Below are 121,896 nucleotides of genomic sequence, written 5' to 3'. Positions count from 1 at the left end.
GTGAGTTTGGGTTGGGGCGGGCACAATTCAGAGGCTTCTAATTGTGAACTATGTTGTTTTGCCTACTTCTACATCAGCCCCACCACACACCTACCGACCATGGACTATAGACTACTAGCACTACTCCACTCCTCGGGAGACAAAGTGAAAAGCAGTTTATTCCTCCCTTTGAAAATTTGGGGACCCCCTGGTTCACTGTGTGCAAAGCACTTTGCTAGGTGCTATGTAAAGGTGTTGAGGCATGGTGCACTATTGGAGGACAGTCATAAAAGATTTATGAATGTACTAAAAAAAGCTTAGCATGGGTGTGTCTAGAAATGGAGTGCCGAAGTCCCTTTAGACCCCTGGAGTGCTTCTAATGAAGCATGAAGGTGTTGGGGCCAATATCTTAGTACACAGTGTTCCCTCCTCCCACCACTACTTTTCTCTTTTTCTCATCCACCAAACAGAGCATGAGTACGAACACACACCTCTTCAGTGGTCAGGATCTGCAGGATCACACATCTGCAGCAGGATGGGTTGGAAGATGGGGAATTCTAAATTTCTAAAGCCACCATGAGGTTGTGAATTTATTCCACAATTTTTACTTCTTTGCTCTAAACATTTTTTTTCACCTCTTCCTGTTGGTCTCACTTTATACATCTTCGCCATACTTCTCTTCAGCATCCTCAAGTTTTCCATTTCCTAATTTTTTTCTTTTCCCCCTGAAGTTATATATTAAGCAGGGCTGGAAACAAAGCTCTTATACAAAGATAAGCCCATTGCTGAAGAGGAGGGAATGATTAACTTTCAGATGCCAGAGTTACATTTAGGCATCCCATTGCCAAGTTTTCACGCCTGTGTGTATTTTCCTTGTAATTTCTTTGATGCATTGCAGTAGAATCCCTGACATAAAAGTCCAGTTGATATTAAGTTCTGTCACTATAGACATTTGAACATGAGCAAAGACAAATATGAATGCAATGGCAAGGCCACTCTTGGTGTGGTTAAAGAAATATATACACACGAAGCAATAAAGCATGGATCAGACAAGCCCAAATGTGAATTCTGCATTATCACTTACTGGTTGTACTGACTCTGAGAAAGTTTCTTATTCTCTCCAAGCCAGCATCCTCCTCTGTAAAGTAGATTATTGCTGTTGCTGATATTAGTTTGGCTTCCAAATATTTTACCCTCTTGGTTATTCTCTGCCTGCATTCTAGTCCTTGCCTCTTAAAATGTGGAATTCAGAGATGACCATAATATGCTAGACCCAGTAGGACCAAAGTGGCATAGAATGAGACTAATCCTTTCTTATCCTGGACCACACACATCTAAGAACACAGCACAGCTTTGCATTAGCATGACTGCAACCACACACGTTCTTGGGTGATCAATATCTGCTGGTCTTTTTCTCACAAACTGCAGGTAAGACAGCTTTCCTGAGGCCCAACCCTGACTCCTGTCCTTCAAATGCAATTAAATTAACCAAAAAGTAGGAGTTGATGTTTTTCTCAGTTAAATTCCATGCTATTTGAAAAACAAGAGAGATGTTTCTCACTCATCACACGGCCCAGCTCTACCAGTTGTCTGTGGCTTACTGGTCCAGGCAAAGCAGAAAAAAAGTAGCATTCTCAAGTAGACTGTGACAAGAGAGAGTATGACAGCAATAACCAGTGAGCAGTGCCATTTCAGAGCATAAGAAATATAAAAACAACTGTTGGCTAATAAAATTATCTTGTTAGAATCTGTCAGTAGTTCTATCTGTCTCCTGTTATCATTCCTCTCTTCTACTTTTCACAGGACACTCAGAGTTCTAAGAACAAGGACTCTGGGTCAACTAGACTTGGAGGAGAATCATGCTTTTGTCACGTGTCTACGATGGGAACCAGACTAAGCTACTTAACCTCTCTGAGCCTCTGCTCATCTGTAAAATGAGGATAGTAATACCTAGCCTATCCAGTTGCGAGGATTGAGATAAAATTGCTAAAGCACCTGGCACGGGGCACATAGAAAAGAAGGCACCACAGGCAACCTGTCCAAAGGGCAGCCTTTGGGAAATCATGGTCCCCCAGAACCAAGTTCAATCTCCTTAGCATGGTGTGAGGCCTCTTTTGACATGGCCCTGCCTCTTTTCCCTCCAGTCTCGAATGTGGCCTGTACTCCAGTTGTACTGACCTACTTGTAGTTTCCTGAATATACTTGATCTTTCATCCTTCAATGCCATATTCATATTGTTCTCTCTGGAATGCTAGCCCCAATCCAGTCCAACTAGAAAACTTCCACTACCCTCAAGATTTACCACGGATATCAGCTCCATGGTGCAGCATGTGTTGGGAGACAATTCTTCATGGTTCTCTCGCATTTCTGCACACCTTGCAAGAGAGGAACCAGCTGCACTTTGTTGGACTATCTCTTCGAGGATATCTGTATAGCAAATAGCTATCAAAGACAGAGGCAGTGTCTCCCTCCAGAGCAAAGGGTAGACATGTTACTGCCTATTATAACAGATTTGGGTTCCTTAAGCTTAGGGTCCCTCTCCTGTAACACAACCCACTGCATGTGCAGGTGACATCTGGGCCTCTTTGTGCTGCCCTGTGGGATTTGAGGCGCAGGGAACTGACGCTAAATTGCTGGTACTCTGGCAACTGCTATTGCCATGAGTAATAAACAGTTCTTCATCTCTGACACAGCAGTTTCATGTCTTCTACCAGTATCCATGAAACTGTGGGAGGCTAATTTGTTAGCTTGCAAGCAGGGTAAAATCTGAGACCCTTAATACTTCTTGGTAGCATGCTCCCTCCCATCCCATTTCATCTCACTGCAGAAGTGTAAGATGGTCCTTACTCTCTGTTCTCAAATTGTCCTGAACACTGCAGACTTTATCATAATATTCAGTTACCCACATAATTTTCCTGTAACTATCTGCAACGTCTATCAGTGCCTGGAACACATTGGATGCTCAGTACTTTGTTGAATGAGTGAATGTGGCCAGCCCTCAGCAGTTCCTCTAAGACTCTTTCCATTGCTGGTGCATATCCAAGAGGATGCCAACGCTCTTGGCCTCAGTTCTAAATGCCTTGTGCTCTCTTCTGCTGCAAACCCTTGACTACCTGTCCCAGAATGACCCATTCAGTTCTGGTGCCTGGTGAGTTTCTTTTGGCTCCTGTTTCCTTTTATTCTCTTGGAAATTGTGTACTAGTAACAAATCCTCACTTGAAAAGTCCCCCAGGACCTCCCTTAGTTTCTACGTTCCCAGACAACTACCAGGAGTGAAAATAATTCTCATTCTATCATGAAACATATTAGTTAGGCATTGTGTTACATGCAAATTCAGATTAATATGTCCTCTGTATTTTAACCCAACCCAATGATAATAAATGTAGAGTAGACAAGGTCACCTCCAAGTACAAGACTTTGTACTACTCTCCGAGAGAACTTCCTCCCAATTGATTTCCATCTATTTAACTAGTATTTCAGTATAGTAATTCATTATTTCTTCAGTCAACAAATATCTGTTCAGTCTCTCTTAATTGCAAGGCAGTGTCCTCCTTTGAGGAACACAAAGACGAATCAGATAAGATTCATGCCCTCAAAATGCTAGTGATAAAATAAGTACAAGTTAGGTGCCACAAAAATACTGTAATGTTTTCAACAAACTAACATCTGTGCTGCCCCTGAAAATATAGATAATTTTGGAAGGGTCTCAATTACATTTGGGGGTGAAGGGTAAGGAAGGTATTCTAGGCTCAGGGAAAAGCTCCAACAAAGGCTCAGAGACAGGACAATTCAAGCGCTACTGGGCAATCACCAGATGGTTCACTTTGGCCTGAGTTTTGAATACACTTAGGAAAAGGTTGACTGTAAAGTTGTAGTGGTAGATTGGGGCCAGATCAGGAGGCCACCAGGATTAAGGAGTTTGTTGCATAATGAACACTTTGGCATTTTCCAGGGAATGAAGGGGCAGTGAAAGTGTTATGATCAGAAGAAAAACTTGATCACAGGTAAATGAACCTAGTAGTCACTATAAAAATGGATTAGAGCAAGGAAAGACTGGAAGATTTGGGGTAAGTCTGTTGAGAGCCCATTCTAATGAAAGGCTTAGGGGAGAGGTACTGAGAGCTGAAACATGGGCAGTGGCAGGAGATACTGAGTAGAGAACAGATCTTAAAGGATTTCGGAGAGAAATTTGGCAACATGGAGCCCTTGAGTGGGAGTCAGTAGATGCTTCAATCAAATGTTATTTTGCATAGTTCCTTTAACATCCAATCAACATTTCTTCATAAGAATATCATGAGATGTGGGTAGCCAAACGTCTTGTTGAAATCAAGATGTGTTTTACTTTTCCATTTTCCTTGACCTACTCTGATCTTTGCATTCTTAGTAAACATGGGCTTCTTCCTTGTCATCATCATTGCCTTTCCTATGCATTTACAACCCACTTTTTAAAAATTGTGGTCAAAAACCACATAATATAAATTTACTCTTAACAATGTTAAGTGTACAGTATTGTTAACTATATCACATTACTGTACAACAGATCTCTAGAACTTTTTCCTCTTGCATAACTCAAACTTCATACCCATTGAACCACACCCCCCATTTCCTCCTCCATCCAGCCCCTGGCAATCATCATTCTACTTTCTGTTTCTATGAGTTTGATTACTTTAGATACCTTATATTAGTGGAATCATGCATTATTTGTCTTTTTGTGATTGGCTTATTTCACTTAGCATAACGTCCTCAAGGTTCACCCATGTTATAGCATATGACAGGACTTCCTTCTTGTTAGGGCTGAATAATATTTTATGTGATAATATGACATATATATATCACATTGTCTTCATCCCATCTGTTGATGGACATTTAGGTTGCTTCTACATCTTGGCTATTGCGAATATTGTTGCAATGAACATGGGTGTGCAAATATCGCTTCAAGATCCTATTTTCAATTCTTTGAGATATATACTGAGAAGCAGGATTGCTGATCATACTGTAGCTCTATTTTTAATTTAAGGAAACTCCATACTGTTTTCCATAGCAACTACACAATTTTACAATTCCACAAAGAGTTACCACTCACTTTTAAAATAATCCAGTTCAGAATGTTTCTAATGGCAAATATTAAGCTTATCAGTGAGTGATTTCTGAAATCATATGAAGATCATAGCATGTGATACTCATCCAGGGCCTGGCCTTCTAACCAACATAGTAGGAGCTCGATAAATATTTGTTAAATGAAAAATCGAACAATTCCAGACTTTTGCTGTGTTTTCTCATTCTCTGTGATTCATAAACAGTACAAATGGTCCTATGATTCCATAGAACCAGATGATGTTTAGAGGTCAGACGGCTTGAAGATCATTTGGTACAGCTTCATAATTTGATGGGTGAAGTTATGTGATGTTTTCCCCCCCAAAGATGGGCCAGGTGAATCGAATTTACCTAAAGAAACCTGATTTTTTTAACCTACCCTCAGTTTTCAGTTCTCTTTTAACTACATAGGCTCTACTCTTTTCAATCTGAAAATAATTGTCCTTATTTTAGAATATGAAAGCAAAATAGTGCTCAGGTAGTTGTTTATCTCAATGGGATTTATCCTTCAAGAGGGTAACTTTGGGAGGTTAAACACCTAGGCACTACTTGCCTCTTTCAGGACTAGCTTAGAAACTACTGAAGGAGTCGTTAGAGTTGCCATCAGTGTAACCATAAAATAAATTAGTCAGATTTGACTCTTAAAAACTTGAATATTTCAAAATTAAGCCCACTCTCAAAGGTCAAAGATTTGTCACTATTGGGAATATTTACTTACTAAATAATAATGTCAACTATTTATACAGCTATGCACCAGGTTCTTTCCATGCATCCTATATCACAGTAGGCTACTAGTATCATATGTGTTCTCATTAAATAGATGAGGTTTGAGTGCATAAATAACTTTTCTACATAACATGAAAATTTGAACTCTAGTCTGTCAGACATCAAAAACCATGCTCTCAACCATTGCAGGGTTACTACTATATGCAAGGTTCTGTGCTGGAATCTGTGGGGCATTCAAGATCTGAGTAACAAGACCTTATGTAGCTTATGCAGCCTAGTACCTAAGACAAGAATTACACATTGAAAGAAAATGTAACTGTCCAAGAAAATATGTATTGTGTTATTTAAAAGAGCATGCTATAAATTCTGAAGCCAACAGGAATACGTATTTAAAAAAAAAAACCAGAAAAGTTTAAAGGCAGAAAGGATCATATAGTAGAAAGAGCAAACACAAATCAGAAGACATGGATTCTGGTTCCCAATTACCCTTACTAATGAGTCACCTTGGGTATACTGCAAATTTTATAGAATATGGTACAATTTCATCATCAGAGGAAGTTTATTGCTGCTCAACATGATAAACATATCAGAAAAGTTCCATAGAGTTGTTTAATCTCAGTATATTATATATACATGTATTATATATATCATATATATTATTTCATATTAGATGCAATGCTATGTTCTTCACTAATGCAACTCAAGGTCTAAAGCCATTTTACAAGAATCAAAGGCTCCTATGATTAATTGAAATGTTCAAGAAAAGGCAAAGTGGCAGTTAAAAAAAAAGTTCTTACCTTGCTTTTAGCTTATTTCTCCCCTCCCCCAGCCTTTATTCTTCTGATTTATTCAAGAAAGCATAAAAGCATCTTATTAGCAATTCTTATCCAGGAAATATGAGCGCTTAGGGTCGATTGAAAGGGAACTGGGAGAAAAGGGGAGTCAAGAGGAAGAAGAATGTCGTACAATAAAAAAAGAAAAATCCAGTTTAGTGGCAAACACAGTTAAGAACATCATTTTATGTAAATCTGATTTACCAGATACTTAAAGCATCCTAGCAAATATTTCATTTTATTATCTCTAAACATTTTTCCTTTCCATGAACCTTTATTCTGATGCTTAGAAATAGTTCAAACTCATCTAAATTACAAGTAAGGTTTTGGAGGCAATATAGCCAAGGGTATTACTGTTTCACATGCAGTTAAGCTGAAATTGTTAAGTAGGCTGATCCTCATTATAACAAGCTTCCGGGGAAGGTGGGCTGCCCTCCCAGCAGATGTTCTAAAACGGTTCTTTTGAAAAAAGAGATGTTCTTTTTCTTCATAAGGAGAATTATTGGAACATACTAAAGGCAGTGAGTTGATGTCTTAGTGACCAAAATTAGACTTCTGTCAGCAGCTTTCATTAAGGTTAGCTTCCAGCCCGTGCCCTCCTCATGTGCCACAGATTTAGTCTTGGGTTAACAAATGCTAATCCACATGTAAATGCTCTCTATGATCCACACATGTTTAGCAATCTGATTATATATTTTTAAAGTATACTTTTTAACTCCTCTTGGTTATCCTTAATTTTAAGAGATGTGAACAAATTCACGCCACTTGTGTCTTTCCTAGTCAGTTTCACTTCTCACCACGCAGTCCATGAAAGCCTACTTCCCCCAGAGCCATCTCAGAGAATCTAGAAATCTCCTGACCTCGCCGCAACTCTGGAGATAGGGCCTTTTGTATGCACAGTTCTCACGAATTAAAGAACTTGACTAACTTGAGAAAGATACTAAAACGTCTCCCCATAAGGTAACTGTTCATTTCAGGGGACACATAGAGATGTTTTCAAGCCAGTGCTGCATCTGATGGAAGCAGAGAGGATAAGAACCATCCCCAAACGTGGAGGCTTAGGACCCGGAGATGCCTCCAGTCGAGCTGACAAATCTCTTAAGTGGGAAACAGTCGGTTTTCCCTCCACAAGGCCTCGGCGTGTGAGGGAAGGAGGGGGATGGGCAGGAGGCATCAGGGGAGAAGTCTCCGGCCTTTCCACGTCTCTCAACACCATTCCTCCCCCACCCCGCCGCCTCCTTCCCCGAATCCTAAACAAGCCGGCGGGAGAGGGGCCCCGGGGGCAAGCTGGACCGTGAGGCTCGGCCTTTGTGGCTCTGCCCTCGACGGCGGTGGCGAGGCAGAGGGGGCGGGGACGCGGGTCGGAGACCCTCAGCCGGGGCTTGACCCCCAGGTGCATTGTCCGGCAGGACCCGCCCCCTCCCCCCGGGGCCGCGACCGGGCCACCACGGGACCCCTCCCAGCGTCTCCCTCCGCCGGCCGCGCCGACCTCGCGGTCCCCAGACCAGGGGCCAGATGTAGAAAGTAGTCCCCAGCCGGCAGCGGAGGCGCTGTCCACTCCGCCGCCCCCGCCCCCTCCAGCGGCCGCCTCACTCCGCCCCCAGGCCGGACTCTCGGGCCCCCGCCTCCTGCGAGCGGGTGTCCGCACACCGGCCTCGCCGCGCCCGCAGAGATCAGCCGCTGGCCGGGCCGCGCCACGCCAGTGCCCAAGCAGGAAGCCCAGGCTGCGCGCGTCCAGCTGCGGCGCGGGGAGCACCCGGGGGCGGGGGCCGGCAGGCGGACAGCGGCTGCGGGGCGGCCGGAGAGCATGCCCGCGCAGCCCCGCTGAATGGCGCCTTCTCTGCGACCCCTCGTCCGGCTGCGGCCGCCAGGGATGCTGCTCCGCGCGCTCCTGCTGCTCCTCTGCTCCGTTCCAGGTGGGCACGCTTTCCTCTGTGCCTGTGGGGCGGGAGCAGGCGCGAGTGGCTGCGGGAAGGGGAAACCGGGCGTGCGTGTGTGTGTGTTGCGGGCGCGGCGGGGTCTGCGGCGGGGGCGCTGACCACCGCCCCCTGTCCTCTCCCTGCAGCCAGGCGGGAGCCGCTGCCAGGCTCGCGGGCAGGCTGTGGCACCTCTCCCGGCGCGCGCCCCTCGGCGCTGCGCTCCCCCAGCCGCGGGCTGCGGGGCCGTGGTGCCCGCTGTCCACTCTCACTCCTTTCTCCTCGCGCCATTGTCCGGGCTCCGGCCGCGTCCTCGCCTCCACCGCCAGCCCGGGCTCCGCGCCGCCCGCCCGCCGGGGCCGCCGCGGCCGCACGTGGCTTTATTTATATTGTTTCCTCAGTGGCAGCCTCGCCACGCAGGGGGCGCCGCGGTTCCGCGCGGCTTGCCCTGTTTGCAGTGCGGGTTCCCCCAGGTTTTCGGGCAGGGGGCAGAATGAGTGAGCTCAGCGCCCAGGTCAGCACCCCTAGTGCCCCCACTTTCCCAGATCCGGATCGTGCGAGGAGGAGACGAGAGGGGTGGAAGTTGCGAGACCCATTTGTGCCCGGGAGGGGAGGGAGAAAGATACCCGAAGCTGAGAAGGAAGATCTCTAAATAGGATTATTTCTCGCAGCCAGATATTTGGGGGCAGGTCTGAGGTGTGTACGAATCTGAAGATTCCTCCAAACTCCACGTTAGCCTTGCGCAAACTTAAATGAACTGATTTTTCTCTTTTGCGTCCCTGTTTATCCTCAAAGAAATAAAAAGTGTAAAGTGGATTGGGGGCGGGGGAGAGGTGTTTAGGAGAATGGGTTGTTTTATTTATTTATAGGTTACAAACCCCGGGCTTTCGTTTTTCTAGAGGAGTTAGTTTTCTGTTAGCATGAGAAAAGGATCAAAGTCAGATGTGACTCGGAAACACAATGGGCGCCTTCCGGAGTGGTCCTCGCAAAGCGAGGCTGTTAGAGTCGCTCGCGTCGCCCTAGGCATACATTAGAAGTCGGCAGCCCGGGCGTGGGAGCTTGACTAGCGTGTGAGGTTTCCTAGAATCTGCCTTTATGAGAAACAGAAATCAATCCCAGGGATTCGTAATCATGGATTCAAAACAATCAGAAGGAAGGTGAAACGTTCCCCCCAAAGCCCTGACACTCTACTCGGCCCCAATCAATACGCAAGACTTTAGCTGGCCTTTGCGCTAAATGCAGGAAGTGACAGGGTATTAGGTGGTCATCGGATGCTTTATCCTGGCGGGGACCCGGGGCGATGTGTATGCTTAGGATAAAGCCTTTCCTCTGCTCTGATAAAAATGTGTATTGGTTGATTAAGCAATCTCCTATCCCTGTTAGACAGTAAGGACCAATTAGTCACGCATTTTTTCCCAACAGTCCCTAAGTTCCAAAAAACTGAAATAAAAGTTTGCTAATCCGATCACCCACTGAGGGCGAGCAGCCAGGGTTACCAACTTTTCAAAATCGGTTGTCTGCCCTTTAAATACTTACTTTACTTTCCAGAACTTAAGTAAATGGGTCTCTTTCAAGAAGAGGAGGTGGAGTCCTTCCTGTAAAAGGGCAGATATAAAAATGTAAACTTGTAATTTGTCACAAAAGATAAACGCATTTCCCAAAGGAGTTGGTGCCAAGGGTTCCAAAAACGCTTCAAGGGACGAGGAAATAAACTTGCTTGTTCACAGAGTTGGAGTTTTGCTAATGATTTCTTGTAAAATTAGACTTTTACGACTTACTCTGTTCAAGATCTTTTTGACAAGCTTGTAAAAGTAGCAAACAGCTTGTGCTCATGAGTTTTCCTGATGATTTTGAAACTCGAGTAAGGAACTTGAGAACAGAATTCTTACAAGGCATAGAAGTTATTGAAATCTTCCCTATGCTTTTAGTGTAGATGTTGGAAAAGGTGGTTTCTCTGATTTGTGGAAAAGGTTTGCTGAAACTTAGTTTGGTTTATCCAGGTGTCTGTAAGTTAACTAATATGGTTTGTTAAACTTTGTCTCATTACACCCTGAATATGTGTTTTAAGAAATGATTTTATACCTGTAATTCTGGATATGCCTCTCCTCCTTCTCCCTTATAGGAGTGTGGTGCTTTAGCGAGCTGTTTTTTATAAGAGAACCACAGGATGTAACTGTCACAAGAAAGGACCCAGTCATTTTAGAGTGCCAAGCTCATGGAGAAGTTCCTATTAAGGTCACATGGTTGAAAAATGGAGCAAAAGTGTCTGAAAATAAACGGATCCAGGTTCTGTCTAACGGCTCTTTATACATCAGTGAGGTGGAAGGCAAGCGAGGAGAGCACGCTGATGAAGGATTTTATCAGTGCTTGGCAATGAACAAATATGGAGCCATCCTTAGTCAAAAAGCTCATCTTACCTTATCAAGTAAGTGTTTAAATTCTTGATTGTTGGCGTTTTCCATTGCTACATTTTGATGAGTTCTTGATTCATTAATATGCTGACCTTAAAAATCACACATTAAGAATTTTCCTGGAGATGATAGTTGATGCTACCTAAGGCATGCAGAGAAATCTGAGAAAAAAAATTTCCAGTAAGTGATTGAGAACAAAAGTCAAATTAGGTTTAGAGCACCAAAACCTGTAGAGGTGGCTTTATATAAATTTAAGTGTTTCACACTTGGAGAAGAGTTGAGTGTAGAAGTTTGGCCAGCACAACAAAAGTTGTTCTAAAATCTCATCTTTTGGAAATTGGTAATTAAATTTTTAAAAATCACAAGCAAATCTTTCTGCTTTGTAGTGGTCCTTGAGTGCTAAATCTTTCTTATAGCCCATCCTTCCATGTCTCTGACTGCTTTAAGATCACCCATGTTGCTTTTTAATTGTAAGAGAGGGCATTGGTCAGTAACTCTCAAGCCTTTGAAGTATTCCTAGTCCTTTCCTGCTGGGACAGATTAAGGCCATTTCCATATTATACCTAATGGATTTAAACCAGATCTGCCCACTTTTTTCCAGTTGTCATAAAGTTTGTTGTCTAATGGTTTCCTTTGTATTAATAACCCCATCAGATCAATCATTTGTCCAAGTGATCCATTGCTTGGTGGTTGTCCTGATAACTTTTGAGTGTAAAGAGTACCTAGGACAGAGAGGGAACTCCTTGTTGCCACTGAGTCAGTCCACCTCTCCAGGTGGTCAAACACACCGCACTCAAGACTGCAATAGACAATTTAAGTCTTAAAAATCCAACACAACTGTATCTTAAAAATAGTTTTACAGGCATCCTAGCTACATGCTTTTGTTTATCCACAAAAGATAGATTTTGCACTGTACCTACAAATTGATCATTTACAGGATGAACAATAGGAAGAGGGAGCTCTTGAGAGAAAGGCATAATCTTTAGGAAATAGTTTCTTTAAGGTTTACACAATTGAAGTTTAGGAAGCTATTGGCAGGAGTTTCTTAGGTGACTTGAACTATTATAACAATCCATGGCCATATCCATGCCTCCCTCATATTAGTAATTTATTTTATTTGTACAGTTATGATTAATTGTAGAAAATGAATTGCTGGCAAAGATATTTTTATGTTGCAATATGTCAGAAAAGTAGAGAAGTTTCCAATTCTAGCCCACCTCCCCCCGCCCCCCCAAGAATAACATAAACTGGAGAGAATTCCTGATAAACATTTTTTTTTGCTGTAATCATTGGCTAATGGTTGTGGGGTTTTTTTGTTGTTGAGTAATGATTTTTCTATACAGTGCTATTTTCAAGATACTGTGCTTTTTATGCTTATGTTTTGTTCATTTAACTTTTGTCTAATGTAAAATTGTTCTATAGAGTTGTCATTTTTCCACCTTTTCAGGTTTGTGGAATCTTGTGTGTTTATATCCAGGAACTATAACTTGTATTACTTTGCTGGAGAGGAGAGGGGCGGGCCGGAAAGGGAGTGGATAGGCTTCAAAAAGATGAAGCATTTGTCATGACCACACGTTATTTCCACGACCTCCTGGAAGCCTGACAGAATTCCGGGGGCACCCAGAAATACTTTGAAAACACACAGAGCTTTCAAACTTCATAAATAAATCCTTATTTGTGATGTAATAGATGTTAGTATTGGCTCTTTTAGTAAATTTAGATTTTTTTATCCTTATAAAAATTACTAATAAAAATATTTAGTTAGATGTGAATCATTTTGAAGGCCATTGTGGTAAAGTAGTTTTCATATTATAAATATGAAAAACTTTCCAGTGAAACTATGTAGAACATTGCATTGCTGTTCTCAATGTCAGCTGTAATCAGTTTTCGTATGCACACATGTTAACTCTGAGGAGGTATTTTGCTAGGAAATTGCATTCAGTATTATGGATTTAAAAGGAGAAATAAATAGTGGGTTTAGATTTTCCTTTAGAAATGTGAGCATTCTTAGAGAGTCTGAATTCCCAAAGTTAACCTAAGAAGAAATGTGCAAAGATGTAGTCTCAGATGACTTTATCCTGTGTTCAGGGTAAAGACATTATACATATTAAACAGGAAGAGAATAGGCATTAAGTGGACATTCTGGTTTTTTTTTTTTCTTTTAAAGCTGATTGTCTCCTGGTTGTTGATAGCAGCAGGGCACAAGTATGTTCTTTTTATTTTCTGGTCAAAGATTTTGTCAGCAAGCATAGCTTTTGCTTCAGAAGTTTTAATAGTACAGCCCCTAGAAATCGAAAACTTGAATCTGTGCAAGTTTTAGATTTTTAACACACAGGCAATCAAGTCTTGGTTTCTAAACTTAGGAACTAGAAGCTGAAAGTTGCACTCTAGGCAAGAATTCCATTATTCATGTGTAAATTAGGAATTCACAGGGTTAAAAGGTTAGAAACTGGCCAGGATGAGGTTTACCCTTGTGATAAAGAGCAGATGACCCTCATTCATTGGCCAAAGCTTTCATGTGGCTCTTCTGCAAAGTTAGTTATTGCCATGAATTGTTCTTGAGGAATGCAGAAATTCAAATGTGAACAGGCCTTTCCTTAAGTGTCACTATGGAGCCTTATCTCCCAAGCACATCAGAGCAGGGCTTGGGGGACAAGGTTCCTCCCCAAAGGCCTGGAGGCTTTGCTTTCCTGTTGTTCATCCAAGCACAAAAGAATTTGTCTAACTTAGTTTTTCTAAGGCATCCCCTTTTTAAAGGAAAGTATAGGGTTAAAGTCATATTTAGTTTTTTAAAAAAGGTAATCCTTTTCATTGATAGGCGTTTTAGCCGTTTTACATTTTCATGTAATTAGAATAGAAAGGGGAGCGAGGGGGGAGGCCCTTTTTCTAGTTGTATACAATGGTAAGAACAGAAGATTAAACTGTTTCCCATGCATTTCAGTCTTTTTAACTTTTGGTAAATTGAATTTTCACTTTCATGGGTGCTAAGTCTTCACTATATAAAGAATTTAATTTAAATATTTTAGGAGTAAGAAATAATCTGTGGACATCTTGACGTTTGTTGCATTCTTAATGTTGAAATAAGTAAGATGAATTTCATAGGAAAGCATTAGTGTGGTAAAACGGTCTCATATTTCAACAAGTTTAAATTAAGATAAGAGACACTGAGAGAAGTAAAGGAAGAGGCGGGTTGGGTTCTGTGATGTGTAAAAGACTGGCTGTAAGCTAGTGATTGAACAGGAAGCTGGTTGTTTATTTCCTTTCCATAAAAGGTGGAAATCAAAGTCTTAGGATCGAGGGAAAGAGGACATAAAGCTGGTTTATATTTCTTAGGTTTTTCAGGAGTGTTCACTTGGGTGAAAAATAATTTTTTACGTGAGCATTTGTAGCTGGAAGACCATACGAACTATTGTAACTTTACGATAGATTTTTTCTTTTAAAATTTTCAGATTAGTTTTGACATCCATAAAGTTGTTCATGGGGTCCATTTCTATAACTTTGTGTGGCAATAGTGGTTTCCTTTAAAAGGATGTAGGTTGTTTTTTCCGTGGATAAAATGTTTATCGCTTTATCACTTTGGTTTAAGTTGAGATGAAACTTGAGGTTTCTTTGTGAGATTAATGAAAAACTGTTCTGTGAGTGTGGTTTCTATCTTAAAGAATAATACATATATTGCAGTTCAAAGTTCATCTTGAAATGTGAAGTTAAAGTATTTTGAAAACGTTTAAAGAGTCATGTTAAAAGAGGGTAGGTGGTATATTGAAAAGAGAAAGATAAGAACTGTGAGACTCTTAGCTTAACATTTTGAATTTTATTAATGATCCTGGACCCAAGATGGGCAAGATTTTGCTACACTGTCACTTTTTATTGAGATTTGTAGATGCTGTAAAGGATGGCGTCTATTATCTGTGCATGTTCACTACAGATCAAGCTATTAAGTTACCTGCCCGAATCCAGGGGTGCTAACTCATGAGTAGAAGTCATTTGATTTTGGAAAAATAAGACAGAACTGGGGTATGTAGAGAGACCAGTCTGCCTACACTGTAGAATAAGGTTCAGGTGATGCTTCCTGGGATCCAAGAAAAGTGATCTTTAAAAAGAGGGGGCATGGTTCAAACACGTTTAACTTAAAAACTGACCATCTTAAAACTGCATGAGTTAAGTCAGAGAAGTAAAAGCACATATAGTTCTACAGGCTTATTTACAATGACGCTTGGTTCTTAAAGTCTGTCTGCTTAAAAGGTTTATCAGGTGCCTGATAATCTCTGGGTAATGGAACCAGTTCTTCCCACTTGGCACTTGATAAGTGACGATCATTTCTCATCTCCAGAAACCTGTAACACTGTCTCACTGTTTTTCCGAGTTGTTGGATTTTTCATTTTTTTTAACGAAGCTGGATCCACTGAGAAGAATTATAATTTTCTTTAAGATGGATATAAATGTATTTGTTTATTTTATTTCTGTCCGGCTTCTGAATGGAATTTTGAAAGGGCCTTTGGGTATGGCCCTCTTTTGTCAGCTATCTCCGATGATTCTAAAGAAAGGGCCTCTCTGGGCAGTTGTTTGCCCAAGGATTTGTTGCGATTACTCCTGAATTTACCAGCTGGGCTTATTGATGAAGTCCAGAGCAATTTAAGAAAATAGCAAAAAACAGATCTTTTAAACAGGGTTTTAGGTTGAAGGAGTATTTCAATTAATAAATGAATGCATTTGAAGTTACTGTTTTGAAAACCATAATATTCTTGACTACAGTTTTGGAGATGATTTTTCTCTCTCATAGGTGGTGTCGATAAGTTAGGGTTGATTAGTTTCAGCTGTTAAACTGGCAATTCCTATTTATATGAAAAAATAATAATGTCAACTTAGGCATTTTATTGAGGATCTTACTTGAATTTTAAAAACAGCTCTGATTATTGAGATGTTTTAAGACAAATCCTAAAAATTGTACCCCAACTAAGTTTTTATTGTCAGTCAAGACTCTTTTAAGACTTTTGAGAGTTTATAGTGTCCAGTTTCTTTATTAAAGCATTTTTTTAAATTTGTCATTTAAATCTTGGTCAATAAGAGAGAAAGAGGAAGATACAGTTGTTATCATTGAAGCAATATTGGCAGTTGCCCTAACATGGTAATCTACACAGAGCTAACTCACAGTCAACAGTCGACAGTGGTGATGTACAAGAAAGGTAAAAATGTACCAGGTTACTACCTTCAGCGACCGTAATTCTGAAGCCAAGTGAACCGCTGTGGGGGTCTGTATAGCAGAGGATAAAGGCGTCGTCCTCACAAAGATCTCTGACACTAATCTGACAAATACTTTCCTGACTTTTACATTCCTTCGGGTTTTTTCTTCTTTTTTTTTTAACCTCTGGTTCTCAGAAACTGCTTTTGATGAGCTTTAAAAGCCAAATTCTTACAGACCGAGCAGAAGGCATGAATTAAAAATGTTTGTTTTTTCAGTTTCTGGAGGGTTTGCCCTTTCCTCGTGTTTATATATATTTTTTATAGCTTTAGCATTTGTAGTGGCTAGATTAATCAAGTGACTGTTGGAGAATGCAGTCATTGTTCAGGGTTCTGGTTTCAAACTTGTATCTGCACTGGGCTTAGTTCTTAGGACTGATGGAAAGGAAATTGTCTTTTTAAAAATTTACTTCATGAAACTATAGTAAATCTATGGTTAGAACAGTGTGACAGTTTTGGTTTTTTTTTAAATGACGCTGCTTTATAAAGGCTGCTTTCTCTAAATAAGTCATATTCTTTTGGAATAATCCTCCAAAGTGGCCTTTTTATTCTTTCCTAGTCTTTTTAGTGCTACTCAAAATGTGATTCACTCAGTGATTTATCTTCCACTCCACCAACTTCCCCCCCCCCAAAAAAAAGGAAAACGAGGATACTTCTAGCTGTGTATTACACTTCTCAGCCTTGGAGCAGTTGACGTTTTGGACTCGATGATTCTTCATTGTGGAGGCTGTCCTGTGCAACGTAGGGTATGTAACATCATCCCTGGCCTCTATGCACCAGGTACCAGGTGCCAATAGCACCCCTTCCCAGTTGTGACAACTGAAAAATGCCTTGAGAGGCACAGTTACCCCTGGATGAGAACCACTGATGTTTCTGAAAGTAGTAGAAAACTTCTTTCCAGGTGGTGCTGGGTCATTTGTTATATAATTATTTCTGTCTTATTCTTAATAGTTTACTGTTTCTGGTCTTAGCAATGCTAAATTTATTGATCAGAGAGCTATTTACTGTTTTTAAGGATTGTGAAGGAAGCTTGATTAAAAAAATATGTCTGGGTCATTGTTTATCTAAGTTGGAGCGATGTTGCCTCTCCATCCCTTTTTCCACACACCTGGCGCATTGAAAACTGCAATTAAGAGTTCACCCTTCTGTCGGTCCATTCATTTTGATGCCAGTATTTTAGATCTTTTCTTGGGGCTATCTAGTGAGAGAGTAAATGCAAATTTTATTTAACCCTGTTTACTCAGCGCCTTTTGTTTTCTTGATGTGATAGATACCATAGTTGAAACGTTATGAGAAGTCTCCATGTATGGTAAATGTTAAAGAACATCGTTTGTAATGCTCTGCACGGAGAGAAGTAAAACTGTATGAGATTAACAGCCCAGAGAATAACATTTGCTGGGTGGTAGGTGGTTTGTTGGGTGAATGGTTAACAGAAATCTTTTCAGCTAATTCAATGGTACCATAGACTTATTTTGGGCAGAAGCAATTTAACTTCTTGGAGATAATGATATAAAGACGGTAGCATCTTCAGAGGGCATCAAGGGGTGAGTAACAGGGAAAGAATTAGACACTATAGTATGTTAACTAGCACACAGAAAGTTCCAGGTAAGTTTCTGAGTGGTTATTATTGAAATAGTTGTTTTAGATTACTTAGTAGTAGTGGGCAGGGATTTCATAGTCTTCATCTTTCCCGAGATGTAAGTTTTTGTGTGCTTCAGTTTCAGTTAGCTATTTATGCTAGTAAAAGTTATGACTGTTGCTACATGTAGTTGGTCACTTCTAGAGGCCAGTAGGCACTGGTGGCCCAAATGGCAAGTTGAGATGGATGAAGTAGGAAGCAGAATCTTTTAATGAATGGCTTTAGTGCTAAGCAAAACTGGCTGAACATTTGACACCATGTATTCTACTCCAAAAAAGTACTCGGAGTAGAACAAATCATCAGTTCAAAATAGAAGAGAAGAATGCACATCTTCCTGTATTTACGGAAAATAGTATTTGTGTCAAAATAGAATTCTAATGTTCTTGAGTTCTTGCTTTCTTGTTGTTGTAGTCATTTCATAAACAAATTATGAAGTTGACAAGTTGCAGTATCTGGTAAACATTCTTAGTGCTGCTGTATTTTTTATTGAGTTGCTGGGAGCTACAGTAGAAAAGTAGAGACAATGACAAAAAGGCAGGAGAGCCAAGCATTAACACCTTCCCTATTACTGTTGACTTACATGACTTTAGACAAATTGCTTAATCGTTCTGATCCTTACTTGTCTTATTGTAAAAATGGGGAGCTGGAAAAAAAGGAGAGGAGATGGATGTTGAGCAATATATTGCCCTTATTTTTGTAATTCTAAATAAATGACCAATAAATGATATTTTTTATAAGATTTAATCCAGTCACATTGCAAGAGAGCCATTTAAGAAAAAAATAAAATAGCTTGACCATTATTTAACTTACTACTTTTAAGCATTCATACTCTTGCCATGAACTTTAGGGGGATCTGCTTTTACAGAGGGAGAGATCTTAAACCAATACTGATAATTTGAACTAGTACTATTTTTAAGAGTCTAGAAAAATAAGTTACTTTGTCTATGACTGGACAGTTCAGAATAGTGCTCCTGTGAAGGTTGACATAGTGTATGAGAGGTATAACTTTCCAAATATGTGTCTGGTTCTGCTAATAATGAATAGTGTATTCTGAGGTTTATTGACTCAGTGTTGTAAAAAGTATAGTGCTGATTTTAAGAGAGTTTTGCTAATGTATTAGTGTTTTAATAGAAATAAATTGTAGTGTCCCCCTACCAATTCCTATTAAGAATGATAAGGTTTTATTTTCCCCCAGCTTTCAAACTGAATTAGCTCGAGTCCCTCTGACTGGATTTAAAGTAACTCCAATTAAAATATTGACCTCAGAGTGGACACATAATAGGAAAAAAATGCTTTGATGTTGGTATTGCCATTTTGGTATTTCTTTTTAAAAGGGAGATCACAGCTTTTCTTAAGTAATTTTACCAGTTAAATGTGTTAATTGTTTTCTTAATAAAATGAGTTTACTTTTTATATGTACAAGAAGGCCACATTTTCACGCTCTGACTTAGTAGTACTTGTAACATAATTTTAATTGAGGGACCAACTTCAGTATAAAGCAATAAGATTACCAAAAGGATTATTAAAGTTATCCCAGTGATGGAATATGATTTCTTCAAAGCCTGAAAGTATCTTCACCTGGATGATTTACCACATTTTTAGAAGTCTGTGATAAGTAGTTAATACATGGAAGAAAGTATACAGATAGAAAGAAGATGGCAGTTAGAAGTTTTGCCCTGTTAAGCATCTTTCAGAAGGGGATGACATTTTAAAAAAATGAAATGAAAGGGAGACAAAGAAAGTACCTTATTATTTTCCACTGTTAAAGACTTGTTAAAATACTAATAATGAGCATTTTGAAGAGAGATTCCCTAAACTTATCCTATAGTTTTTAGCGATTCCTTGCTCCCTAATTTACCCTGCAGTATATCATTCTGCCTTCCTCTATCATGAGTGAAGATCATAACTTGTAGTCTTAGAATTTCTGTTTTGCAAATAAGCAATATGAAGCTGGAAGGAGATAACGACCTTGCCCAAGGGGACAGCTGCCAAATCTGGGACAAAGCTCAGGTTTGCTGATGCTATTAGGAGTTCGCAATGCTTAAATAAAGATTTTTCTCCTGTGTATTGTGTGAAATGCATCTTTCTTTATGCAAGTATATCTCATCAAATCCGGAATATAGAAAAGAGAATGGTAATGGAACTGACATTGAGATTAAAGATACTTTAATTTCTTAATCTTTATTTTAAAAATGACTTTATTTTATCATTGGGCAACTCACCCTTCAGTACTGTACTTATATAAGTTTTTTGTTGATGGAGTAAATTGGTGATTTTAAAATAAAATTGCTAATGTATTTCTATTTTTATCTGTCTTGTAACACTTCATGGAATATCTTTTCTTGTGTATTACCTCAATGCAGGGAGATTGAGCTCCAGTCCTTTTAGAGGCTCAGCAATTGTTGATATAGCTGTCCAAATGGAAGTGTGATTTAAAGCAGTGATTTTTATTGTCTTTGAAGAACCTCCAATGGAATGAGGCTCTTTTGTAATCAGAAGGTAGAGTTTTAAATAAATGGTTGAGTATGTCATTGCTATTATCTCATGGAAAGAGGAGGGTAATGACAGCCTTTGTCTTGCATGGAAATTTTTTTTAAATAACAGCTTTAGGGGCCAGCCCAGTGGCACAGTGGTTAAGTGCGCACATTCCGCTTCAGTGGCCCGGGGTTCGCGGGTTCGGGTCCCAGGTGCAGACATGGCACTGCTCAGCAAGCCATGCTGTGGTAGGCGTCCCACATATAAAGTAGAGGAGGGTGGGCACAGATGTTAGCTCAGGGCTGATCTTCCTCAGGGGAAAAAAAAATAAATAACAGCTTTATTGAGATAGAATTCACATACCACAAATTTCATCCTTTTAAAGTGTAGAATTTATGGGTTTTGTATATCTGTCACCACTCCATCACTCCAAAAAGAAACCCCATACCTCCCAATTCTCCCCTCTCCCATCCTCTGGAACCACTAGTCTAATTTCTGTCTCCCTTGATTTGCTTAATTCTGGACGTTTCATATAAACGAAATCATAGGTTATATGGTCTTTTATAATTGCTTTCTTTCACTTAGCATATTTTCAAGGTTCATCTGTGCTGTAGCATGTACCAGTACTTCGTTCTTTTTTGTAAGCTGAATGAATATTCCATTGTGTGGGTATACCACATTTGTTTATCCATTTATTAGGTACTGGACATTTGGATTGTTTCTACTTTTTGGCTGTTATGAATTAATGCTGCTATTAACATTCATGAGCAAGTTTTTGTATGAATGTATTTTTTCATTTCTCTTGAGTGTTTTCCTTTTTCTTTTTGACTTTTTGAGATAAAATTCACCATTTTAACCATTATGATTTCTAGTATATTCACAAAGTTTTGGAACCATAACCACTATGTAATTCCAGAATATATCTATCACCCCAAAAAAGAAGCCCCATAGCTCCCAATTTTCCCCTCCGCCATCTCCTGGAACTACTAATCTAATTTCTGTCTCTATGGATTTGCTTTTCCTGGACATTTCATAAAAGTGGAATTATACAATATGTGGACTTTCATGTCTGGCTTGTTACTTAGCATAGTATCTTTAAGGTTCATGCATGTTGTAGCATGTGTCAGTACTTCATTCCTTTTTATGTGTGATATACTACATATATATCATATGTATACTACTATGTATATGTAACATATACTACTATATTCCGTTTATCTAGTCATCTGTTGATGGACGCTTGAATTCTTTCTGTCTTTTGGTTATCGTGACTAATTCTCCAGTGAACATTGGCATGCAAGTATTTGTTTGAGTCCCTGTTTTCAGTCCTTTTGGGTATATATCTATGAGTGGAATTGCTAGATTGTATGATAATTTTACATTTAGCCTTTTGAGGAGCCACCAAACTGTCTTCCACAGTGGCTGCACCATTTTACATTTCCACCAGCAACGCTTGAGGGGTTCACTTTTTCCACATCCTCACCAACACTTGTTGTCCTTTTTTGAAAAAGAATTATACCAGCCTAGTAGGTGTGAAATGGTATCTCATCGTTGTTTTGATATGCATTTCCCTAATGGCTAATGATTTTCACATCTTTTCGTGTGCTTATTGGCTGTTTGTATATTTTCTTTGGAGAAATTTTTATTCAGTTCCTTTGCCCCCCCTTTTTTTTCCAAGGAAGTTTAGCCCTGAGCTAACATTGGCCACCAATCCCCCTGTTTTGGCTGAGGAACTTTGGCCTTGAGCTAATGTCTGTGCCCATCTTCCTCTGCTTTATATGTGGGATGCCTGCAACCGCATGGCTTGATAAGTGGTGCATGGGTCTGCACCTGAGATCCAAACTGGCAAACGCTGGGCACGCAAACTTAACCACTGTGCCACCAGGCTGGCCCCCCTTTGCCCATTTTGTAAAAATTGGGTTGTTGATCTTTGTGTTGTTCAGTCATAGGATTTCTTTATATCTTCTGGTTATTAAACCCTTACCAGACAAAAGATTTACAAATATTTTCTCCAATTCTGTATTTTGTCTTTTCACTTTCTTGGTAATGGCCTTGATGCACAAAAGTTTTTAATTTTGATGAAGTGAAGTTTATTTTTTCTTTTGTTGCTTGTGCTTTTGGTGTCATATCTAAGAATCTGTTACTAAGTCCAGCGTCACAGTTTTGCATGTGGAAATCCAGTTGTCCCAGCACCATTTGTTGAAGAGACTATTCTTTCCCTATTAAATGAACTTGGCACCTTTGTTGAGATCAATTGGCTGTAGATATATAGGGTTTATTTCTAGACTTTTGATTCTAGTCCATTGGTCTATATGTCTACCTTTATGCCAGTACCATAGTGTTTTGATAATTATAGCTTTCCAGTAAGTTTTCATTTATTTTTATTTTTTAAATTTTTTTTAATAAAGGTTGGCACCTGAGCTAACATCTGTTGCTGATCTTCTTTTTTTTTGTTCCCTTCTTCTTTTTCTCCCCCAAACTCCCCAGTACATAGTTGTATATTCTATTTGTGAGTGCCTCTGGTTGTGCCATGTGGGACCCTGCCTCAGCATGGCTTGATGAGTGGTGCCTTGTCCATGCCCAGGATCCGAACTGGCGAAACCCTGGGCCGCCAAAGCGGAGTGTGCACACTTAACCGCTGCACCACCAGGCTGGCCCCAAGTGTGTGTATTTTTTAGATGTAGTCTTTGTGGTTATCATAGAGATTATGCTTAACATCCTAAATTAAAACAATCTAGTTTGAATTGATCCCAAGTTTAATAGCATGCAAAATTCTCCTCCTATATGGTTCATTTTCTTCTTTTTGTTATTCTGATATATTACATGTTTATATATTGTGTAGCCAGTAATATAGATTTGTAATTATCTGTGTGCATTTGTCTTTTAAATTATGTAGGAAATAAAAGATGGAGGTACAAATCAAAACATACAATAATACTAGCTTTAATATTTGCCTATTTAGTTACATTTACCAGAGATCTTTGTTTCTTCATATGGCTTTGAGTTACTGTCCATTGTCCTTTCATTTCAATCTGAAGGACTCCTTTTAGCATTTCTTGTAGGACAGGCCTAGTGGTAATGAGCTGCCTTAGCTTTTGTTTGTCTGGAAATGTCTTAATTTCTGCCTCATTTCTCAAGGACAGTTTTGCTGGATATAGAATTCTTGGTTTACAGTTTTTTATATCACTTTGAGTATGTCATCCTTCTGTCTTCTGGTCTCCATGGTCTGATGCGAAATCGGTTGTTAATCTTATTGGGGAATAATGATTACCTGATGAGTCTCTTCCCTCTGGCTGTTTTCAAGATTCTCTCTTTGCCTATGTTTTTCAACAGTTTGATCATAACTGTATTTATGTATGGATCTCTTTTAATTTGTTTTATTTGGAGTTCACTGAACTTCTTGAGTGTGTATATTCATTTCTTTGATCACATTTGGAGATTTTTCAGCCATTATTTCTTCAGATATTCTTTGTGCCCCATTCTCTCTCTTTACTCCTTCTGGCACTCCTACAATGCACATGTTGATCTGCTCAATGGTTTCCCACATGTACTTTAGGCTCCGTTTACCCACCCTCTTTTTTTTTTTTTTTTTGCAAATCATTGTATTCTTCCCTTGTGGCATTTATTTTTGTCTTTTCTTTTGTGTTTTTAAACATTTAAAATCCTTATGTTGCAGTTTCCTTCAACTGTACTATTATCTCAAGTTCTTGAGATGCCAACCTCCTCCTCTCTGTATCTGGTGATTTTTCTCTTATGGCAGATTATTTCCTTATGTGATTTGTAATTTTTTATTATAAACTCATCTTTGGTAAGACTTAATATGTCCTATATTATGGAAGTGTTCGTTTCTGTTTGGTACCCCAGGATTTCACTGTCCAATGACTAATTTGGGGGTTACATCTTGGCTGCTCTACATTGGTTGTATAAATTTAGAATCTATCCAGTATGTGGTATAGACCAGGGGTTTATGTTTGTTGTGGGAAACAATTCTTCTCATTGAGAATAAAACCTCATGGTTGCTAATCTCAATGGTAGGTGAGTACACTGACTCTTTCTCCATATGCTTCCAGGATCCCAGCTTCAGGTCTCTGTTAACTTCATTGTGATGGAACAAAACCACTTCCTCTTCCTAGAAGCCTCCACTGCCGAGCCGCCTCTGGACCATCATGGCATCAGGCCAAAGTTTACTGCTCTGACCTTGTCCTTAACATTTTGTTAGTGGTGGTGATGCTGTTTTAAATATATTCTGTGCAACATTTCTATGTGCTTTTAGTGGGAAAAAGCATCCATGTTTACTCAGTCTACCATTTTGCAGGAACAAGAATAAGGATGGAGTCTTCAAGAATCTCTTCCTCAGAAACTACAGGCCTAATTTTTGAGGACTTAGTTCCTAACTTGACTTCTCTGTATAATCCTGGCCCTCTTCATTTTAGTTTTCAACATCCTCTCAACTCCATTTCTGTCTTTCCTCATTGTCTCAGCCCAGTTGTATGTAATGGGACTTTTCAGTGACCTTGACTGATACTGCCTTCTACAGCCGGAGCACTCAAGAAAATGCTTGGCACATTGTAGACACTAAAATACTTACTGGCTGATTGAGAATTCTGTGTTTAGACTTATTTCTGACTTAGCACTCTCGTTCATTTCTCCAGCAAATGTTTAAGAAAAGCCTACAGTGCTAGGTCCTGAGAATTCCACAATTAATGAAAACCAGTCCCCGATCTCAATGAAAGGTTAGTGGGAGAAAGGAATTCTTAGATAAGTAATTATTAAAACTCTATGGATGTGCAACAGTAGAGTGTACTCCTGATAGAGTTGCATATGTGATGTTATTTTTTCCAACTGAATTTTTTCTTCTTCTTCCCCCCAAAGTTGTATATTCTAGTTGTAGGTCCTTCTGGTTGTGCCATGTGGGACACCACCTCAGCATGGCTTGATGAGTAGTGCCATGTCTGTGCCCAGGATCTGAACCAGGGAAACCCCAGGCCGCCAAAGTAGAGTGAGCAAACTTATCCACTTGGCCATGGGACTGGCCCCTTTTCCAATTTTTCGTATTGAAAATTCTCATATCTACAGAAAAGTGAAAGGATAGTATAATGAACACCTGAATACCTTTTACCCAGTTTCCCAGCTGTTAATTAACATTTTGCCACATTTACTTAATGCTTCTTTCTCTCTCTCTCAAAAAGTAAGTTGCAGGCACCATGACACTTCTCCTCTAAATACTTCCCCATGCATCTCCAATTCTAGGGTGGGGGATTGGGGGGCGGTTAGGGAGAGATTCTTAATGGAAGTGATGCCTAAGCTAAATTTTAAAGGAAAACTAGATTTTAGTTATATGAGAGAGATGGGTAGTCCAGTAAGTTATGGTAGTAAGAAGCAACATTGTATTTGTGGGATAATAAGCTGTTTGGTGTTGCTAGAGAATAAATTTCAAGGAAATGGTCTCCAGGAATGGAGTTGGAGATATGAGTAGGATCCGCTCGAAGACAGACTCATCATATACCATATGCTGTGTTAAGGAACCTGGAATTTGACCGGGGAGTGATGGGGAGCTGCAGGGGGTTGGATTCACCAGTTTGTTTTAGGTTGATCCCACTGGAGTCTGTGAGGAGAACAGAAGTCAGGTGAACAGGTCTGGAGGAAGGGTGGAGGCTGTGACAGCAGCGTGGTGAGAGCTCATGTGGGCCTGGACGAGAGCACTGGTAATATGATGAAGGGAAGACAGATTGTAAGTTATAATTAGGATTAAAAATTGGCACTACTTGTTAGATGTGGGGAATAATGAGAGGGAGACGTTCGGGATGATGTTGATTTTTCTAGTTTGGGTGAGTTGGTGAATGGTGGTGCCACCAACTGAAATAGAGAACACAGAGGAGCAGCTAATATTGGGAACAAGGTTATGAATTTGACTTGGAAAATGTTCATTTTAATTGCGTGTGAGATGTCTAGGTGGAGCTGTCTGGCAAGTGGCCCAAGAGAGCAGTTGCGAGTCAGGAGAGCCATGGCCTAAGGCTGTTGAGTTGAGCATCACCAGTAATCAGATGGAGTTTAAGTCCTGGGTAAGTTTGAGCAGCATGAGTGTGCAGTACAAAAAGTATGGGCAGGGGCTGGCCCGGTGGTGCAGGGGTTAAGTGCGCACGTTCCACTTTGGTGGCCTGGTGTTCGCCAGTTCGGATCCCGGGTGCAGACATGGCACCACTTAGCAAGCCATGCTGTGGGAGGTGTCCCACATATAAAGTGGAGGAAGATGGGCACGGATGTTAGCTCAGGGCCAGTCTTCCTCAGCAAAAAGAGGTGGTTTGGCAGCAGTTAGCTCAGGGCTAATCTTCCTCAAAAAAAAAAAAAGGAATGGGCAACCAGCAGGGACAAAAACAATTGTTAGGAAAGTAGGGGGCAAACCAGGAGAGTACAGAATCACAGAAGCCAGGGAGACATTTCAAAGAGTTTATGAAACAACATCAGATACAACAGAGTTCAATAAGACAGGACTTGAAAAATACTCTTTGTACCAGACAATTAATAAAGCAGTTTCGGAAGAGTGAAAGCAAACACAATTTTGAGGCACACTGAATTTTGCCTAAAACTTAGCAGCGGGATACTTTCTCATTGTTTTAATATTGCCCAATATTATTTTCAAATTAGAAATATGCTGTTATTCTATGTTCTAGCAAAATAATACCTTTTTACATTTTCCTGAAACTTCTATCGATGTCATGGTTATTATCGGAAAATTTAGTTATTTAACTAGTGTAAATGGTTAAGTTGCTATTGTATTTTATCGGAAGTAACTGTTACACATAAACAGTTCTGCGTAGGAGAACGTGCTCTTTAAAAATAACAATCATTGAGTATATGAAATCATTAATAGTCATTCATCATTTGTTCATTACACTTCTCTGTGCCATCCATTAAATTGATGCCCCCTCAAAATATACACTTCTAAAATTTTAGCCTATCAGTTCTTCAACTTGAGAAGAAAAGCTTAATTTTTTTTAAAAAAAAACTTCCTTGTTCTTTATTTTACCTCTTAATATCAACTTTGCAGATATGTTGATGTGGTATAACAAATACAACCATTTCTCATTAACCTGTAAATATTTGAAGTATTTTAGTAAAGTCATTTAAGACAGAACAATCAATTCCCCAACCCTCATTTTTGGTATGATGGCTTTTCTAAGCAATTAGGTTATTCAGTTTTAATAAGCAACCCCACTCAGATAGTGGTTTAAAAGTGTGTATATTTATAAAGCCAGTTATATATGTATGTGTGTGTGAAATTATTAAAAGTAATTTGAGTCTTAAAGAGGCCTATCATTATAGATGTGGTATAACCATAATATTTGAGAAGGTCAAATGAAAATATTGCATTAAAAAGTTGCATGGGGGCCGGCCCGGTGGCACAGAGGTTAAGTTTGCACGTTCCTCTTCGGCGGCCCGGAGTTCACCAGTTCGGATCCCAGGTGTGGACATGGCACTGCTCGGCATGCCATGCTGTGGTAGATGTCCCACACATAAAGTAGAGGAAGATGGGCATGGATGTTAGGTCAGGGCCAGTCTTCCTCAGCAAAAGGAGGAGGATTGGCAGTAGTTAGCTCAGGGCTAATCTTCCTCAAAAAAAAAAAAAAAGTTGCATGAATTTTTACAAGTTGTTTTAAGAAAAAAAGAGGTTTGTATTAACCTTAAAACGTAGGACACTTTTCATATATGATAGTGAAAATTACGACGATTTTTAAAAATATAAAATGGAAACAAAATCTTCATCTTAATGAAACAGCAACATAGCTGTCATTAATAAGAGGACATTTGGCTCCTCAAACATATTGTGTCCTGCTGCATAATAGTTCACTAGATTAAATGAAATTATTGATTTCTGCTTCATTACTGACATACGTTTATGAGCAGTTTCTTCGGCACCATAGCACAATGTCAAAGGTCATAACTTTCTTTCTTTGGAAGAATAAAAGCTTTCGGATGGTAAATCCCAGGAACCTACATTGTGGCCTTTGGTTTTTTCTCTCTTGCATAGAATTACTGGAGAGGCATGGTTGAAAGAAATGTCTCATAAATCAGCAGGAGAGCCTTTACCCTCTAAGGCTTCTTAACGTTGGTGACTATTAGTGGAATTCCACTATAGGATAATACTGTGCTTTACCAAGATTTGGACAGTTTTCAATAGGAAGTGGTTCGTTGTAACATGCTTGTGTCTACTATTTTATGTGAAATATCATTTATATTTTTAGTTAAAGCATTCTGTTTGAAATAAGTGGTATTTCACCTGTGTTAAATATGTACATTTTCTACTTTGCTGTAAAAGCCAGATATCTATGACATTAGGATGGACCAGTAAAGAGTTAGGGATTCGGATGTTTCCGTCACTTAGTTGTGTCATGTAACTAAAGCCCTTGCATCAATGGCTGGATTTTCTGCTTTTCATCAAGATGTTTTGGTATCATGTAGCTAAAGCCTCAAGCTTTTACCATAGCTGGCACGCCACTCTGCACATGAAGATGTTAGTAGACATGAATCCCATTTGAAAATGAAAAACCTCTTAATTTCATAATGGCAGCTTGAGTTTTAGGGATTATATTTTATATATATCTCTTTTTAAAGTATATGTGTACACACATTGATAATGTATGTTTTTCTTATATGTATTTCTGTAAAATTACTTTTTCTACACTGTGATGAACTCAGCTGTTGTAATCCTAAGAATTCTTCATATCTTTGTATGTTTTGACTAAGTAGATACAAAAAGAAAAAAGAAAAGGCAAAGAAGTGATATTTTTTTTCTCCTAGTGGTCTGGTCATTTAGGAAAAAAACCATAAACTAGATTTTACTGTATTCTTGAAGATTAGCTCTTCTCAGCACTTGACTTTACAATAGTATCCATATTATGAAGATGTTGCAGCATCCTATCGAAACCTCTCCAGTGACTCCTTGCGTCCCATGCAACTAAGGGCCAGCTACTAGTTTACTTACATGGACCGAGGATGTAGGGAAGAGTTCTGTGGTTGGCAGAGGGACTGTCATTCTTCAGCCCATAAGTGGTTTATTCTGCATAAAAGCTCTGTCGTGGTTAACAACTGGGATATTGTGATTGATAAAAATTTCATTTGAAGAATCAGCTGGTTGTCAATACAAATTCATTTATAAATTAGTGGCAAATAATTTTTTCTTTTCAAGGAGAGTGCTGTAGTCTGATTGTCTATATGATAGCTTTTGGATGGTATCTGTAAAAATGAGTCAATGTGAACAGGTGATGAGCATTTTAATAGCCTGCACTTATTGAATAATTTACCTGTGCTTTCTTCCCCCTACTTGTGCCAATTCAGAAAGAAATGAATTGTTCATTTAAATGTTTTATCACAAAGTTTCCTTCTTGGGTTTTCTTTCACTTGGAGTTGGTGTTAATTGATAGACCAAGCCAACAGTCGCTAAGTTCCTTTTTGAATTTCTTTCACTGCCTTTTTGGCTTAAAGATTATCCCTTTTGATCTTAAAACCAATATTATTTTCCCCACAGACTTCTAGTTTGGATCCCCAATACTTGGGTTTTTTTGGATGCTATAATTCCAGAGGACCCTGGATGTTGTTGTGATCCTAAATCAAAGACGTTTATCTCTTCTTTTAAGGAAAAAGGGATTAGGAACTTCCTGCTGCTTTTGCAAACACTAAAAGCATCCTTTAGGGGTTGGAGTTGCCCTGAGGTCACTTTTACAAATGCTTCAAATACTCTCAAGGCCCCAAGGCAGCTCCTGACTCCATGCTCTTGCTTTTAGGGATAAGGACTAGAATTCCTAATAGTCTAATAGCTTTGTGTATAGATTCAATGAATCAATCAGATTAAAAACATAGTTGGGATTATCTAAAGAACATGTTCTTATCCCTGAAGGCAAGTGGAAAATACCTTGATTAGCCTGAAAATTCAGATTTACTTTCTTATGGTTTTGCCAAATGTGAAAGTTTTTGGCGCTGAGGTCTTTGGATGATATTTTGTTTCAGTGTATAGCCTGTCATTGTAGCCTCAATTAATAGTTCCTTTTAAAATAACATGAATATATCAAGACAGCTGATATTTTATTAAATGTTTTTGGTGTTAGTTAATATGAAAAATATTTTACTATTTGAATAAATAAGCAATAAATTATTAGATTAAAAGAAAAATCACAATGATTGCATTCAGTATTATTATTAGAGTAGCTTTCCCGTGTATTATAAAACTCTGCACCTAAGAAGTTAAGGAACTCTCTAAAGGGACTTTCCTGGGAAGTTCCCCTTGTGGGTTGCCATTTGAATTCCATATGCAGAGATTTTTAAGGATTGTTTCCAAATTTTAACTTTAGCAGCTTCAAGATGTTTATATATTTCTTTAAGAAGGCACTGCTCCACTTTGATGCATAAATAGCTATTTTCGGTAGGGAAAAAATTGTGTATCATCTCTTATAGCTATTTTGTGTATGTTTATTTTTTAAGTGTAAGTGGTTAAGAGATTTGATAGCCACAGTCTGGACTAGATCATGACACCTGAAACAATATTTCAAAGCTTATGTGATGCATAAGCAGGGGAAATAGTCTTTATTTAGAAACTTAACCCTTACCCAAGGGTTTTTCTCCATTTAAATAAAATATATGGATGACTTTTCTTATCAAGATGGGACAGTGAGTTCATGCTTTGACATATTCTCTCTGCTCCAAATACATAGCAATGATAGGTAAAAATAGAAGAATAGCAAACTAAAAAGACAAATCCTTGCTCAAAAACAAGAGAAACATCTATGGAGACCAAAACAGAAGAGAAGTGTAAAGGTTTAAGTGGCCTGAAGTTTTAGGCCTGATCTTACTTGTGGATGGAGAAGGATTTTAAAATAATTTACAAAAAGCCTAAACCGTGAAGAACAAAGTTAATAACTTTTATTAATTCTTAATTTAAAACTTCTGAATTTCAGAAAGACAGTATAAGCCAGGACTGAAATAAGCCACCAGCTTATTTAAATGACAAAGGATTAGTAACCAAAATATGTAAAGAACTTCTGCAAATCAATAAAAAAGAGGCAGACATCTTAGTAGAAAAGACTGTGAACAGGAGGCAGTTCATAAAAGGGAAAACCTAATAGCTGATAAACACATGAAACTATGCTTAGCTCACTTATAATCAGGGAAATAAAAACCTTTTTTAAAGGTACTATTTTACATCTACTGGATTGACCTGATATTTCCAAATGATAGGAAAGAGAGCTGATGGTAAACTAATTTGGTAGAGCTATTTTAGAGAGCAATTTGGCAATATCTGGCAAAACTGAAAATGCACATGCCCTTTGACTCACCAATTTCATTTCTAGATGTATGTCATAGAAAAACTCTTGCCCATGTACATGAGAAGACATATACAAGAATACTCCTTCAGTCATCCTTTGTGATAATGGAAAGTTGGAAACAACTTTTATGTCCTTCAATAAGAAAATGGCTGATAAATTGTGGGATACTATATACAGTGAAATGAATTAGTTAAAATGTCTAACTACAGTTATATATATTAATGTGGATAAATGGCAAAAAAAGTTGAGCATAAAAATAAACTACAGAATAAGTAGAGTATGAAGCCTTTGTACATAGATTGAAAGTATGTGGAATAATATGTATTTTTTAATGAATACATAGATATTTAGTAATAGTATAAAATATCCATGAGACTTAATAAACACTAAATTCAGGTTAGTGATTACTTCTGGAGAGGAAGGGAAGATCAGATCAGAGAGAGGTATACAAAGGTCCTTCAGCCAAATCTGTAATGTTTTATATTATTTTTGAAAATTCTGAAAAAATACGGGAAAGTCTTCATATTTGATAAAGCTTGGTGGAATGTACGTAAGTGTTATATTACTCATTCTTCTATATGTTTGAAATAGTTTGACTAAACAATTTTTAGATGACTGGTCTAAAATACGTTTCCTTATTTTGTCAGAGTTAAAATGTCCTATTAGTGGCTTTCTGAAATTAAATTATATTGCTGTAAATGTTTTTTGTTGGCTTGAGTTATTTGACAGCTTATTTTAAAATTTTATCTTGTGTCTTTTTTGCTGTTTTTATTACTTCCAAGTTTTGAAAATAACTTGAATTTGCATAAAAGTTTATGATATAAAAGGATACTAATAATCTGAAATAATATCTGCCCTGGTATATGTTGAAAAATTAAAGTCATATCTGTGCTTGGCACCAAATTGTCTTAAGTTGATTCAGCATAGCCTTCAAGTTATCAATCAGATTGCCATATGGTTAATTCGATTTGGGAGGTAGCACAATTATAATAACCAGATCATGCACCATTATTTTGGTTGTCTTAATGATCAAATTGGATGGACAATTAGGGGTTGAATCAGCTGCTTTTCAGTTAGCTATTATAATTCCCAAAGAAGGTAAATCCGCCTGAGATTTGTTGATCTGGTTGAAACACATAGCAAAGCTGCATTCTAGAAAATCTTTGCTGGTACAGAAAACGAGCCTCTCTCTCTGAAGACTGAAGCTATTATTTGAGACAGGGGTCTTTGTCTGTCTTTGACCAGTGGTCAGTGAACTCTGACCAAGCATTTCATTTCACCATCTTAACTATAGTGTGGGTTGCTAGTGGTTGATTCATTAACCCTCTAGAGTTCACATTCTTATGTCAAAGACTTATCAGTGTAGAAAAAAAGATTCTACATGAGCTTATTCATTTTATTTAAAAGACTAAGATGCAGTTGTGTTATTGAAGAGGTTTCTTTGAGGCCTGGGAATACCTTCATTGCTCAGATTTTAATTTGACCCAATTCAAGTCCTATACCTGGAATCGTTTACCCTTTTCTTAACCATTTCATCTTACTGTGATCTCTCCCTTCTCAGAAGCTCCCTCTGCATAACATTCATCTGAGAGTTGTCATCTACTTGTTTAACTTACTTTTTACTTATCACTTACATCTGCATTCATTGAGCAAATGTTTTTTGTGTACACACACATGTATACGTAGATACACAATTACTAAAATTATTTTCATAATATATACACACATGTATATATATGAATGATTACAGGGTGAGAGACAAAACAAGGAGACCAATTATGAGGTCTTTCCAATAACCAGTTCAGAGATGGATGTAGGAGTTGGGGCAATAACCATGAGAAAAGAAAAGAATGTGCATCAGTTAGCTATCACTGCACAAGAAACTACTCCTAAACATGTTGGCTTAAACCTGTAAGTATGTATTATTGTCTCCAAGTCTGTGAATCAGATGGGTGGCACTGCTGACATGAGCCTGGATTGGCTGATCTCATGTGTCTAAATCAGCTGGCAGGTCTGCTAGGAGGAGGGGTGCTGGCTGGTCTAGGAGGATCTCAACCCACATGTCTGTTGGCAGGAGTCATGGAAGAGGTTGGACCACACGTCTTTCATCATCCGGCAGGCTATCCTGAGGTTGTTCACATGTCTGTGGCAAGTTTTAAGAGAGTGAGGGCAATCACACAAGGTTTCTCGAGGCCCTGGCATGGAATTATCATGCTGTTACTTCCATTCCATTCTGCTGGCCAAAGCAAGTCTCACGGGCAGCCCAGATTTGAGAGGTGGGGAGGAGATGCAAAGTAATATTGGAAAGAGCACAGATATGGAAGAGGGAAGAATTTTGGCTCCTTTTGCAATCAGTACACTATAGATGGAAAGAATGTGAGAGACATGTGAGTGATCTCTACCCTTGAAGATAACTTGAAGATTTATGGCTTATGTTTTTGGGTGGCAATATCATTCAGTCATATTGGAAAGAAAGAGAGGAGTAAGTAGGCAGAAAGACACTGTTGGGGTGTGGGGAGAGGAAGAAATTGGAAAGAATAGAATATGAATGACTGAGAAGGAAAATTAGTTTAGTCCTATCATACCAAGCTTTAGGTGTCTTTGGGACATCTAGGTGGAGACATTTAGCCATATTGTTGGTGGAATTGAAGATTTTCCAAGAGAAAAGTTGAAGTCTAGAAAGATATAGATTTAGCAGTTATTAACATATTGGGTGCCGGAAGTTGATAGGGTTGCTAGAGAAAGAGTATAGTGTACCAAGATAAGAGGGCTTGAGATAGAATCAGTCTTACATTTGAGGAGTGGGTGAAAGAAGAGGAGGGATCATCTCAGTGGGTCGAGGAAGTAATGAAAGAAAATAGTGACGTGGGAGTCAGAAAAGGAGGAAGTCTCAAGGTGAGATAATTCCACTGTTGTAGATGCTATGGAGTCCAAATCAGCTGAGGATCAAGTAGAAGCCATTTGGTCCATCACTGATGGTCATGATGGGGTTGTGAAGTGAGCAGGAGATGTAGTGATGGAGGAGTGAAGTGGGGAAAAAGGCAGAGTATAGAAACTTGAGGTAGAAGCAAGCTCAAGAGACCATCTGTGTAGGATAGGGAAGACAGCATATTTGTAAACTAATGCACCTAGAGATGAGGAAGAGTTGGAAGACAGGTTATAAATGAATCAAGAGTACAGAAGAATGGGCAGAATTAAATCCTTTATATAGAATATTTCATTTAATCCTCACAACAACTCTATGAAATAAATTTTTCACCCTTTTATAGATTAAGAAACTAAGACGTGGAGACAATAAGTAACTTAAGAAGTCACATTTGGATCGATGGATCCAAATTCATTGTTTCTTTCTGAGTACCCACCATAAATTTTGTTTTTGTTTGTGAGTTTTTTAAAAACATATCTGCTATATAACCTTTTAGAGGGGAAGAGGCAAGTCCTCTGAGGGTAGGTATAAGGTTTCAGTTTTCTCCTTCTATCTTCCACTGTCTTAGATAAAATTTAGGGGTTTAGTATATTTTGATTGATAATTTTGATTAGATAATCTGTGTATTTAAATTGATCAGGAATCAAGTGAATGCTTTGAAAGAGGTGTAACATTTTAGCTTATAGACAGAAAAGACCTTAGGATTTGTTAAAAATAGAAGAGCAGTGGGGTTGGCTTGGTGGCGTAGTGGTTAAGTTTGCACACTCCACTTCGGCAGTCTGGGGTTCGCAGTTTCAGATCCCAGGTGTGGACCTAGCACTGCTTCTCAAGCCACGCTGTGGCGGCATCCCACATAAAGTAGAGGAAGATTGGCACAGATGGTAGCTCAGCGACAATATTCCTCATACAAAAAGGAAGATTGGCAACAAATATCAGCTTAGGGCCAATCTTCCTCACACACACGCGCAAAAATAGAAGAGCGATTTAAGGAAGAATTAAAACTGTTTAAACATACCTGTAGTAAATATTCTAGGCCAAGAAAACGTTAAATTCTAGGATGTTATACTGTAATCACAACCTAAAATTTCGGAAAGTGAGGCTTTTTAAGACAGAACTGCAGGTCTGCATCCTTCGGGTGTGAGTATGAGAGGACACAGACTTGAGGGTGAGTCATTTAGTGGTTTGGAGTTAGAGAACACTTTTCCATGGGGGAAAAAGTGCTACAAATAACAATTAGTTTGCAAATATCATGTAGCAGCTAATAAATTATACATGTATAATGAAAAATATAGAATAACAATGCTATACACAGTGTAATTAAGTTTAACATTAAAACTAATAAGAAATAGTGTTTAGCAGTTGAGGATGAAGAAACTGGTGGAAATGTTTTGAATAGCGCTTTCTGGACTTAGGCTTTTGAGGATACTGACTGATTTCTATTTTTATGTTTGAAGTTGCAGAAGTACTACATACTTACCGTAGGTATTGACATAATAGAGAAAAAATTAAGTGCTTACTTGCCCTAGAGGTTGTCATTGTTATTGGTTATGTAGATTCTTCCAGGACTTTTTTCTACGCATTTACAAACGCGTATATGTCCACTCATGCAAGGCTTTTTTTTTCTTTGGTTTTTAAAAGCTTTATTGAAGTATGATTGATACACAATAAACTGTACATATTTAAAGTACACAATTTGGTGAATTTGACGTATGTATGTGCAGATAAAACCATCACCACAATGAAGATAATAAATATACTCATCACTCCCAAAAGTTTCCTCGTGCTTTTTGTAATCCGTCCCTCCTCGCTGTCTGCAGGCAGCCACTGATCTGCTTTCTGTTACTGTCAATAGTTTGCCTTTTCTGGAATGTTATGTAAATAGAATCATATAATATGTACTCTTTTGTCTGTCTGGATTCTTTCATTCAGCATAAATATTTTGAGATTCATCCATGTCGTGTGTATATCAGTAGTTCATTTTTTTTGCTGTTGAGTAATATTCCATTGTATGGATATACCACTGTTTGTTTTTCCGTTTGCTTGTTAATGGACATTTGGGCTGTGTTCCAACACTTTGGGGCTGTTACAAATAAAGCTGCTGTGAACATTCATGTACAAATCTTTGTGTGAACTGTGAGTTCATTTCTCCTGGCTGGATACCTAGGAGTGAAATGGCTGGTTTGTATGGTGGGTATAGGTTTAACTTTTTAAAAAACGGCCAAGCTGTTTTCTCAAGTGGTTGTAATCCCATTAAATGGATTACACTCTATATTGTTCTTTCACTTTTTTTTCACTTAATATACGAAAAATTTCTTTTTGTTATTGGCCTCTTTGATACTGTTGAATCATTATAATGTCCTTATATCCATAATTGTAACCATAAATAATTAAACTATCTTTAAAGTCTCCCAGAGCTTAAAAAAAGTCTGTAATTCTATTAACTACTCATTTTCCCAGATAACCAAGAATTGTTTAAAAATTTATTTCACAGCCCCAGCAGGGATCGTTTTGAAATAGTCCTGGCTAGGCATATTTACTAGTTAGCTAGTCAGCTCTAGTACTCTGTCACAATTAAAATATGCTAGGAGCTATTGTCATAATTGTTTAGCAGTGATTTGTTCCTTTGTTTTTTTTTTAAGGATTGGCACCTGGGCTAACAACTGTTGCCAATGCTTTTCTTTTTTTTTCTTTCTGCTTTATCTCCCCAAATCCCCCCTGTACACAGTTGTATATCTTAGTTGCAGGTCCTTTTAACTGTGGGATGTGGGACGCCGCCTCAACATGGCCTGATGAGCGATGCCATGTCCGCGCCCAGGATCCGAACCCGGGCTGCTGCAGCGGAGCGTGCGAACTTAACCACTCGGCCACGGAGCCGGCCCCTGTTCCTTTGTTTTTTAATTGTTTCCCTTTATTTGCACCGTTCATTCCTGATGTGTTCCTTCTCTGGTTTTTACTTGTCTTATTTCTTGTCATGTAATATTTTTCTCCATTATTTTTTCCGTTTTGTTCTTTCTCTTTCCCCTCTTTGTTACTAATTCTTTTGCCTCAGTTTTCTTTGCCAGCTAACTCACCTTTCCACGGACATACACACAGACTCCGTCCATCAGCAAATGTGTATTTGTGGGAAATGAGACTTACCAGGCCCCACAGGGGGTGCCCATCAGAGAATAGAAGGAGTTGAAAAACACTGCCTTAGTGGCCTAAGAGCACTGGCGTATTTCCAAAAATCTTTCAAATTACCTGATACCACTGATGATCGTTTCCTTAAAAGAAACTCAGGCTCTCTATTAAGCCATGTGGAAAATTTGCGTTAGGCTGTGAATAGCACTCTACACAAAGTTGCACAATCTAGCTTTACAGTTGGTTCTAAATGTCGTTTTATTCATATCAAAGTCATAATCCTTTGGTGATATCAATCGGGTTGGTTGGTTGTGAGGAGTGGACACGAGTGGCAGTATCATAATTTCAGGGTCACTATAAAAGATGCATTATATGTTCAAACACATGACTACATTTTCGCTGTTATTATTAAGAAAATTGGTTTTGTTGTCTTTTTCAGCAGAATGGTTTTTTTAAGTGCAAAGTCTTTTCTGTGACATTCATTATAAGCCATCAAAGAAGAAGTCAGGCTGCTTGGCTCTCTCCACTGCCAATAACAGGCATTAAAAGCAGATTTTATCAGTTAACTTTCGTTTGCATGAATGAATGTGACACTCGACAGCAGATGAAATATGAGCTGCAAGTTTCCTTTACCCTATTCCTATAAACTATGCATTGTTTTGATTTGGCTTATTGAACACATTATAGGGGATTTCTGTATGGCTATGGTCCAGAATTCTGTTCTTTTATTCTTCTGAGCTTGAGGGTTCCATATAATTTAGCAAAAAATTTTAAAAGAATGTATTCTTTCCTCATTTAAAAAAATGGTTTGTGAGCAGCAAATATAGCCTATATCTCCCCTACCCAAATAATTCCTTCAAATAGGCCTTCAACAGGTGTAGTAAGAGTAACTGTTTATGCAACAATTTTGAGTTCCTGAAACTGTTTAGGGAGCATGATTGCATAAATTTTATTTAAATCACTAATTGGACATGGTTAGACATGCTTTTGTCCTATAGAAGGTGCATTCTTCATGTTTGAGCTAGCTTTAAATGTTCCACCTATCATTTGGAACCTCTGTATAGGTAAGGAAGCACTTTTTAAAAATTTCAGCTTTATTGAGGTATAATTGACATATAAAATTGTAAGAAATTTAAAGTGTACATCATGGTGATTTGATATATGTATAATTGTAAAAAGATTTCCCTCATCTAGTTAATTAATACAACCATCACCTCACATATTTATCTTTTTTGTGTGTGTGAGAACATTTAAGTTCCATTCTCTTAGTAAATTTCAGTTAAACAATACAGTGTTATCAACAATAGTCACCATGTTTTATATTAGATCCCCAGACCTTATTCGTCTTATAGCTGAAAGTGTGTAGCGTTTTACCAACCTGTTCCTGTTTCCTCCAGCCCCCAGCCCCTGGCAACCACAGAAACAGAGTAGAAAAGTGGGACGCACATTTATGAAACAATCATTCTCAATCAGAAGAGTCCAGTAGCAAGTGAACCATGAAAAAAACACGTTTGCATTTGTACCTATTCATAATTAGTCTTCCAAATTCTTTCAAATCTGATCATGTGTCTCTTTTGCTTAAAGTGTTTCAGTGGCTTCTTGTTGCCTTCGGCATGCAACCCAAATACTTAGAACTGTGTTTCTCAAATTTTAAAGTGCATATAAATCACCTGGGCATCTTTAAAAACTGCTGACTGGGGCCGGCCCCGTGACTGAGTGGTTGAGTTCGCGCGTTCCGCTTCAGCTGCCCAGGGCTTTGCCGATTTGGATCCTGGGCGCACACCTAACACTGCTCATCAAGCCATGCTGAGTCAGCATCCCACATGGCGCAACCAGAGGGACTCACAACTAGGATATACAACTATGTACTGGGAGGCTTTTGGGAGAATAATAATAATAATAATAATAATAAAGGCTGATTGGCATTTGGTAGGTCTAGAGGGGAGCCTGATATTCTGCATTTCAAACAAGTTCTAAGGCTGGTCCAAAGACCACACTTGAGTAGCAGAGCATTAGAGCATAAATATACAAGGCTCTTCATCTGGTCCCTGCCTGCCCAGTGGCTGCATCCTTTACCACCCTGTCTCTACCTCACCTCTCCCCCTATTCTACACACCCCCAAATTCCCATCGCATGGGATTTCAGTTCTCTGAATGTATTGTGCTCTCATTGCTCTGTGCCATTGCCCATACTCTACCCTCTGCCTGGACCACTCTTGATAGTCCCTTGCTGCTTACTAGGTCTTCAGCCCTCAGCTGCACATGTCACCTCCTCTGCGAAGCCTTCCCTGACTCTCAGTTTTGATTTGATGGCTGGGGCCTGTTGTAGCATCCTGTGGCCTTCACTTTTAGAGGGGGCCTTACCAGTGTGATGTTCTTGGATTCTAAGTGTTTTTTAAAGAATGGCAAGTGGATTTACTTGGGCTAGAGAAGAAAGTCCATATTGGAGAATAATGTAGAAGGTTGGATAAATGATTATACTATTAAATTGATGTTGGTCAAAAATAAGTAGAAAGAGAGAGACTTGTTGACGGAAGATCCTAAAGCCCTCGCTTATGACTTTGGGGGTAATGCGATATTCATTCAAGTGGAAGGTTGGGGAAGTATGTGTTTGCTGCTGCTTCTAGGAACGTTTAAAGGAGAGAAAGTTGGAGAAAAGGAGACTACCTGTCGTTTGTGCATGAATGTCTCTTTCCTACTGGGAAAGTAGACTCACAAGGCCAGATTAGCGTTACTGCTGTAATGTTCTCTGGTGGAGGCCTTCCTCTCCGGGGCTGCAGCTTGGGTGTAACTCAAAGCACCATTTTGACTCCTGGCTCCACTGTTTCCTAATACTGTGACCCTGAGCAAGTGGCTTAACTTCTCAGAACGTATTTCCCTACCTGTAAGTCTGAAGGTAATATTGCTTACCTGTTAAGGTTTTCAGGAGTATTAAATGAGTTAATGTATATAAGATAGTAGTAGGTTAATTCTCTCTTCTCCCCTTTAGGACTGTATGGTCAAGCCTAATAAAAAGTGAACTATAATATCATTGAAATACTTCATTATGTTGTGGACAAGTAGCTTAGAACTCAAGGTCCCCTTTATGAATTCACTTTAACAAGGTCATCTGATGTGTGTGTGTGTGTGTATTTTTCTGTTGTCAATTACATAGGCTTGGTCTTTAAGAGATATTGGAAGATGAAAGAGATACCCAGACATTTCATAGTGATTGATTCTCAGTTCATAAATTGAATATCATATGTAGAACATTAATTGATGTAATAAGTTATATAATTTATTATATACATTTATTATATAATAAATGTAGTTATAGAATTTATTAGATAATATATTATTATATTTATTATATAATATATATAATTATATGTAATTATATATTATATAATAAATTTAACTATAATACATTTATTATATAATAAATTATATTTATAAACTTTATATATAAACTTCAATGAATTGTGTTGCATAACAGGTATTTACTAAATAGCCACTGAGTGTCAGGTCATTATGTGGACGAGAAAGGAAAACCAGGCCTTTTATAAACTGAGAAAGCGATATATAAAACAACAGTGGGGAAGAGTAATATAAAGTTTAGCAACAAATAATTTAATACACTGCAGCTCTTGAGTTGTTTGAAATGTCCTTGAGATAATCGTTTGGAAAAGCAAAGCTAATCCTAGTAGAAATATTCCTGCTGTAGTTTTGATGGAATTTGTATTTTTCTCATTATAAATTTCTACACGGATGAAGTTGCTAAGTGACATGAATTTTGTTACAAAACCTCACTCCCCTTAATGCTTTCTTGATCCTTCTGTTTCTCTGACCGATGCAAAGTGTAAAATTGCATGGAATGTTCTTCCTGCACAGTTGAGCTATTAAGCAGAACTAATTCTTTATGGAATGACAACAAGGCATAAGAAAGGCATCTCTTGGATTAGGCAATATAAGGCAATCACTTGGCAAACGGCTGAAGGGGAAGTGGTCTTGGTAAAGACAAAGCAACGGCGCTTTTTCTCTACCCTTTGGATTCATAGCAGCCACACAAGTTGAGCAGCTTTGAAGCTGGTTAATGTGGCTTACAAGGCATATGTTTTTTCTGTACTGTTTCCTGCTTGTTTTTGCCAGCAGAGGGGCCAAGAATAATCACTTGATAAACGCATTAGCATGTCTCCTACACTTCTGTGACCACACACTGTTGCTGGGAAGACAGATAATTTGAGAAAAGGAAAATCCCAGTTGGGGACATCTTTCAAAGTGAGATCAGATTTTACCCTCAACTAACGGGATTCTGTCCAGATTACGAGAGTACCATGTGGAGACTGATTACTTAAAAAAAAATTTTTTAACTCCAGATTAAGTAGCAGCTGGGAAAGATGAAAAGCAAAGTGAATAATGGTTTACTTTCATTATATCAGCTCCAGAAAGGAAGACAAGGAATGTTGGTAATAATTTTACAACCATTTAAAATTATAGAAAATCATTTTTATTTCCTTGGATTTTTCCTATTGACAGCCTGCTCCTGTTTGTTTTGTTTAAGTGTGTGATTTTCCTTGTTCCTAATCTCTTCCTTAAATTTCTTCCAAGACAGATCCTTTTGCCTTTGGCATCACATTTCCATGTCTGCTTCTAGTGTTCTTTATGATCTGGTCCTGAGAAGCCACCCTCGTTGCCTGTCACTCTCTAGTTCCTGCTGGTCTCTTTAGGGTGGACGCCATCAACTCAGCAGAACAGAGGCCATGCTGTAGCTAAAGAGAACTGTACTTCAGCTGCAGATGAGGATGTTAGAAGAAGTGGTGGTGACTTCAACATTAATTCAATCTTCCTTCAGTACAACTCTTTCCACCTCTGCTTTAGGAGAGTGGAACTATGAAGGTGGCACAAATGCATGTGCAAAACAGTGCATCTTTATTTTAGCATTCAGTGATGCAGTTTAATCCTGAAGGAACTCTCAGATGTTCTCAGCAGTCTTGGTCAAACATGAATTCCAAAACCTTGTGGCCACTCTAGAAAATTTGTTTCTCATTTGAAGTTCCTTGGATCAAACCAATTGATTCCAGTGCCAATTCTGAATAATTTCAAGCCTGCTCTGGTGGAATCTGTGTCCAGTTGAATATTATGAGACTCCCCAAGATGGGCACAGAATGACAGGGGGCCTGGAAACTGCCAGGCATCTGCAGGGTATGACAGATCAGCAGCCTCTAGAAGGTCTATGCAGGAATTGCAATACTGCAGTGTGCTGCTGGCATCAAGAGGCAGAGGGCTAAGCTGGGCTACTCAGGAAGGGCTGGTTTTTCAGGTGTATGTCCTCAGGTGTATGTGTGTGTATATAAGTATATGTATGTTTGTGCATGTATTTGTGTGTTTTCACATATGTGCAGGTAATGCCTTAGTGACACCCCACTCTTCCAGCCTCCCAGCAGAGGTGTGACAGCTTTCCTACCATCTCCATAGGTAGAGGAATAGGGGGGCTCTAGGTTCCTTACTCTTTCTGTTCCTCAGGAACGTAAATCTGTTTCTAGTTATTAGGATAGATATTTTTGTGTACCCTTTTCATGTATAGTATCTAAAGATAATGTGAACCTAGTTTTAGCATCTTATAGTCCTTCAGATGATTATTATGTGTAGATTATACTGTATACTTCCAGATGAAGGAGGCAGTGACTGAGAGGAGTGTACATGTCCCCGAGGGTATGTTTTATTCATGTGTTTGTCAGGTATCTCTTTAGTGCCTTTTGTATTTGTGGTGCTATGCCAGGAATACAAAGATGGAAAGACACAGGCCCGGTCCTGTGGGTAGGAGCACAAAGCAGATCTGACAAAACAGTGAAGCAAACGGGATACTCCAAGATCCTGGGAGCATGAAAGGACTCTAGAGTTCTACTTGGGAAAATGAGCTGCGACCCCACTGAAGAATTGAAGAGGTCTGCAGGAGTTGGCTTTTGAAATTTATATTTGCTATCATCTTGCTTCATTTATAATTTTTCATTAAGCGTGATTAAAAAATTAAAAGCCTTTGTGTTTTGTAAGGAACATAGCCTTTTTTGAAATTTATTTTTTAATTTACGTACAGTAAAACATACTTTTTTGGGTCCACAGTTCTATGAGCTTTGACCTATGCATAGTCATGTAACCATCACCATAGTCAGGATACAGAACAGTTTCATCACTCCAGAACATTCTCTCATGCTGCCCCGGGTAGTCACACCCTCCCCCTCCCCTCACTCCTCACAGCTGCTATATCTTGCATTTTTCAGAATGTGGTGTAAATGAAATTATACAGTATGTAACCTTTTGGGTCTTGCTTCTTTCACTTAGCATAATGCATTTGAGATTTATCTATGTTGTTGAGTGTATCAGTAGCTTGTTCCTTTTCATTGCTGAGTAGTATTCCATTGTATAGATTTACTGCAGTTTATCCATTCACCAGTTGGAGGACATTTGGGTTGTTTACAGTTTTGGGCTATTATGAATAAAGCTTCTATAAACTTTCTTGTATAGGTTTTTGTGTGAACATAAGTTTTCATTTCCATTGAGTAAATATTTAAAGATGAGAATGCAGTAAGTGTATATGGTAAGTGTGTATTTAACTTTATAAGAAACTGCCATGTTATATTCCAAAGTGACTGCACCAATTTGCTTTCCCACCACCAATGTATGAGAAGTCCAGGTACTCCACATCCCCACCAGCACTTGGTATTGTCAGTGGCTTTTATTTGAAACATTCTAATAGGTGTGCAGTGGTAGTTCGTTGGGTAGTGTTATCTCATTGTGGTTTTAATTTGCATTTCCCCATGAGTTTGACTAATGAGGTTCATCGTCTTTTCATGTGTTTAGTTGCCATCCATAAAGTATCCAAACTTTTCCCTCTTTTTTAATTGGTCGTTTTCTCGTTATTGAACTTTGAGAGTTTTTTATGTTTTTTGGATACACGTCCTTTGTCAGATATGTGATTTGCAAATTTTCTCTCCAAGTTTATGGCTTGTCTTTTCATTCTTTTAGCAGTGTTTTTTTCAAGAGCAGGAGGGTTCTTTTTTGTTTAGATGACGTCCAGTTTATCAATTCTTTTTCTTTTATGGATTGTGCTTCTGGTGTCATATCTAAGAACTCTTTGCCTAACCCAAGGTCACAAAGATTTTTTTATATTTCCTTCTACAAATTTTATAGTTTTATGTTTCACATTTAGGTCTATGACCCATTTTGAGTTAATTTTTGCATAAGGTGTAAAGTATAGGTCTAGATTAATTTTTTGTTTATGGATGTTCAGCTGTTCAAGCACCATTTGTTAACAAGACCATGTTTTCTCTATTGAATTACTTTTGCAACTTTGTAAAAAATCAGTTGCCATATTTGTATTGGTTTATTTCTGTACTTTGTCCTCTGTTCAACTGATCTATATGTCTGTCCTTTTGCCGATACCCTATACTTCCTTGTTTACTGTGGCTTTATCATAATTCTTGAAATTGTCATATGTCTTTAAATCAAGTAGTGTGAGTCCTCTAATTTTGTTCTTCTTTTGCAAAATCGTTTTGGCTATTCCAGTTCCTTTAGCTTTCCATTAAGATTTTATGATGGGATGTAGTTTTCTTTTTTTTTAAGATTAGCCCTGAGCTAACTGCTGCCAATCCTCCTCGTTTTTTTGAGGAAGACTGGCCCTGAGCTAACATCCATGCCCATCTTCCTCTACTTTATGTGGGACGCCTACCACAGCATGGCTTGCCAGGTGGTGCCATGTCCACACGCAGGATCCAAACCGGTGAACCCCAGGCTGCCAAAGCAGAACGGTGCACTTGACCACTGCGCCACCAGGCCAGCCCCGGGATGTAGTTTTTTTTATTCTATATAGAAGGACAGATTTGGTCTGGACAAAATTGCCTGACTTTTAGTCTTCTACCACTTCTTTTTTCCATATATTTTGTGCTTGACTTTCTTAACATCTCCTACTTACTATATTCATAGTACTTCCTGGCTTAAGATTTACCTGCTGCAAACTTGTCCACTACCCTGTAGACCGAGGAGAACATAACTGTCCTCATCCTTTTTCACATGCATGGTGTCTGCTGGCTAATCTAGTCTCTAAGTCCCGGCACATTCTTGTGGTTTATGATATATATGTTTATGCACAGATATAAATATGTCATACCCTCCTTGTATACTAGAATGCAAACATAAAAAATAATAATGGTGCTGAAAATGTTTAATATAAGAAAATTTGGACTGATTTTAAGCTATTTATAGTTTGTTTCTAAGTCTTCTAGTTTTGCATTGAGTACATTTCCATCATAACTAATTGTGAGTTAATTTCATTTCTCACGACATTTAATGATGGGCAGTTATGTATAAAGCACTGTGACTTTGAGGGCCATTGAAATCATTGCTAATTCCTGGCTCTTGAGCTCCTTGCATATTTTAGGAGACAGATGCCAAATTAATGACACTTGTTCTTTTGTTGAATATATGAGTTGGAAGGAGTGCCAGAAGGTGGAAAAGGAGGGGAAACCTACCAAAAAGAGCCCTCTGTTTAAGTTAAACCTCAGCTGTAGTAAGTTTGCCATTGAAAATTAGGTATCATTTGGAACATATCATTGAGGAATACGATCATCCATGTTGGGTCATTTTTTTATGGCTGTTGTTAGACCAGTAGTCTATTACTCCAGAAGTCCTGTGATATCAAGTTAGAAGATGAGTCAGGGCACACTGCACTGTGATTCTGGGAAGGTTCTTTAGGACTGGAAGGAATGGCAGTGATTGCTGAGAAGATCACTACTGTTTTGTGGATGAGGACGCTGAGAGCCAGAGAGCGCTTACTTTTGACAGGTCCTACAGCTCATTTATGACAGAGCTTGGAAAGAATACAGGTCTCTGACCTCAGTCCAGTCCTCTTTCCCAATTTGCTCTACTTCCTGCACCATAGCTAAGGTCCATTTGTGCCCCAGCTCAGGAGCCCTGGTGTCGGGCTTACAAAACACTCACCTCTCTAATCTTATTCCCTCCTCAAAAGAACTTGTGAAGTGGATGGCATTACCGCAAGGGAGATTATGACCTATCCAACATTACATTTAGAGGCAATGAATGAGTGCGCCAAGACCAGAACTAGACTCCTGACTCCGGATCTCTCTCTGTTCTACAGCTGCCTCTGTGTCAGTGATGTAGCTACCAAGAACACAACATACGCTGCTGAAATAATAGTATCATGGAAGGGGCCTTTGAGACCATGAACGTCATTCAACCTTCCGCCTAATTTTGAAATCTTTTACCATATTCTTTCAGGTGGACAACAAGCAGCAGTTTTTACATTTATTTTTATTACTAACAAATGCTTATTATACATTTATGATAGCGACCTACTTGTTCATTTATTTTTTCACTCAACCAACAAACAAAATTCCCTGCCTCAGTCTTGCTTCTCTTCTAAAGCAGTTATCCTTTTCTGTAACTGAAAGCTTTTTTTGAATTCTTAATTTTTTTGAATTCCTACCATTTTTAGGTGGTAAGGAAGAAAATTTGTGTTCAATAAAGCTAAAATCATTCAGTGCTTTTAATGTTATAGGCATTATGTTAAGTGCTGTTCTTGTATTACCTTGTAATCCATAAAAACCCTTTTAAGGACCCTGTTTTATATAAAATATGTTTAGGAAAAGTAAGTAATTTGCTTAGGGTTATATAGTAGGAAGTAATACAGCTAAAATTATGTTAATCTTCTCAGGGAGATAAGAGGCAGAGTTTTCTGTTGTGAATAGGAGGGAAGTGGCGATGTGGTTCATTGAGTTCACTCAAGAAACCTTTATTGAGTGCCTGTTGTATGCAGGGCACTGTTCTGGCCCCTAGTAACACACAGACAAGTAAGACATGTTCTCTAAACTCAAGGAATTTATAGCCTAGGGTAAAAGTGGTTGGGGACCTGAATAAATTGGGAAGTTAGAGAATTCCTGAAACCAGTTATTAATAAGAGATTAATAAGAGAATGTTGAATAGCACTGAGTGGCCCAGCTGACAGGAGGGGACTTGATGAGCTTTGTGTCACTCTTTCCAGTCAAAGAAATTGAGCTTGGGGAGTGCCAAGTCTGGCATTGCACAACAGGGTTGATAAAATATCAAAGCAGCAAAGAATTCTCAGGGTGTTATTAAATGTCTTTTTAATATGGGTACAGTAGGAACATACTGGAAAATAACCTAGTCTGTGGAATCTTTGCATGTAGGATCTGTTTCTGTTTCTCTGGTTCCCAACTTTGTTACAAAGTTTCTAGCCTTCGTTGTTTTTTTTTTAAATTTATTTATTTGGACACATGTTTTGATCTAAACATTTCCTTTGAAAAGCAAATGTATAACCTCTTAGCACCTGGTTATCAGAATTGTTACAGATTCAAGCAGGATAGTAAATTCACTAGAAGTCAGGTAATAAACCACTTATAGATAGCTATTGTATAGTCAGTACAGCCAAAAACTAAAGAGGTTGACACCCAAGACATAGTGAGCGCATCTGTCTTATGGTAAATTATTTTATTAAACAGATGAATTTTTTTTCTGTAAAATAATTTTCAAAAAAGTACAAGTAGCTTCTTGTCTAGCCTTCACAATATAATAAGTTTTCAACTCCTGTTTGAAACTTGTACCTTGGTTGGTGTTTACCTCAGTAGGTAAAGCGTCAGGTACCCTGATGCTTTGGTTAAATGATGGATCGGGTCTGTCAGTTTACTTCTTGCTCAGTTGCTGGTCACTCTTCAAGTTTGAAGGCTCCAAAGTGAATTGGAACTGATGATGTAAGAAGTTACAACCATGGTTTCATTAGTAAAGCCTGGAGTAGACAAATGTGTGGTTTGAAAGAGTAGTGTCATAGAATAAACTTTAAGCTAATACATACACATATATAATATATGTATACTCCATGATGGACTCTGAAATTGTGGACGTTCGAGAGTCTGAGATAGAAATCTCCCTGTTTTCTTGATGAGCTACTTATAGATTTCTCCAGGGCTACAGATTGGTGACTTAGAGCCATGGAAACAGCACAGAGGCGCTGGAACGTGACTACTGGCCATGTTCCCTTACCATTTAGGACTCCCCAAGGAGGGGGTGTGGCGGTAGCAACTGGTGCAGCCCTTGACCAGCTCAGGCATCCAGAACCCCTGGCTGATCCACAGCATTAGAACACTGATGTAACCTTGCATCAAGATTCTGACTGGCTGAAGTATTTTTTGTTTAGTGAAAGAATATTTTAAATGCAGTTTACAAAAGAAAGTGATGTTTTCTGTAGGTTAGGGAATAGCCTGTGAACTTATTTGAAATTACTGATGGCTTGTCATTTCGGACTGTGTATCCATCATTTTTAGTTGGTTTTAAAATCAGCCTTAAATATTTTATTCATTGCAACCTTTTAGGAGCATGAATGGCACGTTAGCTTATACTGCAGTCATACATTTCCAATGTAGAAACATATATGCTGCTTTGATCCAATAAAACTTTGGAGAACATTTTCCTCTTAGCATCTTTGATCCATTTTTGGATTTTTTTCTGACTATAAATCATAGAAGCAAATTATTAAGTAGACAGGTGAAGAGGAGGAAGTTGCAAATAAAATAGGCACTTACGTTTATTGTGTTTGCAAGGTTGTTTTTGAGGACGGCCCGTGTTTCTTGAGACCTTATTTCTTGCCTATTTTATAGAGCTCTGGCCTCTTAACAGCACTGCTTTAATGGCTTCTTGTGGGGCTCTTGGTTTATGTTAGCACTGCCTGTGGAGGGAAGAAAGAGGTCAGGTTTCACAAGGAGGCTGTCGACTTGTAAAATCATACCTAACTGGCAAAAACAAAGTCCGCGTCAAGGAGAAAGCTGAGATTTGTGTAAGGACATGAGATGGTTTGCCATTTAAATAAGTGCAAAATATTTCTATAATGCTGAAAATAGTTTGTGAACTAAAGTTTTAGGGAGATCTAACATTCGTTGTAAAGGGCGTATTCATTTACACGGCTTAATGCCCCACTGAAAAAAAATCAAAATAGGAAAACAAATACTTGCTGAGAAGCAAAGCTTAAGACTGTCATGATACAGATATTCATATTTGCATGCTTTTCTAAAGTTTCTAAGTTTTGATATAAAATTGTATGTAATTTTTTAATTGAAAGTGATTTTTATTCAGACATTCCTTTTCATGTAATTTTCAGGTTGAGGGCACTAGTTGGGGAGAGAATCAAACATCCATAGATCGTAGGTGATGTCTATCTAAAGAATGAGAAGTTCAAAGTACTAACAAGGAGGTAGACAAAAATTAAGGAGGAGGGATTTTTATTAGGTAGTGAAGCAACAGTAGAAAATTTATGCAGATAAACTCTTGAATCTATGTCCCATATAGGCATATAAAATTTATTTTAAAATATCAGTACTTTTCCTTAATATGTGTATTATAGAAAAATATATAAACACACAAAAAAACCCACCAAACATAATCTTATCACTAGAGATCTGAACTTAATTACCTGTCTTCTTGTAATCTGTCCCACATTATTTCATATTGAAGTAGGGGATTTTATTGTCTTCAAATAATTTATTGGTACACATTAAAAATGGGAAAATTATTTCTGTTTCTCTGCATTTTATGTACCTTTATGTAAAAGCTACATAATCTGGCTTAGTAGGAGAGAAGAGAAAAATTTTAAATCTTAGGACACCTTTGCCTTTTATTAGGGCTTTACAATTTATTTTTATTGCGTAATGGTCACTGACATCCTTTATTTACCTTTCTTTCAGTCATCATTCTGAAAGTAAAGGCAATGTATTCATGACAAGACATGCTATTACCATTACCACCTCCAGCACCACTACTTAGAGCTTGCTGGGTGCCAGGCAGGGGCTGAGTGATGCTCATATTATTGTTCTGTGTGTGTGCACGTATGGCTATGTATATGTAATTTAAGGTTATTTTTACACCATCCTTCTAAAATAGTAATATCCCCATTTTACTGAGGGATACTGAGGCTTGACGTTAGTAACTTCTCAAGGGCACACAGCTCGAGAATGCACAGCTGAGATTCTAACCCAGATCTACAGTTTTGTGTGTGTGTGTGAGGAAGATTGGCCTTGAACTAACATCTGTTGCCAGTCTCCCTCTTTTTGCTTGAGAAAGATTGTCACTGAGCTAATGTCTGTGCCAATCTTCCTCTATTTTATGTGGGATGCCACCACAGCATGGCTTGATGAGTAGTGCTAGGTCTGCGCCCAGGATCTGAACCTGTGAACCCCGGGCCGCCAAAATGGAGCACACAAACTCAACCACTACGCCACCAGGCTGATCCCTCGATATGCAGATTTTAATATCTTCACTCTTAACCTCAAGGCTATCCTTCTTTACCGCTTCCCGGTAGCCACCTAAATTGTGCCCTCTATTGTACTAGATTTTATTCCTGATTCTCTTTAAACCAACTAAAGATAAGAATTTGCCTTAGTCTTGATATCTTTTACCTCAGTTTTCTAATGCCTTAACTTCTATCATCAAGAAATGAGAATAAATTGAAATTGGAAAAACAGTACACATGATTCCTCCTAAGCTTATTCTGACAGAGCCTCAAAGGTAAGAAATTCTTTTCTCTGTTAATTTTACATATTATGCATTGCTATTTTTATAGGCTGCTATTATAAAAACTCAAGGATATCTTTCTTTAAATCTTAATGACAGTCCAACATCTGACCCATTAGTTTAAAAAATCAGGATGATAGATATTTGAAAGTGTTTATGTGATCAATCCCTGGACTAATTTTATAGTTTCCCAGTCTTCCTTAACGTGTCCAGTTTCTTCTTATTCTAATGAAGTAAGAGTCTGTAATGGTGTCAGCAGTCTATCTGATCTCTTCTCCTCTGTTCTCCATTCAGGAACCATACTATCCTCCAACCTTTCAGGTATATGGGCCAGAAACTTTAGAACCATTTGAGTCCTTCCTTCTTTTTCCCTTGAACACCTAATGGCCAAATCATGTTCTGTGTGCAGTCTCTCTTAGACGTGCCCTCCATTCCATTCCTGTAATCTCTTCCCATCATTCAAACCCACAGCCAGTCTCTCATCTACTGTTCTAGTAGCCTCTTAAACAGTCTTCCTACCTCTAAGCTCTCCCTAGGTATTTGGCTTTTTTTGGGGCTGGTGGGGGGAGATTAGCCCTGAGCTAACACCTGCCACCAATCCTCCTCTTTTTGCTGAGGAAGACTGACCCTGAGCTAAAATCCGTGCCCATCTTCCTCTGTTTTATGTGGGATGCCTGCCACAGCGTGGCTTGACAAGTGGTGCATAGGTCTGCACCGAGGATCCAAACCGGTGAACCCTGGGCTGCCAAAGTGGAATGTGCGCACTTAACCGCTGCGCCATTGGGCTGGCCCCTAGGTATTTGGCTTTTTGATGATCAAATGTATATGAGCTTAGAACTAGGAGAGTAATAATAAAGGAATAGCTAATATTCCCATTAGGGAAACTTTTTAAAAAAAATAGATGTTTATTAAAAAAAATATTTGATTCTTAAATAAACTTTAGACTGAGGTCGTATGATCCAGTGTACAGGCATTCCTACCTTTCCTAACAGGTTCCTGGAAATAGAGATACTCTTGCTTGGGATGAGAGCCATAGCTTCAAAATCCTAGTATGCAAGAGTTTAAAGGTGTTATTCTGTTTTGGAAATTTAGGTATTTAACACATATTCTTACCCGCCAGAAAACCAATGCATATTAACTTATACCTGAGCCATAGAATTGCTTGGAAGTAGAACCAGTAATTTTTATCTTCCACACAAAGTTGTGGGAAATTCAAACTTTTCCTCATGAGAGAATTCACATAGGGTCTCTGGAGATTGCCTGGGTTCAGATGCCAGCCTCGCGCCTTACTAGCTGTGGAACCTTGAGAAAGTTGCTTAATCTCGCTGTGCCTCAGTTTCCTCAACTGAAACTTGGGGTAATAATAGTTGTGAGGATTGAATAAAACTAGAATATGTAATTCATTTAAAGTGCTACCTGGCAATAAAATATATGTTAAGCTACTGTTATTTTTGTCATTATTATAACTTCTGTTTTCTGCTCTCATAATTCTCAGTACATTTCCTTCATAGCATTTGTCACAATGTGAAGTTATATACGTGCATAGTAATTTAGTGAAATGTCTTTCTCCATCGCTAGACAGAGATCCCTGAGGGTGGCACCTCCGCTAGCTTTTGTTCATCATTGGAATTAGATCCTTGGCACCTAGCACTGGATAAATATTTCTTGAATGAATGAATTTAGAAGAGATTCCTTTAGTCTAAAATTTTTCTAAAATAAGTGTGATTAAAATCCTTCCCTAGATTGGGGAGATAGTTAAGCTGGCCCATTATTTTATGAATAATCGCATGATTCAAAACCTGCCAGCGTGGGTTGACTACAAACTAAATGAATGTTGTGATTATACAGATCATGGGATTGATATTGATGTGTGACTCATGGAAATTAACTCCTTTGTGTCGTAATTATAATGCATATCTTTAACAGCAGAAGTATTCACTGTTTTCTTAATATAAATACTTAAGATTGACTATTTAAATACTATTGCATGCTTACTAAACAGTTTGGTTTTGGAGTAATTGATGCCAAACTACTTTTTTTTTTTGCAAAAACTAACCAACAATCTGTTTATTGAGAATGTACCAGCCAAAAAAAGGTTACAGATGTATAGTTGTCGTAAAGAAAGATATGTTTTCCTTTTGAAATAGCAAGGATATATACATTCAATTTTTCTAATAATTAAGCTAAGCATTTGAAAGATTTAGAAGCAAGGGTTGCTAAGGCACAGTGGTTTTTGATAGCATTTAAAATTGGAATCACATTTTTTATGAAATTATTCCTTTTTTGGTTTTAGCTATAGAAGCCTTTGAATTAGTAGGTCGAAGCTCCTTGTGAGTCACATGCAGCCATATCAAACAGTGGTGTATGTCTGGAGAATGTTTCTGAAGGGCAGAAGAGGGCAAATGAGAGCAAGGAGATCAATCAGATAAGAGACTTGCACAGTGGTTCCAGTGAGAGATTTGGGACAGGGACACAGGAATGGACTCAACACATGTTCAGCAGTTCAAATCAGTGGGAGCAGATGATTGGACGAAGGGAGAGCAGAAGGAGGAGTCAGTAGTGTCTGGCTCAGGTGAGTAGCTGCACAGTGGTGTAACAAACTGAGGTAGAGATGTAGGGTTGGAGGAAAGAAGATGATTTCATTTTGGACAGAATGAGTTAGAAGTGCCTTTTATAATTTCCGGGTGAAGATGTCCAGTAGGCACTTGGAACCATGAGTATGAAGCTCTGGAGATGATGATCTAAGCTGGAGGTGTGTTTTGGAGACTCAGCAGCAACAGGTGGGTGTACATGAAAACTGAAAGTGGATGAGCACCCAAGGAGAATGTGGAGAGTGAAAAGAACAAAGAATCTCTGGAAGGAAGGGCAGAGGAGGGAGAGCCCCTGAAAAGGGAGACAGGGAAGAGGAGTCAGAGAAATAAGAGAATGAGGAGTGCATGGTGTCATAGACACTGTTTCAATAAAATAATAGAGGGAGAAGGCAGACTAGATATTTGAGGCATAAAGTCAGAGAAGAAGAAGAGGAAGCAACCAGGGTAATCTACTCTTTAGAAACATTTTGATGCCATGGGGAAGAGAGAGTGGATAGCTGCTAGAGGGATACAAGCCATAAAGAGACATCTGGAATTTTGTTCTTTTTGTGTTTTGAGTTTGGGAGAGACTTAACCACTTTTATAGGCTGAGAAAAGGACCCAGGAGAAGAGTGTAAATATACAGAAGAGAGAGAGAAAAGGCAGATATATCAGATTCCCAGAGGTGAGGGAAGAGGATGGGATTGGTGCTCAGATGGAGGAGTTAGAAACAAAAAGATAGCAACTTCTTTTCATTGTTGAATCATGAATGCCTCATTTTCTTCTGTCTCAGAGGTAATGGTGAGAGTCCCAAGGATTATCTGCCCTAGTCTTCTTTGGGAAAGATCATTTTGCCAACAGATTGAATTTTCAAAAGGAACCAAAAAGTTAGACATGTTAAGTATAAAGGTGTTTTGGGGGATTAAAAAAAATTCTTTTATACCTCTATAGACCTTGCTGAAAACCAGAGTGAGATCAAGAAGTACCCTTACTTGAAGGATGTGTTAACTAGCCTTCTTGTGGCAATCATTTCCCAATATATATGTATATCAAATCATCAGGTGTATGCAATGTTATATGTCAGTCATATCTCAATAGAGCTGGAGGGAGGAAAGGAACTAGGTTAGTGATTGCCTGGGGCTGGGGTCGGGGAAGGGTGGGAAGATAGAGAGTGGTAACTAAAGGATAGGGGATTTCTTTTTGGAGTGATGAAAATATTCTAAAATAGATTATGGGGATGGTTGAAAACTCTGAATATACTAAAAGCTATTGAATTGTACACTTTAAATGAGTGAATTGTATGGTGCGTAAATTACATGCTGTGTGATTTATATCTCCATAAAGAGATATAACTATCTCAATTAATCCCTCCCCAACCCCTACCCCCAAAAGAAATACCCTTATTGAGTTAGAGGATGCATCCATTTACCTTTTAGTTCTCAGAATTTTGTACTCCGAAGTTCTAGTGCATTTGAGCTAAAGTGCAGTTAGTTCAATGTTTATAATAAAAAAATCTTAGGGGTTTCATAGACTTATGCATCTAGGGGAAAAAAAAGAGGGAGCTGCTTAAAGAAAAGGTTCAGAGGGATTATATTGTTTGGTTAGATGAGATTCAGAGTACAATAACTCTGAAGTGCCTTAGTGATAGGAGGGAAATTACTCAAGGCAACAGAATGATTATTTTTATTCTCAGTATCATATTTATAAGAAATCTTACATAAAGAGCCCTCACTATATTGGCTTATGTAATCTTTATAAAAATTCTTTGGTAGAGGAGGGACAGATTTTTGTCTCTAGATAAGATCACTAAGATTTTGGATATCATTTGGAATTACAGCAAACAAAAAAATAATAAAAAGCATTATTTTCTTTTCATCTCAAGCCTTGGTATTTGTACCTGGGAAACTCCCTACATTTCTGGTTGCTGTGTTTAAAGACTAACAGAATTGGAGAAAATCCAAAAAATTTCCGTTCAATTCAACAAGTATTGTTTTAATGCCACTGTGCCATTCACTATCTTAAGAGATCCTGCAGAGAATGTGACCCACTGCTGGCCCTCAAGGAGCTCATGGTGTAGAAGGGGAGAAAAACTGTGAATAAGTGATTATAAGACTGTGGGATAAAAGTAACAATAAAGAGCTGGAATGTACAGAAATGGCAGAGAAAAGGGTCAGGAAAAACTTCCCAAAGGATAGGACAAGAGAACTAGGCTCTAAACTAGGACAGGATGTCATCAGGTGGCCAAAGGGACCTAGGATGTTTGAGAGAGAAGGAAATGCTCATATAACGCTCAGAAGTATGAAATATCATGGTGTATTCGTGATAATATGTACTATTTAATAATAATATACTACTTAGAATTCACTGAATTATTAATAGTTCAGTGTTCACGGAACATCATTGTAAGTGGTTGGAAATGAGCGGATAGTGTTTTGCAGGGATTAGTTAATTCATCAGCAACACAAAGCAAATTGGTATTTTTTGACTGTCACTGTGGAAGGGAGCTCTGCCGGCAGGAGAGAGATCACCTAAGAGGTTCCTGAATCAAAGAGAGGACTATTAGAGATGGAGAGAAGTCAGGTATGAGAGAGCTACATGAGATAAAACATACTGAATGGGGTGCTTGATTCATTGTGGGATAATGGAAGAAGAAATTGTTCAAATAGGTGGGGCTGGAGGAACTACTGCTTTAAGAAGTTAAACTATATTAGATATTTCAGTCTATAGAGAAGTAAAGGCTGGGGAAGAATAAGGTAAAATTCCCACTTTGAAGTCTGTAAATTGAATAGAAACTGGATTATCAATGACAGCCAGAACTCAGAGTCACCCCCTCACACACGGAGAAGGTAAATATGGGATCAGTAAAAGAAATCAGTATTTCATAAAGCAGACATTAGGCTTATGGAAACTTAGGTCCTAATCCTCCCCAAATATGAATGTATTCGACATAATTTTAGTTAATTATAGAAAGATAGACTTACCTTGTTATTGAGAAATCAGACTTTTCTGAATGTGAATCTGATATTTTGAAGGTGAATATAACCATCTATTTCCTGATTCTAGTAGTTGGGTCATAGATTTGACCCAGAATGAAAATGTTTATAAATAGATTAACATCCCAGAAAGTGGTTACGGAAGCGACTAAAAAGAAAAACTGTATTGATTTTTAGTGTTTTTCTTGAATAGTGGTTCTCAAACATTTTAGTCTCACTCTTTATACCCTCTTATTATTAGAAAGTAAAACTGAGACATTTAAAAAATATTGATTAATTAATTTTAAAATGAAAATGATCCATTACATATTACAATAGCACATTTAATGAAACATAACCAATTTTCAAAGCAAAAAGATTTTATTGAGAGGGGTGGCATTGTTTTACATTTGTGCAAATGTCTTTAACTTAATAGAAGAAGACAGCTGAGTGCCCACACACGTCTGCTTCTGCACTGCGTCTGTTGCAGTATCGCCCTTCATGTAGCTACGGAAACCACTGTGCGCTCAAGAGAAATGAGAGTGAGAAAGGCAAATGATGATGATTATGAAAATGGTTTCACCTTGTGGATCCACTGATAAAAGCAGTTTGAGAGCCACTTTTCTTGAGGAAGTAGAAATTTTTTGTTATATACATGTATCAAGTTGTGCTTTACCCCCACTTCACCCTTTTTGGAAGTAGATGATCCTAAGAATATTTTCACCGTTATTCACTGGCTTTGTCCTGTACCTCTAAAGGCCTGTGACCCATTTACGGATTAGTGAAGCCAATTCCAAGGCAAAATTTGTTCCTCTGTGGCCTTTTACCCTTTCCAGTCGAATGAATCCTAAGTCTTCTAGTCCTTATTCCCTCCATTTTTTCCATAACTTCTCACTTTATTGATAGACTGTAAAGGCATATATATATATTTTTTTTTTTTTTTGAACTGGAGTCTGAGGAAGGGGAGTAAGACCATCATTGGGGCCCTTTCTTTATATCCTGAAAGACTTAGCAGAGGAAAGGAAAACCACACTATAACTTGGAGTCTGGACTCCATCAAAAGGTAAAACCGTGGACACTGACGACCAGTTCCTGGAGGCCTGCCTAGAATGGCAAAGAAAGATTATCTCTAGAAAATATCAACACTTCACGATTTATCTATCTCCACTTTGGAAATACACGAGTCTAAAAATAGTCTCTTGAGTCTCTCTACCTTGTATTCGTCAGACACACCATTTGTCTTCTCTCTCTCCTTTCTCGTTCTGCTCCATCATTGCCACCTTCATTAGATTCCAAACACAGAGTGACATATCTGTGTCCAGTAAGCACCAAGTCTTCTGTTTTCGTTAATATGTCTGTAGAATCTGACCATTCTCACTGCCACCACCCAGGTCCGTCATTCCTATTTAAACAATCTGTGGGTCTTTAGACTTGAGGCTCTTCTTTTTTCAATCCATCCTGTGTAACAGTGCATGATTAATTTTTCCCAGATATGACTATTATCCTGACACTCTTTTGCTCAAAAATTTTCAGTGATGTCTTAATTTGTACCATGGTATTAATCTGCTTTATCTCTGCTCTCATTCCACTCTTCCATGAACCCATAATCTGAAATAGTCTACAGTAGTTAGTCCTGGTTGTTTCCTTACAGTCCTGTGAACACAGGCTGCACATCTCTCTCTTCTGTGCTTGCCTTCGTGTTATTCACTGGGAATGTCTTGTTTTTTCCCCTTCCACCTAACCCAATGGATTCTTCAAAACTCAATTCAAAACAATCCCTGTAAATGGTTCTTATCTGTCTAATCTGTCTTTACCGATTTCCCTCTCCTCTGAAATACAGTAGTATTTGAAGCTTGTACTACGTAATTTGGTATGTAATTACATACCATCATTGTTTATTTGTTTCAGTTATGTTAATTTTTCTTCTCCAAGTAGGTCATAAGTTTCTTGAGAACTCATTTAGAATTTCATCCTGGGAAAGACTAGACTCCTTGAGCTGGGCAACTGTCTGGTGGTTTTTCCAAAATTATTCCCTAAATTATCTTTGTGTTGCCTGAGTTGGTCTTACCTCTGGGCAGGAGTTCAAGTCTGATAAATAATATCTAGCGTAATGTTATTTCCAAGTATAGTGCAATATAATAGTACACGTGCTTATTCTGAATTTGTCAAACTTTATCTTATAGCTATTTCTGCATTTGAAGTTCAACCAGTTTCTACTGAGGTCCAAGAAGGTGGAGTTGCTAGATTTGCATGCAAGATTTCATCAAACCCTCCTGCAGTCATAACATGGGAATTAAACCGGACAACCCTACCTGTAACTACGGACAGGTAAATGCAGCTTTTGTCTTTGGAGATGATGCAGGAGTAATGAAGACTTCCTCATGAGACTATACAGGGGGAAAGACCATTATGGAGCTCATTTTCATTTATGGTAGCAATAATCAACTTCTTGAAGACTTTACAAACTTAGGCAAAGATCATCAGTCTCTGGCACATGGGGCATAATTCCTGGCTTTTGGGTTCAGATCAGAATTCAGATAGCCTATCTTACAGCTTTGTTCTTTTCCTCAAACGTCTTTTCCAACCATGGGGCCACCTGAGTACCTGGATTGCAGCCCAAGGATTTAGGAAACCAAATTACATTTTCACTGCTGGCAATAGCAGTACTGGTGTGAAGGTATCCAATGTACACCCGGGTAGCTGCCCACTTCTTTCTCTACCTTCCATTTCCTAATCTCCTCTCGACTATATACGCACACTTGCACACATCCCTAGTGCTCTGAAGGTGTTGAGGTTTAAGGATCAAGAACTTGATAGCAACTTCAAAAAGTTTGATTCCTGTCCTCATGAGTAGCAAAAATCATTTGCTAAAATGGTAGGTCACTGAGATGGAAGAATTTATTCAAGGAAGTGCTTTTTAAAAAAAACTTATGTTCAGATGTGTCTTGGAGAATACATCAATATTAATAGGTGAGAAATCAGGAATTTGAAAAAATTATACTAAGGTCGAGACCACCAGTTAGCTAAATCTAAGGTATTACGTCAAATGAGACTCTGTAAAATTAGACTGATAGATTTTACAAACCACGTACTGCCTGATTATTTATGTGCTAGAGAGCTGTATTGACTCAAATGGGAACAGCTGAATCAAGCTAGTGTTTTAAAAGGTCTTTAAAGTATTGCATCTGGCACTTTAAAAAGGTTGAGTATATTAAATCTTACAGAATGTATGTTAAAATAAAATATAAAGTCTACTACAAAGAGTTTAATCATCTTTCTTCTCGTAACAGGATAACTACCCTGCCAACAGGAGTATTGCAGATCTATGACGTCGGCCACGGGGATGCTGGAAATTACCGTTGTGTTGCTGCTACTGTAGCCCACAGGCGTAAGAGTGTGGAGGCCTCTCTAACAGTGATTCCAGGTACCACACAGAAGTTGTTTTTTCAGTTTTTATTGGCCCAGCTATTAACTGTTCTCCTCTGTCTATAGCAGTATGCCATAAAGTAGTCCTTTATTTTCATTCAAATTAGTGTGCTCTATTTGGAAAATGGTCATTTTTTAATCTATTAACTCTTCTTTTACGGGCTAACTTGTTTTATGTTATATCAGTGTCTTTAAGAAAGATGGAATATGTGTTCTGTAAATATTTCACTTTTTTTTTTAAAATATAAAGTATAAAAAAGAGAATAATAATCATCCATTTCCACCAGAATTGTCCCTTGTCAGTAAAGATATATTTGTTTCCAGTTTGGTGTCTTTTTGTTTGTTGTTTTAAAAAAATCATAATTTGCATTTTTTAAAATGATGCATGCTTATTATAAAGAATAATGTGTGTAAAAGTGAAAAATAGAAAATTTTTTGCATTAAACAATGTAAAAAAGTACAAAGATATAGGAGTGTCCCCAATTCTGGTATCCAGAAATTATCATTGTTAACAGTAAGTGAACATAACTTTATGTATTTTGCCATGCCATACATGAGTATAGTTAGAAGGGAAACAAACTAGAGGGATGAACATGAAGAAAGAAATACATACTTTATTAAGATAGAATTAGACATAGATGCTAGGTTTTATTTTTAACTAATTAATTTAAATTTACTTGAATATAGTGGAGGAAAACCTGGAGTAAAGACATTGTTGAACTTCACGTGTTTACTCTTCACAGGAGATATTACTTGCTAAATGATCCTTTAAGGTTAAAAAAAATCTTGAAAAACATTGAGACCGAAATTACGTTTTCAATGCTGTGTTTTAATTTCAGATAGTATCTGTTAGCTTCCTGGTAAGCAGATAAAGACAAAAGCACTGTCACACTCCTTCCCTTCTCCCCACTGTAACATAAATTCCTAACAAGATTACTGAAATTATTAAACTAATGTTTGAATCCCAATTAAAAGTGAATGAGGGGCCGGCCCGGTGGCGCAGTGGTTAAGTGCACACATTCCACTTTGGCGGCCCGGGGTTTGCCGGTTCGGATCCCGGGTGCAGACATGGCACCGCGTGGCACGCCGTGCTGTGGTAGACGTCCCACATAAAAAGTAGAGGAAGATGGGCAAGGATGTTAGCTCAGGGCCAGTCTTCCTCAGTAAAAAGAGGAAGATTGGCAGATGTTAGCTCAGGGCTAATCTTCCTCAAAGAAAAAGGTGAATGATATGGAAACAACCTAAATGTCCATCAACTAAGTGAATAAATAAAATGTATTCTGTCCATATAATTAAATATTATTCTGTTATGCTGAGTGGAAAGAAGCTGGTCACAAAAAGCTGTAAAAATGTATGCTTCCTTTTTTATGAAATACCTAGAATAGGCAAATCCACAGAGACAGGAAGTAGTTTAGTGGTTGCCGGGCTATGGGGAGAGGAGACTGGGGAGTCTAATGGTTATAGAGTTTCTTTTTGGGATGATGAAAATGTTCTTAAATGATTGTGGGAATAGTTGCACAACTCTGAAAATACTAAAAATCCTTGAATTATACACTTAAAATGGGTGAGTTGTTTATTATGTGAGTTATATCTCAATAAGGTTGTTTTCTAAAAAAGTGAATAACTTAAGAATATTTTAGCTCATTTTACTTATCTTATTTTTAATTTATTTTTATATTCTGCCTTTTCCTCCCCAAAGCTAAGGAGTCTAAATCCTTTCACACACCAACCATTATAGCAGGTCCACAGAATATAACGACATCTCTTCATCAGACTGTTGTTTTGGAATGTGTGGCCGTTGGAAATCCCAAACCAATCATTTCTTGGAGCCGTCTTGGTAAGTCTTCTCAGGAAAAAAAAGTCTTTTCTTTAAACTTTGTTCCTTCAAATGAAACTCATAAAATGTTTATTTTATATACAAAACACATGTTTGGCATTTAAGTGGCTTTTCTTTTAACTTTTTGACATTTCAGTGTGTAGAGAAAAAGTTCTGGTATAGAGAACTTTATGCTTTTATGATATAATTGGATAGAAAATTTTTGACATAATTTTAGATCATATGTTACATTGACAACTGAAGTATCTCTTTGAAATAGATCACAAGTCCATTGATGTCTTTAATACTCGGGTACTTGGAAATGGTAATCTCATGATATCTGATGTCAAGCTGCAACATGCTGGAGTATATGTTTGTCGGGCCACTACCCCAGGCACACGAAACTTTACTGTTGCCATGGCAACGTTAACTGTATTAGGTATGTTTTCTTGCATTCTTACATTTTAACCTTTGCTGTTTTATTTCATTCATAGCTTACCTCCACCTTTCTTGAATTTTGTAGCATTGATAGGAAGCATCGTAACCCAAGGATGAATTTTAGGAGAAAATTAAAGCCCTATGTTAAAATATAACTGTCATTCTGAAGTTATCATCCTGCTTGCCTGCATATCATTATGTTCCTTTATTTAAGCTTCCCTTTTGTCTCCTTCTCACCCGCCCACAAATCCATATACCCATTCACCAATCTAAAAATCTAATCTGTTGATTGTCTATATGCATTCGTAAGTGGCTCTGTATTGGGCTTAGTTAAGTAGGATTATGGTACACATATTTATAGTGTGTTTATATAGGTGGTCTCTGTAGGGAAAGTCTGGAGGAAGTAGGCGTCTAACTGAGCCAGGCAGAGAGAAGGCATCTGGATAGATATATGTAGAGTGTAGACAGGAGGCTCGGAATGTCAGATATTTTCAAGGATGGGACTTGTGTCATTTGCTGTACTCTTCCTTGACTCTTTGTATCATTCCTATTGGGACTATAGAAATACTTTTTTCTTTTTTCTTTAAAAATAGCTCCTCCTTCATTTGTCGAATGGCCAGAAAGTTTAACGAGGCCTCGAGCTGGCACTGCTCGATTTGTATGTCAGGCGGAAGGAATCCCCTCACCCAAAATGTCATGGTTGAAAAACGGAAGGAAGATACATTCAAATGGTAGAATTAAAATGTACAACAGGTAGGCTATGTTACTTTGCTGCTATTTTAGATAAGATATAATGGCTTTAGTAATGTGTACATGAAATGTTTATAATTGCAACATCAGATACCTAAATTATCTTGGTGTTTTAAACTAAAATAAGAAATTAAAATTATATCCTTAGCACACCTTAGATCTTTTGTATTTTATATGTGGGTTGTGAAAGTGGTAGATTTTAATGAAATGAATGATAGTTCCCCAGACCTGGGTTCTAGAGCTCGTAAGCCACTAGCTAAGTTATTAGCAAGCATATTAACCTGTTGGGGTCTCAGTTTCTTCTTCCATAAAATGAAGAAATTAGAAGGAAGTAATTGAAACTCTAAGAATTCCTCCACAATTCAAACTTAATGATTTTAAGAACTCATTTTTATGAATCTTCTTGTAACATTCTCATATATTGAGCAAAACTTTAAAAATTTTTGTTGACCTGAATTTTATGTAACATTACAATATTATATAAATTAGATGCTATTACAGAGTAGTATACTTTCTCAAGAAAAACCAAGTTTTTAATAAAGATTAAGCTGTCACCTAAAGCAAACAGGATTTGGATATCACAAGTACTCACTTACGTAGACTCAGAAAATGAGTAATTTTAAACAAGTCATATAGATTTTTCAGTAAGGCTGATTACACGGTTTTTGTTCTTAGTAACTTTTGTCATTTAAAATGAGAGTGCACTTAGCAATAGTTTATTTTACATCATTCTTAGAATTTTTCACAGAAATCATTTTTTTCTTTCCTCAGTAAATTGGTAATTAACCAGATTATTCCTGAAGATGATGCTATTTATCAGTGCATGGCTGAGAACAGTCAAGGATCTATTTTATCTAGAGCCAGACTGACTGTAGTAATGTCAGAAGACAGACCCAGTGCTCCCTATAATGTGCATGCTGAAACCATGTCAAGTTCAGCCATCCTTTTAGCTTGGGAGAGGCCACTTTATAATTCAGACAAAGTCATCGCTTATTCTGTGCACTACATGAAAGCAGAAGGTAAGCAGTTTGAGTGTTTTTATTTTTTTATTATTTTTATTTTTTCTTCTTCTCCTCCCTACAGCCCCCCCAGTATGTAGTTGTATCTTGTAGTTATGGTCCTTCTGGTTGTGCTATGTGGGACACCTCCTCAGCATGGCCTGGTGAGCGGTGCCAGGTCCGCACCCAGGATGCGAACTGGTGAAACCTGGACCACTAAAGCGGAGCGCACGAACTTAATCACTTGGCCGCGGGGCTGGCCCTGAGGAGTGTTTATTTTTAAGTACTACTTGCTATCAAGGCTTTGTTTTCAGTGTGAATGATGTCTCACATAATCCACAAAATGTTTTTGAAGTTCTATGGCATTTATGTCTCTTAATAAAATAATCTATCACCTGTCTATCAATTTTTGCTAAATTTTTCTTGTACACGTTGTGTGTATAAGTATACTTTAAGATTTTTCTGTCTAGACTTATCACCTGTGCCTGCTAAAAATTACAAGAGTGGTATACTTAGGAATTTTATTCTGGCCAAGATATAAATTCCTTAACTAAGACTTAATATACCAACTTAAGCATGCAGTTAGATAGCAGCAATGGTGTAATTGCTTAATAAAATAGTATGGTGAACTCTAGTCACTATAGCATGTTATTTTTAAGGGGGAAAGTAAACATTATCAAATTCCCCAGAATTTGATTTTATATATTTTGAATGTTTTCTGAAATCGTATAGAACTCTCTGAAAATTGAACAGGACACTACTCTTTATTGCTATCTCATTTATCATATAAAAGTAAAAATCAAATCTATCTTAAAATTTTTATTCAGAACTCTTAGTTCCATTTCTGGAATCTATTTTATCCTCCTATTTTCTTTTGGCAAAAAAAAAAAAAAAAAAAAAAAATAGAGGAAAAGGAAAAAATACTTATAAATCCTAGAGATTTCTGTATTGGTTTCTCATAGAAACCACAGTGGAGGTTTACACATTTTAGTTGTATACACAGACAGCCTAGCTTTTTTGCAGTAGACGTTAAAAAACATTCAAACCCCTAAAGAATGGTGATAGAATAAAATTGGGTGTAGAAACAGGTGGTTTGTTGTTGTTTGTTTTTTGTACTTTGAAGTAGTATTTTGAAAAGGAATATTTTGAATTTAAATCAGGGTTCATGGTAGCAAGAAGAATGAAAGTCTGCTAACTGAGCATGTTGGAGTATGTTAATTCCCTTTTTAGAGATTTAGGAAGGTAAAAGGAATGCTGGTTTTGGTGGAGACCGCTCTCGTTTGCTATTATGGTTGTTTCATTAGAGCCTCCCCATGCGGCTCAGTGGTCTATTCAGGGACTGAACAAGGCTTTTTAATTCGAACTCAAGGACCTTGTTTGGTAGGTCAGAAATCGCACCATGCAGTTCCTAATTAACGAGCCATTAGCCAGTCTGTTGTGAAATGCCTGTAATCTTGTCTAATTAAAATGCTATCAAGTTAATTCAGAAATGTGGGAAAACTTAATAGTGGAATTTGCCTTCTGTTTTGTTTATAAATCCAGTGTGGGGAGAAGGGGCTCCGTCCTTAGAGAGTTTTGATTAAGTTGACATGCATTTGCTGTGAATTGTTCGCAAAGCACAGTAGCTGCCTGTGCTCTTGTTCCGCTTTACAGGTTTGCTCTGTAGGAATTAAATGCCACAAAGACAAATCCTCTTCTATACCTTGCCATGCATATTTTATTAAGATTTTATGGCTGAGAGTTTTTTCCTCTTTGGGGGAAAAAAAGAAAACTCATTGTGGAACAAAGGGTTTCGAAGCACGTTCTGTGCCTCCCAGTTCTTTTGCTTTCAATATAAATAAAAGAACAACTGTGTCAGTCAAATTTAATAAATCTCTAGGGGCAAAATGAGATCTTTTGCAGGACAACTTTTGGTATGGTTTGTTTTTATAAAGAGTAAAGCCGTTACATTCCCTACTGTCTCTCCATTTATATTTAAAAGAAAAAAGCAGCCATGAGTTTAAGTAAAATTTACCCTGGCATGAGCTACAGTATTCTGTAGTGTTAAGCTCTGTTGTGTTACTGTTTTATATCGTCTCTGCTGTGGGTTTGACTAGATGTTAAATGAAATTTAGAGAAGATTAATTATTTTCAGTTTGATTTATTCGAGAAAAATGCAAACTAGTAGCTTGTAGCAAGACATGGTTACTTTTAGAAAATAAAGACCTTCTTATTCACCTTTTTTAAATGATCACCAAAGAATAACAGACATTAGACCCAAGGAGCAGTGTTTCACAGTGAAGGAAAATGGTCTTGTTAATTTTATTTTGAATATTCATAATTTTTAAACACTGATTCTTTAATGTAGGTTTAAATAATGAAGAGTATCAAGTAGTCATCGGAAATGACACAACTCATTATATTATCGATGACTTAGAACCTGCCAGCAATTATACTTTCTACATTGTGGCATATATGCCAATGGGAGCCAGCCAGATGTCCGACCATGTGACACAGAATACTTTAGAGGATGGTAAGGAAACATGATTCTAGGTCATTTAAATATGAACATTCATATGTTTAATCCATTTCAGTGAATAGATGTGTTTTAAATTAGAGAAAATATCCCATTTTTGGTTATAAAAGCACGTGTGTTAAACAGGCTAACCTGCCATTTTAAATATAACTCGCTTTTTGACAGTAACAAGATAAGGATAAACACTTGTTTATGATCTGTGATATAAATCTTAATAATAAAATTCTTGTATTATCATTATTTTTTATTCAAGTTTCCTTGTTTAAATTGTAAATACATTGCAATTTTTTTTTACTGAATAGAACAAAGTGTGAGAGTCTCTAGGCGTGAATAAATATGACAGTTACATATGGAGTGTGTGTAATGACTGCACATCAGAAATATTGGGCTTCTGAAACTGAGAGTTTATGAAATTTAGTACTTGTCAGTTAAAAAAAATTCTTAGGTAATCAGATAGCAGTTGGTTTATTTTTAGATACAATATGCTTATTCTACTTAAAGAAGAAAGTATTACTCGTTCAGTTTGTTACCTGGTGGTGGGTTAGAAATTGAGTAGCAGTCCATTTGAGGGCAAGCCCACTCCTATGATGGTGGGAAATTCCATCCACTAAGATAGTCCTGGAGAGCTGATCTCCTCCTCTGACTTTTCATCTCTCTCTCTCTCTCCAGGGCTCTGGAAGGCCTATTTTTCACCCTGCAGAGTGAAAAGGGAATTATTAAACATATACTTAATTATACTATTCTACCTTTACAAATGTTTTCTTATCCTCAAGAAATAGTCCACCCTTAGTTTTCAAACATTTTTATATTAACGATTCCCAAATCTTTTTATTTGTTCATTTGGTCCTAGATCTCGTACTTAGATCTCTATAATGCCACTTATTTAGATGTTTATAAGTTCAGAGTTTGACTAAATGAAAAAATTATCACTTATCTGGATGCTGAATTCCATATTTCAGTTTTCATTTAAGAGTCTGTTCCATTTTAGAATGAGCCATAATACACATGACCTCTCTAGTTATCTCATTACATTTGACAACCTCTGACATGTCTGTCTAAGTTGAAACAGGCTAGTGTTTTGTTTTGGGTATTTTTGCTGTATAAGGAGTTTTCCCCCTATATCCTTGAGGAAAATAAATCTAAGCATAGCAAGCTACTTGTTAAAGCTTGCGAATTCCAGTTAAGTTAGGATCTCAAAGTTTTTCTCCTTTAAACCTTTCCTTACTCTGCAACTTTTTTATTTATTGAAGTTTCATATAGCTTTCTGGATAATATACAGACCTTTTGACAATGCTTTTCAAATTTCTTCACTGATGTCTTCCCATTGCCTAAGCCCATATTTCTCAAACTGAGATGTGTGGGTCTCCGAGGTGGACAGCAGTGCACAGCAGATACAGTGAACACTTGTGGAGCTCTTAGCCCTGACTGTTCTAAAAACCTTCCCTACATTATCTCATTTAATCCCTACATAACCCCGCAATAGGGGAACTATAGTTATAGAAGAGATTGGGGATAAGAATGTGGGCTCGGGGCTGGCCCAGAGGCGCAGCGGTTAAGTTCGCGCGTTCTGTCTCTCATCGGCCCGGGGTTCACCAGTTCCAATCCCAGATGCGGGTATGGCACCGCTTGGCACACCATGCTGTGGTAGGCGTCCCGCTTATAAAGTAGAGGAAGATGGGCACGGATGTCAGCTCAGGGCCAGGCTTCCTCAGCAAAAAGAGGAGGATTGGCAGTAGTTAGCTCAGGGCTAATCTTCCTCAAAAAAAAAAAAAAGAATGTGGGCTCTGTATGGTCTGCCCAGATCTGCTCCTTCACTTAGAAGCTATGTGACTTTGGGCAAGTGATTTGACCTCTTTGTACCCCAGTTTCCTCAGATATAGCAATGATAATGCTACTTCCTTCATCGAGTTTTTGTGAGAATTAATGAATTCATACACATAAAGGACTCAGAAGTGCTTCATAAATTGATTGTCCCTTTTCCATCTATTGTTTAATCCATTCAACAGATATTTATTGAGTACCTGCTATGTGCTATTCAGTATTTAGTTGTGAACAAAAGAGAGAAAAATTGTCTCTGACTTTGTAGAGCTTTCTTTCTAGTGGGAGAGGGGCAGAAGAACAAGGCAAACAGTCAGTTATATACTGTGTTAGATAGTGGTAAGTGTTGAGGAGAAGGGGAAAAAGCAGAGAAGGGAGTATGAAACATTGGGATGGTTTGAAACTTTAGACAGAGTCACCAAAGTGGGGCTCCCTGAGTAGGTGACATCTGAGTGAAGGCCTGAAGTAATTGAAAGTGAGGGAGCTGGCCAGGCGGATGACTGGGGGAAGCACATTCTAGGCAGAGGAAGTGGAGTTTGCTAAGGGCCTGAAGCACAAGCATGGCTGGAGTGGAGGGGGCGAGTGGAAAGCAGTCGGAGATGAGGCAGAGAATTAATGAGGAGCCGGCCATGTAAGGATAGGGGTTTGTGTGAAGCCACAGTGAAGACTGGCTTTTACTTTGAGTGAAATGGGAGCTGTTTTGAGCAGAAGAGTGACAAGATCTGACTTGCTTTTTAACAGCTAATGTGCTGAGAATAGATGCTAGGGACAGGGGCAGAAGCAGGGAGATCTGGTAGGAGGCTGTCACAACGATAAAGGTTAAAGAGGATGGTGGCAGGGACCAACGGGGTGGCAGTGCAAGTGGTGGAGCCTCAGGGTTGAATGTGGAGTCGGTGGAGGAGTCAAGGATGACACCAAGTCAAGGATGACACCAAGTCAAGGATGACACTTGATCAGCTGGACATGTAATTGCCATTAACTGTAGAGGGAGCTATCATTATTATCCTCATTTTATATCCAAAGGAGTTCATTTGGCCAAGATCACACAGTGGAGTAGGTGGTAGAACAAGGATGGAAGCACACAGAGGCTAACTCTAGAACCCATCCTAACTCCTAATCCTAGTCTGCCTTCCAGGGTACTTGCCTCGTTTTCCTGGAGTGCAGGTTGTATTCAAATTATTTAGAGGAAAAACGTTTTTTCATATTAAACACCATATATCATAAGTAGGAAGACAAAATTCACACTAATTTTTAAGATACAACTCTTACACTGTCAAATATTGTTTGCCAGGTTAGAACTCTCGTGTCCTGAGCTTCCTCACTCTTGCATAATTCTCTCTTCCTTATTCCTAAGTCATTTTGGTGGGATTATTTGAGAAGTATTCTCATATTTGTATGAGTATTAAGTCATCTCATATTCATCCCCAAAACCAGTAAAACAATCACAACAATAATGGTGAAAACCTTGTTTTCTTTGGTTTTCTATACTTGGTCCTTCTTTATTATTTTTCCTTCTTTTTTCTGGTTTGTAGTCTGACAGAAAACCTCTGCTAGGGCTGAAAGTATCTATTTTGTCTGATGTTACGTGTTGCTATTAAGAGAATTCAATAAATACTGGTGTGCTGATTGACAATTTTGATTGTAAATATTTATAAGCAACCTGTTTTCTCGTATGAGCAGTTCCCCTGAGACCTCCTGAAATTAGCTTGACAAGTCGAAGTCCCACCGATATTCTCATCTCCTGGCTGCCAATCCCAGCCAAATACCGGCGGGGCCAAGTGGTGCTGTATCGCCTGTCCTTCCGCCTCAGCACTGAGAATTCCATCCAAGTTCTGGAGCTCCCGGGGACCATGCATGAGTACCTTCTGGAGGGCCTGAAACCTGATAGTGTCTACCTGGTGCGGATTACTGCTGCCACCAGAGTGGGGCTGGGAGAGTCGTCAGTGTGGACTTCACACAGGACACCCAAAGCTACAAGTGTGAAAGGTAAATTTCTAAAGACTATTGGGGAAGAATACGAGTCCCTTTTTGCATAGGACTTGTATAAAACTTTTGGTTACACTATTAGTTTGCTTAGCAAATCCTTCGGAGACAGATTGGTCCAAATCAAACTGAATTACCAGAAGTTACATATTAATAGAGACCTAATTTATATTTTGCCATATTTTTTGTTTGTTTTTGGTGAGGAAGCTTGGCCCTGAGCTTACATCTGTGCCAATCTTCCTCTTTTTTTTTTTTGCTTGAGGAAGACTGTCCCTGAGCTAACATCTATGCCAAGCTTCCTCTACTTTGTATGTCGGATGCTGCCACGGCATGGCCTGAGTGTTGTGCAGGTTTGCACCCGGGATGCAAACCCGCACACCCCAGGCCGCAGAAGTGAAGCATGCAAACTTAACCACTGCACCACTGGGCTGGCCCCTCCATATGTTTTTTAAATCATCAGTTTAATAGAAAGACCATAAGACTAGGGAGTTCTATGCTCTCCTATTTTACTAATGTGGAATTTAACATGACTGGTTGTATTGTTGTTGTTAATTGATTAATAATAATACTTGTTCATCTATCACAGAAGAATATTGGATGTTCAAAATTAGTACTTAACTGCCTCTTTGAAAAAAATTAAAATATACAAATATAGATATTTTGTTCTTATTTTCACATAAGGTCTATGTAGTCTTTTTTTATATAGTATTTGATGTTTTTAATTGTGTCAAAGTTTAATACCATTGTGAAATTTTGAAAGGTAGGTTAAGGTATAATAGTTGGAATTGAACTTTTTTGAAGCTGTTGGCTTAAGACCGAGATCTGCCTATCCTGTGTTTTCATGTGAATTATAGATTTTTTTATACTTACATTTCTGGTGGATTTTTCTAGCCCCTAAATCCCCAGAGTTACATCTGGAGCCTCTGAACTGTACCACCATTTCTGTGAAGTGGCAGCAAGATGCTGAGGACACAGCAACCATTCAGGGCTACAAGCTGTACTACAAGGAGGAAGGGCAGCAGGAGAACGGACCCATTTTCTTGGGCACCAGTGACCTTGTCTATACTCTCAGTGGTTTAGGTGAGTGAGCCCCTGCTGCGCTTTTCCTTTTTCCCTTCCTCTCAGACCAATTTGGGGAAAGTGGTTGGATGTATGGCACAAAAACTGACTCAGTGGCAAAAGGAAAATAATTGCCTTTACTACAGCGCTGTGTATATCCTATTGCTTAAGTCAGCGACTGGTCTTTGACTCACTGTTGTGAGTAAACTGGCAAAATGTCACATAACTGTGTTATCTTTCTTTCTTTCCCCCACTGCTGGGCATCTGCGTTTCTTTCTAAAGTTTACTTCTGGTGGAGTGAGATCCTGATCAATTATTGTGGGGGTGTGGTGGATGTAGAGTAGGAATGTAAAATGAGAATATCACCAAATGATCAGACAAGACACAATAATTAAGGTTTAGGTTAGAAATTGCCTGAGAGTGCTATGTAGGTGTATTATTTTACGTGTGTAAAATATGTGTAAATTATGCACCAAATAATGCTCTTACATATGACCCATGTAAGTGTAAATATTTATGTAGCTCTAATGCAGAAACACTAGAGGAAAATGCACTTAACTTTGTGTTTGGGTTCATCAGAGTTCTGAAAGACTTTTTATTCCCTGTTCATGCTATCTTTGCAGAGTGAAAGAATTTCATGATGTAAGCATGTTTAAAAGGAAGTAAAGAAATCTATATCTGCAATAAACACATACAAACAGATATATACTCAAGGTGTAAAATGCGTACCTAGCCAGTTGTGGCTTGTGAGTAGATTTTCACCCTTAAGTACAAATCAGAAACTTTAGTTATGATTACCAAACAAATTCCTACTGAATTATTACTGCACCTTCCGCACATATTGGACTTTTACAAAAACACCCTGGCCTTCCCTGTCACAGACTGCCCTTTGCAATACGGGAAGGGAAGGGGCACAGTGGTCCCGCCATGGGCTTCTCCATTTACTTTCTTGACCTCACGGCAGCACAAGCTGTGAGAGCAGCATTTGACTTTAGTCCCTGTGCAGTGAGAAGCAGTGGTGGGAATCCGTTTTTCAGGCACAGGGACACACAACCCCATCCTCTGGTTCTTTGCCATAGTTCTCCAGATGACATTTTGCATATAATCTTGTTTTGTTGGATTTTAATTTAATCTGCATTTGGTTAAATAAGTTTCACTATTGATCTCTGTCACACAGCTTTATAAACGACGAGAAGTTACATATGTTTCAGGGTGACCTTTCTTAAACCATTGATACTGAGATGGTGTTAGCCCAGCCCACTACCACCCAAGTCAGCAACATTTATTTCTAGCCATGGCTTCTCAGTGTGCTCTCCTTTTTCATATGCATATAATTTATTCAAGCAAATTTTACTTAGTATCGAGTAAGAAACAGCATTTTGGACAATTGTTGATGAAAAAAACCACACATCAAACTCAATGCTTCCAATAAATAGGTTGAAGATACAAAAAAAATAGCTTCATAGAACACTCTTCCTAAACATATAGGTAGCTTATTCTAAATAGATGAATAATTTTTTAGAAAAAAAATAATGCTCTGCTTGTGAAAAGATTAAAAAAACATTTAATTAAAAGTTTGTCAATTAAAAACAATTCTTTAAAATTTAAAAATTTTCTACAGGTGCATGTATATATAAAGAACACGACCCACTGATCTTTGTTGGAATTTTTTGTCATCTCTCAATAGTAGTTTTCAATACTATAAACCTTTATTTCCGCCTTTGTTTTAAAAATAAATTGTCTGTGTTTTTATGTTGTAAAATCCTTTGTGTATGCTATTTGGGGTAATTCAGCTTAAAATCACTTTATAATGCATAAACAAGGCAATAATTTTGTTATAGTCAGCATACTTGTCTATTAAAGTAGCTGCATGTTTCCTGCCTGTGGAATTAGACTGAGTGGTTGGACTAATGGCAGTGCAGGGTAACAGGGAACTCTGTCCCAGCTGTAGGGCTTGCTTGTTAGACAGCAGGTTGTGCACCCCTGCAGTTGCCGAGTCATGGCTGGACCGGCTGACTAGCGGGGATGCAGTTGTGTGGGTTCAGGCATTGTACAGCTGCTGACTAGATCACCTGTTAGATGCCTTTTAATCCTGAGAGCCCTAGAATCTAGTCTTCCTTTTCTAGAACGTCACTGTTGGGGCCTAGCCAAGCTTATAGCAAGCGAATGGGTTTAACTCACTAAGCAAGTGTTAACAGCTCGCACTCCTCTCCTTCTTATTTTTGGCTATTGAGAGGGCAGTATCTTCTGTTAACTGGAGAACTGACCATCTGTGACCATTTTTAGTGAGAGCATCTGGCGGTAGCTGCCTGTTTAACAGAGAGTGATGTGTCTAGAGGGCAGTAGGTTAAGGGAACCCTATCTGTGTCCTGCATGGTGAATACTTGCTTTCACTGAGCTTTTGCACATTAAAGGCGTTCTAACTGGGACTAGATTTATTAAATGGGCTCAGAAATGAAATTTAAATGCTTCTGTTTGCTGATTCAATGTCAATTTGAGCAAACTGATGTCTCAAAATTTTATTTTCATACTAATGCCCATTCTGTTGCCCTAATACACATCCTTTTGTTTCCACTTCTGGTAATTAAATTTTCAATTAAAAAGTATGTTATTGGAACACGTTCTCCTTAGTAACACATACAGTCCTTTGTTTCTAAGAGAAATAAATAAACGAATGAATTTATATCTTTCAGTTTGTTTAACAAGCATTTTTATTTTTCTCGGTAAGACATTGTACCACTAGATAAAATGTTGTAACACTGTAACCTCTGCTTAAAACAAGAAGGACTAAACCCAAAGATTTCAAATTGAGTGCCTTGTCCAGTTTTCTCCCAAATTTCTGTTTAAATTTAATTGTACTTAGTAATGAAAGTTATTTTAGAAAATTTTACTCTAAACTCTCAAAGCTCGCTCAGTTCCTGTGTAGAGCATTTTGTTTTTTAAAGTGGCTAAAAAGATTCTCTTGTCTTTATTAGTACAATATAAATACTAGCAGAGCAGGGGGAGTATTTTGATGTTGCTGGTTCTAGTTTAATAATTTTAAATACACAGTTTGATTTTAATTAGAAGTGGTTTACTCTTGAGGAGCTGGGAAAAAAGCGTTAGGATTGTGATTGAATGTTCGTGTGATTTGTTCTCAGTTGTGTTTTGAGGTTTTCTTCAAGATTTTATTTGCCTCTTGGTAGTGATTATTTTCATTTAGATTTTTTTTCTTGGCACTTCCAATGTTTAGCTTAATTTTAAGTAGAATTTTAAAACATTTGTTACATTTATCACACAAAAACCTGAAGCAAAACTAACAGCACACTTGTATTCCCTGATAATAGACTAATTGAAATAACTTGTTCTTTTTTGTCTGTTTATTTCAGAGATTGGTTCAAATTCTGAAGTTAGGGTTTCTCATTGCAAAAGAACTATTTTCGTATGCTGTCAGAAACTGTTCTTAATTGTTCTGTCTTTACATAATAGAGTGAAAATGGGGATTATTTAGATGGTGCTATTGTTAGTTTAGCATTTAGGATGCTGATAGTAGATAATCTTTAGCTTCTGTTTTGCCAAAGGACTTGTGCTATTAAATTTCACAGCAATCATGATTAGTGAGCATGAGATTTAGCACCAATTATAAAGATCCAAAATATTTCAAATCATTAGTAATGTTTGTGGATCACTTGCACACCTTCAAAACTCACACATCTTTTTTTGAGAAATCCAAACTTGGAACTCCCAGTTACTGCTAGGGAGTAGGAGGGGAAAGAAACAGTCCCTGGTTAATAATGTAATTTTGGAGTCCCTTAGCCAGTTTGTATGGAGACATGGTAGAATTAAGTCAGATTTCTGGGTGTTATCTTTTACCATACTAGAATAGGATTTGGTGGTGTGGTTACGTATCCCGAGAAAGAAAATCAAAAACTACCACTGGTGAGCCAAATTGATACAACTGGAGGGAGTTATAATCTTTCCCTTAGTCAAGGCAGGACAAGATTTTGTGGCATCAAAGAGACTTATTTTGTCAGAGGAGGTTCACTGTGCAACTTACTATAATAGTGATTTTGTTTCGAGGAGAATTAGAATCACTCAATTTAGGAAATATGAAAGTCACATTTTGAGGCAAGCCAAAATCTTTTCAGAGACTGTGTTCCCTCATTCCTCTCACACAAGGAAGCCTTAGATAACACTCAGAAAATCTTTGAAAACATCCTACAGGTGAAAATCCTTATATTGTGGTTGTTTTGCAATATCCTGGCTGCACCTTTAAAACAGAGTCAAAAATAACTATATTATAACAAAATCTTACTAATCATGAATAGTTTCAAGTATATCTTTTCATACTGACTTTTAGCCTATAAATTCACTTCAGATAATCTGATGCCTTGGTATCAACTGCCAGCCCAAATATCGTTATAGATGCCAGGATTCTTCTGTTCTAAAGTAACATGTGATCAACGACACGTGTCATTAAGCATTCTTTCTAGATTAGGTTTGACTTTACAAAGCAGCACTGGTTTCTGTGAGGTCACTTTGCATTTATTATTTAACAGACCATTTTTAGGATTGGTGTAAATATTCCATTAACACTATTGCTGTCACTTACCACAAGCAAGATCTTTGGGGACATACCTCACATTTTTTTTTTTTTGCCTGTCTTCAGTTCTTCCTATGCTTTACCACAGTTTATTTCTACTTTCAGTGGAAATAGTTCCTTTGAACAGTATCTGATTGCACTGTTTCATTCTTTCCTCTCAAAGAATTACAAATAAATTTACTTAGCTGAAGTCAGTGGACTTTTTCAAGGAATGATTTTGGAAACCACGTACTATGTAGGCCATAAAACTGATAAAGTGTGAGTACAAGTTAAAACTAAGGGAACATGTGATGAGTATTGTATTGCCCTTCACTATGAAATATCTTTTAAGTTACCTTCTGTTACTTCGTTTTTAGTCTATTATCAAGCTAAAGCATGTTGCAACTTCAACACAGGCTTTAGCAAGTACTCGACTATTTTTTCTTAATGTATCAAGAGAACAAAAATTTTTGGATAATTAATTCTCTGCAGAGTCTGAAAATGCCAAATATGATTGATATTCACCTCAAATTTAGAACCTTAATACTTGAAAAATTTAAAAACCAATACTCAAAAGAAATGGAGCATCCGCTTCTAAAATAATTCTGTTACTAAAGAAATACTGTTACATTAAGATAAAAAAGAAAAGATTTTCATTTCTAATTTTCAACTACCTCTGTTTAAAGACAAAATGTTTGCAGATGGATGGAACTGTAAGAACTATGCAGAGTTACAGTACATCATCTGGTTATCTTTCCTTAAATTCTTTTTCTTGAATGAAAGCTTATTTGTCACTCTAAAATATTTTTGGCATTCTCCGGATGAAATTATAGATATCTCTCTTCTTTCCATTTAGAGAAATCTTGCCTAACTGTGTCTCAAATCTTCTGGGAGTCCTCTTGCGACCCCAAATGGTGTCAGTCATTCCCATGGTACATTTACAATGCTCTATTATAGGAGGCACGTGGCTCTGACAGTTAAAAGAGAAATATCAGTTAATAAGTTTTATGTCTGCTGCCTAGGTTTAACTTCAAGCTGAACAACTTATTAACAAATTAAATCCTGATTATTTGCCTCATCTTTTAGATAGGGATAATAATAATAATAGCCATTTTAGAATGTTAACAGGATTAAATGAAATAGTGTACGTAAAGTTTAGCACAGTGCCTGGAAAATTGCATTTTAAGTTCTCAGCAAAGGTTAACTGTTGTAGCTGTTTTTAAAATTCCTCTCCTCCCGGGGTGGATCCTGGAAATCTGTGTTTTAAAAAATCTTTTTCATGTGGTTTACCATGATTGTTAGATTTGGAAACCTGTCCTTCTTGAGCTTTAATATATGTATGAATTACCCCATGGATCTTGTTAAAATGCAGATTTTAATTCAGTAGGTCAGGGTAGGGCCTGAAACTTTTGCATTTCTGCCCACTTTGAGAAGCAAAGATCTAGAGCAAGGAAGCATAGGCAAACTTTCTATAGTGGGCCAGATAGTAAATATTTTAGGCTTTGTGGGTGTTCTGGACTGAATGTGTATACCCTCACTAAATTTTGTGTTGAAGCTATAACCCCTAATGAGACCATATTTGATGATGGGGACTTTGAGGAGGTGATAAATGGTAAATGAGGTCATAAGGGTGGGGCCCTGAGCTGATTGGGCTGGTGCCCTTATAAGAAGGGGAAGAGACACCAGAGCTTGCTCTCCAGCATGTGGGGACACAGCAAGATGGCAGCTGTCTGTAAGACAGGAAGAGAGCCCTCACCAGAAACTGAGCACTGTCAGACCTTGATCTTGGACTTCCCAGTCTCCAGAACTGTGAGAGGTTTATTTCTGTTTTTTAAGCCATCCAGGCTATGATGTTTTGTTATGGCAGCCCGAGCAGACTGATACAGTAGGCCATTTCTTCTCTGCCACTGTGGCACAAAAGCAGCCATGGAAAATCTATAAATTCATGGGTGTTGGTTGTGTTCCAATAAAACTTTATTTATGGACACTGAAATTTGAGTTTCATATAGTTTTGATGTGTCACAAAATACTCTTATTTAAAAATTTTATTTTGCCTAAATAGCCAATGTTTCTCTTTGTAAATTAATAACTTCTAGCTTTAGTTTGTTATTCTTTTCTGAAATCTGTCAGAAATTTGTTTTTGTGCCATCTAGGTTCCTGTGTTGCTGAATCTCTTGTCAGGCCAATTTGAGTTTTAAGTATTGTTACCACTAAGCCCCTCCTTAGTCCGCTTTTATTGCACTTTTTATTGCTTGTTTCTAGTCATATTTCCCATGTTTCTCAGTGTTCACATGGGGGAAAAAATGGCCCTTCCTGGCTGTCATCCTTCAGTCAGTGTATTTCTTCCTAAACATCCCGGGCATGGAAGAATCACAGGCTCTCGGGTATAATCTTCCAGTTTGGGCCCTTCGTTCCCTGTGTTTTGTTTGCCACTGAGTGCTCATCCACAAATTCATCCTTTCATTCTCAGATATCTACCAAGCTTACCGTGTGGTCGTCCCTGTGTTAAGATGCAACCATATTCAATGTAAACATGGTCATAGCCTTTGGGGAACTTAGAGTCTAGGAGGAAGACTGATAATTAAATAGACAATTAAAAGAAAGTGTGATGAACTGTTTGATAGTGGACGTCAGATTGCTGTTATAGCACTTGCAGGAGCTTCTGACCTGTTTCAGGGCTGCAGTGCGGATGGCTTCCAGGAAGAGGTAACATTTTTGTTGAGATCTAAAGGGAAAGTAGGATTAGCCAGGCAAAGTGGCAGGGGTGGATACAGGTTATTTGGGGGCTGGTAAAAGAAAAAATATATAGTAAAATAAACAAAATAATAGAATAAAAATAACATACAAACGTACTGTAGGCACAGGGCATTGAGTAGACCCGATGCAAGTAAAGGGCTCTGAAACTTAAGCTTCACAGCTAAATTTACTTCTTCAAAGAGGGAATGGTGGAACGCAGGAAATACTGAGGGAATGGTGAAACTCATGTGAGATGACCAGGAGATGAGGGATGACCATGTTCTGGAGCAACTGAAGTGTTTCTGTGACCACAGAGTGAAGCCAGAGAGACTTACAAGAAGCTAGGTCTTCAGCACATGGTGAGCCACGTGAGGGAATGCGGGCTTTATCCTGAGGGCAGTATGAAGCCATTAAATGGTTTTAAGCAAGGAGTGACCTGATTAGATTCATATTTAGAAATATCTTTGTGTTGCAAGCCTCATTACTCTTGATTTGGTACATCTCATTTTAGGCAACTGTGGTACTGCCAAATTACTTAAATTCTGTTTCTAGATGAACAAGGAAATGAAGGAGACATAGCCGTGGATGCTAGAAACCCATAAACGTCAACTGTTCTTTCAACCCACAGTGCGAAGCCAGGAGCATTTAGCAGTCACTCAAAAGGAGAGTATTTCTGAGCCCACTCAGCTGCCATCACTGAGCTTTATGGTGGGCTCTTGGAGCTGCAACACTGTTTACAAAGCCCCTGTAGCACTGTGTGAATACAGTGAGTGCAGTGTTTTATGGAACTCAGTAGATTTCAGATAAAGAGGATTCTTTGCTTTCTTGGTTGTTCTCTTGGGCCTCTACTTATGACACAGACGCTCTTTGGCCTTGCAAGTAAGAAAATGAACTCCATTTAGGAATTACTGATAATGGGCTGCAGCTACCATTAAATTAATGTAAATTAATTACCAGTAAATTAATTGCAAAATTGAAACCATTCCCACAGCATGCATTTTGACTTCTGTGATTTCTTCTCCTAACTCTTTGTGAAGACATTGCCTAGAAGATAGCGCCAATTAGAAATGCAAAATTTCTAATTTTAGGGTTGATACAATATATATTTTTCTCAGAATTTTTTATATATATATATGTATATATATATAAAGCTACTTGGTTTAATAACGTAAGATTGCTATCTACACCAATTTAATTGTCATATCAAACAATTTCATAAAATTTTCAAATTAAAGTTTACCCCCACCCTAATTATTGATTTTAACTTATTTTGCATTATTTTTAAAATTTAAGAATTAGCGTTTATTGATTGAATGCACATGCTCTGTACCAGGCCCTGTATTGGGCACCAGGAATATCAACATAAGATGGCATACCTTCCTCCAAAATATTTAACCTCAGCGTGCAGGATCTATCAGCGTTTGTAGGAAAATGTGCTGATAGACGAAATTAAGATATAATCAGAATATTCTGGAAGCATAGAGGATAAATGACCGATTTTTGCTGCATAATGAAGAATAGTTTGCCTGTTAGAGAAATGGACAAAAATCCTTCACTCATAGAAGCTTAAAATGTATAAAAGCAAAAAGATTGAAGAGGTAGCCTCATTGGTTTGCTATGGCTAAAACATGAGTCGCATGGGTAGGAGTTGTAGAGACTAAAAGCATAGAGTTATATAGGGCACATGTTTTAAGGGGCCTGTGTACCCTGGTAAATGGTTTGGTCTTTGTCCTATAATATAAGCAATGCAGAGCCATCAAAAGTTTTCAGGTGAGAAAGTGACATGGCTTGTTTTAGAAAGGTAACTGTTAATGATATATCGTAGAGGATAGGTTTAGAGAATGCAGTGAGTATGGGCCAGGGAGGGGGCTACTGAAGACAGAAAAACAGTAAGATGGTTGTTGAAATATCTAAGATGCTGAGAGGGTAAGCTAAGACAGTAGTTCATTGGAGAGAAGGCAGATATGAAGTTGTTTTGGGCTTAGAATATGTAGGACTTGACTGATGACATGTGGGCCTGACTGAGGCCTTCAGATATGGGGATTATGCCTGAGCAGTCTATGAAAAGATGCTCAACGTCATTAGGGAGATGCAAGTTTAAAAATTTAAACTACAGTAAGATACCACTACATACCTATTAGAATGAGTAAAAATTTTTAAAATGTCAAAACTGCCAATCACAAGTCCTGTCATAAATGCAGAACCCCTGGAATTCTTATGTGTTACTGTAGGAATTCAAAATGGTACAGCCACTTCTGGAAGACAGTTTAGTGCTTTCTCATAAAATTCAACATGCCTGCCTGTATGACCCAGCAGTCCCATCCTAGGTGTTTACCCTAGAAAAATGAAAACTTATGTTCACATAAAAACCTATACACAAATGAATAGCTCTATTCACAGTCCCCCAAAATTGGAAACAACAAAATCCTTGAATGGGTGAATGGATCAACACACTGTGATATAGCCATACAATTGGTGTGATGGAATTGTTCTGCATCCTGATTATGGTGGTGGTTACACAGTCTGCATGTGTTAAATAGAACTGTACACCACGAGAGGTCAATTTTAGTGTATATAAATTTAAAAATTAAAATAGAAGACTGAGGGTTTTGACATCCTAGGTGGTCAGAGTTTAAATCCTTGTTCTCCACCCCCTAGGAGTGTGCTTTTGGTCAAATTACTTCATCTCCATGAACCTCAGTTTGCTGTAAATGTCTAGGATATTGAGGATTAAATGTGCTAGTGCATGTGGAACCCTCAGCACAGTGCATTGTACGTAGTAAGTGCTTGATAACTATTAGCTGTTCATTTCTTTTATCAGTTTCTTTTACTTGCCACAAAAGATAGAGGAATTTTAAATAAGCAAGAAGCAAAGGGGATCAGAAAAATCATTGCTGCTATATTATAGGAGAAATCTACTTGGCAAATTCCAAACTGAATCTTGTAGCAAATCACAGAAGATATTTTGCACTTTTCAATATTTAAAAGCCTTTTTGTAATTTTTTTGTTCCAGTCAAATGCAACAGCAGTACTATCGTAATTTGCATTTCTGCCTCTTAAATTCAGAGGATTGCAAAAAGGACTAGAATGACATTGCCCCTTAAAAAAATAAATTCCTTATGCTCTTTTGCTGTATATTGTACTGTATCAGAATTGTATTAATGGTATCCTATAGGGTGTTATACCTAACAATTTTATTTTCCACTTTAAAAAGATCATTTTGTAGTGAGAGAAGGAAGGAGCGATAAATGCCTATATTTTCTTAAACATTTTTTCACCATCTTTAAAAAAAATAATAAGGTTCAACTTTCCGTGTCAAACCCCAAAAAAATAATTGGGAAAAGAATTTTGATGGTTTTTCCTGGACTTTTATATTCTTAGTCTTGAATAGTCGTCACCTTTTGAAATGCTCTAAAACATGGAAAGCTCTGTGAAAAACATCTGTCTTGTTATTAAATGAGGAGTAATTTGTGAACAAAAATGATACACAGCTATTTTTTTTTTTTTTAGATAAACCGAAGTGGTTTTTTTCCCCAAGAACAAAATTGATGCATTTGCCTAAATGGTCATCACTTTCGTAGGTTTGAAGTTGTTTTACTGCTTTAGCAGCTGTGTGGCAAGTTTTCCAGCAGACAATGGTGGTGGGGAGGGGGCTCGGTTGCATCTGGTTTCTCTTTGTAAAATGCCTGAAAAGTTGATATTTAGTGGTTTCTTGAGAAAGCAGTTCATCTGTAGAAGAGGAACTTTTTTAGTACCTAAATTAGCTTTCTGTGACTCATATGCATACGTTTTGTTTTCTTGCTTAAAAAAAAAGAAGAAAGAAAGAAAAGAGTAAAGAAAATCGTCTGCCCTAAAACTGCATAGCACAGATAACCCTTTGACCTTTGGTGCTGGGTAAAGATTTACAGTACTCGTGGAGCCTCACTTCACATGCCTGACTGAAAAGAACCCTAAATAAAGTAAGGCCCCCGTGGAGACGGAGAAAATAAGCAGGATAAGGAAGTTCCATTATTTCAAGCGGCTGTGTTTTTTTTCCAGTCTGTAAAGTGAAATAGCGATTGTGATGTGTTTCCAGTTTGGAGTCTGATGTCACCTAAGTTTGGGGTCTGATGGTAGGGTGGTTAGAAGAAGGGGTGCCTTGGGCAAAGTGTCCTTCTCCATCCGTCTCCTTCCTCTCAGCATTTATCCCTCTCTCAAATTAAATCTCCATTTGAAATATCTTTTCTTTAGGGAAAGCAAAACAACAGAAAACTTAAAAAAAAAAAAAAAACCCAGGCACTATTGAAATATGGGTGAGAATGGAAATCACCAATTGTTTATCTCTTTATATGTTAAGAAGTCAAGTTTTTCTTCAGATATAAAGTATAAAAAGTGCATGAGAACAAAATGAGTCCCACTATTTGTCTCCAGAAAAAGAATTTCTAACTTGGTTCCAAATGACGCTTCAAGTTAAGGTATTCGAAGAAACTTTAATAATTTACTATCTAATGATGTTCACGTCTATTTAATAATTATTTAACTCATAGCTTTACACTGAATCTTTAGCTGTATGTATCTCTCTCCTAAGAAAGCCTGGTCTTCTCTACAGCACTCTGGATTTATATTTTGAAGTTTATTAAATTGATTTTACTGTTTTATTTTCTGCTTCCTTTCTACATGTGCTAGTAAAACCTCAATAAAATGGTAACAAAAGTAATGTTTCCTTGGTATTAGGAAGATGCTCATAGTTATTGATCAGCTCTTGGTTATTTTATAGGTCAGAACTTGCAAATGGTATTTATGTGAATGAAGGAAAAACTTCAGTAAGCTTTTCATTTTCCTATTTGAAAGAATCTGTAAGCATGGTGAAATACTTGACATGACTTGGGAACAACAATTTTCCTTACAGAAAGGAACACACTTGTTGTAGGAAATTAAATCAATACTGTCCATTAATCATACTGCATGTCAACTCTCAGATCACTCTGGAGATTTCTGGTGAATGTAAAGAATCTTTAGATGTGTGAGGTCCTTAAAGATCTAAGTAAGTTAAAGGAGAGGAGGTTTTTTAGATGCCACATTAGCACATGAAAGACACTTCAAGGTGGATAGAAAAGAAACATTTGCTGTATAGCAGTAACTATAGTTGCAAGTTTTGTTTTGTTTTTGCTTTAAGCTTGTTCTTAAGAAAAACCTAATGCAAATGAAATTTTAAACTTTGTACTAATTACGCACTCCATGGGGTGGAGGGGAGCTGCAAGACAGGCCGTTATTGGAGGAAAATATTTGTTGTCTTAGTCTTTAAAAATATTTTTGGGGGCTGGCCCCGTGGCCGAGTGGTTAAGTTCGTGCGCTCCGCTGCAGGCGGCCCAGTGTTTCCGTTGGTTCGAATCCTGGGCGCAGACATGGCACTGCTCATCAAACCACGCTGAGGCAGCATCCCACATGCCACAAAACTAGACGGACCCACAACGAAGAATATACAACTATGTACTGGGGGACTTTGGGGAGAAAAAGGAAAAAAATAAAGAAAATCTTTAAAAAAAAATGTTTGTATTTTGGCTTCATAAGGTACGTAAGAGGACTGTCACACATGTATATGTTATAAATAAATAAAGGTATATGTGTTGTAAGTATGCATGCTAGAAAAAGAATTTATTAATGGAAGGTGAAATAAAAACATTTCAAGATCACTGATCTAAAAGAGAGAATCAGATATTTCTAAGTAGTTATCCCAGTTAGGAAGCTTTACAGTCTAGAAGAGGAATTAGATAATTAATCGAATCATCACATAAGTTATAATTACAAACTTTAGTAAGTGCTGTGATGGAGAAGCCTAGGAAATTATAAGGCCATGTTATAGGGGACACTGTATAGTTTGAGGGTGGGGGTCAGGGTGGGTTTCCCTGAGAAACTGATACTGAGTTGAGATCTGAAAGATAATAGAAGTTAAGCAGGTGAAGGACCCTGGTGGGATAATGAAAGAGTTAAAGAAGGCATAGCATAAACTAGAGTCATCAGAACAGGCTAACTACTGGTATGCCTTCCTATCTAAACAACCTGATTTATCGGTTGATTTGGGTAAATTAGTGTGATAACATAATCCTGACAGAGTTTATTGAAATTGTACATATTTTTCTATTCCATTTCCAGATGTTTGAAATCTTGAAAGACTTTGCCTAACATCCCAGAAAATGTAGCCTGCCCTGTGTAAGGGGAGGCCTCTTGAATTAGCAAGGATGGCTGGCTTCATTGACACTACCTTGGTTTATCATAGAAGCTAGAGCAGTTGCTTCAGCTGAAGGTGAAAGTGGCATCAGCTTTCTCAGCACGCCAGGAGGTTAAGAGTAACTTATGAAACCTGTGCAGACAGTAGCCAGCACATTTTGCCTGATTATCACAATTCATACATCTTCGCTGGTAGATTGTATAAATATAGCTAACTAGAGTCATTATTTCAAATTCATGTATCTCCTGCTTCCTTCCAAGAAAGGGTTGGAATGACTCAATACAGAAACACAAAACTCAACAAAGTACGAAACAAATAGGTGATTTAAGGCCCAGTGTTCATAAGGGTTTGGGATTAAAGAACATTTATACTAGTAGTGGGAGTATAAATTGATACAAAACTTTCCTAGGGATAATTGGGAAACACCAAAAAAGGTGAGGTGGGGGAGTTGTAATATGCATACTCTTTTACCCAGCAATTCCCATAATAGACGTTTATCATAAGAAAATAATAATGAACATGCAAAAGCTTTTAACCACGAGGATCTTCACTGTAGTGTCCAGGGTCATTTATAATTGTGAAAAACTGAAGAAAACCTAAATATTCAGCTACAGAGGTTTAATAAAATTAACTGTGGTACATTCGTACAATTTGAACAAATGTGGACATTCAAAGGAATGTTTTAGAAGAAGACTTAATAACATGAATCGTTGTTTCCAGTATATTAAGTGAAAAAAGTAGTTTATAAAACACAGAAAATATTGAGTACATGTGCATATGGATAAGAAAGGGAGTGAAAAACATACAACCTAATGTTCACAGTGCTTTTCTCCAGGGGCTGGTATTAAGGATATTTTATTTTTATTTCTTTTTACTTGTCTGAGCTTTATAAATTTTCTATAACATATATTCAGTCATAATGAGAAAAAAAAACAGTGAAGTTTTTAAAATTGAGTATGCCTAAATGAAGAAATTGGAACAAAGATGATAAAGGTTGGATGAAACCAGGATTATGGCTTCCCTATTGCGTGCCGTAAGATCTGGTGTGATTGCTGGAAATGCCTGTAAATTTAGGTATGAGCTTCCTTGTAGCCAAAGCAAATGGCAAACGCTGTTAGCTATGGAGCACAGGATATTTTCATTATTAGAGGAAGATTGTACTATACTAGTTAAATTCCTGAAATACACTACCTCCAGAAAAACTCTATATGCTCAAATAGTTGGAGATTCTCTACAAATCTGTGTATTGAAAACTATATTAACTTATGCTTGACAATGACTTAAGATAATAAGGAAAGAAAATTCCTGTGGTTTCTAGAATCGTTTTATAGGATTTGGGATGACCTAGAGATATTATTGGAGGAAACAATTAAAGTAATTTTTTTGAACTTTCACCTTTCTCTGTCTGGATGGCCAAATATGATGATTTTTAGTATGTTTCCCTTTCTTGAATAGGCTCCTACTCTTTTGTAAAATTACCTTTTGTCTCAGAAGAAAAGTCATGGCAGATGGGCCTTAATTCTCACCCTACAAAACTATAGAAACTACATTTAAAACCTCTGAAAACTTCAAGAAGTAATGAGACACTCTTTTTGTGTGTGTGTGAGGAAGATTTGCCCTGAGCTAACATCCATTGCCAATCCTCCTTTTTTTTTTTGCTTGAGGAAGATTAGGCCTGAGCTAACACCTGTGCCAGTCTTCCTCTACTTTGTATGTGGGATGTCTCCACAGCATGGCTGATGAGTGGAGTATGTCTGCACCTGGGATCCAACCCAGCAAACCCCAGGCCACTGAAGCAGAGTGCGCAGAACTTTAACCACTCAGCCATGGGGCCGGCCCCTGAGACACTCTTTTGAAAGGCCCATTTTTCTATGCATATTTCCCCTCTGAGAAATTACAGCTATTGTTTTAATCATATTCTCTGTCCCGTGTTGACTCAATTGCATACTTCATGGCTGTGATTCTTGGTATACTCTATTCCCATGCTGTGTACATATTACAGATTGGCATTCCACTGTGACTCATTGAGAATTTAAAAAAAAATGAAAAGAAATTTGTATTTGCATTGTTTAAAGTCCCAGATATTTCTAGAAATCTTACAAGAAGCCTAAAAACGTCAGTGCTTTTCTTTTGTTTTTATTGTCCTCAGTGTCAGACAAGAGTTCAATACAAACATTCATATGGAAAAGTATAAATAAAGATAAAATTGGCCATTAAGAAAATTAGGCTATTCTGGGGTTAGAAAAGCTTTTGAAACCATAATATTCCTTTTCAACAAGCAATCTAACAAATTCGCACTTACAAAAAATATGGATTTTAAGTTTTATTTCCCTTAATAAATCCTAAAGTCATAATCTAACCCATGTAGTATTCTTGCCAAAACTGTTTTGTCTGAGTCTAATAATGAGGAAACAATCAGATAAATCCAGATTGTGAAACATCTGGAATGGATTCTTCAAAGATGTCATTGCTATGGAAGATAGGAAAAGGACAGAGAACTCTTCTAGATGTGATGTGCAGTGTGTGACCCTCAGTTGGATTCCGGGGTGGTGTTATGGCAACAGCTATAAAGGACATTATTGGGACAATTTTGGAAATTTAAAAATGGACTATAAGATAAAATTGCATCATTGTCAAATTTATTGGCTGATGTAATAATGGTCTCGTGGTTATGTAGGAGAGAACGTTCTTGTTCTTGAGGGAAACATGTCCAAGTATTTAGGTGTGAAGTGTTGTGATGATTCAACCAAAGAAAAAGTGTATGTATGGGCACTTGCACGCACACATATAAATAACGAGAAATAAATATATCAAAATGTTTAAAAAACAATCCTGAAAGCTTAAAATGCCCTGTACTGTGTTTTTTTATCATTAATCAATACCTCCTAATTAAGAATGGTTTTACAGAATGATTATGCACTTGCTTAAAACAACAGCACTTCCAAAATAACAGATATTGAATGTAAGAAGCCTTTGATCTTCTGTTGAATATTTTATCTGAAAACCTTTTTGGTTTAACTTTGTGTGCTCAAATTGTTTGAGATTCTCTATCATGTGTATTGAAAACCATTTTAAGATATATTGAGTACTTTCCAGTACCCCAAAGATCTTCAGTGTCTTTCAATACCTGAAAGATTTAAGGGTTATATAGAATTTGAGTAGACTGTTTATAGCCAATTAACACGGTAATCACTTGCACCTGCTTGTATCAAAGAACTCCCAGAATTCTCTTATCTGCTAACATTAAAATCGACGTCAGAGTGATACATTCAGCAAAGTTTAAATAAATTGTTGTAACATAGTGCTTCTTGTCAGTTCTCAAGGAGGCATAAATAAATAACACAATCCTGTTTTATCCCCGTGATTGATGGAGCTGATATTTCACCAGCTTGCATTTCCCACTTGAGAAGAAATTTAAGGTTGATTTCAAGCTGTCTACCTGCGTCTTTCCCATCTTGTAAGCATGCATTTAACTGCCGAGGGCTGAGATTTGGAGGAATGGTTATCAAACCACAGATGTTTTTGCAATGAAACTGTGCACCTCCGACCAAGTCGCTGTGGTTCAGGAGATGATAGATGGTATTTTCATGTTGCCTCACAAAAGGGTCAAAATGGCATGGCGAGCCCATGACAGTGAAACGGAGAAATGTTAGTCCTGGAAGGAAATTTATTTCATGGCTTCAGGGGAAGTTTGGTTGTCATGAATAGGCTCTCTCTGTCAGTCTATAAAAATATTGTTTGTAAGGCAATGATGTATGTCAGACAGTGTATGTGTGTTGGCAGACAGGGCAGCTACTTAAACAAATGTTAAGCCAAGTACAGTAGCAGAAGTCAAGTACCTTGGATGCTTTTAGGGAAAAGATTGCTCTTGATAGAAATATCAACATAATCAAAGGAATTTATTTCATTTTCTTAAGTAAACTTCATTTGTACATTCTATAGTCTCTTAATTGTTCTAGGAGACTGCACCTCCCCCCCCCATTCTAACACCCTTTTTTGTCTTACAATTATAAATTCTTATGATCAGCAATTGCTCTATTTTATTCACTTTTAAATTATTCAGGAACATATATGTGGACCAACCTTATTAGTACTGTTCACATAAAGCCATCATAAATTTTGGGACAGTTAAGCTGCTGCTTTTTTGGAGTCTGTGTTTTTTTTCCCTCCTCCCCACCCCAAAGGAAGTATTAACTCTTGGCATAATTCCATTAAAGGATGGTGTGGGACGACTCAGGGTCAGCGCTCGCTCATCTTACAAAATTGGACCTTTGAGGTGCATTTCTTCCACAGAGATTCACAAAGGGAAAGGAGTGCCATAAGAAAGGAACATAAAAGATCAAAAACTGTGTTTATGAGAGCCTCCAATATCACCTTCAGATTCGATTTTCAGTGTTTGGATGTGAAACACTTTCATTCATGGCAGTGTTCAAGTAGAAATCTTCGACCCCAAATATTTCTTATCCAGATAGCCCCAAGTAATGCATTTGTCAAAAACGAAAAATAATTTTTAAAAGAAGTCTTGAAAACCTGATAGATGTATAAAAATTAAATCACATCATCAAAAAAGAAGTCATTGGGGGATGTTAAATAGAGATTATCAATAGGATATACTTATTTTGGGAGGAAGCTGATTCTCAAATGTCACATACAAAGAACTTTCTTCTAAATTATCCTAAGCTCAGTGGGAGAGGGGATGTTTTTACTGGGAGTGAGAGGTGTTATTTGTCTTAAGGCCCTTCAGGGGGGCAGAACAAAAGGGACTGAGTCATTTCAGGTTTAGACAAATATTCTACCATCAGCTTCCACAGAGAGCTGTTCTACAGAAGACACAGGGAAAGTTGGGAGAGTGGGGGATTGCCCCTCCAGCTGCCATTCTATTTTACATTCAAATATTCTATGTTACCACGAAACAGATTTATAACATTTTGGCATAGTGATCATTTTAAAAAACCCATTTCTGGGGCTGGCCCCGTGGCCTAGTGGTTAAGTTCACGCGCTCTGCTGCAGGCGGCCCAGTGTTTTGTTTCGAATCCTGGGCGTGGACATGGCACTGCTCATCAAACCACGCTGAGGCAGCGTCCCACATGCCACAACTAGAGGGACCCACATACCGGGGGGCTCTGGGGAGAAAAAGGAAAAAAAAAACAAACCCATTTCCTTTAAATTTATAATGCAAATGGAGTGAAAAATGTTTATGATTAACAATCTGTTACAGAAATTCAGTTTATAAGCAAAAGGAGAATGAATTTTTAACCTAAGCTTAAAGTAAAATTTACATTCTTTTAGCTAAAAGCCTCTGTCTTTAAGTCAGCTTACTAGCACATTCATGTAAGCCATTTTAACCATCATGGATTAACTTTTTTCGTTCTAACATAAGTCTGATGATACAAGACTAAGAATTCCCTCTCAGAAGCAATCTGCCCCCCTATCGCAGTATGGTTTAGAGGGGCGAGACACCACAGTTCTCACAACATTTGGATGACTTGAAGGCGAACCACATTGTTTAAATGTGATTTGTGTTTTCGTTACTGTGCTTAAACATAGCATTTTAAAGCAGAGTATTTCACTCTGCTTTCCTTTCCCACCCATCCCCCTTAGCATTTTTCCTGCTCCTCTTCTGCTGGACCAGACTTGGGCTGGCCCCAGATTCCCTGTCAGAGGCCATGACCCAGGTGTCACAGCAGTCCTACTGCTGGCCTCTTCTCTGAATAATTATATGGGGGGTATTGTGTTGGAGGGACAGGCTTGGGGGCAGTGTAGTCACCCTGGCTGGCCAGACCAAGGAGCTCTCCAGTCGGACTGCAGGGGAACAATGGGCCTGAAAAGGCTCACACAAAACCTTGTAGCACAAAAGATTAAATTAAAAACGGACATTTAGCCAGACACGAGGTTTCATCCTTCAGAATTTCACCTTTCTCAGTTACTCTGAGCATTTCCTACCTAGTAGTTTCAGACTTCACATATGCTGACCTTATTTCAGCAAATTTTCAGATTGCTACTTACCTTCGCATATATAGTCTAATATATTTGACTATTTTTAATGCTTTGGAAACTATCTTAATTGTGACACTTTGTTGCTGACAGAGGCAAAACTTTTCTATAGCAGTATTTTAAGTAAACAATTCAAAGTAGTGCATAGTGATTTTTGAAGTAATGCTTTGTAGTTTCTTAAGACATTTTATTCAGCCACTCTAGCATGTTCCGTGTCTGTAAATTGAACAAGTGGCAGGGGATTGTCCTAAAGTAGATGTGATTGCTTCATTTTCCTTTGGTCCTAGGAGGACTACTTTTCCCACCACATGCGAAGTTTCTCTAGAAGGATTGGGAATAAAACTCATCAAGTCTTTACCAGATTTGAATTTTAGAAATGATGTCAGAGGTGGACTCACTCCTGTGGAGTAAGAGTTTTCTCATGGTCCTGAGCTCCAGTTTTCTCTTAATTTTATCTACCCCTGACCTGTGCACCCTGGCCTGGCTCTTTTCAAGGCTTCTGGAGCCTCACCAACAAGCAGCAGCTGAAATAAACAGGCCTGGTTTTCATGACCCCAGTGTTGTCTTTTAATGTTGGTCCACAGCTAAACACTTTGTAAATAATTGTTTTCTATTATGCATTTTCCAGGAAACTAAACTTCTGGATATGTTAGTATTACAACAAAGAATTCATAAAGTTTGAATGGATGTCCATCAGTTTTATTGTCCAAGTTCCTCTCTAATCAGAGAATACTTGGTCTTTGTAGTTTTTGGAGGGAGGTATGGTGTGGAAACTTCCTATTAAGTGCACCTATTAGTTTTTAACTTTTATGTCTTAAAGAAGTGTAGGGACAGAACAAGGATCAAAATTTGAAAGGATTGGAATTCTTAAATGTTTTCTCCTTAAAGTAAAATTAACTTAGTCCTTAATGTTTACAGCTTTGATTTTTCTGCTTTTGTTCTCTTGTGTATTGATTACTTTGAATGTACTTAATATCACCTGTTTATTCAGGGCCTACAAACTGGCCTCTTTCAGAGAAAGCCTAAAACCCAGAAGTGGGCAAAAAAGGGATTTAAGTCACAAAGCCACTCAGTAGGAGAGGATGCCGTTCTTTAGGATGTATTCTCTTAATTTATACATATTTTCATGTGTTTTACTATCTGGCTTCTCAAACATTAGTGATTATAGGGTCCCTCGCTTTATAAAACAGGCCCAGAAGCACTGATTTGCAGCTGAAAGACAAGAAAAATAACTTAAAAAACAGCTACTCTTTGTTGTAGAAGATACTATAATTGATGCTCATAAGGATGGTTTTGAGACATCAAAAAAAGTTTCAGTTAGGGGGCCGGCCCCGTGGCCGAGTGGTTGAGTTCGCACACACTGCTTTGGCAGCTCAGGCTTTCGCTGGTTCTGATCCTGGGCGTGGATGTGGCACCACTCATCAAGCCATGCTGAGGCAGCATCCCACATGCCACAACTAGAGTGACCTACAACTAAAATATACAACTATGTACTGGGGGGCTTTAGGGAGCAGAAGGAAAAATGAAAAAAAATCTTTTAAAAAGTTTCAATTATTCCTAGCATACTAAAGAATCAGGGAAGTCTGAAATATATTTTTGGATATTTTATATAGAAAAATAGGTAATTCTTAAAGGAAAACTGGTTTACTTATGTAGAAGTGTCCTTATCTATAAAACAAGAATAATAATTCTTATTTTATAGGGTTGTATGGATTATTTAAGATAATGCATATAGAAGTACATAGTAGCTTGTTGGCATATAAAAGATAATACATTTTCCCCAATTACTTTATTACCAAAGCAATCCATATTTATTGTAGAACATGTAGAAATACAGGAAGCAGAGTAACTAAAAATTCTACCACATAGACATAGATACCACTGTTAACATTTTGGTACACAGCAGAAGATAATGCATTTTCAATGCCCTTTAGAGCTCTGCCTCCAATGTCCTACCACTTCCTTGCTACTTAGCTCCGTGTTTTCTGCTACCCCCAGCCCCAACTCCTTCCTGATGAGTTTACTCTGTTGAAAGACCTATATACCAGATGTCATTCTTACCCTTGGTGACTTCTCTGCAGTATTGGACATTGTCAACCTCTCTTCTCTTGACATCTGTGACATTTTACCTTCCTGATTCTCCTCACTTCCCTTTTCACCCCCAGATTTCTAATTCCTGCTGTTTTTCCTCTCCCTTGGCACCCGGTCCTCTGTGTAGATGACTGCTGAATGTGCTTCTCCATCCTAACTGCTGGCTCCAGCCCACACTGTGAGTCACCCACTGGTCAGCTCCACTTGAATGTTCCTCTGGCATCTCTGATTCAGCATGTCCTTGGCTCTGCCAAGCATATCCTCTTCCATTTCTTTTGGTCGACCCAGACTGGAAAACCTTAGGAGCTTTCTTACTTCTTGTTCTCATTTGTCCCGTCCCTCAACAATTCCGTTTAGTCAGCTGTCTTCCGTGTCTATGTAATAAAATCCTCAATGCCTAGCCTGGCTCTCAAAGCTCCCCAAAATCTGCCCCCAGCCTGACTTTTCTCTGTGACCTCTTTCCTGCACCCTTTACTGAGCTCTCTTCCCTGTTACTCACCCCCCATACATGGGTCCTATCCCTGAGCCTTTGCTTATACTCTGCCCTTGGTCTCTTCTTCCCTATGCTTCCTATAAGGTCGAATTCTGCTCAAATGCACTTCTATGAAGCCCTCCCCACCCCCTAAACTAGTAGTAACCATTCCTTCTTTTGGATTCCCTTAGAGTTTTAACAAATCCCTTTGCAGCAGTTATTCCTGTCTTGTAGGTACTTAATTGTACCTTTGTCTTAGCCCCCCTAATGCACTGTTGCCTAAATAAGTTTGAGAACAACTGATATATTTCAACTTCCTAATCTTAAAGGTGGTAAAACTGACATCCAGGAAACTGCCTTTGCAGCCACACAGCTACTAAATCCAAGATTAAAATCCCCTAATTCTCAAACCACTCTCTCCTCTACATTTGTTTATTTAGCACTAAAGAGCACTTCCTAAGTGCCAGACGTTTTCCTAAGCATTTTACACATATGTACCCATTCTCTACATCAGGAAACTCAATCCAAACCCAAGAATCACTACACCAGATTTCTTGGTGTAGTGATTACACCAGCCTGCCTTTCTCCAGGAGAGGGAGCAAGGATGAGGAGTTATGGGATGGTAATAGTAATTATTTAAATTATTACTGTTGATATTTTTATAGTATGTTATTATAATTGTTATTACATAGGCACTCTTTTAGACACTTTATGTGAATGAAGTTATTTCCTCCTCCCAACAGCCTCAAGAGGTAGATGCTATTATCATCATCATATTCATTTTCTGGATGATTTTAACCAGGGTACAGAGAGAGAAGAAAACTTCCCCAAGTTACACAGTAATGACCAAGCTAGAATTAGCATCCAGGCAGTCTGGGTCTGACATCTCAGCCTTTAACCACTGTGCTAGACTGTCTCTTAGTAGCACTGATTCATTAGGAAAGTTGTCTTATTTCTGTTTGTCTCAGCATCCTCCTCTGTAGAGGACAGGTGACAAAAACAATACGTAGCTCACAGGGTTTTTAGAAGTTCCTTTGTAATATTTACATGTATGACAAACAGTAATCCATGGCAGCCCTTCTCCCTTCTTACTGCTTTGCATTTCATTTGGTGAAACTTAAGCAACAGCTCTAGTTCATGCATACCTGTTGTGAATTGCTCATTCCTCAGTTTCAGCTGATGTCTGCACAGCTCTCATCTTTTTAGCTAGAGGAGTGGGGTCATCACTGTTCTTACAGACACACAAATGCCATCTAGTGATGGAGAAGAGAAGCACAAGTTAATCAAGTAAAACTGCAAGGAGGCATGGGTTTTCTGTTGTTTTATGGTCTTTAGGAACTCTATTATGCCGAAGTTTTTAATAGGTTACTTAAGATATTACATAAAGATACAGTTAATGTACTATTGTTGTTAAATCATATACTTTTAGATTGGAATTAAACAGTTTCTTGATCAGAGCATTGTTAAAAGATTTTGGCATTACAGAGAATCTCATTTTATTAATCTTCCTTTTTCTTGTTCTGAGTTGTAGTCACTGAGGGTAATAAACACCTAATTGTTAAAACTGGATATGATTAACAGGATGAATTAATTTGTTATTTCCATCTGCTTGCTGTTTCTAATGCTAGTCCTCAAACTCTTCCATATTTCCCTTTCATGAAACAATCTACTCTTCTTCCATTAGGGAAGAAGTCTATTAAGTTGTTTTCCAAAGCATTTATAATCATCAGGTTGTTTCTTTGTTAGCAGATGAAAGATTATTAGATTAAAGTGGAAGACGTGGGTGAAGGTGGATTTGACACTGAGAGGATTATAAACCATGTGACGTGGTTGCCAAAACAGAAGCGTTCTTAGTGGTCATAAACACAAAACACAGCTCCTTCAATCATACATACAAGTCACACACACACTTGAGAGGCTTTGCCTGCTCTACGCACCAGGGAATGTTAATGAGGACAGAGAGGATTTGCTAATTGCTAATTTGCTGAGGTTCTGGATTCTAGACCTTGCTTGATATTCAACCATCTTTGATATTCATTTAACTTCACAAAGATGATTTCTAAATTTAAGTTCACTATATTTTTGGTAGTACTTTTTCTGTTCTCCCAGGCAACTTTATTCACATAATAACAACAACAATTAATTTATGTTTTTACTAATTATAGGAACTGTGCAAAGTCCTTAGTAGGCATGATTTCATCTAATACTCTTAAAATCCCTATAAGAGCTTATATCTCTATTTTTCAAATGAAAGTAAATGAGGCTTAGAAAGCTAAGAAACTTGCTCGAGACTATACAATTAGTGAATAATATATACAGACTATTGATTTACCAGTCTATCTCCTTTGATAGATAGAAATGAAAAGTAAGAGTTATATCTTTCTAATCCTTGAGTCTTTCATACGGTGTCTTTTAGTAGGCACTCGATAAAAGTTTGTTTGATACCTATGAACTCCTCCTTGGCCAACCAGACTCTGGTTCTAACTCCTCCTTGTGTAAAACAAACTCAAGTAGAAGAGTTGGTGGTAAGAATGAATCAGAAAGGAAAGAAGGTGAGGCAAGTCCCAGAGCAGGTGGAGAAGATAAAAAGTGTGTAGCCATAGCAATGTTTCAGGAAGGAGATCTTCATTTTTTGGCCAAAGGTTGACTTCCTAATAAAGGAAAGAGAAGCTCATTTTGCTGGGACCACAATCACTTTATGTTAAGCTGACACTCCAGAGCTGAACTGTGTTAAGTCAAAACTTTTAGGGTCAGATAAGTGTTAAATTAATTTGAGCTTTCTTTCCTGACCCATCATCTTTATATATTGCTATATCTTTAAGCAAGTTTAACGCTTAATACAAATACTACCAAGCTGAGCCATCACCCCTGGGACCATTAAGAATTAGTCCTGTGAGGAGTAATTTTTATTCCTCTCGTGTTGAATTTTGAAGGGACTGGAACCAACCCTCTCCCCTCTCTCCCTTTCTTTTCCTTCCCTCATTGGGTTTTGAGGAGGCCTACACTACTTTCTGTGGCTGCTCTTCCTGACTTTGCTGTTTTCCCCCTAAACCACATAGTCTAAGTCTGCTGTCTCGTGTAACCAAGCACCGCATATGTGGCAATGCTTGACTCAAGAAAGGCGGTGACAGGCCTTGGGAACAGGGTGGCATTTCACAGTGTTGATCTTGGGTCTCTGCTTTGTCCTTTATGTATCAGAGGATCTTTGCAGAATTGTGCAGTTTTAGGGCTTGTGCTGCTTAATGCTGAAGTGCATTCTTTGTGCATTGACCTGTGTTTATTATATTTGTCCTAAACTCAATTTTTTTACCCTTTATCTTTAATTCTGTTAATTATGTAGCTGTTCTCTGTTTTCTTTCTTAGCTGATGACTCTCATTGCCTGATAATGCTCATCTTAACATTATTTGAGGGCTCTGGTCCCTGGGTCCCTCTGAAATTTACAAACAGAACATGAAATCGGATTTCGAACAAATTGACGAACAAGAATGAGCCGGGTTGTTCCAGGGTCTCTGGATCCTAACAAACCAAAATAATGTAGTGACTAGATTTTGAGATTGGAGTCATAGATTTTAAAGCCAAAGAGGAGCACATGGCAAATCCACATGGCCCACTGCTCAGCTTGGCCCCAACCTGGCACTATTAATTTTTTTAAATGAGATTCTTTGTAAAGGGTAAATCACATGAAAACAAATGTGAATGGGATTTCCCTCTCCTTTAAATTATTTTTTCTATGTAGTGTGTCCTATAAATTTATTTTTTCTACTAAAATAATTTCCAAAATGACCCTGGTTCTTGTTTTATCTTTTGTGTGTGGATAGAAGGGAATCTCATGCACCCAGTGTACTCGTTTTGCCCACTCGATGGTTTCCCTTTTCCTGACCTCAGGTGAACTAGCAGAAGAAGGAGCCTGGCCCTGGGGGAGGATGCTCTGGCTGCTTGAATGATGTCCAGCTGGGCATCGGAGGAGCTGCAGGTCCTCGTGTTGGGCTTGTTGGAGTCTGTGCTGGGTGCGGCTGAGCTGGGTGCTGGCCAGGGGCTGGGTGTGTTAAAGGAAGCAATTCTGTTTTCTCGTCTTCTCGGGACACATAAGCTGCTTCTGTCTGATCCACCAAAAAAAAAGGTTTGTTTCTGGGTTTAAAATTTAGAGTAAGCAGTTCGTTTTTTAAAGAGGAAGAAGGGAAAACTTAAAGAATCAATTTTAGGACTGAAAAAAAATAACCATTCCAGAGAAATATTCATGAAGCGTAGATGGATTGTTTTGCACAGTAGAAAAAAGATTAATCTCTCCACCTGTACTCGTAACGCTCATTGAAATCAGCTTTCTATGAGAGAGAGCTGTATCCATGTCTGGCTTCTTGAGAACATGAGCTACTTGAGGCAAATTCTGTCTTATCCTTCTTTTTCTGTATCTGCTACATTCCTGACATAATACCTCACACTCTGGAGGTTTTCCTGAAGATGCTCTTCTGGGTAGAGACAGAACAAAGAAATATTTTTGAAGCTTGCACTATGAATTTATAAAGAACTAGGCTACAGAGAGCCAATTGAATTCCATTTGTACCCATTCAGAGGGCGTATTTGTAATATTGAATTCAAGTTGCAGTTAACTAATGAGTTCAGCAATATGTTAGGAGAAAAGAAAGAAGAAAACAGATTCAAATGAAGTAGCCATTAATCTGAACCGAACCTTTGAATCCCAGAATTTCAGTGCTGAATGTTGGAAATCATGAGTGATAAAATCCAAATGTGTTTCTCTGTTTTCTGGTAGTTATTTTATAAAATGTTTGAAAATATTTCTATTTTAAAATTCATTATAAGAAGACAGGGGCTGGCCCTGTGACCGAGTGGTTAAGTTCGCAGGCTCCGCTACCGGCGACCCAGTGTTTCATCGGTTCGAATCCTGGGCACAGACATGGCACTGCTCATCGAGCCACGCTGAGGCGGCGTCCCACATGCCACAACTGGAAGGACCCACAACTAAGAATATACAACTACGCACCCAGGGGCTTTGGGGAGAAAAAGGAAAAAAAGATTTTTTTAAATCTACCAAAAAAAAAAGAAGACGGGCTGGCCCCGTGGCTGAGTGGTTAAGTTCGCACACTCCGCAGCAGGTGGCCCAGTGTTTCGTTGGTTCGAATCCTGGGCGCGGACATGGCACTGCTCATCCACCCACATTGAGGCAGCGTACCACATGCCACAACTACAAGGACCCACAACGAAGAATATACAACTGTGTACCGGGGGGATTTGGGGAGAAAAAGGAAAAAATAAAATCTTTAAAAAAAAACCAAACAAACAAACAAAAAGAAGACAAACTTGCTTGCTATGACAAAGACACATATATTTATGTAAATTTAAAGGCCCTGTACTTTCCCATAGAAAACTCCACAGCTTCTTGGTTCAGCTTTGTGTGACATTGGACATTGTGTGACACTGGACATGCTACTTAACACCTTTGTACCACAGTTTATACAATGGGAATAACATAGATCTTATAGAGTTTTGTGACACTCGAAATAACATACCTGAAAAACATTTTCCATAGAATAATCAAATGTTGTTAGTTTTCCTACCTTTCTATCTAGAAAGTACAGAAATTTTCTGAGCTGTATAAATTTTTCTTCTTGTGTTTTTAATTTTGTCAAAACAAATAGAAATAAAACTTTTATATTTTAGGACAACCTTTTGATGTGCTTTAATATTTGATGTTAGAATATATTTATCAGAGCCAGCCCTGATGGCCTAGTGGTTAAAAGTTTGCAACTCCACTTTGGTGGCCCGGGTTTGGTTCCCTGGTGTGGAATCACACCACTCGTCTGTCAGTAGCCATACTGGAGCGGGGGCTCACAAGGAAGAACTGGGATTTACAACTAGAATATACAGCTGTGTACTGGGGCTTTGGGGAGGAAAAAAAAGAGGTAGGGAGTTTTTTTTTAAAGATTGGCACCTGAGCTAACAACTGTTGCCAATCTTCTTTTTTTTTTTTAATTACTTTTTCTCCCCAAATCCCCCCCAATACGTAGTTGTATATTTTAGTTGTGGGTCCTTCTGGTTGTGGCATGTGGGATGCTGCCTCAGCATGGCTTGATGAGTGGTGCCATGTCCACGCCCAGGATCCAAATCGGCAAAACCCTGGGCCACTGAAGCGGAGCGTGCAAACTTAACCACTCGGCCACGGGGCTGGCCCAAATATATACAACTTTTATTTGTCAACTGTACCTCAGTAAAGCTGGGGGAAAAATGAAATGCATTATTTCTGAATAGTATTTATTTTTACCCTAAGTACTCTAGTTAAATGTTATCACAAACAGTTACATTTAAATGTATTTATATCATTAAACTATTGAATATCTTATAAAGTATATCATTTAAACTTTATAATCATTTATTTCCTCAAAGGCTTGAAAAAAATTTTTGTTTTAATATGCATGAGACAGACTTTAGTTTTTGTATTGTGATGGTTAATGAGCACCCAGTAGAGGGAGCTCCAACCCATCGTTCTTGATGAGTTTAGCTTTCAACTTGATAACCCAGGTTTGCGGAAAGGGCACACTTAGAAATAAACTTAAATAACACATGGTTATAAAAACTTTCAAAACTACTAAAAGATGATCATTGTAATTCTTCTTAACTTTGAGGAGGAAACAATCTCGCTTTGATTTCCATGCTTTTAAGTAATCTCCCATGAAATAACTAAACAAAAACTTCTACATATGTAACCTCTTATAAGTGATCCATCGCACAACCCAAGGCTTTTAAAATAAAAAATCTGTCTCTGGTCAGTAGAGGAGGAGGAGGAAGAGTGGTGGTGATAATGTTATTGTTTGAAGGGAAGGTAAGTAAAGTAAAATTTTAAATAATTGGTAGATAGTCACAATGACAATGTTATACATTCTCCGGTGAATTGCTGAGTCATTGTGTAGGAGAGGGAGAGAATGAAAATTTCATTTTACTTGGAATTGTTATGCACTGAGAAGGTTTTTAAACCAAAATCTAGAAAGGCTCTAGCACCCTTGCTCATATCTAGAGTGCTGGACCTAATTATTACCTGTTGGTTTCTTTATAGACCCCAGAAGAAAATATCATGTGAGGCTGCTGGCTTACAGCAACATAGAGGATGGCTACCAGGCAGACCAGACAGCCAGCACTCCAGGATGCGTGTGTAAGGAGCTCATTTCACTATGGCTCACACTTCTTTTTCTCCTCCTCCTCCTTTAAATTTAAGTCTCATTACTACTTGGAGACTTGGTGGTTTTATTGCCCTATATCCTCCATGGTGCCTAACATAGTGTCTTGAACAAGTATGTGCTCAGTAAATATTTAAGTGAGATATATTTAATTATAAGAATCTGTTTTAGTTTTGCATGCAAAAGACCATTAGAAATTTGACTGGGTAAAATAGCCATTGAATACTTGCATACTGAGTTTTCTTTTATCTGCTTTAACCTTGAGGCTAATTATTTCCTTCCAGTTGCTGTTCAGTTTTATTGCTTGTAAGAGCTGTTTGGTTTTATTGCTACTGAAGAGGATTTCTGGCTATTTTTGGCTGCTAGCCTGACTTCTCTCTGCTTCTGTTTTCCGCTTTAAGTATTGATAATGTTTGATTCCTTATCTAACTCATGGAAGAGTTGCTCAGATTGGAATGACGTATCTCTAGACCACTATAAATCTCTGGTGGAAGAAAGACCTGGTCAACTTAGGGTGGGGTATTATGATTTTACCATTTTACCACTTTCTACATTAAATGTTATGCTGTGTGGTAAATTAGCATTGTCTTTTTCAATAGCTGTTCGAGATCGGATGGTTCCTCCTCCACCACCACCCCACCACCTCTATGCGAAGGCCAACACCTCGTCTTCCATCTTCCTGCACTGGAGGAGGCCTGCGTTCACCACTGCCCAAGTAATTAACTACACCATCCGCTGTAACCCTGTCGGCCTGCAGAATGCTTCTTTGGTTCTGTACCTTCAAACGTATGTAGCTTCTATTAATAGTTGTTTTCTTTGCTTTCCTCCCCACTCACACTTCTTACCATATTGGGCCAGCTTGAGCTTCAGCTGTAAGCATTTGTCTCAGAACTTATCCTACTTATAAAATGGCTGGAGATTTTGCATCTTTAACATAGTTAGTTCTGAAAACTGCATTTTTTGACATTTAATTTTCATAAATGATTTTTTTATTTCCCCAGCCTCATGCAACAAGATTAGGCAGGAAGCTATTATTACTTTCAAGTGGCCAAACTCAGCATGTTTAAAGAAAGAAACAAAAGACCATTTTCATGTTGGCATCAAAAAATAAAGCTAGTTATTCTGTTTTCTAGGTAATAGAAAGATGCCTACCACTATGCTTTAAAAGACTGGTTTGACTTCCAGTATTTCAGAGGAAATCCCTCTGTATTGGGACATTTCTACACTGTTAATTTCCTAGTTTCCTCTCAGAGAGGCAATGTGTAAGCTTATGTCTATACCAAATGTATGTTAATAGTCAAATTAGATTGCTACTGTTTTAGTCTAAAAAAATTTTTTTCCCTTTTTTTATTGCAGTAATATTGGTTTATAACATATAAATTTCAGGTGTACACCATTTTATTTCGATTTCTGTGTAGACAAAATCGTGTTCACCACCCAAAGACTAATTACCATTCATCACCATACACATGTGCTCTATTACTCCTTTCACCCTCCTCCTAAAAAAGTTTTTTAAAGAAAATGAGGAGTTAATGAATAATAGTAATAATAGTGGTCGATACCTGTATTGACTGGAAATACTAACAATCAATGTGCTATCAGCATTAACAACTTCATCACTCATTGTTATAGATCAGAAACTCACATGTTGGTTCAAGGTCTGGAACCAAACACCAAATATGAATTTGCTGTTCGATTACATGTGGATCAGCTTTCCAGTCCCTGGAGCCCCGTTGTCTACCAGGCTACTCTTCCAGAAGGTAAAGAAAGCACCTCCCCTATGGGCTTTATCTAAATGTTTAAAAAATATGTGTGTAGTTTTAAAGAGAATACTGCCATGGTTGCTACCCACCAGTTGATGTGTATATATTTGTTTTGTTTCTTAACTTTTGAAATTTCTTTTCCTTTATTATATTTAAAATTTCTTTCCTCTCAGTGTTTGTATTGCACAAACAAGGGGGCTTAAATTTAAGTGTCTTTTTAGGGGAAACTAAGTTTTTTTTAATCAAGTGTGCTTTTCAAGGCTGCTCCCAAATTATTTGAAAGGAAAGTAAGTGACTAATGTATTTAATGTTAGGAGCCCACAGTAGAACCTATTTCTGTTTGAGTGGTGGCTTGATGCTGTGCGTAGTGCAGTAGATATGATGCCTGATAGGGCACCAGTTCTGAAGCTTACCTATGGCTCTCGCCAAGATACTTTGCGTCTCTAGACCTGCATTTCCTCTTCTCTAGAATGAGGGTGAAGGACTGGATGATCTCTAAGGACCATCGCAGCTCTGTATAATCATGCTGAGAGAAAGCAAAAGGCATTTACTTCAGTGAGCATAGGGCTGCCTTGCGGTGGTATTGGCAGTATTCCAAATGTGATGCCAAAAAGCAGCTCTTCAGACTTTTAGCTCATATTAAACCTGGGGTCAACTAAAATCCCAAGACTTCACCACTTTTCGTGGATATAAATTATTATTCTAAAGTCTGCCCTATAAACTGACTGATTGACAGTTTTTTGGGCAATGACTAAATGTTTTGGTCTCAGAAGTGCTTTCTTCAGTGGCTTCCTGGATCAGGTTAAATATATGTTCTATACATTTTAGTAAGAAGTGTAACTTAGATTCAGTATCTAGTGGAGTGAGACTCAATGTCTAATGGGAAGATGCTACTGGTGGAACTGCAAACCTTTCTATTTATCTATTTGGCAAAACAATATCAAGAGCCCTAAAAATGCTTACAACCTGTGACTTAGTAATTCCCCATCTAGGAATTTACCATCTCCTTTATATTTTTTTTTTAACATTTTGAACATTATAAAAATGAAATAAACTTTCAGGAAAAGAATAAAAAATACTGTTTTACTATTATCATTAATGATCTGTAAAAGCTGTGATTTTTAGATGTTTTTATAGTGGTTTCTAGTTTTCAAACTCTTTTCTATGCCTATCAGTCTATTAGCCAGATATTTGAGTGTTTATGGCCATTTTATCCTAGTGATGCCATATTTTCTACATGTGTGCACAGCACCAGCAGGCCCACCAGTTGGAGTAAAGGTGACGTTGATAGAAGATGACACTGCTCTGGTTTCTTGGAAACCCCCTGATGGCCCAGAGACAGTTGTGACGCGCTATACTATCTTATATGCGTCCAGGAAGGCCTGGATTGCAGGAGAGTGGCAGGTCCTACACCGAGAAGGTAAATACAATCATAAATTACCAAACAGGATAAAAAGTAAGATTATCAATGATATAAGGAAACAAAGGGAAAGAGGGATCTAGAGTTTGTTTTGAATTTTTATTTATGAAGTAGCAAATTGTGAAGCATTTTGATTTTATTCTGGGAGCATTGGAAGCCATCGACGTGTTTTAAGCATGAGCGTATGATTCACGTTTCAGAGAGATCACACTGACCATTGTGAATAGAAGAGGTTTGGTTGAGGAGTAGGGGAGGAGTAGCACAGACAGACTAGTTAGTAATTGTAGTGGTCCAGGAAAGAGGTGGTAAAGGATTGAGGTGGAAAGGAGAGGATGGCTCAAAGATATTAAGGAGGTAAAATCAACAGGGCTTGCTAGCTTAAGGAGAGAGAGAGGCGGGTGAGGGAGGGAGAATTTGTTATAGATAATTGCTAGATTTCCAGTGGGGGTGTGTCTTGCCCGGGAGCAGCAAACACTGAAAGAAGATCTGGTTTAAGAGAGAAGACCTTTGTACAGCTACTGAAATGGTCTATGTGCAAATACATTGACCCATATGACACTAGAGTCCACTTAAGTACAGAGAAAAGCTGGGTAGGGCTTAAGAACACTGAATTTAACTTTTTAACACCAATTTTTTTTTAGCTGAGAAAAACTGAATTCTAAAACTCAGTGTTCTTACTGCATGCTTTTATCGTTATATCCTCTTTAAAGTTTTTGGATCTTTCATTTGGACAAGTCTCATATGCCACTTTTTAATTAGGCCCTCGCATAAATAGTCAAACTTCATTATTTTGGCACTTTCTTAATTCAGACATGCATGCTGGGAAAGGAACTGTTTGTCAAGCAATGAAAACTTAAGAATTTCAAGAAGGAAATTTGTTGGCCATCTACATATTCTAAACACTTTACAGTACTAGGCACTTCTATATACATTTTACCTTTTAGGGGAATAGCTACCCAATTAAGAGAATATACTTTAAAGACATTGATGTGGGGGCCGGCCCGGTGGTTGAGTGGTTAAGTTCTCCTGCTCTGCTCCAGCGGCCTAGGGTTTTGCCAGTTTGGATCCTGGACCGGACATGGCACCGCCCATCAGGCCATGCTGAGGTGGCGTCCCACATGCCACAACTAGAAGGACCCACAACTAGAATATACAGCTACATACTGGAGCACTTTGGGGAGAAGAAGAAGAAAAAAAGAAGATTGGCAACAGATGTTAGCTCAGGTGCCAATCTTTAAAAAGAAAAAACAGACATTTACATTGATGTAATATAAATGCAGTTGTAAAATAAACAAATGGCAATTTTAGCTAGAATTTTGATAATTGTATATTCATATGTTTCCTAAAACAGAAGCCCCACTAAATAATGATTTCCTAGCCACTGAAGAGACTTGAAATTACTAAGTACTTGCCATCAATACAGTTTTATATTTGTATCAATTATCTGTTGCTAGCTAGCAAACCACTCTAAACCTTAACCATTTTATTTTCTCACAATTCTGTGAGTCAGCAATTTGGTCTGGGATCAGCTGGCTAGTTCTTCTCTTGGTCTCTCCTGAGGTCACTTATGTGGCTGTAATCATCTTACAGTTTCAACAGAATGTGGGTAGCTTAAAAACAGCAAGGGAGAGTTCCAACATCAGAAGAGAGGAAGGAAGCCCCATGTACAAAGCTTTTGCAAGCCTCTGCTTGCATCACGTTTGCTAATATCTCACTGGGCAAAGCAAATCACGTAGGCAAGCCCAGAGTTAGTGTAGGAAGGACTGCCCACAAGTGTAGCTAGATGGAGGCATAATTTATTTGGGGCTATTAGTCTTAAAATATACCACAATATTCTTTTTTTTTAATTGAGGTAAAATTAATTTATAAAATATACATTTCAGGTGTGCATCATTATATTTGGACTTCTGTATAGACTACATCATGTTCACCACCAAAATGTACCATACAAATGTACCACAATATTCTTAAAATGTATAATTCGGTTTAACTCCAAAATGATTTATTGGCACAACATTTGATCAAAGGACTAACATGATTTCATGAGATGTTGTCTATAACTATTAATAAAGGATTTTGATCACATGAGCACATACCTCATTTAGCTCTTCATTGTGTACCTGCCTAAAACTAAACAGTATTTTGTTTTGGTTCCTTTCAATGCATTAATTTGTCAGTTTCAGACAAGGCTCAGAAAACAACATTTTGCCTCACTGATGGCCCATGAGTGAAGTGAATTGTAATTGCAGGTTTTTGTATTTATACAAGCCTGTGTAACTACATAATCATGCATAGAGAAAAAGTAGTTTTCCTAGTATCCTGCTTTTGTGATTTTAAGAAACATTCTCGGTGTAAAGCTTTGTCTTTTGTTAAATGTAGAGAACCTTTTTCATAGCTAATGCTAGTAATTCTTAGAGAACAAAATAAACAATTATGAGTAAAAAGCAATTTAGTTTACTTTTTTGAGAGAGAAAAATATAAAGGGTTTGAGTCACCCACTTTGAAACAAATGCAAAGAATACAACATGGGATTTAAAGAAAAAAATAAAATGTAAAATAGTCTTTAGTATCTAATTATGGCAACTTTGGGAAAGGTAAAAGATACAGAAAAAGATGGGGTAAAAAAGAAGAGGGAGAGTATCAATATCTCTTTCCTGTATGTCTGTTAATCTTCTTCTACACATATTATGTTTATACATATTTACATGTTTAGTTAATTCACATATTTATTGCCAAGTGGAATAAGATTTTTTTTCTTAGTCAAAACATTAAAAAAATGTTCCTGGTGACCATATGATATTTGCGGCTAAAATTGTACATGGTGAAAATGGTTGGAGCAGAAATGTGATATGAAATTATGCTTGTGTGTAATATAAAGTGGATCAGAAATTATAGCCCTTACCTTCCTCATATGCAGTAAATCAGCACAAACTACTCAATTATTTTAAAATCTGAAAGGCACTGTGGGAAATCATGCTCCACCACAGTAGTTCCTGAACTCTGTTGCTCAAAGTATGAGTTTCCCAAAATTGTAAAGATGCCCTTCTTTGAAACAAAACGTTCCTTAACTAAATAAATTTGAGAAACATCATATATTATTTCCTCCTATTAGAGATTCACATTGGAAATTAAAGTCGTTCAATAAAGGAATCCATTTAACTCAACGTTTGCCAAATAAATTGGACTGCTAATAGTCGAACATAGTGATCTAGTAAGTGAATTCTTACTGAGTGATTACTGTGTGACTGGCTCTTCTCTAGGCATTGGCAACAAAACAATGTCCCTTCCCCATTGGAGCTTACATCTCAGGCAATACACAAACAAACATATAAATATTCAGGTAGTGTCATAAGTGCTATAAAGAGAGCTACGATATGGGGAAGAGACAAAGTGACAGAGGTAGTAAGGTAAGTTCTTTTGGAAGAAATGACATCTGAGCAGAGCCATGTGGATATCTGAGGAAATTGTATGGGCCTTGAGACAGAAGTGTGCTTGGCATGTTAGAGAAACAAGAAGAAGGCCAGGGAGGCTAGAGTGAGGGGAAGAGCAGGTAGTGGGAAATGAGGGGTTGGGGGTGGGGGGTAACCAAGAGTAGATCTTATAGGACAGACTTTATGGACCACAGATTTTATTCTAAGAGAGGTGGAAGACATTGGAGGCTTTTGATCAGATTTACATTTTAAAGGGATTACTCTGGCGGCCACCTGAAACAGCCACCTGAAAAATTGATTCTAAGGAGGTAAGAGTAGAAGTTGGGAGATCATTAATACACAGGTGTCCACGTGAGAGTTGGTGGGCGTTTGGACAGGAGTGATAACGGGGAAAGTAATAAGAAGCTATTAGAATATAATTTGAAATAACAGCCCGCTAGATTTGCCACAGATTGATGTGGAATGTAAGAAAAAAAGAGAAGGAGAATTGGTGGGGGAAGTCAAAGGTTTGGTTTGAACATGTTAAAATTCGAGATGTCTCTTCGATGTCCAAGTAGAGAGGTTGAGTAAGCAGTGGAGGGTTAAGTGCACGGGAGAGGTGTGGCCTAGTGGTATAACTTAGAAGTCAGCAGTGTGTAGATGACATTTAAAACTGTGGAACTGGAGAAAGATCACTTAGAGAGTGTGGACAGAAGCGAGGTCTCACTGCATTCTGCAGCACTTCTCCCACCTCGAAATCTTACCATTTGCTTTTATATTTTCAAGGAACACTCCTTTGGTGACAAATAGCTCATATTTTAATGTAAGTTTAATCAGCATTTACTGAGAATTGTCTTGTACAAAGCATTATGCTAGCCACTATAAGCTGTTCAAATATGAAAAAAATTTCCGTTCTCCAGAAAGGGCAGAGGGCGAGGTCAGAGCTGAGGAAGACAACTTAACTTGCGTTGAGTATATACTCTTGTGTCAGACACCTGCAGGTTTATTTAATCCTTATAATAATTTTATGAGGTGGGAATTATTGCCCCCAGGAGGAAAGTAAAGTACAGTAACGTGCCCCAAGTCACAAGTTACTTGGTGGGTAGCATGCCAGCATTTGATCAATATTGCTCCAAGACTGAGCCTGTCACACTGTCGGGTATGTGAAACTCCTAGTCTAGCTAAAGATTCAGACAGATATAAAAGGCAGTAGACTGAAATAATCGCACTCACTGAGATTGAGACAGTCTGCTGAGAAAATACAGACAGTCAGATCACTTTACTCTTTGAGAACTGCTTTGACTGTGCTCACAGGGAAACCAGAATGTTAGTTTCCCTTTTTGGTCTGAAGGAAGACTCTGGAAGGAAGGGGAGTGCACATACACACAGTGCCCAGCTTGTCCGCTTATAAATTTAATTAAATGAAGAGACTTTTAATTTCTGGTAGTGATTGGTTTTTGCCAAGCACTTTTTAAAATTAAATGTAAAGTATTCTATGATCAACAGAAACTCTATTGATTTATATGTCTATTTGTGAAGAAATTGAAATGCTCTTCCTTCTAGCTAATTGTGACATGTCACAATACTTCTTTGTTTTTTAATTCACCTGCCTGAGAACATGGTAACAGTGGAAAGAGTCTTCCCGATTCTGAATAAGGGTCGGTTTGTTTATTTAACAGTTGTGTACTCAGGTTGCTCACACTCCCTCCGGGCCAAGTTGAAACCAAAGAACATGAAAACAAGCCGTGTTTGGCTCCTCACATAGCCATTGGGTTCGGCTGCCTCACGCCATGTGACCTGCAGAGGTGGCCTCTGAATCATGACCTTAGCTCTAAGATCACCCCACATTTCACTTGCATTATGAAATATACTCTAGCAAGTTCACTAGAGTAGCCAGCTCTGGCCTGGAGGTATCTGCCACAAGCTATTGTAAGCTCTTTGAAGCTTTGTAAAGATGCCCTGAGTCGGGAAAAAATGAGATGAAATCACTGGAGGAAAGCTAGGTTCCCCTGTGAATAGCCACCCACAGATGCTGTACTGGAACAACTTTCTGGTTGAATTTCTATTACACCTCCTTTCTTAACGTTAGGATTAATTCCTAGGGTGGGAGTCCCTTTTGTAAGAAAAATACTTCAGTGCAGTGGCAGAACGAGAGCAGACAGACCCCTCAAGAAATAGCAGTACCCAAATAGGGATCCTTAGCAGTCATGCCAACAGAGAAAATACCTTTCAGTCCCAAATATCTTACATAAATTCAAATGATGATTACTTTTGGAGAGAAGTAGATGCTAGGCAGATTGCTGGTGATAATTTTGGTAGTTAATCTGAGGTCTAGGTCTTCAACACTCTGAGGTTCCTACATGACTTTGACATTTTATTTCCTGTTTATATTTAAGAAATCTTAGGATAATGATTAGGAGGGTGAAAAATATGGTCATACTTTCAAAAATAATTGTGTTATTATTTCTAATTTAAGAAGTAAGAACAAGATCATCTGTCACAGTGATTACCACGAGCGGTTTAAACATTTCTAAAAGAAAAAACAGACTCTCACTTTGGATTTTAAAAATCTAATTATAATTGTTAGATCTGAGTTCGTTATACCGTTCTCTCTTTACCTGTGTTTGAAATATTCCATAATAAAGTATTTTTAGTGCTCTTTGTATCCATATCTATATAAAGAGTAAAACATTATACACACGTTTTAAAAATAAAGGACCATGGTGCCAGCCCAGTGGCATAGCGGTTAAGGTCATGTGCTCCACTTCAGCGGCCCAGGGTTCACTGGTTCAGATCCTGGGCATGGACTAGCACTGCTTATCAAACCATGCTGTGGCAGGCGTCCCACATATAAAGTAGAGGAAGATGGGCGTCGATGTTAGCTCAGGGCCAATCTTCCTCAGCAAAAAGAGGAGGATTGGCAGCGGATGTTAGCTCAGGGCTAATCTTCCTCAAAAATATAAAATAATAAAATGAAAATATAAAAAAATAAAGGACCATAATTGTGTGATTGAAAAAAATGAATAAAAGGTAAAGTTTTCTTAATTTGTAATTGATATAGGGGCAATGACCATGGCCTTGCTAGAAAACCTGGTGGCAGGAAATGTGTACATCGTCAAGATATCTGCCTCTAATGAGGTGGGAGAAGGACCCTTTTCAAATTCTGTAGAGCTGGCAGTACTTCCAAAGGAAACTTCTGAGTCAAATCAGAGGCCCAAGCGTCTAGATTCTGCTGATGCCAAAGGTCTGTATGCTGCCCTAGTCCCTGATTTTTCTTAAGAAAATAGAATACATATGTGTTCTTCAACTCCTCAGCACTTTATTTCTGCCCCTACCGTGGCCGTATGCCGAAACCTGCTCCTGGAGTTGTTGCTGGTGAGGTCCTGATGCTGTGGAGTCTCGGAGCTATTCTCTGCTCTCCCAGAAGGAGACAAACCTACCTCAGAAGTAACTGCATTTTTCAGACCACTGTGTCCCAGTTACTTCTCTTCCCAGCTGTGCAGCCACCAACACAGACGAGCCACACCCGCATGAACTGGTGGGAGTAGGCTTCCTGGGAGGTTTCATGGGAATAAACAGCAGTGGTGGTTGTGGTGTTCAAGCTAAGAAGAGCATGGTTTTCATTAAGAGTTTTTACCACAAAAAAAAAAAAACAGCCTTTCCAGAGAGAAAGTTGTTTCTCTCCAGAAAGCATTTGGAAATAATATCTTCAAAGAGCCACTCTCACTCCACTCAGGGCAACTTCCTTCTGTTCTGAAGGAAGCGGGGGACTCCTGTGGTACAGAGTCGACTAGGCACCACCTTTTCCTCCTCTCTGGGGGAGTGGGCCTGGTGTGTCTGCACTGGGGGCAAGGAACAGCTTTAAATGGAGGAAAAGCAAGCTGAACTCAGGACAGCATTAAGGATTCCTCGTTCCTTCGAGGGTAGTCATTCAGTGCTGCGTGTGCGTGTGTATGTGAGTGTGTCTGTGTGTTTTTGTGTGTGTGAAAGAGAGAGACAGACTGGGAAGGAGAGGAGAAAAAAAGAGAAGGGCAGGGCAGTCAGATTTCAGCACAGGAAGGAGGTGGCCACGGTAGCTACCATCTCATCAGGGGAAGTGGAGAGCAGGGCTCACATTCCCTTCCCAAATACCTTGCTACTCAAAGTGTCTGAGGACCAGCAGCATGAGAATCACCTGAGAGCTTCCTGGACATGCCGAATCACAGGCCCCACCCCCGACCTGGTGAATCACAATGTGCATTTTAACATATCCCCTGGTGACTCATATGCATATTAAAATTTAAGAAGCAGTGCTATGGAAATGCAAATACGTACATGGAAAACTAATCTTCTATATACATACACATCTGCTTTTAAGGTAACATGACATGAAAGCTATCCTTTGGTTCCTCAAGGAACATCTCTGCCTTGTGCCTTTTAGCATTATAAATTATTAACTGATGTTCATGTTTGATATAATAATTTATTATCTAGAACTCATATTTAAAGTCTTCAGTATTGGAAGATAAACCCATCTTTGAGAGAACTTATGAAAGAGTAATGTGTGTCTTTTCTGCTTAGACACAGAGGCCAAGAGTTTTCCAATGAGATAAAGGAAAACTATAGAAAAGCAAATATCTGAGAATTAGGATAAATAGAATCATTTATTTTTCTGATTGATTCTCAGTGAATGTGTTTCCCCTTCTAGTTTATTCAGGCTATTACCATCTGGACCAAAAATCAATGACTGGCATTGCCGTAGGCGTTGGCATCGCCTTGACCTGCATCCTCATCTGTGTTCTCATCTTGATATACCGAAGTAAAGCCAGGTGTGTTTCCATTGCTAGCGATGTGGAGGTGGTTAAAAAACATTTAAATTGCAGTAACCACAAGAAGCAAATTGAAATCAAGTGCCTTTTAGAGTAACTGGGATTTCCCACTTTAAAATTATTGTTACTTGAGTTCTTACAGCTATAGAGGTGTGCTCACTTTGGAAGGCTATTATTTTCTTGCCATTTGAAAAATTACTCTGCCAATAAAATATTCTTAAATGAGGTCGTAGTTTCCTCATTTCCTTAGTATTTTGAGAAAAACAAAGGATGTCCTTGGGGTTGTTTGTTTTTGTTTTTTTTTAATGACACTATCTGATGTATCTTCTGCTTGAGAAGATTTTTTTACTGTCTGGAATAGTTTCATATTTAAGTAGCCTGGAATGCCTGGAGCTCCACTCTCACCACCACAGGGCATACATTTCGGATTCTCCAGATATGGATTAAAACGTGTAATAACTGGAGATTGGTTCTCTATAAACTCTGTCAAAAAATCTGATCTATAGTTGGACTTCAGCTAAACTCTCAGCATTCGGTGAACTTGTCTCTTTCTAACCTTTATATTTTGGCTTTTGCTTTTATTTATTTTCTTAAGGTCTTTTTTCAATTAAAAAAATCAAAGTCAAATACATATCACTTTTAGGTAATTCCAGTTACTAGACTCCTTCCATTAGCATAGGTTATTCAGAGTTTACTCTCTTTGCTTTTGGTACTTAGGCATAGAAACATACTCAGAAAATCTTTTGTATTAATGAAAGAGTTAGTGCTAACATCTTTTTGTATATTGAACTGGCTTAGTTTTACCGTCCAAGTTTCTCACTTTCAGAATTTTTAATAAACTCTTTATGCACACTGTTTTAGTGATGCCTAAATCTTGCAGAAGTTCTGCTGTAAATTTGCCATCATTAATCAGCAAGTGAATTGTTATGTTAGTGTGACACACTGCAGACCTGAAGGAGAATGTTTAAATTAAAAATTATAATTTCTGCACAAATTGTAAATAATCAACAATACTAAATAATAGCACTTGGGGAATATTAAGTTTTTTATTAAGTGTTTGTAAAAAGTAATTTTATATAAGCAGATATTGGGGCAAAAAGAAAGAAAAAAGCTTCCTCAAGTCATAAAAGTTTGCAACAATGAGTTGGAGTTAAAATCTGATTACTTAGTTTCTAAAGATATTTGAGAAATAGCATTAAACAATTCCATTGTTTTCAAAGTTGTGATTATAGGCCAAATCTGGTACATTTGCCTATATCTTCTGTGAAGTTAGAAGTTTCTTCTTCTTGCAATATCTTAGAAAATCATCAGCTTCCAAGATGGTACAGAATGGCACTCAACATTTATCTCGGACCAGTGCCTCCCTAGCTAGTGGCAATGAAGTAGGAAAGAACCTGGAAGGAGCTGTAGAAAATGAAGAATCCTTAATGCCGATGATAATGCCAAACAACTTCATTGATGCAAAGGTACTCCCAGCTGAGAGACTGACTTGCTGTGTAATCCTTTCCTCCATTCATCTTCTCTTTATGTGTAAAATTTACTTACTAAAAAGTTATATATTGAATGTATTTTATCCGTACTCCACTTAAGGAAATGTAGAAGAGTTTCACCCAGATCATTCCTTATGTGAAATATTTGAGGAGAAGAAGGTAGGGTTAGATAAAGGATAAAAGAATAAAGAATGAAAGAGAGAGAGAAAAAATGAGAAGTTAGTGTAAATTCAACTAGATGGGATTATATGGAGCTAAGATGTCTTAAATAAGGACACCAGGATCATTCATCTATATATACTATAATTTAAACTTCCTTGTATTTTCCGGGTGGACAATTTTTTTATTAATCCATTTTAGACTTAGTTTGATTGATTTTTGAACTGAATTGAGCATCAGAACATTCTGGGTAAGAATAACATTTTAAAAATATGGAACATCTCAATAGATGTCTCAAGATCCTTCCCTTTGTGGCCTGAGGAAGTTGGAGATAGTAATGTCATTAGAGGATGTTACTTCATGTCCTTTCCACTATGTGTAATAATAGTACAGTGATAAGCATTACGAGCACCAACTAAAAATTATTTTTAGTCACCCTGCAACATTAGATAGTGTGCATTATTGTAATAGCTCTCTTAACCAATGTGCTATAAATCAGGCGTCAGTAAACTACAGCCCAGCCCAGCCCATGGCCTGTTTTTGTATGGTCACCCCTTGAGCTAAGAATTTTACATTTTTAAAGGTAGTTTGGATAAAGAAAAAAAGAAAAGAAGAAGGAGAAAACGTGATAGGGGTTATATGTGGTCTACAAAGCCTAAACTCTTTATTCTCTGGCCCTTTACAGAACAAGTTGGCCAAATACTGCTATAAATTATTTTTCCCCAACACTTCCCTAAAATTTAGAATAACAAAAATGTAACAAAATTTCAGACAATTTTTCTATTAAATTTTATACAATTGTATTTAACAGATGCAATCTACTTGTATCCAGCATAGTGCTATGGGCTATAAATATTATGGGTAAATAAGAATGAATTGATTTTTGCTACTCCCCTTGTCTTTTTTGTTTGCAATTTAATTTAGCTTTTATTTTCTAATAGAAATGTAAGCCATTCAATTTATTTCAAATTAATCTAAAACATTAGAAACTAAAACTTTTAAATTAAGCATAAGAAGTACTAAAATACACTGTGGTTCTGTTACTACTTACTTGGAACTAGACATGAGAAAGGATTGGGGAGAAGCAGAGTGGGAGGAAGATGTGGAAAAATAGAGGGAGAATCTAAAGTGAAAGGAGGCAGTGCAGAGTGGAGGCCTGAGTGAAGGAGAGAAGCCAGTTTAGAGGACAGATCTTTTGGGTTACCCTAAGGCTTGATCCCCCATCTGTTGCCATTTTGTTGAATGTATGTGGGCCCATTTTTTTTCTCCCCAAATGCTTTTAAAATTTTTCAAACATCTGGAAAGGTTGAAAGAATAATATGAGGAATGCACAAATAATTGTCAATATCTTATCATTTTTTCTCTCTCTCTCTCTTTTTGTTTGCTGTCCCATTTGAAAAGAAGTTTTGGAATCATTATGCTTCATCCCAAATACTTCAGCATATTTATCTCTCTTAAGAATAAACCTATTGAGGCCAGCCCCGTGGCACAGTGGTTAAGTTCGCATGTTCTGCTTCAGCAGCCCAAGGTTCGCTGGTTCGGTTATTGGGTGCAGACCTACCCACCGCTTGGCAAGTCATGCTGTGGCAGGCGTCCCACATAGAAAGTAGAGGAAGATGGGCACAGATGTTAGCTCAGGGCCAGTCTTCCTCAGCAAAAAGAGGAGGATTGGCAGCAGATGTCAGTTCAAGGCTAATCTTCCTCAAAAAAAAAGAGAAGAAACCTATTATATCTTTCTGATCGCTCACAAATACCCTGAATTTGTTGTGTGCTGCTTGTGTAAAAGAAGAAATAGTGATTTCTTTTAAGAAGAAATAGTGATTTCTTTTAACAGTTAAATATTTTGTGTACTACTTGTGATAAACTGAAATCTATAATAGCAAGATATTTACATTTTCCCCTTTTATTTCTCTAGGGAGGAACGGACCTGATAATTAATAGCTATGGTCCTATAATTAAAAACAACTCTAAGAAAAAATGGCTTTTTTTCCAAGATTCTAAGAAGACGAAAGTTGAGCAGGTAACCCACCTAAATGAGAAAAGTCTCTGACAACCTGTGGTATATGAAATGATAATTTCAAAGAGAGGAAAACATAAATGAATGCGCTAATTTCTGTGTTTTCTGTCTGGATGGGATTTTATTAATTTTGGGCATGACTCTATGGAAAGTCATGGTGGGTGATTACTGAAATGACAATCGGAACAGTGATCAGAGCTGTAGTTTTCAGTGGGGAGTAGGGGCAATGGAGAAAGGGATGGGGTAGGAGCGTGCATCAGAATCCCTGAAGAAGCATGTTGACACTTCACTTGACCCAGTAATTCTGATGTGCTCCTACTCCTTGGTGGGGAACCCTGACCTAGACAAACCCTTCATGATGATGACCTTTCACCCATGTACTTGAACAGTTTGCTATCTCAGAATATATAGAACGTGTAAAACCAGATTTATTATTTTTCAGAGCCCTCTATTGTCACTGATGGTGTTTTATGTATTTTTGCCCAGCCTCAAAGAAGATTTACTCAAGCAGTCTGCTTTTACCAGCCAGGCACTACTGTATTAATCAGTGATGAAGACTCCCCCAGCTCCCCGGGTCAAACAACCAGCTTCCCAAGACCCTTTGGTGTTACAGCTGATACTGAGCATTCGGCAAATAGTGAAGGCAGCCATGAGACTGGGGATTCTGGAAGGTTCTCCCACGAGTCCAATGATGAGATACACCTGTCTTCAGTTATAAGTACCACCCCCCTGACCTCCAGTTCCTTCACTGGCAGTGATTCTGGTGGGGATCCCTCACTGAGGAGATGTGAAGACCCTGCAGTGCCATTGGATGCTGAGCAAACTTCCTCTTCCGTTCTGCAGCCCCCATCTGCCATGATGTGCTTTGATAAAAATGATTTTCCAATCTAGACAGCCATGTTCAGGTATTCTCACCTTTGAGCCTGTTCGAAGGACAATGAACAGGGAGCCAAAGCCTTTTGTGAAAATCTTGATGTCTTATTGGGTATTTCAGCTTTTTTTGAATGTGTTTTGTTTTTTATTTTTAAACTCACATATTTTGAATGTTTCGTTGTCAGCAATGTGAAAAGACAGTCAAGATATTTGACTGGATTATAAAATATATCACTGGAGCGAAGGGAAGACTTTCGAAAGCCCCTTTGCTGACTATCTACCTCAGTTTGCCAGGTGGTAAACTCAGAAGACAACTTTGTTACCTCGTTTGTTGTGATAGTTTATCTCAGCTGCATAACCAATGATACTTCCTAGTAGCATTTTGTTTTCATTGCTGTATGTGTATGTGTGTGATCAAAGGAGTCATATAGGTAGATGAGTAAGAATGTTTATCTGAAGCTCTGATTTTTTAAAAAACTATGACATCTGCATGGTTTGGATAATTTAACACCTCTGGTTGTGAGGACGTCAAACCACTGAGAAGAGAAAAAGTGGGACTGTTTATTTTAATGAATAACCAAAACAAAACAGTGTATCTCTTTTGAGAACAGAACTACTCAGTAGCATAGAGGGAATACTGTTGCTTCAAGGGCCTTTGTGTTGTGGGCGTTGGGTCTGAGCGCTTGATCTGCTGTATCCCAAACCTCAGCCTGCCTAGAGCCGGGCCTTTTCTGCTTCGCCTTTGCCTGACACGGCCAAAGGCTGCACTGTCTAGATTGCAAAGCATCTTCAACATTTCCAGTATTAGCTGCAAAACCATGCAGAAAGCAGATAAAGAATAGGTTAGAGTATTTTGTTTTTTGTTTTTTTTTTTTTTTGGAATCCCAGCTTGGCTTAAAGGGGTGAAGAAATTTCATGAAATAGTAAGAATGAAGATAAATGCAACAGTAGGCAGTAAAATGAACTTGAGTTATCATGGTAACAGTGCCTTCCATTATATATTATGAAATTCCTTGCCTTATATCTTTTTAATATTCATGAAGTTGTTCAGGACAGGAGTAGAAAGAGTTGCCTTAAGAGTTTCTTGGATTATATCAATGACTATTTTGATGTACAGTATCTTATCAAAGCGTTTGGTTTGTTTTCATGCAGGTTTTGTTTAGGGCTAAGTATTCAGAGCTCTACAACCCTACTTGTATTTTCTTGAATTCGTAAGAGAGTTTGGTACTCTATTCTTCCTTCAGTGTCAATGCTGTGAACAAGAAGTTCTAACTTCAGGAGTGAGTTAATCCTCTTCCTGGTTTGAAATCAGCAAACTATTTCCTTAGCCACATAGACTAGTCTTTCTCTCAATCACGAGACAGTTACCTACCAGGTGACCAGCGGTGGGAGAGGATAAAGATTTAAACACATGGTGTAGAGAGGGGGCCCCATATCTTTTTTAAAGTATTTTTTCAAATTATCTGGAAATGAGTTTTGTGCCTCGTTTTAAAAGGAATCTTAATGGGTTTCCCCTTGAAACCTTTGGTTTAGAGAGGGGGGCTCATGGTAAAGGGTGTTCTAAAATCAAATATTAGTCCCCCCTCTATCATCTCCTATCCTAACATCTGATGATACAACATTTTTTTTTTTTTTTTACTGTTTTTTAATCTGTAGTTTTGTGCCAAACTGGATGTGTTCAGAAGCAAACCAACATTAAGTGCCAGCAACCACTTCTGAACTAAATTCAAAGTCCCCCATTTAGCTATCTGAGTATGGGCTTCCTGGCAAAACAAAAGAAGCAGAGCTTTAGGTGAACAATCTGAGGCAAGGAAAAATGCCTCTCCTGCCTTTATAGCTCCTGTTTTATACTACCTCCTTTTAAAGTTATTCTAGTATTATTTTTTTTTCCTGTACTCAGGGAACATTTTGTTACTTTTGAGCTGCCTCATGGAAGCATGGGCAAATTGACAGGGTATGGCGTTTTTGGGTTTGTAAGTAGAAGTATGTGGGGCCAACTTTTATCAGTATCTGAAATTAAGGAGTTCAATGAGTTCATTTTATTTTTTAAACTTTCCTTAAAAAGCAAACAAAATCTAAAGCGAACACATCATCCATCATGATTATGGAAGATGTGTCTAGGATTGTATGGATTTGAATTGTTTCAAAAGCCTAAAAAGATGATCTGAAGTCCTTGAGGAAAGTATTTTGTTTGTTTGGTTTTTGATGAATAGGCCCATAGTTATTATAGATCTTTAGGCTATAACTATTTGCTAATTATTTACCAGTACATTGTTTTACTTTTTCACCTTTTCATCTTGTTCTTATACAGGTTTTTTCATAATAATCTGTTACCAAAGAATTTTCAGTAGAAAGTGAAAATTTGACTATAATTCCCCCCCACACACAAATTGAATTAACTAGAAACATCTATAGGTATGAAGTTTATACAAGTAGTTACTAACCCAAAGTAATAGGGTTTATATTGATTGTTATAGTTAAATAGACTAGTAATTTTAACTACCTTATTGTTACCAGAGCATTTAAAATACATTCTTTACCAGCAAATAGTTCCAAAGAATTTCAAGTGTAATTTTTTTTCTTTAGCAAGTAAATCTTCAACTCCACAGTATTAGAGTCAAGTATTTTAAATTGTTGAAACTACTTGTTGGAGAGAAAAAAAAAATCTTTTCACCAAAGATAAATATTTTGATCTCACTGAGTAAGATATTTAGTGTACAGCAAAGACTTCTTTTTTACTTGGCCAAAGCAAGCTTCTTTGAAGTCTTGAGTATGAAATTGTAACTAAAATGTGAAGGTTCTGACTTATTTCCCATAGTGGTCTTACTTCATGGTATTTCACTCCAAAAGGGCTAATATGCAAATGGTAACTATTTTCTTTTCCAAAGACTTATTTGCTGTAAGTACTGATATGTGCATGTCATTTTTATGCCAAATATTACAAGATCAGTATTTTCATACCAAAGACCATTAAAATATATAGATTAGCCTGTAAGTAAAGATGAGCAGATTTGAAATAAATTTATTTAGAGGCTGATAGGGAATCTAGGTTTAGTAGCAAAGATATCAAAGGGCTAAGTTTACATAATTAAAAGCAATACAATTATATTGGTATTTATCAGTGTTTTTATTCAAGTACTTTTTATCAGCAAATTAAAAAAAAATACCAAAGATATTTAAGGTTACCTCCGCATATAGGCAAATTTAGTTGTACATTAAACTGTTGTTTCTTGTTTTTATGTCAACCAAATATGTCTCTCCAGAACCTCGTCTGCATACAAATGGCATACATAGGGACTTTCCATTAAATCTGCTGATTCAGCCACAGGATGTTTTTGCCAAATAATGTGATACTTTCCTAAGCACCTTGAGCATGAGATGTCAACAGAAATATCAGCAGGCTTTTCCATCGCAGAGCATTATGGCAGCCCCTGACTTAGCCTGCTCAGTCTTCCTCCTGTTTGCAGCCTTACCTGGTTAACTCAGAAGGCTTGGGGCAGTCCCTTAATAACAGAGATGTTCTCATCTCTGGGGAGCAATGGGATTTAACAGGCAGACAAATCCTCTCGCTATTTAAGTGGCCTATACTTTGATAGATGTGCTCTTTAAAGTTGTCCATAAATTGAAATATTTTAATTGCATCGAGGGAGACTGGTGTTTCAAACTTTCGTGGAACCTTGGGTGAAACCAAAATCTTTATGAAGTCTGGAGTTTTATATTTTTATTAGCCTAAAAGTAAGGACACAGCTTTATCCACTAAGTGGCTTTAAAAAATCAGCTTTGGTACACCAGGGAAATTAGATCCTCAGTGAAATGCCTTTTATTTGCCTTTCCTTCAAGCAGGATGAGTGCCAACACCGGGAACAATGACAGTGATTTGCATTAGTTTGTCTTTGCATTAGTTTGCCTTTGTTAAGGACTCCTGCCAGAAACTTGCTCATGTTGACAACTCAGGAGTCCAGAGGAAGACACCTTTGGAAACAATTCAGAATGTCACAAAAAGTATCTCTTTTTGGTGCAAAAATATCCAGATGTTCCGATTCAGCAGTGATTCACGTGTTTATATTTCTCTGAATGTAAATTTTGGATATTGAATGTTAAAAAAAGAGTTCCAACTGTACTGCGAGAGTTATGATCTTTCTAAGACTAAACATGTATTTTGCAGACTTTGTTCCTGACAGTTTGCCACATGGGTCTCTGGTAAAATTGCTTTGGTTTAATAGTCAAAATAATTTTTGTGGGCTGTGAGCACAGAGTAGAGGGTTCTGGAGATCAGCATACACAACCAGTTGTCTAATTGTGAGTTTAATTGCTGTTTAGAAGAACATATACGTAGATTTCTGTGTTAAGTTGCTTTATGCTCAGGACATAAGATCCCAGGCTAATGCAATGTGTGTGTTAGCAGGCTTTAATCTTCTCAGGCAGTTTCCCTTTTTAAAGCCTTTGAAAGTGGTTTAAGATTAACATGACGGTCTTGTATTTTTACCAGACAGATGCTTATTATTGCTGCTGTAACAAATTACCACAAATTTAGTGGCCTTAAAACAACATATATTTATTGTCTTCCAGTTCTGTAGGTCAGAAGTCCCACACGGGTCTCACTGGGATAAAATCAAGGTTCGTTTCCTTGTCTTTTCTGGCTTTTAGAGGCTGTGGTCCCCTTGCTCCATCTTCAAAGCCAGCAACTTAGCATCTCTCTGACCCTGCTTCCATTACCATATCTTTTCTTCTGACTGCAGCCGGGAAGGTTCTCCAATTGTAAGGACTCATGAGATTAGATTGAGCCTACCTGGATAATTCAGGGTCATCTCCCCATCTCAAAATTCTTAATTTAAAGACATCTGCAAAGTCCCTTTTGCCACATATGGTAACATATTCAGAGTCCAGGGATATGAGCACGGACTTCTTTAGGTGACCATTATTTTGTCTACTACAGATACATTATTTCTGTAGAATGCTGATTCCCATAAATGTTTATAGCATTACAGAGATTGGAAGTCCAAAGGCATGTGCCCCCGGGGATCTTTAAAATTTCAAAGCTACAAAAACCTTGGCTTGTAGCCTATTATATGTGTCCATTAAACTTTCTAAGTCACTTGTAAACACGATTCAGCTTTA

The 121,896-nt window shown here is 38.0% G+C and overlaps 1 protein-coding gene across 1 annotated transcript; it reads left to right on the top strand.

Moving 5' to 3' along the window:
* The first annotated feature begins 8,411 nt into the window (after positions 1-8,411).
* On the top strand, positions 8,412-116,796 carry PRTG (protogenin). The gene is made up of 20 exons (XM_046652745.1): positions 8,412-8,548; positions 10,671-10,973; positions 58,969-59,113; positions 60,076-60,209; positions 61,911-62,048; positions 62,308-62,466; positions 63,059-63,218; positions 63,987-64,234; positions 66,561-66,725; positions 70,227-70,532; positions 71,421-71,609; positions 100,718-100,813; positions 101,438-101,624; positions 102,471-102,598; positions 103,851-104,021; positions 110,493-110,675; positions 112,119-112,239; positions 113,540-113,705; positions 115,804-115,908; positions 116,392-116,796. Exons 1-20 carry the CDS (start codon positions 8,461-8,463, stop codon positions 116,794-116,796), a joined length of 3,597 nt encoding a protein of 1,198 aa, XP_046508701.1. The 5' UTR covers positions 8,412-8,460.
* The last annotated feature ends 5,100 nt before the right edge of the window (positions 116,797-121,896 follow it).

This window comes from Equus quagga, chromosome 2, assembly GCF_021613505.1.
Source record: "Equus quagga isolate Etosha38 chromosome 2, UCLA_HA_Equagga_1.0, whole genome shotgun sequence".
Lineage (NCBI taxonomy): Eukaryota > Metazoa > Chordata > Mammalia > Perissodactyla > Equidae > Equus > Equus quagga.
The sequence above is the reverse complement of the archived record's forward strand: the minus strand, read 5'-3'. Positions and strand labels throughout refer to the sequence as shown.

Coding starts and splice junctions, on each gene's coding strand:
- PRTG (XM_046652745.1), top strand. CDS start 8,461: ATGGCGCCTTCTCTGCGACCCCTCGTCCGGCTGCGGCCGCCAGGGATG. Junction 59,114..60,075: donor CTACCTGTAACTACGGACAG/GTAAATGCAGCT, acceptor TTCTCGTAACAG/GATAACTACCCTGCCAACAG. Junction 62,049..62,307: donor CATTTCTTGGAGCCGTCTTG/GTAAGTCTTCTC, acceptor TCTTTGAAATAG/ATCACAAGTCCATTGATGTC.